At 41.5% G+C, this 144179-nt stretch overlaps 5 protein-coding genes across 6 annotated transcripts; 3 read left to right on the top strand and 2 right to left on the bottom strand.

Moving 5' to 3' along the window:
* Window positions 1-56971: 56971 nt before the first annotated feature.
* On the bottom strand, window positions 56972-75206 carry LOC119728142 (dorsal root ganglia homeobox protein-like). Its single transcript, XM_038200215.1, has 6 exons — window positions 74993-75206; window positions 60208-60270; window positions 59604-59707; window positions 59141-59275; window positions 58566-58822; window positions 56972-58160 (listed from the first exon to the last, which is right to left on the bottom strand). Exons 1-6 carry the CDS (start codon window positions 75204-75206, stop codon window positions 57881-57883), a joined length of 1053 nt encoding a protein of 350 aa, XP_038056143.1. The 3' UTR covers window positions 56972-57880.
* Window positions 75207-89158: 13952 nt separating this feature from the next.
* LOC119729276 (protein C9orf135-like) lies at window positions 89159-95976 on the bottom strand. The gene is made up of 5 exons (XM_038201881.1): window positions 95759-95976; window positions 94978-95086; window positions 91607-91731; window positions 90724-90853; window positions 89159-90146 (listed from the first exon to the last, which is right to left on the bottom strand). The coding sequence occupies exons 1-5, from the start codon at window positions 95860-95862 to the stop codon at window positions 89958-89960; spliced, it is 657 nt and encodes a 218-aa protein (XP_038057809.1). The 5' UTR covers window positions 95863-95976; the 3' UTR covers window positions 89159-89957.
* Window positions 95977-96318: 342 nt separating this feature from the next.
* On the top strand, window positions 96319-106404 carry LOC119729275 (syntaxin-7-like). Of its 2 annotated transcripts, XM_038201879.1 has the most exons (12): window positions 96319-96517; window positions 98630-98730; window positions 98937-99005; window positions 99230-99299; window positions 100004-100094; window positions 100317-100391; window positions 101279-101347; window positions 102128-102277; window positions 102984-103056; window positions 103579-103661; window positions 105129-105236; window positions 105620-105712. In XM_038201879.1, the coding sequence occupies exons 2-11, from the start codon at window positions 98640-98642 to the stop codon at window positions 105219-105221; spliced, it is 864 nt and encodes a 287-aa protein (XP_038057807.1). In that variant the 5' UTR covers window positions 96319-96517; window positions 98630-98639; the 3' UTR covers window positions 105222-105236; window positions 105620-105712. The 2 variants fall into 2 exon arrangements, with proteins under 2 accessions (XP_038057807.1, XP_038057808.1); XM_038201880.1 differs by lacking the exon at window positions 105129-105236 and having other exon boundaries at window positions 105620-106404.
* A 3628-nt stretch (window positions 106405-110032) lies between these two features.
* LOC119729274 (serine/threonine-protein kinase mos) lies at window positions 110033-113475 on the top strand. The gene has a single exon (XM_038201878.1). The coding sequence runs from the start codon at window positions 110169-110171 to the stop codon at window positions 111447-111449; it is 1281 nt and encodes a 426-aa protein (XP_038057806.1). The 5' UTR covers window positions 110033-110168; the 3' UTR covers window positions 111450-113475.
* A 1494-nt stretch (window positions 113476-114969) lies between these two features.
* Window positions 114970-143292, top strand: LOC119729273. Its single transcript, XM_038201877.1, has 31 exons — window positions 114970-115151; window positions 116426-116519; window positions 117609-117752; window positions 118855-118981; window positions 119431-119534; window positions 120161-120271; window positions 121732-121820; window positions 122453-122636; window positions 122958-123010; window positions 123235-123280; window positions 123840-123947; window positions 124884-124947; window positions 125687-125856; window positions 126368-126541; window positions 127508-127691; window positions 128647-129297; window positions 129463-129586; window positions 129949-131019; window positions 131215-131503; window positions 131769-131839; window positions 132056-132212; window positions 133267-133386; window positions 133965-134165; window positions 134941-135186; window positions 136281-136359; window positions 136971-137177; window positions 137683-137843; window positions 138507-138601; window positions 139109-139258; window positions 141579-141726; window positions 142330-143292. The coding sequence occupies exons 2-31, from the start codon at window positions 116487-116489 to the stop codon at window positions 142384-142386; spliced, it is 5418 nt and encodes a 1805-aa protein (XP_038057805.1). The 5' UTR covers window positions 114970-115151; window positions 116426-116486; the 3' UTR covers window positions 142387-143292.
* Window positions 143293-144179: the final 887 nt, after the last annotated feature.

Raw genomic sequence — 144179 nt, 5'->3', positions numbered from 1 at the left:
AATGTCCTTGATCAGTGATATTCGACTTAATATCGGGCATTTCTAAATATAAAAACAAATGCTACCATGAACATCACTTCCAACCCATCTCGACTATTTCTACCCGCTATATTTAATCAACGGTTATTCTCGTGTAGTGCGTTCCAAGGCCCATCTTTGTGGGACCACTGATACTAAAATGAGTCCCAACGACTGTTGCATGTGCCGTTAATAAGCCTTTTTTTGTCAAGTGGTTCCTTAAAAAATTTGATGACTAACGGTGACTGGGTGTCGAGTTTTTATTTAGAAAGAGAGAGAGAGAGAGTAGGGTTCAGCTGCGGATGAATATGTAGTCATGCGCATAGTGTGCGATTCCATCATTTAGTATAAGATGAAATCAAGCGTCTTACAATGTTATTTCTGGTTAGCTAGCCATCACTCTACATTAGTATTAAGACACGCCTATGCCTTTTTTGTGTGCACATTTTCGAAAATGTAATAATTCCCTGAAGCTTGAGGATAAATAAATGCGCTGTACATCTTTGACATAGCATCTTAACATCTTAACAGTTTATATCATTAAAAAAATGAAAACAAAACACAATAATCCCGATTTATAATACCAATTGTCGTAAAGCCTATACTCGTTTAATTGCAAACGTAACCAAACCAAGAAATTACCAAAGTTCTTTAATTTCACTGTTTACACCTATATTCCCCTTTTAAAAATGATTTCGGGGGGCGGGAGGAAAGAAAGTGAATAACTTCTTTCATTATCGGCAGAGGAAGGGATTCGCCCACTTGCATTATTCCCACTCGAATCACAACCCTGCCACCCCAGCAAGCCAGAGAGACCACCACAAACGGTTGACGTATATCCTGTATGTTTGATCTTTGTGGCGACTTTTAGCTGCGTCGGACTGAACTCAAAAGAAGCTCCAAATTTAAGGCAAGTACATGAGAGGTCATGGCAACTCTGACGTCATTAACATCACCCTGTCTAACTGTAGCGTAGCCAGGGGATGCAGAGTGGCAGATTGCCAAGGGATGGAGATTTTAGAAGTAAAATCGGGACGCTGATAGATTCAAAATTGGGACGAAGAAAACAGGTTAAACGGGACGAAGATTCTATTTTGCAACGGGCAAACAAAATCCTGGCTACGCGCCTGCCATCAGTGGTGACCGGGGTCGAGTTACACGCGTTAAGAGTTCAAAGGAGTAAATAGCAATTTATTTATAGGCAACCGATCGAATCAAATAGAGCACGGAGTACGATCTTGTCCTGTTGACGACTTTGTGTCGTACATGACTTTTTCTGTCCGGTTTTTTTTCCTCCTGAATTAGCAAAACCTAGCTTTAAGGCTTCTTTCAACGAAGTTACAGACTTTTCTGTAATACTTATTTTGAACAATAATTAGCTGCATCTGGTTTTGATCAATAAGGTACTGCATAAACAAACCGCTGATCCCAACCAATTAATGTTTTTGAGAAAAAAATGTGATTTTTTCATAACACTTGATGCTGAATGAATAAACTGTCAATAAAGAATAATCAATGATGTCACAAAATACTAACACCTTATGAATATTATAACTTCTTTGGAAATAAAAATCTGAGTAATCAATGTTAAGATTTTCAAATATGAAATATAGCTTGTATGCGCAAAAGCAGTGTTTATTTTGTTTTATTTTGTTTTGTTTTCACGAAAGAGCCTCAATTATCTTATGTCTGTCCCGATAGGAGTAACCTTGCACTCTGAGGACGAGGTTGAAAACACTTCCCATCCCATGGAGTTTACACTTGTCATTAGTGGAGCGATGACTAGCGGTAAATATTTGCCAAGACCTACATGCGAGGGCAAAAGCACGACGGCCTGGAGCCACCTGCAATTAGTTTATGTTTCTCATCCCGGAGGACATTACTCCAAGATATAGAAATTAAAAGCGATATCAAGTTATGACGATGTGCCTCTAAACTCGCATTTCGAAAGAGTAAAGACCCTATTCAATACTATCGTCGATTTCCTTGTTCATAACATTCGCTCAGCAGACAATGCAAGGTTGATTTAAATGTTATCAACACAAAATGCCCAAATTAAACTTATTTGGATTTCATTAATTTTGAAATCCACAATTCAAAGAAAGTCATTTGAAGTCAACACATATTTGTTAACCGACCTAAGATTTAGTTCGTCCGACATTTTCAAACCGACAGAGATTCAGTCAGTTCTGAAATTCGTTGGTTAGACTTGCGAACGAGAAACAATGTTTCGGTTTTGTGTGGCCCTTATAATTTAGAGACTTGCAGATTGCGCGGGAAGCTTTCCCGCCCTTTGACCAGAGATGAGTGAGCCTAATATGAAGCCATAAAGTAACGGAATGTATGAATGGCAAATTGTGTCTCGGAAGGTGAGACGAATGGAGACGAGCAAAGACATAAACCTCATCAGTTTGCAAATTTGTCATCATAATCACCAGACACACTTGAAAATGTACATTTAAAATCTACTTGTGATTTATTTGAAAGGATGCTAACTGATAGGTGCATGCCTCAGCCTTGAAATTGTTGGGAACTATTTGGCCAATATGCGCACCGATATTTTGCATTAATTAGAGAACCCCGCCCTGAAATTAAATGGAGGGCGACTACAAATTCAGCAGCTGTGAGATCTCGTTTCATTCATTAAAATGATTCTTGTTTGTTTGGCTTGTTAGTTAATTACATTCGGTTTCAAGTCACGGACAGTTGGACATTTGCTCATTTTCTGTGGTAAATCCCTTTAAAGTTTTAACCTGCCAAAATTGAGGCAGTGCCAAGGAGGTCGAGACTATTTTCTTTTAAATTTGACCTAAAATAAATCTGGCCATTTCTCCCACACTCATGTAATATTATCCTCCTCTTGCATAAACTCACGGAAATGTACATCCCAAAGTCAATACGCGAATCTGAGGTATTCTTACGCACGTCGTCTGATTTCTCTTAAGGAACTCTAAGAGTGCTTATGCTCGCGAGCAAACATCGGGCCAACGTCTTCGGGTAAACAGCCGAGGCCCTAAGCTCCTCGCAAAACAATCTCCATCGATAAAAAGAACAAAATACTTCTCTCCCTTCATTTAAGCCTGTACCAAATGTACTTTAACTTGATCCATCCATATGGGCCCCGATCATGCAGTGTAGACTTCGTAATTTTCAAACTGTTAAGGATGCAAACCAGTAAATAAACTGCCATACCCCAGCGATAAATAGCATACAACCACTACAACAAATTATGGAAAATACTCACAACTCTCTCAGGTTTTTGAGACACACATCGAATTCAAGGTTTTCATCTTCTTTCATTTTCTGGTTTTTTTTCTTGGGGGGGGGGGTACCAATGACTTTTGGGAGAAAATTCCATCAAAAGATGATCACCTCTAAAAGTAAGCCTGAATCCCATCGCTATTTTGAAAAAAGGATGCCTGCGCACCATTGCAGAATGCTAGGGCACTTGTAGGGCCTAAGTCCATCCAAATTTTACAGAAATACGAGCTCGCAGACCTCTGCCCGGCTTCCACCCTTCTTTTTGTACAAACCCTCAAGTTCATGGCCCACAAAATGCTCTAATACCGAAATGGAGGGCATGCAAATCGTGATTTGGCCGGCGTGGGCGATTTCGGGCTTATTTGCCGGCCTGCAGCCTTATAAGAGCAAGCAGAGATTCGCGTTATGCGTGATATTTGTGAGTTAGTGGTTTAGGCATAATATAGTTTTTTTTTTAACATTAATCTTTGCCGGGGATATGTACTACATTAGTTTCTATTGTCCTTATACGCAATATTGCAGTTTTTGCGCTACCTGCTCATTATGTGTATTTCTACTTTTGCTAAGTTGATTTCAGATCCGAAAATAACCTACAACGGCAATCTGCCTTTCTCTATCAAACTTAATTGCTTAAGAATGACCTGCAATCACAAGTTTCAAAACGTGTAAGATTTTATTGGCATTTTTAGGCCATTGTGATTGCTCAGGATATTTCAGTATGTGACATGAGCTTTTATTGCGAATTTACCAAGGACCCAAATTGAAAATGTCAAAGTGCATGCGATTTGTGTTCATCAGCTGGCACGAGTTGGCACAATGAACATTCATGTATGTCACGCTGCTTTTTTTATGAAGGGAGGGTTAGCTTCGATGCAAGACCCTAGAAAGGTCGGAGATGCATGCCTTCTAGGAAAACCAGGACACCTCAGAAGACACTCCGGCTGTCAGGTGCAACGGCCCAGCCGAGAAATGTAATTAGACCACGGAATTGACCTTTTTAGCGCGCATCAAGAGAGACTCCGCGTTGGGCGCGATGACATTTGGAAAATGAGGAATAAGAAGATGGAGAATGTGCTGGAAGCACGAACAGATGGAAAATTACGGTTCGTCAAATGCTTTCAGCTTGTTTTTTTTTAAACTGATTATTGTGTGTGGGTCGGAGGAACATATGGGAAACATTTGAATGCTGTCTGGTCTTTCCATATATTGTTAAGCTAAGCTTTCAGGGGAAAAAAATGAGTAAATAATTCCACTGACACACCCAATGCGTTGTTTGCTTTGTTGGGCTGTTTGTTTGTTTGTTTGTTTGTTAAAACATTTAAAGGCTTCTGTTCATGAGTATTATTATAAGTGCTCCAAAACAAAATTGAAAGCTTCACTACGATGGAAAATGCGTGTCTTGGAAAGCCTGTAGATTCGAAATTGCAATTTGATTGTGTGTGCTTCGGTTTTGCATCGGTGAAATCCCCTTCAGACCCGATATTTTGACAATTTCTCAAAATAAATAGTGCGTGGGTGGGTGAAACTTAAGAACTACACATCCTATTTTCCTTCAGAAAACAAGTGGGTTCCACTAAAGACCCCGAGTTCATTACACTGAGGGGGCGAGAAAAGAAGGAAAAAAGCAAGGAAAAAAGAAGATGGTCATGGAGACGATTCCTCCCTATGGACGATTCCTACGAACCGAAAGTAACCGACGTAAAGGATGCGAATAAGACATTAAAGATTGAAATGAAGACACGACTACAATAGACAACTTCAGGGTTTTTTTTGAAGATGTGTGGGGGCTGGAAGTTGCAACCCGCCATTGGAATATATCACAGCAATGGGAATAAATTAAAATCAAACGGGTATAATTTTTCGATCATTGGATTTTATAACTTAATGATTGCTTTTCATATCTTTTCAGAAAGAGTGGGCTGAATTTTCAAGAACTCATTGGGAATTTTTTATACCTTTTAGAACCTTTGGAGAAATGTGCATTTCCTATAGGATCAAGCCAGTAGAGAGAGGAGGAACAAAGCTTCAAAGACAGAGGTTTAAGATGGTTACATCAATACCAGCACGAACAAACAAAGGATGTGACCAAAGGCACAACAGCCAAACAAAGAAGACCTACATAAGGTAGACGGTGGATGGCAATAACAGACTGGACAATAAAATTGTTTCAGACCATTTTCAGGCAATTGCGAAAATAATAGCATTGATAGCCATGAAGTAGCAAAGTACAACAAAGACTAAACATACGGCAGGTGACCAAGAGAGAAGAAACAGAGGAATGGACTAGCAGACATTTTACAGAGACACAGTAAGCGGCTCCGTCACAGATGATCAAAAACAACCTGCTTGATTTCAAAACAACAACATTCTATTCACACACAGGACTGAGGCAGCAACCTCATGCGATATGCATCACCAATTAATCCAGTGCCAAAATAGCAAAAAGTAAAAAAGAGGGTTTGTAAAAAGAGCTTCTATATTGAGCTAGAAATTTCAACAACAAAAGGCCAGGAGGGGTTGGCTGATGACGTCAGCATCTCTTGGCCAACCTCGATTCACCTCATCTTGCTTTTCTTTCTCTGTTTCTCTCTCCTCAGCAAACAGCTCATCCTTGTTTCTCTGGCAAGCACCTCCCCTGGGGGCATCTAGGCCTATATGGACGACGGTATATGGTTCGTCTCTTGTAGGGGGGTGTTTTTTCAAGCGCTAATGGACGGTTGCAGGGTCCGTGTGCTGGAATGACTATCAATTCGATAGCACTGTCGGCCTAATGCGCGCATAATGAATATGCAATCTTGGGCCTGGACAATACTAAAACCTCGTGTTGTTTATTTTCTGTTTAAAGCACAGTTTTGTTCTTAATCCTACATTTGACAAATCACAGCAACATATGGATCTTCTGATAAAAATATAACAATTTATCTTTGGAATTTAGTTTCATCCAAGCTTAATGCATCTATGTAATATAAATCATATATAAAGCGTAGTGGTCAGATACACCCGAACTGGATTTTGGTGTCTACTTCATCAGTTATCGACAGTAGACAGTGAAGTTTAGCGCACCTTGCAACTCTCCGAGGGGCGTGTCAGTGCCAGTGCAGCTCCTTTGTCTCAGAGCCTCACACGACCGGCTTAGAGACCGCGAGCACTCTTCGTTAATAATCGCCGGGCTGCTGGCAATCCGAGATGCAGCACTAAGCAAGCCATGAAAAGACTAATTTGCCGCAAACAACCGGCGTGCGCGGCTCATATTTCGGCTCCACATTCTCTCAGAAAAAGTAGGGAATATCACTTAAGACCAAGCCAGATGAATAAAGGAGAAGAAAAGGGCGGGGCTGAGCCGAACTCGGAACGGCTGAAACAAAATGCGAGGTGTGTAGAGGAGGCGAAGCCACTGCCTCGGCAGTAGAACAAGCCTCGAGGGTCTCTTATGCGGTGCTTCATTCAGGCAAATGCAATTTAAAAATATCTCGCCACGAAATCGTCGCCAGGACTGCCAGAGGGCTTGAAGCTGCGTTATTAAATGAGCCCAAGCTCGGAAGCGGGAAAAGCTGGCCAAGATAGTGAAGCTATATGTGAATGGAGAGATTCATGTAGTCCTAGGTTTCTCGATTTGTCTCTTCTGGTATGGCTATTCCGAACTTCTGTGACTTGTTTTTGGTTTCAAAGATCACTTTTTCAAATCAGATTGAAGATTAAGGGATTTTGAATCGGGTCTTCTACGAAAGGCAAGTGCTTTTATTGCTGAAAACGTATGATCCAGAGCAACGCGCAAGGAAGCTTTGCGCGGACTGGGAAGGCGGTTTGGCCCCAGCGGTCCTGTTTGCTCGCCCCGTTCCATGAGATATTGACAGTACGGTGTCATATAAGATACGGTCTCTGGGTGTAAACTGATTATAGTCCATCACGGAATTGCATTGCTAGGAGCTAAGCCGATAAACGGATGTCGCCAGCGCTGGGATCTCTTTGGGTCCTCGCTTTGCTTAGATCGGCAAACTTCAAAGTAAAGCTTCCCCGGGATGTGTTTTCTCTTCCTTGATTAGTGGTGCAGCTCGCGTGGACGGTATTAATTCCTTATTTGCGTGTGGGGTGTGCGCGTAGACACAAGAGAACCCAATACTCTGGATTATTATGATAAAATATGCGCATAACCCTAGAGTGCCGGCCGGCACAGCCTGCACCGGTGCACTCGTGACAAATTCGTGTCGAGTGGGACTGGGGATTAATGTTTGTCCATGCCCCAGCGCCGCACGCGACAGTATTCATTTATTCACACTCGGCTGTAGTGGGTAGATTCATTAGTTTCACACCATCAAGGCGATCACTTGCAAGATGACACTGGCCAGCTTTTTCTTCCTCAAGAAAAAAAGGTTCAAGTAGGACTATCCGCAAGACGGGACGCATATTTTAAACTTAAGCCATCGGAACACATCACAGCCCTTGAATATTTAGCCGCATTCAAATGATAATGCAAGATTTCGTTTACTCTTCGCGGCTAAAATTCAGCAACCCTCAGAACCTTAATAGACAAAAAGAAAAACCTGCAAGGCTATAGCTTAAGGCCAGAATTCAAACAAGAGTGGAGAAAAGAGGTGCAAAGATATCAAGTGGACAAGTGTCACATTTATTTGTCCAATTTATATCCGCGCTTGGTCTGTCAATGTCAACGCCAGCGCGCACTGGAATGAAAAATTGCCTCGGTAAGTGCTGAGTGCGGGTTTTGTCTTTTTATACAAAATATCGATGCAGGGCCTGGCGGGTAGGCCGACTGAAGTGGACTCCTGTTTGTTTATCTCATGATTGGTGGTTTCGTGTGTTTTTTCCTGGGCAATGCGTTGGATTGCTGGCGGTTGTAAAAACCCATCCGAATCCTTGTCATTATCGGAACCAAAGCGTATCTTGGAAGGCGTCTTTAATCATGGAAGGAGGTAAACGTACCTTGAATCAGGTGGCGAGGATGTCCTCTTGGAATGTGGAGACAGGTTTCAGTTGCATTGACTGAAAAAGAAGAAAAATGAAAAACAAAATTAACCGATGACAAGGATGAGCAAGGACGCGATGTTCTTTGATTGATAAACAAAAAAAAATGCCATCGTAACCTACAGCCCTTTGATCTAACCAAGTATAAAAATATCTTCTTTCGTTAAATGTGTAAATTGAGACTAGTTCTTAACCCTTTCAACATTTCTCATTCAAATCTACATGTCATTCTTGCATAGTCTATTACAGGATGCTGAGAGTGATAGTGCCGTGAGTAGTGCACACGCACAGAGGGTAAACCGCCCTCTAGCGTCTACAAACATGTTTATGAAGTTTGCGTGTAAATGACTGGAGGTGTGTGGTTGACATTCGTGACCATTTTCCGTTTTCGTGACCATTTAAGGGGTTGAGTCCATTCCCTGAATCGCTTGTTCCGATTTCTGTCGCCTCGTCCTCACACATGGCCGTGGATTCGCATAGGAAACCTGTCCAGAATCGAGTTACGGTTTGCATTCAATAACCTCGGCGACAGCTAGGCTTCGACAGCCACGACGCGAGTTTCCGCAAGACGACCGGTCATCAGGAGCATGCGAGGTATTTTTCCTCGCCGAGGAGTGCCGGTCGGCGAAGCCACCAGCATACCGAGAGGCCGAAGCTTCCTATTAGGAGACACCCAATCGTGAACCGTTTCGCACTCGGTGAAAGAAGAGCAATAGAACCCGTCCATCAAGCCGCTTGGTATTCGGGTCAAGACGGAAATGTGATCCGAAGGTTCAGTGGACCGGGCTGAGTGGATTGTTTATAGCATCGGGCTGGGTTTTCTTTCTTTTCATTTTGCCGTTGCTCTTCACGTCTACTGCCCCATTTCGTTAAATCACTTGACCAAATGCAACAAGTACAGTGAGCAAAATAATGAGGAAATCAAATGCCTATAGGCTGAAAAAAACAGCTTTGGTTTTACCTTAAATTAAGCGGGAAGAGTGTATTAAGATATGCGGGATTTGCTCCTGATAGTTTTATTCTTTCAAAGCTTAGCCTGTTAAAACTTCCATAATGTTGGCAGAATGCAAGTCGGAGAAGGCTTCAATTAACCGGGTTTTTTTCGAATAAATAATTACAGTATTCATGTTTTCAGTGACTTTGTACATCTCCTATTTATCCCCATTGATATGGATTATGACAAGAGCATAAGCTACTACTCCCATGTGATTGAGGCTTAGTGTTTCCCTCATTTAGGTTCCTCAACTGCGCACCAAGAACGTTCATGTGAACATTTACGATCATTAGGTTCCTCAACTGCGCACCAAGAACGTTCATGTCAACATTTACGATCATTAGGTTCCTCAACTGCGCACCAAGAACGTTCATGTCAACATTTACGATCATTAGGTTCCTCAACTGCGCACCAAGAACGTTCATGTCAACATTTAAGATCATTAGGTTCCTCAACTGCGCACCAAGAACGTTCATGTCAACATTTACGATCATTAGGTTCCTCAACTGCGCACCAAGAACGTTCATGTCAACATTTACGATCATTAGGTTCCTCAACTGCGCACCAAGAACGTTCATGTCAACATTTAAGATCATTAGGTTCCTCAACTGCGCACCGAGAACGTTCATGTCAACATTTACGATCAGAGACTCTTCAGGTATACCTCCGACACCGAGGAGGAAAGCACATCCTGACATTTCCTTTAATAAAATCAAATGGAAGAATTTTGATCAATTTCAGAGTACAATTCATTCCATCATCTAAGTGCGTGGGCTGATATCAAAACGAAATCTCTGTGCTCCCAACTTCGTGATATTTTTGGGCATTATAAGACGTATTCGCCGATGATGAATGCCGTTTTTTGTATGTTCGTTGCCTCAAGTCTAATCCTCTCGCACGTTTTTGTATAACCCGAAGATTTACTCTGCTCGAATGTGACGAAAAGATTAGGCCTGAACCTTTCCACATCGAACTGTCGACCTTCAGACTTAGCAATAACACACACAAAAAGACACACTCGAAATGGCCAGGACACAAGCAGCTGCAGGCACGAAACCAAGATGCGATTCCTGTAACGAAGTAATCCGACTGCAAGATATTAAAAGTGGCGTGTGCACTGCTTTGGAACGGAAAGGGAAAGATGGGAGATTTTCACCCGCTGAGCAAGAGGTTCCCTGGATCGGTTAGCAGACTTAGACCCCTACGATTGTTGACTAGCTTTGAAATTTTACGCGAGGTACGCTCGGAAAAAGCCAAGGGTGAACTCGAAGCACAAACCTCGTCGGTTGAGACGCGCGAGCCTTTGCAACTATCAGCGAATTTCGGGAAATAGATTGGACGCGTCAGTCCACGAGGCAGAAAGTTTAATTAATTGCGTTCTGGTTGTTCTGCTGACATCACGATAACCACTGGTTCTTTCAATACTCTGAAGGTATGTCATGTCTCGGAATGAGGACACTCTAATCGGTGATTCACGAGAGCGGATTATTTCCTAGGCTCTGATTGAAGAACGATCAAGGCAGAATTTGTTATTTACTAAAAATAATTGTGTTGACACGTACACGCTGCCACGTACCGAGGCGAGTGATTGTTACCAGTGACGAGAATCACACATGGATCAGTCGGTTTTCGAAATGCCTGGCAAGGAAATTGTCACAAACAGATGACATTTTGGATTTTTATGAGGAATTCTTTCGTAATCAATATCATACCATTTCTGGCGACTCATGAAATAGTCGTATAGAGTGTAGGAAAGAAATAGCAACATTTACCCCTATATGAATTTTATGGTCTTTAAAAGTCAAGCAATGCAAAAGAAGAGCGGCCTACGTATAATGGTATTCGTGCATTATGTATTTTTGTGATCAGCATGTTAAGTAACTACCTTTGCGTCCCGCCATGGATCGTTTCAAGCGATTAATTAAGATGTTATTAACGTTACCGGGCTCTTTATGCACGGTCTTAATTCACTCTGATTACCATGAGAATAAAACTACTATCCAGACGTGGGAACACGAAATGGACTGTGAATAATGAGTTGCGATCAGCATTTGATATGAGGCACATTGATTTCAATGTTTGATTGCTGTTTGGATTCTTTGTTCCTGAGATTGCGGAGGGCGAATAGATGGCTAAATATATGAATATATGCAAATCAGTGCTCCGCGTGGCAATTGTCTTTTCATGATTTTGGTATCGTCCATTAGGTGCTGAACTTATGAATCTGCTGAACTTATGAATCCATTAAACGAACATTTATTTGAGTAAAGAGTATTTGCGTTTATGCTGGAGACTTTGTCAGACTTGAAACGAAATTATTGAATATATGCAAATTAGTGCTCCGCGTGGCCATTGTCTTTTTATGAATTTGGTATCGTCCATTAAGTGCTGAACTTCATTAAACGAACACTGATTTGAGTATAGTGCTGCAGACTTTGTTAGGGTTGAGACGAAATTATGACTACTGCTTCTTTTTCCATAACGATTTGACAAGCAGTGGACGATAAATGCGCATCCACCTTACTCGAAGTCAAACATGCTAAAACGCAAACATTCAATTCGATGTTCGTTGCGAAATTATTCTTTGTAGCCTGACATCTTTTTCGAAAAATTATTGGCCAAATAGTAGGCTATTTTTCTTAACTCTGTCATGAGCTGCTTATAATAGTTCTTATTGTTCCTCCTTTTACTTTGATGCGCCCCTAAACTACTTGCAAAAGCATGACGGCATTGGTTTCTGTGAGGGTTTAATAATTCATTCCAAATTCGGAGTTTGGTCGTCCCTGACCGTCAGGGTAAATTTCGTTATACAGCCACGGGACATTTCTCACAATCCAACCCATGCATCATTTAAGGGTTTGTCCTTGGACGAGCCTAATTGCAAAGCTACTGACAATCGGCGCAGCGTCTGACGGTGCATCAGATTGGCCGAGGAAGGCCACGTGATGTACTGATTCGCAAATCTGATTTTCCCCCTTCTAATTATCATTTTGACAATGTGGCAGAACATGCTGTTTGCTCATTATTTCAATGAAAGTGCACCACGCAGAGAAAATAATATTGTCTTGATTTGAGGAAAAACAGCGAGGCTACGAATTGTAAATTAGTATTCAGCGTAGTTGGATGCATATTAGTTGCCATGGCGACGCAGATCCATCGAAAAAATAATGGAATGAGATTCAACGGTAGAAGATAATGAAGAATAAAGCTTTGACTCATAATGGGACCGAAGACGATAAGAATAACTGACAAGTGTGAAGAAAGAGAATGCTGCAAACTTGTTTCCGCGTTTTTGTATTTAAGAAAACATCTTGCCTCTATCTATACTGTCCAGATAATTGCCTGCTCTCAGCATTATTTTACCTAAAACGGTAAGTGTTGAGACGACTTGACATTGTAATTTACGAATTCATGTAGTTACCGGTGTTGAGTCAACACACCAGCGTTGCCAGGGACAGAGGAGGGGAAAAGGGAGAAACAATGAGGTAAAAACGCGGGAAAACCGGCAGCGTGACGGTGTGTCGATGCTAAGTTAATGCACACACACCTTGTCTGTGCCGAGCAAAGTTCAGTTTGGCGAAACCGCCACTTATGTAAATAACGGCACGTGAGAAATGAGCGGAGCCGGGTTTGTTTGGGCGAGCACAAATTGTTCTTATTCGGGCAAAATCAACTGGCCAGTGACAAGATTAATGAAAAGAGAAACGGTTGGGGTTTTCCATCTCTGACGTCACGGGCCCGGGTCGCGCGGTGTCACATTTCACTTTGATTTCGGTAGTTTCATTACATGCGATGAATAATTATTGGTGGAAACGACGACTGTTTCATTCATCAACCGTATACGGCTACCGCAAATGATATGTAGTAATGGTAAATAAAAGAGACCAACGAGTGGAGGTGAACGATTTTCACAATTTTGTTTTTCTGTTCGCACGACGACTATTTCATGATCTGTTTTCCACTTGAAGTCATTTAAGCGTATTAATTTACAAGAATTTTCGTTGTAGCATGGTGGTTATTATGAGACGTCATGGTTTATGAGTAGGTTGGGGCAAGTATGCAGTTTAAGCTATCAGAAGACCTTAGTATTTTCATATTTAATTGAGTATGATGAACTAAAAACTCATAATGGCGTGTACAATTGGCGAAGTGGCTTTCCTCCTGCAGTGGAGCGAAATAGGCTAGAAAGAAGAATTCAAACGAACATTTATAAGCCGATTATATTCATAAAGTGGAACATTTTATTATTGCCTTTTTAGATGGGACTGAATTTCTAGATTACATTTACTTCATACATATGGCGTGAACCAAATACATCCCGCAGTTCTTTGTCTTCGTTTCATTACTTATGCATCGCTCTAATTTCTAGTTGTCCTTGCCCTAACTCTCCGGTGTTAAACAGCAATCACATGGCGGTCTCGTAATAATGTCGTCCCGTTGTAAAGCCACAAAGCAGGAACAGTTTGGGTCTGGCGAGAGCAGGCGTGCCTGCGCCGCGGTGCCATGCACGCGCCGGCGGGTCCGCAACGGAAGCTGGGCTATCCATCTGCTCCTGTCACGGTCCGCGTAGAACCCTCAACATGAGCCTCATATGCAGATATTGCAAATGCCTCTCTTAATAATATCCAGTCCAGAGTTCAACCGCAGTTTAATATCTAACGGAGTCCCCTTTTTTCTCTTGTTTTGTAACCTGGCTGCAATATGTCATGGTACGAGCACACAGGATGCACTGAACTATTTTATGTTGATTTTTGTGTCTGGGACGTTTGCTCAATGATTGAGATTGCAAGTTCCATCAGTATTTTGTTACAAACATAAACACTATATTTGCATCAAACTCTTTTTATAAAATAGGCCTAGTAAATATTATTCTTCAATAATCTACTAGTCTATTTTGAACTAAATATCTTAAATTACGTTTCCTGCTATGAAAAAAAAAATCGTTAGAAAAAATGCCGTTTGCAAGTATACATTTTTCTAGTACTACAATTTGTGTAAGAAATTAATTTCAATATAATTATTTATTGTGTATTTGTTCTTACAACAGGATTAATTTCACAAGTGTCCCTGGAAGATTTACTCCAAGACGGCCCATTAAAACAACGCTGTAAATTCACTGCTATAATTAAAAAGAAACCTTCCCTTTGTACGGTGAACTCTCCATTGATATGGGACATTGTGCCCATGCAAAATTAAACGACCATATGGCGCTGGCCAAATAATTTCAAAGGGACCTTGAGCAATTAACGCTGTGGTGTAAAATTCGTCATCCGCTGAGGCCTAATGATTTACTACACTTGCATATCTCCTGGCCCTGTTTCTCATCTTGTTTTTTCGCAACATAATATGGGAGTGTTTATGGTGATTTAAGTCCACACATTTCATTCAAAACTGTTTGCAGTTAACATAAAAAGCGCATTCTGGAAAATCTATAAATCTTAACAAAAGGTCCCCACATTCACTGGTGAAAAAAATTGTCGGTTTCACTACGAAATTTAAGTAACTGAATAATAAATAGTAGCAAGTGTGATAGTCATTATAACTTGGTGGATTTTTTTCTCTGTATGGTAAATTTATTTTTGTTATTTTCCATTAGGCCTACCTAAAATATTGGTTGTGGGACCACGGTCAGAGTAAGCTGATTTTTTTTCCTAGTTTGTGAGGATTTTTTCTCTACATTTGTGAGGTTTCCTTTAAATTGATGCATGGAATTGCCCTTTCTCGGGTTTGTTGTTCTTTTATTATGGTACTGGATTAAAGTCCGTTGGAGCGGAAATTGGATGACAGATCGGCCGCGCGTTCGGGCGAGAGAGCTGGCGGCGTGCTAGCCCCCGGCACCGCTTGATACAAAACTGCGGGAATATTGGACAACACTTTTAGCAAATCTTTCTCAAATCGGTCCAAGAACAACAACAGTGTGAGATTAATGCAAAATGATCTCAGTTATACACTGGAGGGTAGACTAAGTGTCTTGCTCTCCTTATCACTCGAAAAGAAGACAAACAGAAGGTAAAACTGTGAGTAGTTTTGGTAAATTCAGTTTTATTTCGTGATATAAATGTTTCCGAATAATTGGAATCTTTTCTAATGGCTTCTTCTCATGTTTTAAAACATTTTTTGTAAAAAAAAAACAGTTTTGAGATTTTGTTTATGGAATATTGGTAATATAATCGTTAAAATTACCACTATTGTCGCCGCATTGATAATAACACAGACACAATTCTCAGTCCGACTGATGCAAAAATTGAGCGCGGAATGATATCGGCCTGTCCCGCATGCGCAGTGTGCCAGGACTCCACGAAGTGGGTATTAATGTGGCGGTCCGCGGACTACATTTTCCGACCGCCCATCGGGTCCATCCTGAAGGGATGCTCTCTAATGAATATGCACTCTTCTCCCTATCCGGGATTCGGTGATCGTTAATGGTTTCCAACCGCACCTCTCTGTGGCTTTCATGCCTCGCACATTGTTGCCCCGTTGTATCAGATTTCTTTATAATTCACTAAACTTTCAGGGAAAGGGCGCGCAAGAGCTAGACCCTAACCACCTATGTATACACGGTCAATGCGAGAGAGTCGGGGACGAGAGCCGAACTAAAACACGGCCTAATGCTGGAGGAATTGTCTGCTTCCGGCTGGGCAATCTAGTAAATCACTGCCCAGCAAGTGCGGCCTTAACACGGCCGAGGCTAGCTCACTTTGGCCCGCTCGCTCGCTCGCTTTCCCTCGCCTGCCTCGGCACTTGCCTACCCCGTCTCATTTCTATTGTCTCCTCTCTCTAGCAGCTCCGGGCAACGTCATCCAAAATTAAATATAATTCTGCCGGACGAGGCCTGGCACTTCGTGTCGGATTCCAACCCGTTCTTTTGTTGTCCGGGCGAGCTCTTGGATTATGACAATTCATATATTTTTTCTCTTCTCTATCGAGCTAAGTGGTCAGAGAGAAAGAGACATGCAAAAATGTGTTCTTTCCTTTCTTTTAAATGTAGCCGAATCCTTGGAATGTGATATTTTTAGAAGCATGACGTACGTTACTATTATCCCAAATGTCTTCCTTTTCCTTGACTCTCAAGTCAATTTCGTGTGATGCTGTGAGCGCGCCATAGAAAACACTCCGATTGACATTATCAGACTTATTCCATAATTTGCGAGCGTCCAAATTCGTTTTGCCATAGCGCGCTGCCCAGGGGACTACCATAAACAAAATAAGTGTGATATGGAAAGTGCTGACAAGTGGATTTTATTTGAATATATAGATAGGTCGCTCGCCGAAGATGGCGTCTAAAAAAAGAATCGTAGAAAACAAAGCTTCAGTCATTTTAATATACAGAAACAAACGGAGTTTTATCAATCAGTAGACATGTAATTCGCACTCTTCAATAAACCAATACAAAGTGGGAATATATAGAGTACAATAAATTAAGGTTAATGAATAAGAAAAAAATGAAAAGAACGAGTAATATAGGAGAGTACACGGCTGTTCATAAAGCTAATTAAGGCTTGTAAGTTTAATGTGTAAATTGTTTGTCTTAATGAAATTTAACTTGACTGATCTTCGAAAGTTAGAGGTCAAGTAGAGCACAAGTCGGCAAATGACGGATAAACTAGGATAGCTAACATCAAACAGCTATTTAGCAACACCTCTGAACATCCGGGTTTGAATCGGAGAAACAACAGGAAACGGACAAAACGTGTCAGTTAAACGTGTGCGTTCATAACATGTCTCAGCCTGTGTTTTGGTGTTGAGATACGGGATGACGTAAGTGCGTGTCCTGGGCCAGACTCACTTCGATACCGAGTATTTGCGGATAAATTATCGTGTGAGTCAACTAATCGAGCACTGTTTGCTTTGCGCGTGGACTTTGGCATGTGACAATCCTGGAAAACCGAATAATTTGCCGAGTGTTCATGAGCAGGAGCGCAATTTCTCTAACCGAATAACTTGTGAATGTGATTTCATTTTAAGCCGATTAGATGATAAATTATGAAGAATATTGCCGGATATGGGTTTTTGTACTCCTGCAAAGTTGTAAGATTGGGTTGAAAGTATAGTAATCCTACGAGAGGGAACTCAATTCAATTGTGTTGTTGAGAGGAAATTAGAACCAAAAAAACGATTATTCGGAATCGACGTGTTAAACATCAGATAACGGAATGCATTCTCATGTTTTTCAAGGGTTAAAGTTGACATGCCAAAAGTGGAAATGGTGTAGGCCTATGATTAAATATTCCAGTGAGTCCCCACACAGTTCGTTCTTTGTGTTCCGTGCGCGTACGCACGGGACCGGACCCCATCTGTTTATGCTATATAGAGCGGACTCGTTTGACGACAACTGTTCCGCGCGGCCGCTCGCACTCTATCCATAATATATGATATCCTTCATTATGAATAGGATATCTGGCAGAAAGCCATGCACACCATGGGACCTTATCGTCTGTAATCTAAAGCTTAATATCCAACTACTGAAAGACAACATCAAACACAAAAATATACTCAATTTTTAATTTTCAAAAGTGTTATGTTTGCGACAGGCCATTTCACATGCACTGGCTACAATATCCTACAATCTGAAATTAAATTCAAATCTTTCTAAACGTCAAGATTCTCCAAAGAATTATGCAAATTCGTGTGTGGTGCAAGGCCTGACGTATACACGGCTGGGAAAACACCCCGTTTTACGCTACCCTTTCTTGTTGCCCACATGCCCCCTTCAGCATCTTATAAAATTGAAAGCTCAGCATCAAGCAGTACTGTTTTTTCCACGGTTTGAACCCGTGCAGATGCTTGATTTTCTGGGCTGGTTAGGCCCTCGTGCGCCGGCAGCAGCAGGTGCCGCTAGGACCGGCCTGGGAGCGGCTCGGACGACGGAGAGACCACGAGCCCTCATTTTAAGCCGCAAGACGGGCGGACAGGGAACGTACCAGCTGCCCCTCGTGTCTATGTAAAACTCAAGTCAATTTATTCTTCTCTGGACAAAGAATTCATTGTCGATTAGATTTAATTCTGCGGTTTTTGCGGTGATTTTTTTTTTCGAAAGGCGTTTACATCTTGCAGTAGCAAGGGCTGTTACCGAAAGGGAATGATTGTTGCGAAAACGCTCATTTATTAAAATAAATAGACCGTTACCGTTTCTTCCGCTTTCTCATAAAAACGTTACATGAAATGAGTTTTTTTTTTGAACGAATATTAAAAAATCGCTTTCCCTCTGCGATGCACACTCAGTGATGGGTAACCTCTGGGAAAATGAGGTCAATTTTGGCAACGAAAATAGTTTCGATCTTTGCAGTAAATTTGCCAGCAGATTGACGCAAATTTTGGCCTACAAAATCTAGAGAGCACATGTTGGTTGCCCCGTCTAGCGATCACAATGGCCGTCCTTCTGTCATGGGAAGGCCCGGCCACGTGCCTCCGGACGGCAACAAAGGGAAAGCCACGCGTGCGAGTTTTTAATATTCTTTCTCAACCGAACATGCCTTGCTGAATATCAATAATAATAACCACGAGGAGAATAATGGAGAGGGTTGTGGTACACGTACTAAAAATGTGTGAAAACAATGAAACGCTCCAGTGGAGTAAGTCTGAATTCGGGACTTGGCTGTCGTTGTAAATTGACACAGCCTTGACATGCTGCATATACGTCATGTGCATGTTTGTTGCGAAGTGAAAAAGCGCTTGCGGTTGTGACGTCTTTCAAAAGCATTCATTTTATTTAGGCGCATATGGCGCTTCGAGTTCGCTTTCAGCTGCAATGAAACAAAACCCATGGTGTATGTACTTCCCCCATTATGGTATTGCATGCCTTGCCTCACAGCGAGCTACAAAATTCTCTTCCCAAGCTTAAAATATCTATTAAAAATTCCATGTCTATTTCTGTGTGGCAAAATCACAGCGAAACAATAAAATGGGGAGGAAGCTCCTGCGAGCACTAATTACGGTGAATTTAATGAGCAGCGAAGCGGGCGGATGGAGAGGATTGGCCGCTGTTGTATTGTTCATAATGCAACTGGCCTTGGATAAATCACGCACTTTGAAATACGCAAATAAATTGGACTAAGGACTGAAATTACTATTAGATGCGTGGGTTGAGAAAGCAGATAATGTTAGGAAAGATGCGATAAAGGAGAATGATAGCTCACCGAAAATGACATCCACATGATGTTGGTTAGGAGCAGGTCTCATGTATACCACACCCTTGTCTTGAGTCGCCGCTGCTCCTTACAATGAAAAGCGTCATGAGAGACAGGTGGATAAACCGTGGTGGTCTTCATCCGTCCGACGTCCAGAAGGGAGTAAAACAACACGAGATGGAGGATGCGGGAGCAAGGTGGTTGCTCTCCGGTTGTCTCGATGCAAAATGCGACCGAGATGTGCTCAGTGTGCAAAGTCTCATCATCTCAAACATCATCGTCTTCTTCCTAGTCGTCTTGCAGTCCGTATACTCGGGGTCTACGTCTGAACTCGTCTTTACTCGGAGTAGGAGGGGACGCACACGCGCACGCGAAACAAACCGTCCAATCGACGGGTCCCGGGCCGTACGCTCCGTTTTATCCCCCTCGCTCCCCGTCCGTGCGCGCGTAGGGCGAAGCTGGATGCCGCACGAACGATGCTCGGCGATTATGAATATTCAGTGATTTCTAGGCATGCGCTTGTCACCGCCGTGCAGCAAATTAGATTCCCAGTTGGCCAGTAGTGATCAGGTGCGATGATTTCCTTCTCTTAGTTTTCTTCTTGTTCATGCCTGCTGCATGCATGAGGCTTGGCGGGCAACACAAGAAATAATTAAGAGTCTCAGCCGAGCAATATTATAATTATGGCCCTATCGAGCTCTACACACAAGGACATCGAGGGATGAAGTACAGGCCTGTACGCGGTTGGCAATTGCAATAGAGGCTCGTCGAAAATAAGGAATTGCTGTGAACTTATATGGCTTGTGTTATCAGCTGTCACGGACGAGGAACATGGCAAGGTTATGTAGGAACACTGGAGACGATTTCAATCAAGCATCTGTCGCCATCTTTGCTTTGCCAATCCTAAGATTCCCTGATCCATTCTTCGATTCGCCCCTCCGTTTTCCAATCTTACTCCTTCCCATCTTATCCATGAAATCTGAATTGAAATTCTCCGAACAAAACATAAAAGAAATGAAAATACTGCTAGAAATCAGCACGGTGGCAGAGTTACTGTGCATCAAATACAACATGTTCCGGTTTATTTAAGGATCAAATACATGTGTAACGTTTTACGGCGGCAATGTTTGTTTACAAATATTATATATATATATTACATGTGATATTGTTTTACATTATATTTATACATGTAGGCCTACCATCATGGAGTAGAAGTATTCATGTTGTCTGTAACTCACATGGAAATGTGATAAGACTGTGGAATATTCCCAATTTGATCGGAAACATTATCGCGTGTTGTAAAACGAGAGGGTCGTCTTTTTTAGTAGAAATACACGCAATGACGTTGAAACCTGATAACTTTGTTGATGTCTGCCATGCCGCCATTAATTAATGTGAAGATCGCCCTCTGTTGTTGGTTGGTTAGCTCACTATATATGGAAAACAAACAAACAAAAGCCTTCATTGTTTGAGATGAAAGCAAACGGATCACAATATTCGCTGTTTAATTGATTCATAACTTTATTTGAATTACAAATCTTGGAATAATTTCAATTTTTCGTAAGTATAGTAAAGGTATTTTTTGAGCTTGTTTTTTTATCTTTCATAAATATGAAGTTCAATCATTGTCTACATACTATAGTCCATGCTTTGAGTAGTTCTCAGAATTTGACAAAACATGTATTCATATTGAGTTGCAAAGATTTCGACTCAAAACTTCATGTAAAAAGAGTAAGTCATTAAGAAAATTAAATAACGAAGAAAACAATTATTCAAGCATAGTGAAAACTTTTCAAGGTTATTTTCAAGGTTATTTAATTTTAGTCTCATCTTCAGAAAAAATAGTAAGTTAAAGATCCTGACGTCTTCAAAATGCTTCAAGAGTTGCTCATTAGTGTCCAGTGACGAATATTTACGCATCTCATCAGGATGCGCTTCCCTTGTGTACATTCCGATTGTGGGTTTTATATACGGCGTCTTGCGAATATCTTCATGTCAATAATTTCACTCACTGAGATGTGCATTTAACATTCACGATAATGAATATTACATTCACATAGACATGTGCACAACCCGAAGCTTTTTACTGAATCCAAAGACTGTTGGAAAGAGTCTGTGGTAGTTCTTGATAAATATTTTCTACCCTATAAATAGCAATACTGCACGAAAGTGGGTACACGCTTGACCTTTGCAAAGTGTGACATATTAAATAGGTGAACATCTGGAATCTGTTAATGCATAATAATTCCTTAGTTATTCATAACTATAGTGCAAGGCTTTACTTTTATTTCCATTTCAAACAAAGCTGTAAATACAAATAACTTAAATTAGTCAATTATGAGGTAAAAAACGAATATCGAAAACTCGAGTTAATCCATTTTGCTAAAACCAAAATATGAAGTTGAGGAATTTGGCAAATTTGACCCATTTCTTTGCCCACTGCGTCGGACCCTCCGCATTAATTTCATGAGGCAGAAATGACAGGTCCAATATCTAATGTCTCCTTGGGGCGAGTTGTCAAGGGGCAGGCAATATGGTGTGAAGCAGTTACCCCAGTTACTAATAAGTATCGAGTTAACCAACGTCAATTAATAATCTTTTTGGAAGTCTTGACGTGTCTCTTAGTCCAAATTCGTCTTGAAGATGCGGATCCTTGTCATTTTGTGGCCAGTTCTGCGTAGACGAATGGGGCAGTCGCCAAACCTTTCAAAAATAACCAGTTCTTCATTGTATATATGATAAAAGAGACGAATATAAAAAGACACATTATTTTCCAATGGAAGTATAGCCATGAAACATGTGTCAGTGCATTGAATGTCTCCTGTTCAAACGAAATGCTCTGCCTGTTTATTTTTGGCCCGTTTCATTCTGGCTGCTTCGTATCGCCCTTGTGATTTCAATGCCAAGCTAGCTTCATCATCAGGGGTCCCTTGACCTCCAATGGTACGGTCACGAAGAGCCTGCGTGGACGCAGATGCTCATAATGGCGCGCGCGATTGGCCAATCAGAGCACAGAGAGACAAGCGCAGTTTCCTGTATTAAATTAAGTGTGAGGGGAAATCGGCGCCTCCCACAAGTTATGCATATTTCTTTAAATAATTTTTTTGTTCGTTGGCATTCTTTATATCTGTGAAGAAATCGTACAAATGAATTTCAGATTAATCCTGGCTTAAATCATACTAATACTACACATTAAACCAGACATATTTCCTTTTGTATCAGGATATTTGATATTGTGATCATGTGAATTACTTATTCACTAGTGCTTGAGGAATGACGCTTGCAGGAATAATGAGAAATACAGTGTCATTTTACAGCAATTATATGTAGGGAACTCTGTACTGAACATTTTAGTATCTATTTACACCGCACAGAAAATCATTTCAAATGGCGCCTTTGCATTCCTATCCATTTTAATTGCTTGATTTTGTTCCATAAATTAAAACAAGAAGTTTTACAAAATAAATTAAAATAAATGACCGTACGTGTTAAAATTAGGTTTTAAAACGACTACTGCATACAACATTTGGTTCTCATGAAACAATCGAAGTATCCCAATATTTGACAGGAAACAGTTTTCTCTTTTTCATATTAGGTCCATCACAACTACTTAATTCTTAGCCAAACAAAATAAATTAAAACGTCACTCTTTTCTTGTTTCTTTCGTTCTGTGATTTGAGGGAAATTACTTTACAAAGGAGAGCAGCAGTCTTCGTGATTGAGCAGGTAATAGATAAAAGATCTTACTGAATTATTCACAGATCTCAATGAAATAGTCTCCATTTTTAACAAGAATGCACGCGCATACCTCAGGTGAGTGGTCTTCTCTCGAGCCATAGAAGAAGAAAAAATATAATTTCTTTTTATGGCCTTTAATTGAGCACCTGTGAGGCTTAATTATTACATCATAATTTATTCATGAATAATTACCGGCAGGCAATTGGGCAAGCGGAGCGCGGCCATTGCTGCGCGTAATGGAAATAGCATGGTTGGAATCGCCCGACCGTGACAACCATGAAACATTTTATTTTTCATCCATGCAACGGCCGTCGGATGGTGTCGCGATCACGTTCACCGTCACAGACTTTCGCCAATGGCCTCACAGGTACGAAATCAACCCTTGTTTTTTGGTCTATTTTTGGCCAAAGATTTTCAGATCGTGTTAAGTGGATTTTTTTTATTTCTAAATGGATTGACATGTTTTGTCTCACCGAAACGAGGGGAGAACATTCGTCAAAGCATCAATTTGGATGCAAAATGCCGACGTTGCGATCGCAATGTGCAAAATTATTGAAAATGTGACATATGAAGAGCGTTATATACAGAGTTAAATTAATCGGAATGCGTTGACGTTACTGCCGCTGGCCGAACTCAACTCTCGTCAACATTAATACCCATCGTTTTGTCACACATTACTGTTTATTTTTGAAGCAAAATTCTTGTTCTGGACAAAGGTTGATAATAATGGATGTGCGTTAGTTAAAGTTAGTCATATATCAGTTCATACTCGTGAAAACACTATGACGTACGATACAAAAAAAACATCTCGTGTATGTACCTTCTTCAAATACAAGAACTTGTTTTATCTCAAATTATACCAAATTATTTGAACAGAATTACGGCAGAACACGTTCATTTTGTGGTATTTTCAGGCCTGAACGTGTCAGCATAACTTTGGCTTACATGTCAATTTAAGTTTCTCATTAACCCTTGATGATACTTGTCAACTCCTTGGCCAAAACCTTGTTAGATCGAAGATCCTTTTTGTCATAAGACATCTTTATGTCAGCATCCATTTCATGCTTCCCCTTTAGGCAAATTTGACAAGTGTTCACTTAGGTGCGTCTATACTACTTGCAAGTCGAGACAGTTCTCATATTTTTGTTGACACCTCTGTTTCCGAGTGGCCCATCATCATTCTAACCCTACACCTCTGACCCAGTAAACATACTCCTACTGAGCCGACCACTCGGGCTTGCTGGGTACCAGGGCTTATGGTTGGAGTGGCGTATCGTATGGATAGGAGGGAACGGGCCGTAATCAAATCGGAGGCCAGTTGTCAAAACATCTCCTCGAAATGGTGCTTCCTTCCGTCCACGATTGCCAAATGATCCCAGGGCCGTAGGAAGAATAGAGAGGTAACACCAGGGACCAGGTACATGGACGGTCCGTCAACCCGGGCCGATTGATGCGAAGACGCGCCATCGACCCACCGTTCCCTAGCCCGCTTATTGAATTCACTTGAGCGAGATAGAACAGCCTAACCATCCCCATATCAAGGACACTGAATTATAAAAGAAGGAGCGAAGAAGACCCCAGCTTGTGATGTAAGGGTTAAAAACAAGCGGGTTGCAGAATGAAACGCATTTGTTAGAGTATCCCTGATCAGCTGTGTAGCATGCGGGGTTCTATTGGCGTTCATGATAGCTATCTACCGTAGATAGCAGCGTGTTTCTTGCACTGTGCAGGGGAAGGAAGCAGGTCGCCAGAGGGTCTGCCGCCAGCAAGCCAGGATCGAAAGAAGGGATCTTTCTTTCCATTTTTTCCTGCCTCTTTTCAGTGTGTTTCAAGTAACTCTATACGCAGGAAAATGAAAAGAAAAGTCGATTGGTGAAGATGGAACGGATGTGGGAATGGAAGAAGTTTGCGATATATAAAAGGCATAATAAAAATATGATCCTAAATAGTTTGCATGTTGTCTGAACTAAGATTTGTACAAACTTGAAAAACGATATCGTGGCTGATTTGTCACTGCATATTGAAGGGTTTTTACTGTTTCATTGTTTTCAAAGATCAGAACAGTTAATGACAAGAAGAATTGAACATCACGAACCCTATAGTGGTCCAATGTTTGCCGATATTATTCTGTTCATGGCAGAATTTAAAACAATGTAAAAAGTTTATGCTGAAACTACTCCCGACGTGTCGAAATCAGCATGGATCATCAGGGCATCGATTTTCCACCGGAGGATAGAACATAAAGTCTGAGATTGTCTTAACCAAAAAAATAATAACCATGTTTTATGCATGATGCATAAACCTAACCGCTTTCAAAATATACGGTCGATACTTGGGATCGTCCTGGGTATCTGCAGGCTTGCAAGGCCGTTGCCCAGAACGAGGCACTGTATAAACATGTTTGTTTGCTTCTCCGCTCCAAGACCCACAATGACCCTAACGAGATGCCGTAACACGCATCGCTCACCTACCCTCCTGGGAGTATTCCTACCCCCGATGTTTTGCCTGATTCATCGGGCAAAGCAAACTGAATCCGTACAATCACATCATAGTGTTTATATTTTATATGTTAAACGGGAGTCCGGTTGATCGAGTTCGCGGGGCTGTGCCATAACGGATGGTTTGGATGATTCTTGCGACCGGCTATGAACTTTGTCTTATTTATTTATTAGATAATGTTTCAGGCAACATGAAAATAAATAGCAGTTTAAATAACAGTATTAAAATTCATTACATGGAAATCACAAGCCACGGCAAAGGAAATGGTCAAAAGGACAATGGGCACAGATAAAAGAAACTAAAATGCAAAAAAAAAATCTTTGAGGTGTTCCTGACACGAAGCTGTGAGATCGTTTGAATCTTTGATGAGGTTTACTGTCTTCATTGATGAACAAAGTTGAAAGAAAATAGGTCGGTTAACATTCTTACAGTAGATTTTCATAAGGGATTACGTGTGTAGTTTTCAAGATTGTAAGAAAAGGTCGAAAAAAAACCTTTTTGGTGTGCAGCGATACAGGGACATTACATGAGCAATTACGTGGTACAGAGTCATGTGAGAAACAGTGAGATTAAGGCCAAGTTTGTGAAGCGAGGTTCCCTTCTGTCATTTTCATCTTATAACATGTCTTTAATGAGACGAAAAATTACATCAAAGCAAACAGGGGTCAACCGGAGTGCGCCCTCTGTTGATAGGACTATACCTTAGTTCTGAATCAAACATTGCGATTCAGATACGAGTGTCCCAAGCACTGATCCTGATTACAAATTATCTAGACGCAAAATGAACTTTTTGTACTGCGAATATTAAGCCACTGTCGTTGAAGTGTTTCTTTCTCTGGTTGTCTCTTGAGACTCCTTACATCCTTTTCGATGAACAGTCATAAGAATATTAAACGACCGACATGCACCGGCCCTAACACCTCTTCTGGCAAGGAACCAAAGCTCTAATAGTTCATTGTCTGTTAACTGCCTGATACCAGGTCCGAATCACAGCAGCCCAGAGCTCTTGAACGGACAACCGTTAATATCAGCGTGGCCATTTTGCCTTAAAAAGCTTTTGTAGGCTAAGCAAAATTTACGTTTTTGTTCATCATCAGTTTTCAAGTTTTCATCATGAACATAAGAGCATGCGAGCAGTCCGGACAAATGGCTGGAGAACATTACAAAAAGTGCTTGGGTGACGTGTCGGCCTGAGGGATATTTTTACGACATCCCTTCGCCACAAATCGGTCATTCCATTTCCTAAGGGCCGTCATAAGCAGACAAAATGCTGCAAAGCACGAGACGAAAAAAAAGTCACTCAATCTTTTTTTTCCCCAGCTCAGAATCGTGAGCTGCATAAGAAAAGAGCGGGAAAACGTGTCGATGTCCTGTAAGCTATTGCTTCTCCGGGGGGTATACGATCGGAGCCTCATGCGTCCAAACACCCCCAGGGAACCGGAAGTGTCGTGGCTTGAATTTTTTAGATTTGTATTTTCTCAATGAAATGATACGACCTGATTTTTTTTCTCAGATTCTTTCTCTCTCTAGTACTTCTCCTTCATGGAGTCTCTCTTTCCGTCTAAGATGCTGGTGCCGGTGCTTAGCGTTAGGAGTGTGCTATACCTATTACGTCCGGTTGAGTGGATTTCGGAGGCGTGAAGAAAATTCACAATTAGACCAGGCCGATCGATGCACCGTACGGCACCCCTGCCAGAGCCCGGGCCGTGACTGAAATAATAAGAACCGCCATTTGCATTTCTCAAAAAAAAAACCTGTTTGGTAAATCAGTTTCGTTTGCCTCCGAGTAAACACGGCCAGAAAAACTTATCAATACTAATACCATTGAGTGTCCGAAACGGTTCAGCGGGGCGAGATCGATAGGGAAGGAAAATCGACGAAGACAAAATATTTAGCCTGAATAAGAAATCGGCCCTGCTTCGGGTGATAATTTTCGCGAGGATTTTCGGGTCATCTAACCTTACCCACTCAAATTCTGTTTCTTGACCGGTCGTTCTCCCTTAAACTGTAATTGGTGAAAGAGGCCAAGTCTTGGTCAAAGTTTCACAAAAGTGTCTATTTTATTTTAAAACATCAAAAACTTAGCTATCTGTGACTCTGATTGGACGCAATGTATAGCCCCTGATTCACTTTTAACGTCAGTCTAACAAGGCCAGTAAGCCCTTTACCTATCACGATTGGATTTAGGTACTTCAGCAACCTGTTGGCGATGCCTCTTTTGGCGTCGCGTCGTCGAACTCTGAAATTGCTTCTTTATCCGCGGAAAAACGCCAACAAATGCACGGATGTTACGTATTTGCACTCTCCGGATCAAGTGGAAGCCTTTGGTACGAAGCGGATATACAAAAATTCTTGCAGCCCAAATCATTTGTTCTTCATACCACTGGCTTCGTGTTTAAGTTTTGTCAATAGAAGACTGCGCTTCCGCTTTTCTTAAAGGCAAGGAGTGGTCCGTGGATTTGATCCACCAAAGGCTCCTGCCTAGGGTATACGTATTTCGTTGCAATCCACTTACTTCCGCATCTTATATTTTTTTGTATTTTTTATTTTGTATTTTACTGTTTTTGACATAGTGCTAAAGAAGCCCTTGTGGTGTTAAGTTTCTGTGTTTAATTACAGTAAAAGAAAACAAAAGTATGCCCAATACTTAATGGCGAATTTTCACTCATTAAAAGTCCTAAGTTTAAGGGATCTTTTGGTGCAACGGAGTTTTAAAAAAAACTTTTTTGTTTTGCCAAATCGATGCTGCAGTTTTCTCATCGGAAATTGTCACCCTGAACCTTCCGTTGTCAGTGTTGTTTTGACGAGTATTGGTTGAAACAAAGCCTGCATGGGCAAACCTTAATTGGTTTAATAGCAAAGCAACCTGCAAGGTAACAACTCTTAAAGGTCTGTCTTCTTTTTCTGAGCATCGTTTTTTCCCCTAACGTGTCGACAATCTGCAACAGCGAATTGCCATCATCTCAGCTTGAAATTAAACACCAAATTGAAGTTGAGATTGTCATCACTGTGGGCAATGTGCTCTGTTTGTTTTCCCCTCCCAACGAATGTTACTCGATGTCAAGTGTATGTAGGCCACAGCCTCAAACATGGCAGATGCAGAGGGTCCCGAGTTTTAATAACAAACAGAGTTGCTGCTCACTCCAAGCCTAGCTTCTCTCCCGCCCTGGAGCGTACTCACCCCACCCCCTACCCCCCCCCCCCCCCCCCCGGGGGGCTTTGGCATCGGGTGAGTATTACCCCTTGTGGCGTCGTGTAGATAAGATCAGGGCCAAAGCAAGTGCAATATTGGATTTACCGAAGTTTCTGTTATGCCCTCTGAGCAGAAAGCCGGGCAGCGCTTGACTCACTCAACGGCAATTTCATGTAGGGGCCTACATTAGTATTGGAGGCTATTTGTAAATTGCTAATCAATGGTCATTCGTCTCCAAAAATATACTCATCATAATATCCCACCTGTTCCAATGGATGAGAATTCCGTTTCCAGTCTACTTAGTTAGACCAGCTTACGGATGAAATATCCTGTAATTATACTCAGTACAGTGTTTTAGTCCTATAAAGCAGCAATTTGATTCATTCTTTGCTGCATGAAGGGGAGGAGCGGGGCCGCAGCCTCCTCCTTATGTTTGTTTTCTAATTAACGTTTTTTTGTCACGGTTCTGTTATGTATGAAGCGATAGCTGTAAACTACCATAGGACAAAGGGAACATTCGGAATCCCTGTTTACGATGCTCCCAATTTATGTAGTCGCAAAGAGGGTAATACATACATGTACTGCTACCTGTCATTCATCAGTACACCCGCCATTTTGTCTCCAAAAATGTTGATTAATTTCTATAGTAGAGGTCAGTTTTGCGAAAAGCATCAAAAACACGCGTGATTCGGACAGGCAATAATGGGAACATTTCGGCGTCAGCCTGCAGCCAATGGCGGTCCTCGTCACATACCAATTATTGTTGCTAATATGAGCCAAGGTTAATTTCTGTGTGTTATCAAACTGATATGTCGTATGGGTTTAAGATTAAACTGTACCAGTTAACCCTAAGAGCCTGGAAAAAATAATGTCATTAATGTTTTATTTTTAATAATGAAACAATTATGAGCGCACGTGTTCTTCATCTCAACATTGCCAGGGTTGTCATGAAATAGTGATGAGAACATGCGTCCGTGTTTAGAGAAAGGAAGTTAAAGATTTAATGTTCCCATTCTCTTTGATGAAAATGGCGGTGTGCTTTGGTCATTCCCCTGGCAAGCAGTTTGGAGAGGATGGTCTAAATTTGTTGTTGGACTCGTCCTTTTGGGACAGTGGGAGTTGAATCATGCAACAGCTACCGGAGGATCGTTCGTGGCAAGAAGGCAGGAGCGTGACTCTAGACCCGCGATCTCTTCTCGCGTCCAGTAAACCCGTTCTTCGCTTTCCCTCTGATCGAGCGACCATCTCTCTCTCTCCTCCAACGACCTTTTCCCATCTCACCGCGGTGTTCCCACCCTGCCTCTCTCCGCGGCTATATAGAGCCCTAGCAAGGCCCGCGGGACGATCACCGGGGATTAATTTAAGAGATTGTACTTAATTAATAAGATCCTTCGCCGGCCGGGGAGTATGGGGGAGAGAAGACGACTTGAGGGGAGGAAAAAGCGGCGAAGCCAGAGCTCTAAACAGCACAACGACCTCACTCCTACGGCTTGAATTTCCTCCGCTTTCTCTACAGCTGTACTACACAGGGCCCGGCGTTATTAAAAACGGCTGGAGATCTAGGTTTTCCCTGGTTGTCGATCTGTAGACTGGCGGATATTGTTCTTTTACGAGCCCCAGAAATTGTCGGTTCTTGGGTTTTTTCCCCTCTGCTCAATATTTCTCTCGTCAAGTTATAACAACGAGGTTTATGTCCATGCTGGTAGATTGATTTATTTTTTGTATGTGCGTGTTTAGATTGGTCCTAGGAGAGGGTCATTTTGATTTCACTTCTTCAAATCTCGATTGCCTGGCGTCTTCTTATTAATAAAACAAGTTCCTATATGCCATTGTCGATTGGGAAGATGTCCACTATCTAACACTGTTGTCAAACAATTCTCCAGAGATTATCGAAATAATTTCTCGCTTTACGAATCCGGTGGGCGCAGGTTTAGCAGCTACATCGCCATTATGTCACAAACTTGCGCCAGTCATGAACCGTCAACAAGGATCCAGTTTCAGTAAAATGTTATTCCGGAAAAGACTGTCATTATGTGACATGAACCCCTTTCTCGTTCTGTTTTAAGTTATAGTTATAAACTGGTTAATTTCTGTCTTACATTGGGTTTCTCATTTAAAAAAAAAAAAATCTGGGGGGTGTTTTTTTTGTTATGTTTTGCGACATGATACCTTTTTACGATGGTGAAAATCGTTCTGGCTACATACGAAGATTGCAGGTAAAGGCTCTGACTCGAAAACATGCTCAAAATGTCTCTTCCTGAAAAGGCCCACGTGCACTCGCAGAGTATACATTACCGATGTTTTCGAGACATGCACGGCTAAATTAGATGGCAATTGAAATGCACTTCAGTAAAAAATGCCTCCGGCTACGAATGCATTTCACAATGTTTCGCGAAAGCGTAGAAAATATCAAGAAATTAGTTAGTGTGTGGGATAATACGTTCAACGTTTTAAAGGGCGACGCATCGCTTAAAGAAACAAGTCAGTGACTCGTCATTTGGCCCTTAAGTATACGCATCAAGTGAAAAACTATATTCTGAGATGTCGATGTTTCAATAAAGTTAATAATTTAACTGATCTAACCTTTTTCGCGGACGTGCTGAAAGCTTCATATTTGAAAATAAAACCAATTCTTCGTTAGCATTCCGTCTCGAACATTGAATGGACTCGCCGTGAATCATGTGACCACAATCGCCGTTGACTCATAACATTTTAAAGAATGCAGTCCATAAATTATTTTCAACATGTATAATGTAGAACGCCTTGTGAATGTTGGATGTGTCTTGCCTCCCCGCCCGATTGTATGTTAATGTTGCTTCTTAATTTGTATTCAGGATCTTCTAGTGTATTATGTGTCATAGAATTGAACCTTTTTAGGAAGGGTACGTTTTGCATATATCTATATCTTTTTCCCGTGTGCGTTGAGTAGTAAGCATATCCTCAGTACATAATGTTATTCGGAGAGAAAAAAAAAACATATATGCTGCGATTTAATGTACTCAGTGGAGGGGAACAAATTTGCACAGTTCGCTTCCGAGACGTCTCGGCAAGAAACCGAAGACGAAACCTTGGTAAGGCAGAATAACCGAATCAGAGCAATTGGCGCGTGCACTTACGCAAAATGCTCCTAACTGAATTTACGGCTCGGCAAATGACACGTAGCAATGCCGTACGACTATCTGGTAAAAGTTAAAAAAAAGACTGTATAGAGTACGTGGACGCTAATATCGCCCACTGAGTTATTTCTCTAATTTAATATGCAAATAGCTCGGGATTCGGTAATTTAATAGTCGGCGTACACATTATTATGTCGTAAAGGGGCTGGCACCAACCACGGCATAGCGTGTAGACACAAGCGATGGCTTGGACTCTGCTGGGTCTCTGCGATTATGCGCCTGGTTAAATTCTCATTACATAATACAAGATATATCTGACTGAATAATGCACCCATCGATGTGGTGGATAACCGTTACATTTTTAACATGGAGCTATAAAACACATAGCTCCATGGTTTTAACCAGGCTTTTAATGTAAAACAAAATGTGGATAAATTAGTTATGTATTGAGATTCCGTAAGACAGCGATTAGATACAATTTGGAATGATTATATAACTTCTAAATCGTGATCTTGGTGACGTGTGACTACTAAACTACAATTTAACACATTCATAAAGATTGTAATATCAATTATTTAAATGTCATTTCCCATGTAACAGCCGGACCATTTTTCACATTTGTACTGCACTCTTTCTTACATTTAACAATTCCTGATAAAAAATATAACTTTTCCGATTCTGTGTGTAATGGGTATTAAGAACATTAAATGTTAGTGAATTTGACATTCGTTAAAATATTCGAATAAGCACGAGATATTTCCCCCGAGAACATCTTACTTTTCCCACCCACATGCTGTCTTAGAATTAAATTCGTTCATCTAATATTTCTCTGTGAATAATTGGCATTCAAATTTTACTTCGGAAAATTACTTCTTCCTGGTGTAGACAGTCGAGGAGTGTTGGCCTTAATATCAAGTTGAATTAAATCTTAAAAAATAAGGTGCATCGATGAAGCAACCTCGCCTGGTTTTACATTTGTATAAATTAATCTAAAACATGAATACAACTTGCAATGTTGTCTCGATCACTAGTAAGAATAAGTCGCGATTAGTAAGAGTCACGAACGAATATTATGATAATCAGTCAAGTCTGCGAGCGTACAGATGAGCACCTACGCATGCGCAGTGAACTTACCCCCTTCATTGCTTGAAGACAAATATTGTTTCAGTCCTAACTTCACATGTAGAACAAAATGATTACATGTTTTGCGGTTTAAACTAACAACGATTTTTCTCAATCCGGGCTGAACCAATATTTGCCAATTGAGCGGTCTCACCGAATATGTCAACACTACAAGCTTCGGTCGCTCGCATGATCCGATTTTTTTTGTCTCTTTTCTTTTCTTTTTCTTTCTTTTTTCCCCTTCAGCCGTAATTTCATATCTTTCGGTTCCTGCCAATTTGTATTCCAGTCCGGATATTAAACGAAAAAGGTCATGAAAACGTATGGTGTTTATTGAGAAAATATCCACTGTTCAATATTTCTTCGGTAAAGTAGAGTATTGCCGGACGTTTCAACGCCTTCTACACTTTTTGTCTGGCTCAAACTTAATAATGTATTTTTTTTTAGTTAAATCAGATTGAAAAATGCATTCTTTGTTCTTACTAATGGGTGTACACATTTATTGGATTGATTACATACATCTCTTGTTCAATTATTGATGTGGAAAAAAAATTGTGCGTACCTCACATTATTCAGCGAGAATACATGAATGATTAAATATGCATACTGAAACTATTTTTTTAGGGAATAACGTAGGCAAATACGTAAATGCTGTGAAAATATTATAAAAATAGTAAAGGTTATCGGTTTTATATAACACGCGTTATTTAACTTGCCAGTAAGAATGAACACTCTTTACAAACAATCAAATTGCGCATAATTATGACGAACTTAACGGTGAATTTATATCGCATGGGGAAAATATATAACTATCTCCTAAATACCAGCATACCACTTTCGTATATATTACCCTGTCACACGTTTGGTAATTATGCGATGGCCTAATCCCAAAATAGGTTATAGTGTGAATGGCAGCAAAGACCGCCATATCCAGCAACTGAAAAGGCCGAGGGGTCCTTTTCATGTAACTAACCATTTGAAGCATCATGTAACTTGTCTGATATGTTCATGTCATGAGCACGAAATGACATCCTTCATCATTCATGACGCCACACAAATCCCTAGAGAAAAAAGAATACATGTAAATAAAGAAACGTGCATTGGATGGGGGACATATTTCATTTATGGCCCGTCCTATATTGGCATGACACGAGTGCGGGATGAACCCCTATCTCTTTCTCTCCATAATGTCATATCCACACGGAACATGATTGACGAGAACTAATATTATCTTAAATCACGCCCGGCGCGATTGGTAAACATACAGCGCGCTGGGCAGGCAGTGGCTTCCGCCGTTCGATCAGCGCACGGCGATGCATCGCGGTCATTGCATCCCAGAGAAAGTAAAGGAATGCTGCAAGTGAGTACAGTTCTTTAAAGGGGCGTGAATCGTTCCATGCCAGTGATTATACGTAGTTCAAATTTGTAGTTCGAATTTGTACCCCAGCGAGGTACCTTCGCCTAAAGCCACTTTCCTACCAGTAATTAGTGGCACAACCACCTGTGCGCACTTCTCGCACGCGTTCTCGCATTCGATGCGCGCTCTTGCAGACATGCTATTGGTTGACTACCGCTTGCGCACATATCGCATGCGCACATCTTGCATTCGAGGCGCGCGAGTGCATTTACGCTATTGGTTGACAGGTCTTTGAGTGCGCGCGTACAACATGCGCACGAGCTAGTGGCATCACTACAAGCATCAAACTGGGGTCGCCGTATTCTTCTTCAAGTTTGTGAAAAACTGTGTACTTCGTGTTGTACTCGTATTGCTTTGTGAGTAAACCTGTTCTGTAAAATGCAGAACAGGTTTTCAAAAATGAAAAGTTTATCCTGTCATTTATAAAGACAGCGATTTCATGCTATTGTCGGTAAGATACGTTACTCAGTTCAGAGTGTATAGGCCTACTAAATCAATCAGGAAATCAATATGTCTTCATAATGTATAATGAAATACAAACAAAAAACTTTAGGGGATTGCCAGCTGTGCTTGAACTGTTTTCCTTTTTTGCGCTGTCTCTTTTGGTAACTTTTAAAGCTATTCGTTGTCCATAGAATGATCATTTAGTATGCTTAGTTGGTACCATAAGCCTTTAATTTCCATGCTCTTATACATAGGTTTCCAATCTGTTAAAAACTGAAGGGCTTACCAACATGTCTTGCTCAGCTGGACCATGAATCTATTTACGACAAGATCATGCTTTTTTTCTGACTAGATCGCCAAGGCATTTCCCTTTAAAATTAGTGCTTGGTAATACGGTCCTCCGTGGAGAGACCGGCGCTCAAAATTAAATTGTCAAAACACAGTCAGCGGACGCATGGGTCCTTTTTCCGAAGATAATTATGAATTGACGCTTCTCTGCGGAGCTATTTTCATTTCACGTCCAGGGATTTGGAGAAGCTCCATATCTGCTTTCAATGATTCATTTTCTTAATTGAAGTTTAGCGAGGTGTAGAGTATAAGGCATTTACGAGGAAATTAAGGGATAGATATTTTTGGAGTCTATTCTAATCACTAAATTGAAAAATTATTTAGAGTTTTTGCTCCCGTGGGAAAGATATGAGACCCATAACGGCTAACATACATTTCAGATAATCTAGTAAAACGGGAAGGTTTATTTTATATGAGATCAAATACAATCTAGTTGAGAAGTTTCAAGTTTCAAATTACTGTTATTTTTAGAAGTATCACTGCGTTCAAAATGTGATTCGTTGAATGTCTTTTTCACTTTTTTTCACACGCAGAGTCGTACCAATTTGATACCTCTTTATCTGATAGTCATGGCTTCTTTCCGTACAGTTGCTCTGATGGCGTTTGTACAACGTTCCCTTTGTGTAACTCAAATACTAAAAGCTTTGCCCCTGAATTCAATAGCAAGGAGGCTCAGTTTGAAAAAGGAAAACCCTTCGTCAGGGTGGGGAGCGGAATTGTTGTTATTCCTCTGTATGTAATTTGCTTCGTTTCTCCCAGTGACCCATCTTAGCTAGTATACACCCAATCTACATATCATGCATAACACTAGCGGCTTGCATCCATCACTAACAAGCTTTTCCATCATTGACAACGACACAAGAGTATTCATATATGCGGCTCGCATTCTGTAAGGGGTCTGCTCTGCGGGCATCCATGGACGATGCCCCAAGTTTGTCAGCCGCATCACAATCGCCACCTTACTTGAGACATTTAATGAGGTCCATTTTCTCTAACCCATCACTCCTTTCCAGCACTCACGCAGCTCGATATTCACTTCAGGTTGTGATACCATGATACCAGTTGGGCAACCCGAACGCACGCGCGATACTCACCTTACCCGTTCCCGTATTCCCGTATCGCGATACGTCCATCGCGCGCGGCCAGTTATATGCATGAGTTTGGCTTTCAGGGTCGTTAAGGATTCCCCTGTTTTTCGCCCACTCCCATTGTATCCCGTCTCCATTTATTTCTGCCCCGCCGCGGCGCTCTGCTTGCCTGCTCGGTTTCATAATTAATCGAAATGTATGCAGCTACTCGGTCTAAATAAGGGATGCTTTGGCGTTCCTGGGTTAGCGAGAGGGTATGAAGGGTTACGAGAAGGTGTGATAACACGCGGTTCTGTCCGTGTGAAATGCAGGCATCGGTTTTTGCCCAGTCTACCTGTTCTCGCTTGCTGAGTGGATCTCGGCCCTCAATTCCAAATCTACCGCTAGTGCACTTGTCCTGGGCCGGGTAGCGTCATCTATCCCGCCTTAAGGTTCCCATAACAAGACTCCAAGCACGTGAACCGCTTCGGGCCATGTAAATTCATCTCTTATTTGATTTGCCCTGCGTTCAAATACTACTCTGGCCGCGAGTTACGGTTTACTTAGGCCTTTTTGTCTCTCTCTCTCTCTCTATTTTTTCTTCTTCTTCTCCTCTGACCCATTTTCTGCTTCTTCCCGGTCTGTCTTGTCATCTCAGGCACGTGTTCGTTTACTCCAGGATCTCGTTTTCCCGCGCGAATGATAACGCATTAGACGGATGAATCTCCCGCCAAAATCTGATTACTATTCAATCGCACGAGGGTTTTCTTATTTATTTACCACTTTTCCACCGTTCGCCTCTCTTCCCCTGCTATGTTTGTCCTTTTGAAACTGTAATTGCAATGGTGTCCTGCTTATTGGAGCAATTCTTGAAGACAATATGAAGAGGAGGCTCTATATTAACCGGCTAGCTGTTTGAACTCCCCCTCCCCCAACCGACACATACCCTGACACACATCCCCGCAGACCCCAGAATAGTAATCCTCGCTGATGTAAAATCCCCTGGTGCGTGATCAATTCGGCCCGGGATTTTTTTCTTAGTCTTAATCAACGGTAATGCTCGACAATGCCTTGGTTCATCCGATTAGGAGCGAGGCTTGATCTCATAAGGACTTTACCCTCTAACCGGCATCTTGGGAGGCTGGGAAGCGAGAAGATAAGACGGTGAATGATGAGACGCCACGGCCTTGGGGGAAACAGAAAAACTACCTCAGGCAAGTTGGCACAGGATGTGGACCTCCCTTCGGCCACTCCATCCCCATCTCCAAATTGCTTGCTTCTTAAACTTTCTCAAACAATCTGTCTCTGAAACGCATGTAGGAACCATAATTTGAACATCAAAACTATGCATAAGGATCCGTATTCTCAATGCCAGCAATCCTAAAAAGGCGTTTCAGTAAATGTCTCTATTTTTACTTGGCGCACAGGTTTCAATTTCTGGTCTCTGCAGCTCAGCAGCTGCGATTTGTAATTCGAATTTGCAATTCAGTGACACAATTTAATCTGTACCCGATTTCAGACAGGAGTGGTCATGTTATTCTCTACCTTTCTAACACTCCCCCCCCCCCCCCCCCCCGCTAAACGTCTCCATCATATCGTTAAAATAATAATTTCCTTGGGTCGCTCACGGCGTGTAATATGCCTTTATGTTGATGCAGTTGTGTCTTCTGCCTGTGTGTGTGAGGGAGCATGTATGCAGTCACTGTGTGGACCTCCGATCAAAAGATGTCCACACAGGGCAGGTAATGACGACGTTGTGGGGACTTGCCCACGTCCACAGAAGGTCCCCCCCCCTTTCTGAAAAACATTTTAGAGGAATTTTTGAGTTAGGGTTATTCGTCGCAAAAGGGAGAGAAACACTCAAGAAAATCGTGATCAAACATTCGAGTAGAAACAGTATGCACGGTAAAATGAGTGGGTTTTTTTTCTTTTTCTCTGTTTCTTAAAAGCGATGACCACATAGTGCATGCATGTAAAACAAACGTGTGTTTTTGTTAGCCTTTAAGGTTCTGAATTGTGAGTAGATTTTTGCAGTATGGTTCCCATAATGCATCACAAAGTTTGCTTGTTCCGTGTTTGTTTCCTCCTGTGTGGGTATGTTGCAAGTAACCCTAAAATAGGGTTACTTGAAAATTGCAAGTGCGGTATGAAAATGTAGAAAAAAAACAAGGACGAGGAGTTGGTTTGAAGGGTTAACGAACACAATTCCTCGGCAAATAGCTGAATAATAATGGAAGGTATTTCGAGTCTCTGATATCAGCCATTTTGAATCTTTCAGCCATGCCAATTGTACTTTTCATGCGTCTGGTTATCTGGCTCCGAATCGCCTGAAACTTTCCATTTAGCGACTTATTCTCATTAAAGGATTACCTCTGAAACGTGGACGGCTAAGCCTTGGAACACACGAAATAATATTTATACATAAACCGTGAGTCTCTGCAGCCGATCGCGTTTAGTGGCTTAAACCCTTTATATCATACGGTTAGCAAAACATGCACGGGTTAAGGGAGCGCCTTGTGTAAACACAATCACCGTAATAAGCTGAAGGGAGTGACGGGATGCAACGCATCATCCTCCCCTTAAATGAGGGCCGGGAAGACGGCTAGAGCTGACATTCTCAGAGTTTAGGTAAACTGAGAATAAAAGCTTTAGGTTTTTGAGGGGGTGATGTGATGGCTTTCCTATATGACTCCTCTGGGCGGAGGTACTAAGGAACGGGGATTTCGGTGACGGCGATGGTACCAATTAAGTCTTCGTCGCTGCCGATCCGCGGAGAAGCCGCCGCGGTGTGTTTATGGGTCTCATTCGAGCACTGTTTGCCTGCCCGGGGAAGGGGGAGGGCTTTCTTTATCTTTCCCCCGCCGAGTTTAAAAGAAAAGCGCATTTGCACCAATTAAGAGCTGTCGTAGCGCATCTTGGAAAAACGGTTTGTGTTTTGGTTGGGTGGATGGCTTGGGAATACGCCACTCTGTGATGTGGACTTACCCGACGTTTTTCTTTCTTTCTTTCTTCGATTTACCCCGCAGGCGCAAGTGGTTGTATTCCATCATGTTTGGCGTAGGGAGTAAAATAAGTAGAATTAGTCGATAATGGGTTTTAAGAAAAGGAAAGCTTATACATAAATATACCTTATTTAGAATGAAACGCATTACGATGTCAGATAAAAGCCATGGAATGTTTCCGAATTACAAATGGTATCTGGATGGACTTTATCCTTATCTCCAAAATGACCCAAATCACACAAATGCACCACTATTTCTAGATTTTTAGCTATACAATTATTGAAGAAGTTGCCTCTGTTGGAGTCGGTCAACACTAGAAATATAAACGCCCACCACCAACGTACAGCACCATCCCTAAATCTCCACCCCTTCTTATTTTTCATTTAGTCTAATAGCACAAAACGTAGAAATAACACAGTTAATCCGGCGGAACGGCAAAAATACTATCAACGAAATCCCGACCAGTAAAGACGGGATTGGGAATTACTCCCTTAAATCCACCTTCACGTCTCCTGGGGCTTTTAACACTGGAGGGCGCTATTAGGCATTCCCACGTGACCACACACAAGCGTCGCAACTCATAGCCGTAGATGCTACCATACCCGTTGTTGACGTTCACTTTGCCTCATACCGTATTAAAAGGAAAGGAGAAATTAAAAGGAAAAAAATGCAGAAAAAGCATTTGACAAGGGGACACCTGACTTGCAAACTGTCAACGCACCGACATGATATTGATAGGAGCTCAATCGACACCTGCCTAGCGTTTAATAATAGTGAAGATATTTCTCTCTTTCCGTTCATTTTCACTTCTATCGTAAATCAAACCCTGAGTGGGTAAACCTGCCGCACATTTCTCGTGGTTTTGGTTTGTCAGGCAAGACTCGATCAGAGAGTGGAGGTGCGATTCTGACAAGCAAATTTAACGTTTAAATTGGAAAAAAAAGTCACGATTGGAACAGAAAGGTCGATGATTAGATTTGTGATGTAATGTAGGATTCTGTCTACGACATTTTATATAAAAAAAAAATGTATGAGAATCTGTTAAAACTGAAGCGTAACTGACTACAGTTATACCACTGCCACTAGATTGCTCTCACAATAAACATGAAAACAAGACACTGCCCCCAGTACACACTGTTTGCCGAAGGCCGAAGCTGCAATCTTCCCTCTCACTCCAGCTTGAAAAGAAAAAAATCTGCAAGGCAAACCGGACAAATTGCCAAGGGATGGAAGTACGGAAATGGGGGAGCACCTCGCGCGCGGCCACTTTATTCAATAAATAATTCCTTGACCTCGATATAAAGGCACCGCGGCTACAAGATCATCTAAAAGAAGGGGGGAAACACAATAAATGCGGGACTCCAAGGCTGTTTCCCACTCTTCAGACGTAGTGGCCCGGCCAGGCAGCCCCGTCAGTTCGATTGCGGAGGGCCTAGTTGTAAGTAGGTCCCATTTGCGAGTGCCCGAAACACTCCAGGAGCACTGTAGCAAGTCCGATGAAAGCAGTGGTTCTCTTGTTTTGGTAACGATCACACCGACTGATGTATATACATCGCCCCCTCCACTGACCCTTACGGTTCTGCTGGATATCGGGCCTTTTACGGATCTTTTTAATAATCACTGAAACAATTTAAAAGTCTTGTGGTTCTTGACCTTTTCACCGTCTCTTGCTTCTATCCTGTCCTGTTTTCTCTGCCCTGGAAGTGTAGCAGAGGAGCCGTTGTCTCGTGGTCTTGATTCCAGTAATGGACTGGTCTACGGAGGGTGTTGAAAAAATGTAATCCTATTTGGTCGCGCTAATGACGCTGCTCCAGGCGGGTCAACCACTCGGGGGAAGTTTTTTAAAACGCCTTTAAAGAGTCTAAAACGAAACACGGCCTCTGGAGAAAATTCATGATTATAATGATGATGGAACGGGGTCCTTTTATAAGGAATTAATGGCGGGGATCAATCGGGGATTCCAAAACAATCGAGTATAGGATGGGGAGGGGTGTTGTGAGAGGGAAAACAGTCTCGCGCATGATTTGTTTTTCTGGGGAATTTGGGACAATTATTGATCGAGCGTGGCATCTGTTCTCTGACTGTCTGTGAGCAGAGACGTGTTTTCCGATGAGAGGCTGTGATGTAGGCCTACACGGACTTCAGTCGGGTCTACGGTTTCTTCAGATTGACAGGTCACGGTGGACAGTAAGGCGTAAAAGCAGAACTTGTTTAAGGAAAGAAGATAATGCTTAATCTAAAATCAATCAGCATCCATCAACAAAAACTAAACAGTAACTACAAACGTTCCCGAATCGCCATTTCAGAGTAGTCTACAAAGCAAATGGCCTCTTTGAATCATTCATTTCTTGTTTACGCTCGTTGCCTGACCTGAAATCCCGGTGCCTTTAAGTGTTCAGGATCTTTGGTGTAAGTTATTGCAGCTGATTGGTCGAGAGAATAGCGCCCCCGTGCAAATTATTATAAATGTCATCTTCAAACTGCCGTAGGCCTTTCCGATGATTAGATGCGCCAGATGTAATGTAGGTCAGCCATGTCTCAATCCGGAGTTTAATTAAACAATATTATTCATGTCCTAACCAGAGTATAAAAATTAATGTCATTCATTGAGCCTTTGGTGTTTAAAACAGATTGTAAAATATGCCTAATTGTATGCTGCACGATTGGGTCTTCTTGTCCTTTGAGTGTTAATCTTCGTTACTCAATAGCTTTTTTTGTTTTTTAAATTTAAATGTTCTGTATATGTTTGAGACTTGTTTCTAGATCAGTTTGTTCCTTCAGTCTTTCGGTCTCCCTGGGAACCAGAAAAGTCTATACTTCTAACTGTTCCAGTCTGCACATGATAATTAAAAATATATGTGATCTTAATGAGGAGACAGTTGCTTCTTTTCAACCAAAGCATCCTAACACCACATAGCCATGCCTCCCCAGCTCCATATCCCATCAGACAAAGCCGCTTCCTCCCCCTCCGTCTCTCTCCGGTCTCCTTGCTTCATTAGTTTCCCAATGCCCGCAGCCGCCCGGGGCCATCACCGTGAGTTCACCGGCGCGATCTGGGCAGATGAATTGCTCAAATTCGCATCCCATGCCGTTGGCGAAGAAGAAAAAACCCTAAGCTTGCCGTGCACACGGGCGTATCGGGAAGGGTTCTATTCTCAGAATGGTTTGGCTTAGTTAACGTATAAGACTCCGCATAAGCTAGAGCAGCTTTTTTCCCCTGATTAGCGACCTCGGTTGTAGTAATGAAGACGACGGCAGCATGGCAAGCATTTCTTTCCTTCTCTCATCTACCAACCCTACTCCTCTATCCCTTTTTTTCCCTTTCTTGATTGAGGGCCCCTGTTACCTCTCAAATTGAGGGCACACGGCACTGACGTAGGCTCTGTGCAAGCCGTCAACAGACGGGTATAAGCCCTGACGATAACCGAAAATTGTGATTGAACGGTAACGACAAAACGCCTGTCCTACAAACTAGGCTCTGTGCTTGCACGGATTTTTTTCTATGGCTGGAAGATCTTGGAATCCTTTTTCCCATATGTACTCTATCTGCTCTTTCTCGGGTCCTACTACATTCATGATTCCATTATCTGTCTGAGGTAGCTATCCGGGCTGATCAGCAGAAATTTACCAGAAATGAATAAATGCATCTATTCCGTTATACCATGTGGCAGCGACGCTTGCCGTGTGCTTGGCTCCACGTGCGGCGCCTGTCCGTTTGAATTTCCCGCCCACTGATGACGGTAATACTGCGGTGGGGTTAGCCAGTCTCTTGCAGTAATGTTCCATGCTGCTTTTTTTTCCCCCATATTGCTCTCGGATCATTCTGTGCGTTTCGTGTGATGCAGGCAGCTGCAATAAGTAAGGATGAGAGACGAGAGAACCTCTATTTTTTTTACCAAATCTCCCTGTTCTGTCTTGGCAACGGAGCCATCAATAAATAAATCCTCGTGGTTCAAACGCAGACGGGAGCAATTCGTGGCTTGCATTTTGATGAGCATGTGCCACGATAAAGACGAATAAGTTGCTGAAATGGATCAGAAATGTCACATGTGCAGACTTCAAATCTGTCCAGAAAATATTAAACATATGTGTTTGTCATAATGTATACATTAATATGAACAATACAGAACCGGGACACCAATTACTGAGGAGTTGTTTTTTTAATTTTTATTATAAAATTATTAATTTATTTATTTGGCAAATTATAGGCCAGTACACTGAACAAAGAAACCGTTTATACCATCAGCATTTTGTGAGTCTTTAATATTCTAAAACCAATAGTAATAAATCCGGGCCGTTTGATTTTTTTAAATCAAATTTTAAGACAATCATCTTTACTTGACAACCCTCAACTGAACTGAATACACATAATTCGCGACAAATTTCAGACAAGCTGTCTTATCCTAGCAGAGGCCAGTATTTTAGCATAATTTCCACCCTCGCTGCATAAAATCAATGAGTTTGCGCGGGTGGTTTTTCTGTCTTTCGTTTTTCGTGTTTTTTTTTTCTTTCTTCCTTCTCGAGCGCTCTAAATATTCTGTCGCCGGGAGCCACACATTTTGCAATGAAGGCTACGTAATGGTCTTTCATCGCTCTTGTTTTTGAGTCAGATTCGCCTGACGACTAAACGGCTGTTGTCTTTTTTTATCGAAGATATTTATTACAACCAAATGCGTGTTACACATAAGAAATGTCCCCCCCCCCCGGCAACAGAACGGACCTTTAGTTCTAGGGAGTTACAGATGATGGATTTTTCCTGTGGTTTGGGGACTTTTTAGGGCATGCAAAAACTTTAGTAATTTTAATTCGCTTTTCAATCTGATCGATTTTTTTTCTTTACTGTTCCTGTGTCATTCAATTAGCCATCAGCAACATGTCATCCCCATGCCCTTCTCAGTGTCATATTTATACTTTATTGTATTTGTCACTATGTCACTTTTTCTATGTCCACTCTACTATCCTTAAAGATATTCCCTCACATTAAAGCAAATCTCACTCCATCCAGCTACAGAAAAAAAATGTAGTTTTGCCAGCTTTGCACATTGTTCACTTTGTCTCTCTCTAAACTCGTCGACCTTGTCTGTATTGCAAAATTTGCAGCCATAATGTGAATCTCAGAGTGACCGAGCCCCTTCGTTGATTGAAGTAAGTTCTCCAATTTGTTCAGAAAATTGACAGTAATTTTTTCCAGCCTTCTTTCGATTATTGGAAATGAAAGGAAGTGGCTCTGAATCGAAGCTTTCGGGTACATCGTCCGATGGGGCCGCTGGTAACTGAATACACAGTGGAGGAGGCATTCTCGAAACAGTCGAATCGCTGACAGATTGACACCTTTTGATTGGACGGTTTAGTGATGACGAACCATGGGTAGTTACATGAATGGAGGACGACTGCGTTAAGGAGTGCATCATAATTATAAAATCATAGATGTCAGATGTAACAGGGACAGAAAACCAAATGTGAACCCCAAATTTATTAATGATTGTACTCTGATATAATTATAATTATGTTAACACAAACAGTACAGCCCGGACACTTCTCCGACGACCGACATTTAGACACTTCAATGAAAATTCAAGACGTTCCCTCCTTCACTGGACTGTCAATCAGGGCTCACGTTGGAATGACGGTGTAGTATATCTAAGACAGATACAATGTCTTAGGCGGTATCAGGTGGATGCGGCAGGCGAGGATAGCGTGCAATTCTTGGTGACAAGTTTCAACCGAACGTATCGCGTGGTATTTCATTAAAACCGGAACAAGTCGACCATTGCTATCAAAAACCAAGTATAGGGGCGGTAAGGTCCCGGATAACAGTACCGCCGATCATTGAAAAGCAAGAAGATCTCAAGTACGAAGACTTGAGCCACTTCTTTGACATGACTTGCGCTTATGTTTCACCAAGGAAAAGAATTGTGATATACACACAAAGTGTGTTATCGGATTATCACATCACAAAACGTGCCTCGCTAGTAGACTTGACTTCCGATTTTTAGTCCAGTTTTGAAGCATCATGACAAGTGTCGGTTTCTAAATTTTGATGAGGAAATCCGATTTGGAGAATGATAATCGGGTTTGGTTTTGGGACGAACTCATCATTAAATGCTCGTATGACAAATGCATCTGGATCACAAGTTTAAGTTACTACGTACTTGTATTGTTTTACCTTAGCTTGGTTTCATTCAATCATTGTTTTAGTTGTTAAGGGCTGTTTACGCCCCTGGTGTGTGATGAGACATCGTACAAATCAAATTGGGTGACCTGATTTCTTGGAGAAACAAGGTTAAGATAAGATGCATTTCGATCGTGGCTTGTAGGAATGCTCATGGACATAGAGTCTGGAGCTTTACCTGAGCATTTCGATCATTATTATACTAAAGGTAACAATGTTAGTTACTAACGATGAATTGACGCCTTGCATGTGACGCCACGTCTGAGGGCAGGTTTTTATTCCTCTGTGATATGCACGAATAGACGCATTGTATGTTCGTTGTCACCGTGACTGAGTTTAAATAACTAAGTTTGTCCCCAATGAGGGCGCACTGTGCAAGGGGTATGTTCTAAATTTATTGTTTTACTGAGTTGAATTTATTGTTTTTGCTTTGTCAAGATAACAATCGAATGAACAACATAGGAGAACCAACTTGCTGACCGACCATCAGAATATTGTAGGATTTTAAACAATCATTTTTCAATTAACATTTAAAGTTTAAAGGCCGGTTTAGCGGTTGAACTAACCCACGCTCATTTCTGTATGAATTAACCTGTTACAGCCACAGGAACACAGCAGAAACTATACACTGTATAACATTAACAGCAATAATTAAATCACCTGCGTGTGTTTTTGAAAAAAAAATCAATTTTGTAATCAACCGTAGGACAATTTAGGTGTTAATTTCATTGCGAGGGAGACTCGTACAAAAATCAATGGCATGTATCCTTAAGCCAGCAATATCATCAAAAGCGGTACAAGCGAATAAGTTGATTAAGCATGCTCTCAGATAAATGACCGGAGCAGAGACAAAAAAACTATACCCCACTTTCCCAATATTGTTTTATCTCAAGGCGCTCTACGAACGACGCGCGCGCGATCGGCTCGTCCAATGACGTCGAAGGGCGATTCTCGCGTTACCACGCCCTCTGGCGGTGGGAATCCACGAACGCTTTGAGTGTCTGGTTTAGTGTTTCGATTGGTGAAATAGCAGACTGGTATAGTGGAGCATTACAGAACAGGTTTCTTGTGGTTTCTTCGCTTCGTCTTCTTCTGTTTTGCTGGCGGGAATGTTGGAGAGGGTTGGTCGATAGGGAGGAGTTGAGAGGTACAAGACGAAACGGCCATCCTTATCCAAACATTGATGGTCTTGGTTTCAGGGTACTCCTCGCTTGAAGAGAGAAAAATGATGGCGATTCTGGTTTCTCCTTCATCAATACGAACCATTCCCTGCCTCTTTTTTTTTCTTACAGCGCAGCCACCATACACCACATTATATTTCTAATATTCTGAGGAACGCTGCTAGTCACTCTGTCATTGTGTTATTGCTCAAAACAAGTAATATTTAAGTGATCTTTTTAATAGATGCACCTGTCCCAAATAATAGTATTGGAGCCAAATTTATCGCCTTAAAAAAACGTGCATGCTTTTCTCTTGATGGAAAGTGTCGGCGAAGATTTGATTTGTTGCCTAACAGGAAGTTTACTGTCCATTTCTGCTCAAATTTAAAAACCCCTGAGAGTGTGACCTCTTCAAACAGTAATTATAATGTGCATTGCTTCAGAGTGATGGTTTTGTGAATTTCTTCAAGAGTCTGTGGCGTGTATCGCTCGCTGCTAAGACTCCCAGAGAGCTTTAATTTCTGGAGATAAATCTCACATACAGCGCTGTCAATTTCACTCACTTTTCCAATTCACCAGAGTCACATTTCTGCGATTCGCCTTTCTCAAAATTAGTCCCTTGTGTCTTTCTTCTTATTTTCGCGCTTATAGCCTGTCTTACTTAACGTCTGTAGATAATTTAACTCTACGCATCTCATTTCTAGCTTGACTTGTGAACTGTTTGATAGTAACGGTATATTCTTGTCGCAATTGGTTCTCACATGTTCACATTTTCAGATCTGAAAACATTTCAGATGATTTTCCAAAGATTCTGATCAGTAAATCGCATCACGGCTCAGTGCAAACCAGACCGGAATGAGAAGAAAAAAATGACCCAAGTTCCGTACGGGCATTAATTTTTAATCTCTGAATTAGCCCGTGGTCCCACTGTCCCTAAACACGAAGCGGGCTGAATGTTTACGCTTGGCCGGCCTCTCGTGCGTCTTACACCCTTCGAATTCACCGACTGGGCTCGGCCCTACGATTTGTCTTCGTCGTAAGGAAAAAAAGAGAAGAAAAATACCCCTACCTCCCTGCTTAATTAAGCCGTAATTGCTATGTCCGGGATTGGCTTTATTGAGAAGCTGTTGAGTGACCGTGAAATACTCTTCCCCCCCCCCTTCCCCCCCCCCCCCCCCCGTGTCTCTTCCCCTTTTTCGGTCTCTTGGTGATTTTTTTCCCTCTCACTTTGGTGGAGTCAAGATTAAAGGTTAATAAGGCTCGTGAATAATTTGATTTGTATTCTGATTTTAAGCTAACAGTCACGAGACGGCAAATAATTAATACATGTGTTCCGAGGTTAAAATGGTTTAAGGGATGAGAACACACAGAATGTTCTGACAACCAACTAACAACCTGTGACGAATTTAGACAAACAGAAACAGAAAGACAAATGAGCTGGTCAACCGAAAACAAACAGACACCCCGACCATCAGTATCACGAATGTAGGATTGAAATGGATCGTACAGTTGTTGAGAAACAACACAACGACACACCGAATGCACGTAATGCATGCAAGACTCACCATAAAAAAAATCATTTCTTTTAAATTGAAAAGGACAGTCTCTTTCACTTCATGACCACCCGCGAAAGATTGTATATATACGAATGACAAGCAAGCCCGGCTGTTCAGAGAGAGATATGTGAACTGGACGTAACAGTCGAGTGGTTGACCAGAATAGGGCAGACTGTGTAACCTATGGGATGCACTTTTCCCAAGAATGAACTGGCAGTGATTCTTGTTTAAAAATTACAAAAGGCGATTTTTTCCTCAGCTGACTATGGTAATGACCACAGATAAACTCTCTCTTCTTCTTTCTTCTTTTTTTCTTTCTTAATAAAATCAGAATATTGAATGGTTGCCTGGGTCCCGAGGCCAGCTGTCCTGCAGGACCTTAATCGATTGCCAGATTCATAGAGAGGAAATTACGTTTCTACTTCATTTCGCATAATATTCCACGCATCGAGAAGTGGCTCTGCGCTAATGAGTGGAGGGCGCCCTCTTTGGCTTCTGAGTGCCCAAAACAAAATCATTTTATTATGAGGCACCTTGACCGACTGATAAAACATTAGTGTAAATTGTAATGAATTTCTTGAGCTCAAAGTCAGGTGACATTATGTCTTGAATGAACACAACAATTTACAAATATCAACCGTTTGAAGAAAAAAAATAATAAAATCTTAACTTCAGGCTGAAACAAAGGGAACATAACGTTTTACTTCTTTCCCTTTGACATTTCTGACTTGTCATTCCCAAAATGTTGCGCATTCCAAACTTTGAATATCTATGCAAACCCAGCTGTGAATACTCTTTCAACCCAATTTTTGGTGTCATGATTTCTTTGAGTATTCCTTTTCATTTTGCCACAAATAACCCTATCCCAAAAATACCTCTAACGTAAACCTGTTTTCCAGAGAGGGGGAAACCTTGCGTGGACATGGCTTAGTCCACACAAGCTTCACACAGTCTGCATCGTGTGGACTTGTTTTGTTTTCGGGTCCACACAAAAATGGCTCGATTGGCGGCACAGATTGTCTTACATAGTGGAGTTGCGCCCACTGCCACACCGTCATGCATGATGCCCGCAGTACTAGAGATACATGAGGTGTAACCTAATGACAGGTAATTTCCGGTGAAGTGCATCATGGGAAGACAGATCAGTTCTTAATTAACCCTACTCGCCCTTCCAGGGACGTCTAAATGTTACACGGACCCCCGCAAGGCTCGTAGCAAGAGAAAAAATACTCGGGCAAGAAAACCACAGACAGATTGCAATAGTGAGACATTGGAAACCCGATACCCCTTTTTTCCCGCGCTTTTTTCTCTTCTTCTGAATGAGAAGTACCAACTCGTAGCCCGTAGGAGGCAGGTGGATTCCAGCCCTGATACATCAGCTATTTGGCCCAGGAATATTAAAGCACTGGCATTATTGCTTTGCAATTCACATTCGCCCGCGGATTTCCCCCCGTTCTTACTTTTTTCTTCCTTTTCGTGCGCTAGCTAAGAAACAACAGCTTCTGAGAGAGTGCGAGCGGCCTGTACATACATCCCGTGGCGGGAACTTTTTCTCCTTCTTCGGAATAATTGCAAAAATTGCAGCCGCCTGCGTTCGGCAGTTGTAGCAATATATTGCACGTTTTATCGAAAGCAGTTCAACTGGAACAAAATAGAGCGGGGTGTGACTGCGCACTCCTTTGGATAAAATAGAAACGTTTGTCGAGGTCCTAGACCTTACGCAGACTACAAGATGCAACATTCGAAACCTCGGCTTCGTTTCGGAATCGGTTTCAGGAGATTGTTTATACTCATGACTTCGTGCACTGAGACTCAATGTGATGGGCCCACCTTCTTTTTCTTTGACATGGTCCTCTCATAAGAGGAAACTCTAACAGTGTGTCCATTTGGTATTGTTATGTAAAGCTTTGAAATGATTCTGAAGCCACCGATGTAGCCAAACCTCAGTCGAAGGCGGGTTTCAGAAAACCTTCCGTAACGCATCATTTGGAAGCATAATGCTTGCGGATTTTGGTGTGCACCGATACGTCAGTGCGGAGTCCACTATCTGATTTGCCACGCACTGTTAGCAATTAGATTGGCGAAGATTACTAATTATGGAGTCGTAATTGAGTAAAATATTTCATAATGTGATCATCTAAAACCGAGATAAGGTCACCGGGAAAATGGCGCCAGGAAGATTCAGCTGAAAACAAATATCACTTTGAAGGATAAAAAAAAAGGATGAGGCAAAGAAATCGTTATACCTTTAGATATTTTGCTTTACAATTATCATTTTAATATGCAACGTGGGCTATGTGGCCCGGTCGCGGGTAATTTTAAAAGCCTCGCTTTGCACGCCAACTGCGAACGATTATGCACTTGTCGAGGTGTTTTCTCGGCATATTTGGCCTGTATATTATCCTTACGGTAACGCAAATGAAATTTTGGGTGGTTGAAAAGTCCAGCGTGGGCTAGCTGTCACTGAAAACAGCTTGAAATATCATTGGCCCGGGTTATCACGCGGGGAAAAGGGAGAGACAAGACTTTTAATATTACACCCTCAGAGTGGACTTGTCAGTTTCCCGCGTTATTATGGCCCCAGTGGCGCGAATCTGGGACCGTGGTATAGCGCATTATTTACCCGCACACCGCCTCAAACATACGCCCGTCATTCTGTCTTCCTTTAACGCGTTGCGTAGCGTCAAACTTGTCAATCGAATTTGGAAGAGACAAGAGACATTATGAGGAAGGATAAAGGAGAATACGAGGAGGGACAGAAAACTTGTAATCCGTTTTGTTGTATTCGTTTCCAGCACTTTTTTTTCGTTTAGTTCTTTTGGCGCTCGTTTGTTGTCTGTTTTAGCGGGTTCGATATAGCGTCGAGCTCATCACCTGGGCAGCTGCTCCTCCTCCAACGGACATTTTTTTCTAGCTTTGATTCATCGATGAGTTTCTCCAATCGTTCTATTCTCGAAATAGCCTCTTTCCATATATTATTTCTTGGTATTGGAGATTGGAAGATGTTTTTTTCAGCAGTGATTGAATTATGACGACTACGATTGCCTCACAGATTCCAGTGACAGATGATTTGGTCTTCGATTATAAACCCGGCCCATAATGCCATTCGGTATGAAGCTATTTTACTGTCATGCGCACAAGACATAAATTACTGTCTTGTCCAATCGTACATTGTACCTCTTCACGTGACCATGTCACGAATAAAAGCAGCCTAATAGGAAAAGGGGTGTTAGCATTTATACCTCGTCACGTGACTTGAACAAATTAAGCCCATCAGATCATGGCCCCCTCTTCTAAAATTTGTTTTAATCGACTCCTATTTTGAAAGCCTGCGGGCGGGGAATTGTGTTTCACCTGCAAGTGCGGTTGCTACGTTGGGGAGGGGGTGGTTCGGGTGGCAAAGATGTTCTTAAATGTTCCACATGCTGATGCTCAACATAAATTGTGAAATGTCTCTGGTAGGTTACCGTTTTCTTTACAGTGACGAATGGCCGGGTGCCAAGGGGCACCAAAAGCATAGACTTGTGCTCATTGTCGTCGCTATGGAGAACTAGGATTCAGGCCATATTTGGTGGTGGCTGACCCTACGGTCGACCTGTCAGTGGGTTAGGTGATGGGTCGAGTTAGTTGGCACTGCATCGGGTTCACCCTCTTGATCGTTCGGTGTAATTTTCTTTTCCTGGGCCCCCGGCAGGAAAACAGTAAAATACAGGAAAAATTCAGCTGTCTATACTTTGTGTAGCAGAGAACCTGGACGTGAAGGGTCTGACAGGCGTGCAGCATACCGGCGCATGTCTTAAAGTAAGGAGTAATCATTCTGGCAAGCTATTTCATGCATCGGGGTTTCTCCTTGATTCAAGGGGATCTGCTGCACCTGTTAGGAGAGACAGGGTTCATTATAACCCATCCAGCACAAGTCGATACAGCTTCGTCGCCTTGGACGGTGCCGGTCGGCGGTGGCGCTGACAAGGTTACGTCATCACCCTGTGTTGCCTCCGCACGAGAATCTATCCGGCCAAAATCTGTTAGGCTACTCCCTCTATATTGTACCATTTCTTTATGTATTTTCCCCAGCTTTTACTGTCTTTACAGACCTGATGTTGGTTAGTTCTCAAGTAAGAAGGCCTTGGCGAACAAAAAAAGTGAATGAACATGGCAATGACCGTAAAAAGGCTAAGCCGTTACGCCGACTGAGCGGCAACGCGATGGCTATTGCTGTCATGCCAAGCGTTAAGGTCCGATATGGTGGCCTTGAAACCAAGGCAAATCTAGATGGAAAGTGAAAATTAGACCCTGCGCGCTGTCAGTTAGAGGGTGATAGGGAGAGACCGACCGCGCATGGTGCGATTTCAGACGCGGATAGGTGTGGGACTTTCGCGGCTTTTCCCCGGCGCGAAACACGAAGGAGGGAAGCACTCCGTAAGGCGGATGATGGGATGTTGGAAGCTTGGCTGGAAACGGCTGACTGGATGTTATTGATGCCTGAGTTTATCCTCCTTCGGCTTACCAGTGCTGCGAAGGGAGGGTAGAGCATGAGTAGAGAGAGGGGGGAAAACAGGTGGAGTTGGTAATTGAATTGGACAATCTTGTCAAGCAGACGAACTGCTGATTGCGCGCCAAAACGAAAAGGGAAAAAAAACAGTTCGGACAAAATTGCCGGACGTGCATTGATGTTTTGCAGAGTGAAGAGAGTAGAATTGCTGAGTGAGCATCTTCTTTGAAAATCACGGACAGTTCCTTTTTCCTTTTCCTTCAGCCTGTTCGTGTCTTCCCCCGTACAAGAACCGGGTCGGTGAAACGAATATATGCCACTTTAAGAGCGGTTTTCACTCAGTTTCGACAATTATTTGGGGGTAGAAAAGATAGGATGACGCCACTTATGGCGTTGAGTGTTTAATGCGGAGTATTGAAAGAAGACGAGTAGAGAGGGAAGAAGAGAGGGTCGTTGCCTCCGAGAATCGTAGCTATCAGAAGGCAATCGCTCGTCGGTCTTCGTCTTGATGAAGTAAAAGCGTGATTGGATCGGTCACCAGTCGCCGCTCCACTAAGTCCCTCGCCAATTACTCGTTGTCTTTCTTGCAGGGGGGGGGGAGAGAGAGAATCGCGATCACTTGCTGGCTGATCGTGGCCATGAGGAGACAACGATTGCGCACAGAGCCAGTGTTTGCCGCTTCAGACCAGTCGGTCTGCTGCCAGCTTGCGTCCATGCGACGCCAGCTCTTTCTGTTCGTACATCATTCATGCCCACCTATCCTAATACATTAATATAAATCATCGGCTCGTGGAATTACATGTAGTATGAAACGCAAAGCTGCACAGAGGAGAAAATGACTCTTCTGTGTCGTTAAAGAAACTTTCTCCACACCGACAACAGAATTACACAATCGAGGCTAGGTGGGGTTCACCGCTAGAGGGCTCTGCAATCCGGGAAGAATAATTACTCATGCCTTCTTTTTAATTTCCTCCATCCAATACCTTTGCCCAATATTAAGAAATCTTGCGGTAGAATTTCACTCGTATGTTGAGCACCGGTCGCTTTCTGAGAGATTTCAGTTTCATGCATGAACTGGGTGCGTTGGGCATTTATAATGTTTCCCTATAATGTACGGACTATTCGCTGTCTCTACTTGCTATGGGTGAAATAACACCAGCATCATTCACCTTTAACATGAAAATAAGGCTTTACACCTCAGGGTTCCCAGCTGACAACGCTTCGAGAATTTTGATATTGACGATCATTCCACATTGGTGTCATTTTTGCCAGCTCCGCGAGTGTTTGTGTGAGGGTAAGAAACGACGAGAGAGCTGGGAACAGAGAACATTGACCGGCGCTCATAATATCACCCACCGCTGCAGGGCGGGAAATAAACTGTCCCTCAATAATAATGAGACGATGTCCGGTCTAACCGTCGCCATTGCCTGCTCCTGCCGCCTGAGGCGCCCTTCGCCCATCCAGGCGTCAATGAGCAGTGTCACCCCGCACGCATGAACCACCAGGCCCGCTGGACATATATGATAAACCACCCCCAACTTGTAGCCCTGAACGGTTGTTTCTTGTTTCTCTCCAAAAACAAGTAATAATTGATCGATATGCGCGTTGTGAGATCCTATAATACTAGCTTGTGGCTTGCACCCTGACGCGAAAGGCGTTCGGCTGCATAAGAAATTCGGCCTTTATGGAACTGCACCGGATGAGTTTTAGTCATAATTATGTGGTCATGACCTAATTATGCGCATTGTGTTTGGAACTCGGCCAGGCTTCTGCCTTGGGGTAATAATCTGCAAAACATGAACAGTATACCTGGACAACAACAAACGCAGGTCGTTTTCAGCCATCCAGTGACCCAGTTAATGAATCTTTAGTACTGAGAATGCACATCTAGCCTGTCCAGCTTTTACAAAAAAATAAAATTTGAATAATTCAGTGTTTGAGAAGACTTTATAATCAGCATTGATTGTTTGAGCACAGATATCAAGCATCACTCAACGAGCCGGCGAGATCGCCCCGGCATTTTGGGCCGAAAACTCTTGGCCCTCGATGAACCCAAGCACCCGATGCTTCAGGCAGATTCGGAAGCCAAACGCGGTAAACGCTGAAAGAAGATTGGCGCCAAATTTTTCTCTGGCTCAGTAAGATGTTTTTTTTTCTTCAGTCTTCGTCATCTTTTGCGCGCGCCGGTTCTGCTGAAGAGGGCACATATAAGCTGACGGTTGCCCGGGGCAACGCAGCATGAAGAGGACAGTAACTCGAGCAAAATAAACAGAGTCAAGAACCGAATCCATGATCATTTTGATCGCAGTGCTCGTTGACTTGAATGTACCGATACTTATACATTTCATTATTAGTCATTATTTTTTTTCTTTCCGAGCACGTGACGAATTATTTCAACATTTTTGTCTAATAAATAATTGCCGAATCTCATTACATTTGTCATACACTAATGTTGCAAGGTTTGCTGACGGTCCTTTTTTTTTTTGGTGAGTTGTCAATAAAGAGTTCTGCTAAAATAGATTACGTAGAAATCAAAACGTGGTTTATAACAAAGCTGTAGATTAATTTTCCAGGCGACAGAGGGCGCCACTCGCGTTTAACAAAGATAAATCGTCTAAATCTGTGCTTTTTAATTCCACATACTCTGTCGCGTAGTATTTATTTTCTTTTGATTGTTCGCTCCCCTTAAAAAATGTAAGGCAATCATTTACAAAGATAAACACCAATTTGTCTGGTACCTACTTTTATTTTTAAATTTTTTTTGATATATTAAATATTTAACTCTATGAGATCGGTTGTGTAGCTTTTATCTTGTAATTATCAAAGGAGAAAGAGGGCGCCATTTTCTTTGTTAATATGGAAACAAGAGAGGGCGCTATTTAGTATCAAGCACGTCGCGCAACTCGGCGGCAGATCAGACTATTGTAAACGGCTATTGTGTGTGCACAGTATTCAAATTCCCATAGACACCAGTATTAAATCTCCATACTTCAATATTCTTTTTAAAAATACTCAAAACTCTCACGGCTGTTCAGGCTGCACAGAAAAATTATTATCAACATATCACCTTTCATCAATTTTTTGGTGTGTTGACCATTGACTTTTTGGAGAAATTCTCACCCAAAGAAGACCACCCCTGAAACGACAGATGTTTCCAGAACTGGAAAAGCAGCCATTTTGAAAAGGATCCCTCCATGAATAGCGCCACTTTCGGACCCAATTGCATCCAAAAGGCTAAGAATTGGAAGCCCCAAGTCCAGGCCAGAGGTACAATGCCACATGTCTTCGATCCCCCAATTCCATGGCTCTCAGAACTCTCTAATATAGAATAGGTTGAGTGTGTAACTTGTATTCATGAGTTCGGCGGACGGATTTTGGCCTATTTACTGGGGTGGTGCTTTGAATATCGCTTGCCATGGACGGTAAATTTTAGTTACCCGTACAACCTACATTGCGCCCTCTATCATCCGACTCAGCATTAAAGAGATTATTCAGTTGTTCAGAATAATTCGTTAGTGGACTTCAGTGAATCGAATATCAAGAGAGCTATGTTGTTTTCACTTTAAAAGCAATTTTGGTCGAACTCTGTTTAACAATTGTTTTGGTGACGAAAAAACTGGCTTAGAAAGAAAAGCTGATGCCCCGAGTATTCTCCCTGTTTTTAAACATTGATCGTGAATCTGCTCAGTGTGCGTCAGCAATTTTCAGAGTTTATTAGTAATAGCGCCCTCGTGTGACACTAACGTTCGTGGCGTTCGTGGCGGGGGCCGGGTACGAGCGAAGTTAACTCTTGGCTTCATCATGGTGCAGAGGTCACTGATTCTGCGCGGTACAATTTTGCTTGTTCGAATTCAATCATTTCGGTATCGACTATAGCCCACAGTTCTTCCTACCTTGAAGATTCCGCAAAGATATTGAATCAACCTGTACTAGAACGAGCCGAACCCACATACTGCTAAACTTGCACGGCGCCCTCTATCGACCGCAGGCATAAACGTTTCAAGCCCGCTCCCTTTTTCTCCAATTAACTAAGAACGATTTTAAGGCTCTGCATGGTTGTCAAAAATTGTAGGATATTACAAGGGGCCGAAGCATTACTCGAAGGCACATCCAAACAACATTACAGTCAATTTGGCCAAGAACAAGCCACGGTTCACTCTCAAATTGCTTAATCCTTTCTTATCAATAAAAGGCCGCACAGTCATAATGCATTGTTTATGTACAAATGAGTCTTTAATCAGATTTCAACAAAAATGCAAGGACTAAAGAAACTCCACTTATTTCTACTTTTAACCAAATTAATGACAACGTCTAATAATATTTACAGAGCTGAGGCAGAAAACTGAGCTACGAAGATAAAATAATGTACAGTGAAGAGTTATTTTCTTTTATCGGTAAAAACCAAGTTTTGTAAAATCAACAGAGTGCGCCCTTTACATAAACCATACTGAACAACAAACTTCGATCAGCATAACACTACAGGAAATTTCATTTCAGACGCACACAATTCATGATAATTTGTTTTTATCTAATAGTACTTTCTTATTGCACTTTCTGATACTCATGAACATTTTCCATTGCTCGAATGTAAGGAAACTCGTATCCTATTGTTGCATTGAATATATTCTTAAGTTTAATTATTTGTTGTTTACTCTATATATCTCAAACGGAACTCAGAGAATTTAATTCGCCTTAAAATTTGGAATTGCACGTTTAATTCTGGTTCAATTAACACCTCTTATTATTGGAATGATTATGTAAATTAGAGGTCATAAGGGGCCAATGGCAGCCGATCGGAGGTCTGACGTCATGATACAATTGCACGAAATTACAATAAGCATACTTATCACTTTAAATGAAGATTATACATTTCAGTTTCACAGTTTTATCTTGTTTGTTTCAAGACTGTGAGAGTATAACTGATACCGCAAACTTTACGGACCAATCTCAATACATAAACAATTGCGACATAAGTGGCGCGAAAAAAATATTACTGAACAAAATCATGAACGAAATTTTGATCATAAAAATAACCGCTTATTCACTCCTCGGTCACCAGAAATGACTTATAGCTATATACATGAGTTTATTTCTGACATCTCAACCGTGATTTGGAGGTCCATCTCTCCTTCTTTCTGTGGTTTTTCTTTTACTAAATAACAAAAATAAACTCCCTAAACATTTTCCCTGTTTTTGGCAGACGACTCCCTGTGCACCAGGTCAGCGTGCTCCTTGGCTTTGAGACGCAGAGCCGCCACGCTGGAACTACTGACACTGTCATCACTACAGGAACTAAAAGTCCCCTGCAGGTCACCGTTGGGGGCGCCCAACACGTCCTCCTTGGTTTCTTTAGACGTCATGGAGGTCATGTGGCAGCCGCAGGCCGGTAGAGGGAGCCCTGTGTGGAGATGGGGGATGCCTGCTCCTTCGCGGAGGGCGGCAACTGCAATCATGCTGTGGGTATCATAGGGGTGAGTCAGTTGAGTCACTAAAACCATGTCAACAATTATTATGATGAAAATGTATCAATATCTTACGTGATACCGAGTGTTTGTTCGTGCCACCTAAACTCCAGTAGGAGAATCGGGTCGTTTCGGATCGTCTCCTCTTGGGTATGTCAGATTAATCATGTTTATTACTGTTTCATGTCGTGAAGAAAGAAGTAGAGGAGACAAGATCGTTCGTTTTCCGCCATAAAGACTCGAACATTTGTGTCCACATGGGAATCTGAAATTCATAGCAGGGTACCTGATGTATGGGTGGTACCATTAGCACCCTGTTGAGATTGTGATCATATTGATGTAGTTGCGTTCGGGAAATAATTTTAATTTTACTAAAAATATCAGAGGACAACTTTACCTTTCTCTGAGTGAGTTATGCGCTGCCCTGGCCATGGTCTCGTTGTACAGGAAGCCAGCGGACGACGGTGTGATGGCCGGCGGCCGGACCGCCCCGGCTGCCGCTGCAGCCGCGGCCAACCAAGGGTTACCGGTAAAACTCACGTTAGCGGCCGCTCCGGGGTAGGTACCAGTGATCTGACGGGTACGCCACGGGTCGATGCCCAGCCGCTGGCGGGCCATCTTACGCCACTTGGCACGGCGGTTTTGGAACCAAACCTGAAACATAAAACGTTGTCGAATGAGAGAGACAGGGTTCGTTTAATGTCAACCAACTAGGTCGAGGAGTGGTGGCGCTATTTGTAAAGATTAAATTTGGACGGGTAAATACAAAAGAGTTGATTCACTGCAAATAGCGCCCTCTTGTTGTGTCCACCATTATCTCATAAATACTAACCAAGACGGAGAGGAGGTCATATCAACTTGTAAACAGCGTTGTATATCAAACGCCATATATAATTGTGATCTTGATAATAATGATGACAACAGGCCAATTTTGTGAAAGGGTCCTCTTTGAAGATACTGTGCGTGTTATACCTGCACTCTTGCTTCCGTCAGATTGATGCGCATGGCGAGATCTTCGCGGACGAATACATCCGGGTAATGCGTCTTGGAGAAGAGCGTCTCCAGTTCACTCAGCTGCTGCGGTGTGAAAGTAGTCCGGTTGCGTCGCTGCAGAAAAAAGGACAAAAACAAGAAACAGAATAGTTAAATGTGCAGCTTGACATTCTTTTTGCATCATTATGAATCATGAATGTTCATATCGCCAGTCAGGTCATTATGGGAAGCGGCTGGACACCATGTGACACAGAGGGCTCTCCCTAAAAGCTCACTTGTGATGGACACAATCTGACTCTAGGCGGCGCTGTTCATGACTGCGTCGTTTGCCAACAAGAACAAACGTATTTCTGATAAGAACGAGAACAGGGGCAAACTTTTTACAGACCAAAGGAAAGAAATCAACCAACAGAAAGAAGGGCTGGATGCTTACTGCATGTACCTGGCGACGCCGGTTGTACATCAGTTCGTCCATTAACAGCTCTTCGCCTAACGCCGATGTGATGGTAGAGGGCGTCATCATCCCGTGTGTGCTACTCCCTGTAACTGCAACGATAAATGGGGAGATACGGGTTTTTTTTGTGACACTTTGAGCTTTCTGATAAGTAACTTTACAATAAGAAGAAAGGAGAGATACATAAAGAGCAAGAACAGATTTATGATTTCACTTTGACGCGCTCAAACAAAAATCTGTATTACTAATCGCAGCAACTGTACCAAGCTTTCTCTTTCTTCCAAAACCAGGGAAGTTTCCAAGTTACATAGCAAGATAAAATTTTCGTAACAGCTAATTTTTTTTCTAGTGTTGCAAACATGTTTTAGTCTGAAAGTAGCAAGTTACAAAATTGGGACCTAAAGCTAAGGCATTTTTGGACCACTTGTGAAGTTGGACTCCAAAAAATTGAAATCTTCGTGTACTTTGCATTCACCAAAAAAAAGAGTAATGTTAAACCTTGACTATCAAAGAATTATATTTGTCTGTACCGGTTGTAATCTTCTTGAGATTTACAACGACAGGGAAAAGTATCACATTGATAAATTATTACTTCTCGTCTTAGTTTGGTGGATGCGCATGTCATCAGTAGAGTCCGAGCCATAACCAAACGCATCTGGGAAATTGGAATACGTTAGCAAATCACTTTGATTACTTACACATATTTCCCTCGGCCGGCATTTAATTATCAAGAAGGATACATAGTGTCAATGCCGTTATTTTAATCAGGGAGGATGGCTAGGGTTTCCTTGTTTGTTATTTAATAGCTTCACCATTACCGACGGAAGCTAATGATGGGTCCTCCTGAGCCTCCGCGCCCGCCTAGCTCGAATCAAATTTACGGCCGTAAAAAACTCATCTCGGAACTTGATTAATCTTGAGGCTGGAAGGACTTTTTGATATCTCTGCGTGGTATACATGTAATCATCGCTATAAACGGACGTCGCAGACTATAATTTATCTTCTCTGTACTTCTCCTCTTTTATCCTTGGGTAATTTTTGATTACCTTAATATTTCACGTTAATGATGGGGAAGAATACAGGCGCGCCGCTGGCTCTCAACTTGGGACAAAAGCAAATGCACACACTGTGATACATGATAACAATTTATCATTATTCTTATGTTTAAAATCTGTTCAACCAATGTGTTATTTATTTATCGTTTATTTATCGTTGCTCCTTCCGACTTTCGCCTGTAAACAGAATTTGTCGTTTTTCATTATGTCATGAAGAGTTATCGATGGATAAATAAAAAATCATTTTGTACCTAAAAGAGGCAAGTGGTTCGGCCTGTTCAAATACATTTGAGTACATTATCTTTGTAATGTCATATTTAAATAAAAATTACAACTGTATTTTTTATAACCTTTTTTCGACAACATAACATTTTTTCGTTTCTAAGTCACACTCATAGAAGGGTATTTAATTCATTGAGACTAATTTCAAGGGGAAAAAAACAAAGAAAGAAAACTAAAATTGCAGTTTATGAGTAAACGTTTGAGACTGTTTCAATAAATTATTGCAATGAGATGTTAGGATACACACTTTGTAGGACACAATTCGAAGTTTGATTTTTGCTTTGTTTGAAAATAGTTTTGAAGTTTGCTCGCCCCAACGAACAATAGGGTGCCTGTACTTTGAATGTTATGACAACGAATAATGATGAACGGAAGAAGTGATAATTGTTTTCATTCTTCCTAAAGGAAGGGGAGCGTTCCCAGTTTAATGACCCTGTAGACTTGATTGAAAAAAAATAAAAGGATGAGTTCTGAGAAATATCAGATCATCGGACAGCCTCAATCGCTGGATAAAATGCACCGTGGTTGGTGCCCCTCTTATCTGTCAATGAAGTCATAACAACGTGTCATTCAATAGGTTCGTTACGGACGCACGCACGCACGCTCATATTAGATGAAAAAATGAAGACAAAAAGAAGAAAGCTTTTAAAAAAAAGTGGGTCGAAAATATGCTTAGGGTGTAATTAAGGCTGTTAATCTGGGCGGGGAGTTTATGATAACTTGACACGCTGAAAAACAGAGTCGATGGATCGAAATGGTGCGGAGAGTCAACGGGTATGCATTAAGTAATGCTGGTGGGGTGAAAATTAAAAGTATCTGATGTGAGTGTTCCAGGGCTATGCGAAGCTGGGTCGCGTTTTGCTGAACGGAATGTTTGGGTAGAAAGGTCTGGTACTTATTTTCTGCTGTGTCCTGATCATTTTTTTCTTCTCGCTGATGACTCAAAATTTAGATATTGTTGTTTTGTTTGAGGCAATAAAGATAAACACCCTGGTGTCATTTTAGTGTAACACGGTGTGGCTTTTGCATTGAAATGTGAAATCATTACACCAATTATCATCGAAAAAAATGTGTTTTATTCGGAAAAGTTCCATCGTGTATTTGTTCTCAGTTTCGACGTTACTGAGATTAAGTTCAATTTTGTGAAAAGTTTCAGCACAAGGCAACAATGGTCGTTCACTTTTACGACCGCACATCTGAAATAAATCCATCGTCGGCCGAAGCAAATCAAAAGATGATTAGCGAGTCACCGAGCCCCGAAAATTGAAAATGAGCAGAAACATTCTCGGGCTGTTAATTGAAATCCCGCTGAACAAAGAAACACGTGACGATAACCTGATTCTCTTGCTTTTTTACACCGCTGGGGAAAAAAGAACCTGCTGCGATATATCACCGGTTTGACGCCCAATTTCCGAGATTATTTGCCTCAATTTCCCACCCTTCTTTTTACGATTAAACAATTCTGAGCAGACCCAAACAGCCATCATCACCTCGGCTACGCCTGCTCAGATCAAGACGGGAGCAAAGAACAGAAGACGAAGAAGAAAATACCGACCGAAAACCAATTACTATCTCTCGCGATTTTATTCGCACCTTATTTGTATTTATTAATAACAGAAGCAGACGAATTATTTCCTTTAATCAAGTCCCGATACCGGGCATAGCCAATGACAGGCGCGTCGCTCATCGTTTGGCCGTCTGCTGCCGGGATTGGAATGACATTAAAGGGAAAGTGTGATCAGTAGAAAAAGAAGTAAAACAATAGTAACACAGAAAGTGCGGACTTTTATTGAGTTTGTGCGTTAAATTTAAGGATTAATTTGTTGCAACGTGAACCCCAAAAACCTCTCTCACTACTTCACCTAAATATATTTTTGGCAGACAATTCTGTCGTAAATATTTTCTAAACCTAAAACTTTAAGCCTTTTTCTTCATTTTTTTTCAAATTTTATTTCTCTTTTCAAACAGCAAATTGTCATATCTTAGAGCTCAGTTTTTTTATAATTATAATTAACCGTGGAAACAGAAACCACTCTTGCAGCGGGTTACGTCTCTCTAATATCGTGTTTTGGTGTGAAATAACTTTTTTCAACTGTACTTTTGTAACGAAAATATTTGATCCTCAACAAACCTCGATTTCTTCTCCATAATACCTATCATTTGAGGTTGCCCCAGTAAAATATTTAATAAAGTTGAGGTAATCGTTAAAATGTTTCAAAAACCGTAAGAATATCTTGGTTTTTGCGCAGCATCTTTTAAACGAAACCCGTCGAGAGACTTGGCACGGCACTCGCACCGATGAAAGCCTACGGCGAAAAACCATGATTTCCCCCGTTTAACCTGCGGGGATTTGTTTCTCGTATGATCGTAGAAAAGAGGCCAGTTATGATCTGTATCAACACGTTGAGGTGTAACAAATTACGGATTAGTATTAAGAAAGGATTGGCCCGTCGGGGGGGGGGGGGCTGTTGAGGGAAGATTTAGCTAACCGAAATACCTCCATTAAGGAGATGAAAACCATAGGCTGTGAAGGGAATGGTGGAAAATGTCCCCGGCAGCATGGTGTCGATGATGATGATGATGATGATTATGATGAAGGCCTTGCGAGAATTACATGAGAATCGGATGAGGGAAAACGGCTTTTCCTGCGGTCGGGATGCCTGCTGACGTCCGCTCGCACGCGCGTGGGGTGTAAAAATTAATGATTTCACCAGCGGCTTGGTAATGACAAGTAAAACCTCGTCCGTTATTTTAACTCTCTGCCTCCCTTTCTTCTTCCTATTTCACCTCTGTCTTCGCTGCTGGCAAAGGGATGACTCTAATTCAGTCTGTTGCTAAGATTGTATCAACTAATAGCCGTATTGATGTATTCTCATCAGATGCCTGCTGTGTATACACAGTTGCAAGGGGTCTGTATAAATGGCTGAGCGGATGAGATATGAAGGCAATTACTTAGCGAGTGACCGAACGGTGGCGAAGGGAGGAATATCTGGGTGGACTGCGGCTGGAGGGGGAGGGAAGTAACGACGGATAACAGATGCACGGCTTTTCGTTTGGAGATAGTTGAACTTATTCCGGCGATGATAAAACAAAATATGCAATAGCTCTTGTAAATCTTATTTGTTCATTTTGAATTTCACTTTGTAGGCCCTATTTTCTTTTACAAAGCGAGTCGTTGTACACAGAATAAATACATATAGCCGTCTTTAATCGAAAAGCAATAAGGAACCTTAACTTGCATACAAGAATATAGGTCACTGTATGCATCATTAAATATAACAATAAGGACCAAGTTGGAAGAATAAAAGTTAATTTGTGGATGCGAATTCGACACATTTTACTGCTGCCCTTGTGCTATGTGCAATCGTCAATCCACCCGGGGCTAACATGGGCATCAACTTCTGATTAAATACGCGTTACTCACGTCTTTTGTTTCACCAGATTATTCCTTTTCCCGCGCTTCTTTACTAAGGCCGCAAAGAGTCTCCGAGGCGGTAACCAGACCCGGGATTAAATTCCTTCTCACCTAGGCTCGTCACCTCTAGTTTTTTTTTCTTCTTCTCATCTCCTATCCCGCTCGTCGTCTTCGTTCGCTCGACTCGCCAACGAGGGGTTAATCCGCTTCGGTGTGGCGTTTCATTCAAAACACGATTGACCCGCTTTTTGGGGGGTTCCTTCTGTTTCTGTTTCTGGTTGTTACATCGGCAGGAGCGGCGGGCTTTACATCCTTAAGCCTGCCGTCAATCGTCCCGCCTTTTACGGCCCTTTAATCTCGAAGACATTAATTTGCTCCGATGAGGGAAATTCCTGGCGTCTGTTTGTCTAGCCGACTCATTCTTGTCTTGGATTGACTTCTTTTTCCTTTTTTTTGTTCTCCCGTAGAAGTGCCGTGTGCATTGCTTTATTTATTTCATGATACTCTTGTTTTTAAAAAGGTTTCGTCAGCAACGTGTGAAAAACGGTTGCGAATCACCGTATTATTTTGTGATCAAATCCAATAGAATGAGTCACAAATCGGCAGGGATTTTTTTGCATTAGAACTTTTACAATCCTGTTCAAGGAAAATCAACTGAATCAGTCGGTTTGCCAACTGTTCACTCTAACAACAGCGTAGTCAAAATATTGATTGGTTTTCTTAGTTTTTGAAAATTGACTAGGAATTTGGTTAAACATGCAAAGTTTCATACTATGACTAGAAAAAGTAGTTGGGTTCGACTCCAATTGCAGTTATTTGCATAACTATTTTTCCAAAGTCAGATTGACTGATTTTCAGTTGCACCCAGCTGACCCTGAATGGCTAGTCAAATTGAACTGGTTTCTAGTCAAATCTGACTAATGCTATTTTAGAGTGTTCACATAGTCAGGTTGGCGCGCGTTGCGGTACTTTCCTCGCCTTCCACCGCTGTGACCCGGGTTCGAATCCCGCCCAGGCCAACATGTGGATTGGGTTTTCAGTCCCTGCCTGATTCCGTGGGTTTTCCCCAGAATATTCTTCTGGGGTTTTATCCCATATCTAAAACTGTAATTTCTTCTCATTGTCTTCTCTTTACTGGGCCCCATGGGAGACCAGTGGATTCCACTGAATGGGCTACCCAGTTAAATAATAAATAAACGAAATAAACTAAATATAAATCTGCATAATATATCACGATTCCAAAACCGACAATTTTAAAGTTAGCTTGTTTTAAAGAATTTAAAAAAATAATAATAACAAGATTGTCGTTGGACATAATTTTCCGATGCATATTACATTTTTATGGCAGATCTCCAACGTAAAATGTCACTGATTTTCCTTTAAAAGTCCACGTCAAAAAACGACTTAAATGGACTATAGTGATTGGCAGGATAAGGTTACATCGTAACTCAGTTTAATTACTCTAAAATGGTTAGAATCCCCTCGTAGAATGAACCGTTACCGTGCGCGCCGAGGACCCATATACCGTGGCCTGCCTGCTTTTCCTCCCTCAACCGATGTCATGTCATCGCGGTGAAAAAAAAACCTACGAAAAGAGGACGTTTGAAACACGAGAATGGTCACGCCAGGTCCCGAACTAATCCGCAAGATAGACCGAATTACTTAGACCTGGAATCGAATTGAGGAAATGGGTTGAGGAGTAGAAAACCAAATGTCCGGGATTTTTTTTTCCTTTCCTTTTCTTCTTTTTCTCCTGGGGACTTCTTGATGCGGAAGTCGGATGAGGAAGTGCTTTTTTACAAATTGAAAAGTCTAATTACTATCCAAGTATGGGTTACATGTCTGAATTAAGTTTCATTACAGGTTGCGTTGAATCGAATTGAAAAACCGCGTGTGGTCTGTTTTAAAGGGGTGGCTTTATAGCTAAATGTGTGACCAACATTAAATTGTGACTTTAATTTTGAACCAAAAAATGGAGGGTGTACGAGGTATTTTTGTCTTCAACGATATGATTCATTCAGAATAGTGAAAGTGGTGGTAGTTATGGTGATGATGGCGGCGATGATGATGAAGACTTAGAAACAAAGGTTAGTTAAATCTGGCTGTGTTGATTGTAAATGTGAACTTTAGTCTTTTTTAATCTTTCTTTAAGTTTGAATTTAAATATTCGAACATGGTGATTGTGGTGGCGCGGTTGGAGTAAAATTGACAGCGATGATAATAATGAGGTAGTAATTGTGACGATTTTGACAATGGCTGTGACAGTCATGACGTCATTGTCGTCTATGACAATCACCATGACGACAAGGGCAGTGGGATTCAGTTATGACAAACGACAGTGTCAAGAATCAAGTAAACATTCCGAGCAGCACGAGGCTCGTCTGCGAATCAGGTACATTCAAGTGACTTTCGCACAGAAAATGAACAGTCCATCTTCACACATCCGCCGATATCCATACTCACTCAATAACATTTCTCAACCTCATTTCAAGAAAATGTACCAAATCTTCGTTCAGCACAGCACAACACACAAAACGAGGTCGAAGACACAAGTGGTTTAAGAAAGACAGCCGACCTGACCAGGACGTATATTACCCCTAGTCGACACTCAGTCGACCAGGCCCGTTTCACGCCTCGGCGCACGGCGAGGGGGTCATTACCGGCCGTAAACATTTAAACGTGACGACTGTGTGGGGACCGGTCGCCGGCCAGTGAAATAAAAAAAAGAAGTCAAATCGAGACGGTTGGCCCCAAATTCACTTGGGTCTCCAACAGGTGCGCGAATAAAGTGTTTGTTGTTTATTGCTGAGCGAGTATTTTACGCTGGCGTGCTACGGGGAGGGGTCACGATATAACGTCCCTCGCATGCGGAGACTGATGAAAGGATGCCTGTGGAATTCGGCCAGCGTGCGTGTAGATGCGAACGCTATTTGCTGGACAAACTTCTGCATACAAACTACTTTGTAGTTTCGTGACACTGGACCTACTTTTCTATTCTGTACTAAAATATCTAGGCCTAACTCTAGTATCTAATATCTTATCTTATGAAATACTTCAGTGTCACAGTAATACTTATAGAGACACAATCAAGCTTTTTTTTCAGTCCAGTATTCGCATTTATTTTGTTATCTCGATGTGATCTTTTCAATATGATCGATGTCAAATCGAGTTTATTTTTAAAGCCTTCAATTTCAACTTGTGAAATCAAAGTTTGGTAAATCCACCTTGATTCTCAATTTTCCTATCAAGCAAGTCCCACAATATCTTCAATTGATAATTCATTATATTTTTATTTTACGGGGAAGTTGAAGAAAGACAATGTCACGGACCGGTATTCATGAAGTCATTTTCGATATTCCGTATCCTTTAAGTTGACCCTAATTCATAATCTATTGATAAGTTTTTTGTCCTATTCAAAAATTAAGAGTTAATAAGAACCCTTGCTGTGTTTCATCTTAACTTCAAAAGAAGTTAAAGAATACAAATTTACATTTTGGTCCGTAGATATGCCGCCGAGTAATATTGTCAGATTCTCACCGCAAAACACTTTACTCAGTGACCTGCAAACCAATTTCCAAATGCTGACCTCCCCTAACCACATTTTCCAAAGTGGCGGCATCAGAGACTCCGATAAGACTTTTTGTCATGCAGCGCACGCGCGTGCTCCTCGTAAAATTTTACAATTACACACCTTTCTGGGATAAAGTTCTTAAGAGGCGCTACAACTTGAGCAAAATGTTCTCTTCTTCCGGCCCAGGAGCTGCCTACACTTTGTTTCATTTCGTTAGTTGTTTTTTATCCATCTCTCGCGGCGGCGCGAACTAAAATACTCGCGAAATCCCCGCCCGAGGGGTTAGAAACTTACGCGCCCGTACCGTGTGTTTAACTTTAAAGACCAGGGACCCACTTTTGTCAGCGGACCGCAAGTGCGTGGCGTACGGGGGTCTGCGGGCCGCTTGTCCCCTCTCGCATCGGCTAATGACCCGGTCGAGGGGACCACGATCTCCGAGGATGATTAGCAATGACACATGTTCAAAATTGCCCTAATGAATTTAAATTCCTTTTTGCTTATCCTTCAGTCCACAAGTCCCCAACGATGCTGCGCCATCAAAACAAGTGTTCTAATTACTGAAGCTGTTCAAGGTAAGAAGGTAGACAATATTTTTTTGGGGGGGGGGTCTTTTTATTTTTATTTCTTTTTTATGTACATGTATTTTTCTTCAGAGTGCAACTGACGTCAGTTTCGCCAAAACAGGTCAACTAGGTTTTATCAAACTGCAAGATTATGTCAAGAACAAAAAAAATGTTGGGTTGGGGTTTTTTGATGAGGGTGGGGGTGGTGGGGATGAGGGGGGGGGGGGTTGAGACCATTTTGCTCATGCTGTTACCTGACACGTGATGATGATGTCGTATGTCATTTCATATGACGCAACCAAGGTTATGAGGCAAACAGCTGTTGTTTTTGAAATATTGGCTTCGCATCTATTTTCTTGTTCATCCCTAGCTCCAGAAACATTTAAAAGCCTTTCACATCCAAACGAAAATGGAACTTGATCTCACCTTTGGATTATTTTATATGACAGGATTTGATGTTCCTAAAAAAAAAATGGAGCCTTAGTCCTCAAAGACAAAACCTTTAATCTTTCGCAGCCATTTTCTGGATGGAAACCGAAGCTTGTCAAAGAACAATAGTCCTAAACTGGCCAGTGTTTGTTACCTAGAGGTTCACATAAACACGAATTCGCGAGAATTGCATGCTGTACACCATAACTCCAAAAACCACACATTTGAAATACTTTTCATAAGACCTAGGCCTATTATCGTATTGTATCTCATCGCTCCTGTCTTTATGTAATGGATAAATTATTCATGGATTTTTGCTTGCCAGAGTTCTTTGTCCACTCGGTCAAGAGCCCGGGACCTGCTAGAAGAACATATGGATGTGTGACTTGGGCCTAAGTGCCGTCAGGGGTTCCGTAATTCGTTGGGGTTTAGGCGGGGCTTTCGGCCTGGTGGCAACACGGGAGCTGACGCGACGATTCACGGTAGCACAGGCTGCGCCATGCCGGCCACGGGACTTAAAAAAATCCCACCTATTGTGAAGCTCTGGCCAAGCATTATAGCGGCATGGAGAAAAAGGACCACAGATACGTCCGTGAGTCGTGCCGCTATACGGACGTTTTATTTACTTCATCGCTAGTATTTGAGCCCTTTTAAAGCGAGTTTTTGTCGGCACCAAATCAAGCAAGGCCGGTGTTTGTTGGGTAGCACTGATGAGCGATCGACCGACTAATGGGGCAAGGGTGCAAACGGCTCATGAATCGGCAACAAAAAAGAGAGAAGAGATTTCTTATAAACCGATGCCGCTGTTTGGATATTACAGTGTTACCACTCAGCATTTGGTGTCTTCATCTGTTCTTTCTTTGCCCTTGTATAGAGCCATTATTCAAATCTCGGCTTCGTTACGGGATTCGGCTTCTTCGCTGCTGCCGAATCAGCTTGGAGTCTTTATTGCCCAAATAAAATAGAAACACCCCCAAATGGTGACCTTGCTATTTTACAACTTAATGACCTTAAAACACAACATAATTATACTACTATTGAGCCGACGTTCCCTACGTCACGGCCTAATAACTCTCCTGAAGCTACATCTTGAGACGAAATCCAGCTTTCAAAAACCGCATTGATGCTGTGCAATGCCACAAGTTCAATTGTGCATCATCTGGCCCTCTAGCGGTGATAATGTGTGGCATCTTGGCGCAGGTGTGACACCTTCTACTGGTAGCCATGCACGAATGCATGTGATAACCTATCCTGCTTGTTTTGAGTAGGCTCACCAACGAAAAGTTACCCACGTGCTTCCTGTTGCATGTATAGCGCCCCCACCGGTCCATTACCGCAGCAAGAACGTTTGACCAATTTCTTATCATCTAGATCTTCGGATATCAATTCATGAGGAGGGTCTATTCGACAGTGTTGGCCTGTGCCTGGCAACAAGAAAATCTCATCATTTCATGTAGACACACGGGGACAACTGGTCTAGTAATAGCCAGGCCGAACAATGCTGGTTCATCGAGAAGGTTTATTCAACTCTCACGCACGCACCGTAGCAACTTGATGTGAGAAAGGGGGAGATTTTTGGCGGGCACTGAGCGATATTGCCCCGGGGCTGGGCTCCCACTTGCCGGCAGACCATTTCCCTCTATTCAGGCCCAACAATGCCCGACATCGCAATATGTGTTGCGTTTGGTGTTAGGAAAGATCAAATCATTCAACGTCTATTTTGGTTGTTATGGAATACACAATTCGGGTTCCAGTGGGAAGAAAAGTAAATATATGTAGAGCTATAGTGGCAGCTCGTGAAAGGGTCTAATTGCCTCCTGTAATTTTTATGAGGTTTTATTGGTCGTAGACGGCAAAAAGTCGGGGCCGAGGTGAAAGCTACTCTGCGGATTGCGCGCAGCGGGCTGTGCCCGCAGACAACTGCCGGCGTTAGCCGCGCTTGTTCCCGTACAATAGGTCAGGGAGGTCGCGCTGATACAGAAAATAACAACTCCACGGTATAAGACGCTCGGTAAATGCCCGAGCTGGAAATTACAACTGTATTATAATGTTGTTGTTGCACTTGGTGAATGATGGAGGCTCGTGAACCGTGTTCCCTCCAAGTTCAATTCTCCGCCTACTACTATACAGTGTTTTGAATTGTTGATGTGTTTATGGGCGCGTGAAGTTCAACCAACAATACAGAAGCAACTGTGGCGAGTGTACGCCTCGCATTTGGGGTAACGTGATGCCGGTGTACGGTACGAAAACTTCAAACCTACTAAAACTTAAACAGGCGTAAAATTGGCTAAATAGTCCACTGCGACTATGAACTTAAGGACCCATGAAGGAGCGAACTGTTCACGGAAACACGGATGAACGATCTATGAGAAATGTGCATGTCATTATTTAGGAAAACGTATTGCATTGTGAGATAGTATACCTAAAGACTTATGTGGTACAGGTGTCTCAGATGATGTTCGTTGTTTTAATTTGGCAACAATAAAATGAACAAAGGTATTTAGTCATGCCTATCCAAAGTTTAGTCATTGCCCTCTAACTTCGTCTTAACGCATAATGAATATTTACTTTTTTTGTCTTTAGGTCCACTTTAACTTACTTTGTTGCGTTTTAAGGTTTTCGATGGTGTAATCGTTTAGTGTCATAATTGCTGTAGGTACTGTGGCTACTATTGCTGTTGATGATTGTCATGATTGGTATTCCCGATGCTATGGGGGAGTCAGGTTGGCGTAGCGGTACTTTCCTCGGCTTCTACCGCTGTGTCCCAGGTTCAATTCCTGTCCTGGTCCACATGTGGATTGAGTTTCAGTCCCTAACTGATTCCATGGGTTTTCGTCTGGGGTTTTCCTCCCACCTCTTAATTAAACTGTAGTTTCTTCACATTGTCTTCTCTAACTGGGCCCCATGGATGAACAATATTATTCCACTGAATGGGCTACCCAGTTAAAATAGAAATAAATATAAACAGTATTTCTATATCAATGTTCCCTTTGAAATTTCCGGATAATAGACTTTGACAAAACATTCATCTAAAAAGTGACAATGACAGATGATGATACAAAATTAGATACATCGACTGTGACACACACAGTGATACAGACAGCTGGGTGGTGCATGCACATAGGATCGACCAGTCAACCGTCAACACGGTAGCTTCAGACGCTTTTGTCGAGAGTTGACCGCACAATTATAAAATGCCAAAAATGATGTATGGATGGAGAGAGACAAACTGAGAGGTATAATCGAACAAATCAACAGATAAATAGTCCGTAGGAAAAGGAGGATCGGCGGCCACGTGTTCGGCAAAAGGGTAGCGACAATTGTCCCCAAAGCCTACCGTCTGACACGGCCAGCCGCCGCTGAAATGCACGGTGTGAGGGCACGTGCTCCGCTAATCCTGCCGCGTGAAAAAGAATATAAAAACAACCCGCCAAAGTGTAAATTACGCGCCGACGAAGAGTAAACCCAGCCGCGGGGTCAATCGGGGTCAGAGGTCACAGGTCAAACTAATCGTAGTTTCTTCCTCGAGGGACTCGGAGTTTTCCAGGGAGAGATGCCGTGTCAACAAAGAGGGAATTCTTCGAGAAACCTTAAGACTAATGCCCTCCAGATGTGTTGATATAATATTATGTCGAAGTTGGTGCACCAAAAAATATAATGCTTCTCAGTTGTTTAATGGCAACTGTGTGTTGTTTATCGAGCTTTCAGGATTTACTGTTCATGCATGCTCATGAACATATTCGATTTTTTTTTCTAATGACCTTTTTCTTGTAACGAATTTTCATAGATTTTCAGGTCAGATGGTATCTCTTATCAAAGGACAAGAGACAGTCGATGACTTTTAAAACCATTTTTTATGTTCTCCGCAGAAAGTTAAAACAAAAATCAAAATTATTTCTATTTCCAAAAAGTGTGCATATGACTTTGATATAATTTTCTGAATAATGGTGTTCGTCCTAAACTTATTTTTAATAACATTTTTTCTTACAAAAGCAACAGCAAATCCAGAGTTGCATATTTGATAGGGACTTTATAAATCTTGATCAAATAACCGCCACTGTCATTGAAATCTAGTTAAAATGAACAATTACACTCTACTGCACAGATCGAGCATGGAGGAATTAGAACACATCCTCAATGGATCGTGTAAGCTCGACTATTATGATGAAACAAAGCTGTAAATGAAAAGCAGTCAAGGGCGGATCCAGGGGGGGGCCAAAGGGGGCCATGGCCCCCCCCCCCCAAAACGAAACCAATTTTTTTTTTTTTATGTGACATCGCAATAAAGGCAGGCAATGAGTACACCACCATCTTTTCCTCAAAAAACATTGTTAAAGTGGTCAGAAATTGCCTCAGATCGCACCACAGAGCATCTAGAATCCAAAAATTTTTCGGGGCCCTTCAGCGGGCCCCGAACCCCACGCCGTATTTTTTTGACCCACATTTTTGGGGACCAAATTTTTTTTGGCCCCCGAAAATTGTGTTCTGGATCCGCCCTTGGAAGCAGTTGAATCCGAATCCAGGCGGCCCTAAAGGTAACGGTTAGAACAAGCTCGGAGAAAGAAGTAACGACTTAGTGAAGTAGTTTAGCGGGTTGTAATGTTATGAGCGGCCGGTCACTCATCAGTGAAATCTGCCTTGCACACCCCTTTACCGTGTCCCCTGGTCTAGATCGTAAGGCTTGTCCGTCAACGGATGCCACCCTTTGGCGCGCCTGTTCGTTTAACGCTCCGGCCGGAATACGGGGTAGTAAAAACAGAAAAGTCGGCATCTTAGACACCCAACGGTTTCGCTGTTGAGGATTAAGGCTCTTTCAAGTTTTAGAGGAGGCAAATTTCGCACTTGGTTCTGGTTTGGTCCTTCCGAGGCAAGAGTAATGTTATTGCGAATCAAGTGTCTAGTGGCAGATATTAGTGATTGTATAAGTAGCAGGTGCTTTTGTTACTCGCATTGGTGTTGTCTGATCGTTTTTTTGTTTTGTTTAGTTCATTGTGTACATTTTCCCCTTTGCATAACACACATTATTATTGCAATTATTATAAACAGAGGCAAGAAATATGGATAGTAACTGCGTAGTCATGATGGATACAAATTCAAGCGACAAGGCCAAAAAGCCCTTACATATTTCGTAAACTAAAGTACACATTAATTTTAGAACAATGAAAGTGATTTAATGTCAAACAATAACGGAAATCAACGGTTATAAAACTCCCAAATGAAAATTTAAGCGACAATGTTGTTTCCTTGTCACAACGGGGGCGTGGCTCTGTGTTAAGGGGCGTGTTTCGTCGTTCTTTCTTGGCAACTTACTTTACATAATTGTCTTCATTTTTCTTCTCCAACTCCCTGCATAACTTAATTTGTAATCTTTCTTAAAGAGCATCTGAAAGAACATCCATGAGGTCTGCTGCTTGTGGATTTTCTTAAACGTGAGCGAAGAGACAAAACTGCATAAATCTCAGGAACCCTTTGCAATAAATACACATATTTTTTAGTATTTCCACAAATATACGAAATCGGTGGAATTTCCATTTGGCTTATCAGAGAAAAAAATATGTGTATAAAGTTGACGATTCAGGATGTCCAAAGAGACATGATTTGACGTATTAAAATTGTCGGTTGTCCTTCAGAAAATTGTTGTAAGCAAACATTTCTTGACAGAGATTTCTCCCTGTCGTGCCTGCTTTGCTGTCCTTCCTTTGAAACAAATATTCAAATTTTCAAGTTTGTCTGTTACTTTGTTTTGTTTTCATTCTGTATCATGTTTCTATCAAAAGCATTTTGTAAATACTTTTTTTGGGAGAGAGAAACTCGAAGTAAAGAAGCGGTTTTTAATTTGAATTTTGTAGATTTCACTTAAGTCAGTAAAGCAAAGTAAAATTGAAACAAGCTCAAAGCTTGTTTTTGAATTAATTTTCGTTAACGAAAATTAAAACTGACCTGCAAATGATGAAGGCAACGTCTGAGAAGTTAGTTTCGAATCATTTAGCTTTATAGAATCTTTTTGTGAATCAAATATTTGGATGAAATGTTTCCGCTTTGAAAGAATTTGATGGACTTACCACTTGGAGTGACCACGCTGACCGGCAAAGATTTGGACACCGACGATGGGGGAAGAAGACCAAAGACAGCCGCAGCAGCCGCAGCAGACTGATGCTGGTGATGAGACGGGGCAAGAAGCGGCGAGGACCCGGCAGGGAGGAGAGCCTCGGAGGCATGGAAACTTGCCGGTGAGGCAGGAGATGCAGAAGACGGACTGTCCACTGTCTTCGGCATTGTGAGGATGGCTTTTCGGAGTTCTTGTCGATGTCTTGTCCAAACTATTTTTCTTTTCGTCTTACGTCAGGCCGCTTTCAAACTTTTATCAACTTCGCGCTGGTCTCCGCACAATAACTGTTTTAATTGTACTCTCTGCTCTTTTGTTCAAGTCTTCACATATTATGCTTGAATTTTAAATTGTCAAAGAAAATTTCGCTTGAGGAGAGAATGTGGTGAACTCCTCGAAGTATTTCTCCCGGATGAGTCAACCTAAAAGTCTGACGTTCAATCGCTTCAATCTGTGCTCATCCTCTTGTGCATCACTCGTCGAGGAAGTTAAACCGTTAATGAGAAAAAGGAACAAGACATCAGTGATGCAGCGAAGAAATCATGTTTAATTTCTAACAACAATGACCGGAAAAGTAGGAGGTTGTCTAGTCAGAGTTGACGCGCCTCGCAGTTTTTCTTGTGCGTCTTTTGCAGACGATCTTCGGAAGACGTTACGATTGTGTCACTGTCTTGGCGCGACCGCTGAGTTCTGCGGCCTTATATACCTGGGGGCATTCGCCCGCCAACAGATGCACGTTGGTTAAATAGCTCACGATGGATCGAACCAAACTCTTCTCAGTTAGTCAGGGACTACGCTCGCTATATCAGAGAACATCTGCCCCTCTAGCAAGCCCAGAGCTTCACATGCACGTACATAACCAACCACCAGTCAGTTAAACAAAACAAAACTGTCCCATGCATATATAGGCAACCAGCCAAGAAGAAGAAAAACTCAGCACGCTATGTCCAGCAGTGACAGGATCCCAGCCCATGTAATGTTTTTTTCTTTCTTCTTTTCTTCTTCCCTGAGATGTATCTGACTCGATTGCTTTTGTAAACTGAGATGGGCGAAACACAGACGCCTAATTGATTTTTACGCCACGCTATTGGTCGGAGCTACTATAGCAACTCGTAGGGAACAGAAAGCCAGCAGAGAAACGGTCCTAAAGATTGCCTGCAAAGCCAAAAAACAGAGGCCCCCAAAACCCGCTGCAAGTGAGCTGAAAAGGCAACCACGAGGTAGTATTTCACGAGAGCAATTCATTACATTAACCGGCACGTGGCATCAAAGCCTGATTGAGCACCATATGTCGGGAGAAAAAGTCCGGCGGGGCAAGAGAAACGTTAACGAATCCTCCCGCCCCCAACAAAAAAATCGTCAAGTCCGGCGCGCCAAAACGCCGGCCGCGCAGGGTTCAAACTGCGCGCCTCTGTTAACAGGTGGGATCCACGCATGCGCAACGTCCAAGAGCTTTTGTCTGTGAGTGGGTGAACCCGACTTTACAAGGGGTTGGTGCTGGGACGAGAGTAAATTAAGGGAAAAGTCCGTCTGGGGGAAATGACGGGTGGCAGAGGAGCAAGGGATAGCGGCTGGCGGGTGGCTCTCGGGCCCGGACGCTGCCCGTCTTGGTAGAAAAACTCGTCTCCGCTTTTGTGGAATAATCTGGCAAATTGACTCGGACGGGTGCTCTAAGTCACCAGACGAGATGCGTCCGACCACATGGAGGGCCACCCTCCTCAACACACACACAAGACAAAAAGTCACACAGTTGTCTTGTAAATTAATCAGACGTAATTCATATTTTACCAGTCGCAATTCATTACGCTGATACCTCGGCATCGAATGACTCGGCAGCGGGACCGGCGAGTGCTGACGCCCCGTCATATCGCATGCCCGGCCCGCTGAGTTAAACAACACCAACACGGACCAGAAGCTCCACCAGGAACAAAAAACTTATTAACTAATTTACTACTTTGATTTGAATTAAGAAAAGTAGCAATACGCACGCCTTTTGATTTTGAATGACAAAGACTCTTTACTTAACTGATTGAGAAACTTTGATGCGATGTTTTTGTGTCGAAGGGGTGCCTTCTGTAAGAAGGCGCGGAGTGCGCACAGCGCCGAATAATGAACGCGTGAGGAGGCAAGCTAAGAATCGATTAAGACGCGCCTAGAAACAAACTCATCGACGGAGATTATACGGTGCCGATGACCAGAAAGTCTGACTTGAACAGTCTGGGTTCCCTCCTGGGATGATTACACGAGCTGTAGCGTTAATGACGCACGGACACGGTGAGGCTGGCGCTAGACTCGTCACTTTGCCGGCCCCTTGGCACCGCGTCCGTATACTCGCATCCTCTACATTACTCCGAGTGTAATATCGCCTAGGTGGCTCACCACAACTGTATGTGATATCGGAGACTAACTAATCAAGAAAAACAGTCGTTGTTTCAAGAATAAGTGGACTTTAAAAGAAAAGGTATCGAAGTGATCAGAATCGAAGCTGCAGACAGTGGTCCAATATGCCACGCGAAATCTATAATGACTACAATTTCCCGCCCAATATAGATACAAGACAATTGGCACAATTCGTCCCTCCCTTGCCATGTTTTTGTTTCTCCCAAAAATACTGTCAAGCTTTACTTACTTTCTTGCATCCTTTTCTCAAGATTCGATGCTGGCATTGTTACTTTTATTTTATTTTCTCTGCCGGTCAACTCTTTTTGTCAATGCCCTTTCTCGTCAAGCGTGTTTTCTTTTTCTGCCGCCTTGCGATGCACGGCTCTACTTGGATGTATACATTGGACAAGTTTGTAAAACTCCATCCACAATTCGTGTCTCCTTCTATTATTGACAAGTTGGCATTTTTTGTATTTAGTTTTTCAGCTTCTAAGGGGTAAAGACAAGTTGGTAGATTACAGGCTGCTGTTTAGTTTGTGAAGATACGGTAATTACCAGCCAGCCTGCAGTTAACTTTGCCTCACAAAGTCAAAAAGACTCAGTCCGTTGCAGGTTTACTAAGTCTTGTAACCTGTTTCTTTCTCTCTCCCTCGGATGTACCAGTCTTTTGTCAGCTTCCTAACGGTCACTTGGTTTGTCATTTTTAGAATGTGTTTCTATTCTTGTCCTGAGGCGTTTGCCTTCTTTATGTCGTCATCTTATTCGTCTGTGTGACAAATACTCTTCCATTTTCTACCCCTCAGCTAGAACCGCCCTCTGTGGAAATTATGCAACATTCCGTCAGCCAAACCCTATCAGTATAAGGTTTGTCGTCCTTGGAATTTACTTTGAATGTGATGTCAGATTTTTGCTCTAGTGACAAATCAAAATCATAAACTCACCAGATGAAACCTTAAGAGAGAAGATGATGAAGAAATTCACACGGGAAGAGGAACCTTGGAAAATATTCAAGGAAAAAAATCGGGAATCAGTCAGCGTTGACGTGTGAGATTCGACCGTGGCGAAAGATTTGAAAGGCGAGGAAAGTACCACTGACTCACAATACTCTATTATTTAGTCCAAATTCTTGGAGGGAACCCCGCATTCATTTTTTGGTCTTGTCAATCGTTCCTTCGCCACCTCCCCGCCCCCTCGTCCATCCTGCCGGTCATCACTTGACCGCCCGCCGCTCTTCGCGTCTTAAACCCGGCATACCTCTCTCCCCTCGCCTCGCTCGGCTGAGCCAAGACCCGGCGAGTCTGAAAACTCATCTCCTATAGTTCCCAAGGGATGCCCGGACCAGCTTCTTTGTACCATAAACTTAAACAGCTCCCCTAATATTAGAGGGTTTGCTTTTTCATTAGCCCGCAATTTCACTATCGTTTAATTAATTATGGTGGAAAGGTTCTTTTCTGTCTTTCTTTTCTTGTTTCTTGAGTGTCCGCAATCCTTAGATCCGATGCCCAGTCATACTTCAGTGTTGGTACGGCAGCACGACGGCTGTTATGATATGCACTTGAGTTTACGATAGCTAATGAGACAGTGTTGCAAAGCGCCAAGGAGAGGATACAAACACAACATCAAACAGCCGTGGGCGATTTGGTCGCGTGGCACACTACACGAGATATGTTAGGAGATAGGCGGTGAGTTGCACCCAAGGTGGGCGGAGGATCAGAAGGACGCCAGGGAAAAGTCCATCGATGGACCAGCGGGACAGACTTTGCACATGCATTGATAGGGTGTGTAATAATAACCTGTTATAAGTTTGTGTTTGCATCTTTCTTTCTTTTCTGTTTGCGTGACGTGATTGGCGGGTTAACCGGTTGTCTATCGAGTTATGTGTTTGTTGGTGGAGGTGATTGATTGGCTGACTGGATTTGGGAATGAATGGCACATTGGCGATCATTAAGACCAGCCGGGGAGGGGATCCAGGACTGGATCGGGGGGGGGGGGTAGCTGCCAAGCGTGGGTGTTTAGCAGGCATTTTTTTGTGTTTTCCCCTATTTCTGTGGAGGCCCAAAGGGGAGCGGGGGGGGGTTAGACCTCTCCTTCGGTAGATCCGCCACTGACTGACTAATGGTTCATATTTTTGGAGAGGGGGGCGGGGGGGGGCGAAATGTCCTTCTTTGTATGATTTAGCTGTTTTTCTTGCGAGTGCTTACCATTCTGGCCATATACATTGAGTGACATATCTGTATATTTCGAAGATGTATCGCAAGAATTGCTGCCGAACACAATGTTGTGCTAGCCATGGAAGTAGCTAGCTATTCGTTGACACTAGGGGCGCCATCACTTCGCCTGTTCCCTTTCATTGCAGGCAGTGCATATAGAACCCGCATAGAACCTGCATACGACGTCCATTTTGTGTCTAACCCCGGAGACAGCATTGTCGTTGCTCCCCCTGGACTGTCTACAACCCTTGCCCGCTCGCCATGAAGAGCTGCATTTTAGGATGCAATGACAGCTTTATGACATTTTCCACTGTAATTCCACCGTGGGCGTCAGCATTTTACGAACACTGGCTGCGCCTTTGGCTCAATCTACAGCAGGCGATATTTCGATGGCCGACTCTGATTTGGGTTGCAAGTTTCCAAAAGTCTGGCGGTGTGGCGCTTTCCTCGCACATGCCGCATTCCTGACCCTGGTATTAATATTTGAATACCGCGGTTTTTATCGTCCAAGTTCGATCTTGGTTTTTTCCAAATTTCGACATCACACCGGCTTAGGCTTCACTGGACGTTAATTAGGAGACTCTGGCTCAGTATGCGTCAATGCCCATGCATGATAAATATCATATGCAGTCTATTAGGCCTATAATTCAGCTTAATGGTGACAATATTTCAAACTTGTTTCGAAATGTACGATTTCCCTTTCTAAATTATGTTAAACAAGAGATTAAGCCGAATCGGAACGAAGCCGAGTTTTCGGGTACCGTTGTGATGCTTCATGAGCTGGGAGCGAATAAAATGAAGCTTGTATTTATTGATAAAAAAACATCCATTTCAGGGGCAGAACCATGTTTGGATCAAGGGGTAGCTGTCAAGAGGAGGGTTAGCAGGCGTTGCTGTGTTTTTTTTCTCATGAATTACTTATTTTTTGCGGCCCAAGGGGGCTGTTGAGACACCCTAACATCCCCCAACGATCAACCAATGCGTTTTCGTTTCTTTGTTTGTTTGGGTTTTTTTGCTTTATAAAATCATTTAATGTCAGGGAAACTAGATTCTCTGTACCGCACAGCATTCTTAGTGTCGCCATTATAAACCCGTACTTGGTATACTTGTACTTGTATAAGTATTTTTCTTCACTTCTCTTTTATCGCCCCAGCCAAGACTCGTATAATACTTTGGTCTCATTATACCGACTTCTGATAGATTTATGTCAAAAACAGCTGCGCACACGACTGCACGAAAAATCTGGCGTGTCGTTCGCGCCACGGACCGCGCGGTAAAGGAAAAAACGCTAAAGCCGTGTATCCAACACGTTTAACTGTCTTTGTTTCACACTGCGTAAACCAAAACTCCAAACCTAGAAAAATTGTTGACAAATGTCGCAAGGCTGACGAATTGGCAATTTTCTAATCGATGTTAAATTTCCCAAACACTGGGAGTCGATTCCGTGTAAAAAAAAAAGGAAAGAAAACGCGGGAAACGAAAGGGGACAAAATCGGGCCATAACTCATGCACTTGTGTGTTTAATACTGCGGGGCTACCAGCTATTAGCCTGATTTGCCAGCTAAACAAAGTCGAAATGGGTTACGGAAACAAACATTTATATCGTCACATCGTTGAGGTATATACGCCCCCTCCACAAACGAATTTATGGCGATTGCCGTGTGCGCTCGTAATGCAGAGGCGGGTAAAGTGGGGCCAATGCCCGGTGAATGTATACAGATGCACGGGTGATGTTGGCGATGGTACACGGTGTCGTTTAGAACGGTTAAATTACCCGGAACGGTTAAATTACTTGGAAAACCCAAACTGGAAAAACTTTTTATAGACTACAGCAGGGCATTTTTTAAGAGATTCAAAAGGCTAATTATTCTTGCGTCGGAATCACAACTTGTATTTCTTTTCGGCATGCGATCCGATGTCGTTTTTAATTTGCTTTAAGAAGCAAAGATGATTTTGTTTGAACTATTTTTGAAACATCAGAATTTGATTGAATAATTAACGTAGTGACAAAATTCCTAGCGAATATAAGAATAATCAAGAGTAAGTCATAGACATGAAAGACCCAGAAGTGTTTCTTTTCCAAAACAAGTTTATTTCTTGCGTTCACAAGGAGACATAGCCGTATTTGAGCGCCTGTTTATTTTTAGAAACACCAATCCATCATGCAGCCTCCCTTTTCGCCAAGACCCTTTTCTGATGACTTCAATTTATCATGGTTTGATTTGGCTCCAAATTGGTTTGGCCAAACAATCTTTCCCTGAACAAGTTCCAATCAAAAATCTAGTCTTATAGGTTTAGGACTTGAGAGCGTACGGAGCGACGCGCTGGCGACACTAAGACTCAATTCCTAGTCTCTGCTTAAAGCTACAGGGGACCATTGCTTTTTTGTGTGCCATTTTTGTTTGGTTTGAAGCAACTAAATATTGCTCCAAATTTTGAAGAAGGGCGCACGCGTAATAACCAACTTGTTGAAGTTTCAGCTCACTGGATACTTTGCATTTTGAGAAAACAGAGAAAACCTACGCCCAATTTTGGGGTGTCGTGACTGGATTCCGTTGCCAACGCACACATGTGTGTATTTGCCTGTAGTCGGGGTCCCCTATTGTCCATCGTCTGTTTGTACTTTAACTGTTTAGGAAGGTCGCCCAAATGTTTTGTACACGGTCGCCAAATTGGGAACCTTCGGGAATTGGGGGCCCTATTGTTCCTCTATTGTTCAGCGTCCCTTATTGAGCGAAGAAACAAACTTATGAAAAAAAAGAAAAAAAAATGTGCCCACAGGCATACTTTCTGAAAACCTTCAATGATTTCACAGGGTATTTGGTACCAGTCCAATCGTCACAATGAGGAAGAATTTTTCGTAAAATCGGTAGGTACGTTTTCGGCCAGATATTTGCAAACGTTTCCACATGCCTTTAACGTAAGTTAATTAGTAAGCAGCAACATTCAGCAATTAAGGTTGGTACATTTTCATGGGAAGCCTTAGGTTTGGGGGCTCACAAGGTTAGCGGAGAATAAACCGGTTCCCAAACCCGCTGTTATCCTTTTGAATTCCAGGGGCGGGAACCAGTCGAAGCGCAGAATTTCTCTGCCAGCGTCTTAAGCACAGAATGGCGACCATAAGCGCGGGGTTTCGCGGTTCACAGATTTTGGGCCCTATACTTCGGGGGAATAAAGACAAGATGAAAAATAACGACCATACGGGCGTGTATAAGTATTTCAGTGGAAAACTGCAAAAACTTCATTCTCATCACGTTCGTGTAAGAGAAAAATTCGGAGACGTATGAATGTTGCGAATTGTCTTTTGCTGGGCGGAGTGCCAGCGCGTCCGGAACCAACCCAGCCCGATTCCAGTCCCAACTCACCGCGTAATTAACCAAGACGTTGATGAAGCAGACGGGTTTCAGACGGACGAATGTATCTTCTGACACCGATAGATTTTTACCCAAGTTCGGTGAACAGGCAGAACACATCTGCAGAGAAAGAGAGACACTGTGGAGGCAACTCTATCTCTGATTAGTCTCATTTTAAGCAACCAAGTCATTACGGGGGGATATCTTGCCAACTGTTTTCATTTTGTCCTGTTCAGCTTTCCCTCTTGTTTAAATGAAGACCATAAAAACTAAATAGCCCACGTTTAGTTTAATGAGGGAATTCGAGAATTACTTCTCTTTTTTTTCTTTTCTTTTGCGGAGCCCCAAATCCATTCTGTAACGGATACACCCGGCGGTAGCTTGCCCCAAATTTGACTTAAATTCTTGGCGAAATCAAAGAAAATGGGAAAATGAAAGATATTTCATGACTTCTTCTGCTGTTAAACCCACGCTCGAGGGTATATAAAATCGCTGACTACTGATACATTTTTCTTTCTTAATAATCCCGAATTTCGGGGACTAAGGGAAATTCAAGATCTTTGTGTTCACCGGCTTCAAAGACTCTGGGCCGCCGGCTGCCTTTGTCTTAAGCCCGGCACCGACACAGCCGCAATTTTCGCCAGTTACTGTAAAAGCCCGGCCGTAATTTCTAGCGATGTAGGCCGGGAATGGTTGAGTTAAGTCTGCCGTTGAACGCGGAGTAAAACGCACTGGTACATATTGAAGGCAACACATCATTTCTTCGACAAAAAATGGCAAACAATTTTCAAAAATAGAGAAACTGAGCTAATAGAACACGTTGCTTTGTTCCTTGTTCCTTAAAATGGAAGATCTTGACGTAATCTATTTTGATGAATTTGCATGCGACCAAACAAAGATGAGTTAAAAAGAGTCCCCTCATTTTAAATATGTACTTCATTCAAGTACATCATTGTAAAAAAAAAAGTACATCAACGTGGAGAGAGAGCAGGTGTTAATCAGTAATTGATTGACAAACATTTAAAAATTGAGAAACTTGATCTTGGTGACAAACTGCTTTTAAGTTTGAAGTCCGAAGCTTAATGTATTTCGACATATTTTTATTATTATTTATACGCAGTCAGAAAAGCGTGAAGGGAAGTTGAAATTAATAATTAGAAGGACTAAAAAGCATCGATCAAACTGAAAGGAAAGCTTAATTTTCATTTCTAAAAATGAAATGAATTTCAGCACTTTTCAGCACTCCCTCAAAGAAGTACTTTTTTTTCTTGAGTTGATGCAATCAAAACTGCCACGTGGTAGTTGATTGTGCCCAAGTTGTTTACGGCAAATTCTGTTGACATTGATGGATGGAGGAACTTGGCGTTGGATAAACTACTTGGCGCGCGGACGAACAAACACAAAAAAACAAGGGGGAATTACAGAGACAAAACGGTTCTCTCGCAGAGGCCAGGAGCGATCTCACGCCAACTACCGTCGTCCGGAGCCGTGGCACGGGCCACAGCCAGCGAGTGATGGATGGTACCGTTCGGCCGTTGTGACACGGGCAGGCTGGCGGCGAGTTGCGGTGTGAAAGTCCGCTGGGCTGAATACCAGAGTCGTTTTGGTCTTTTTTGGTTAAGTTTTGTTGTTGTCACGACATGAGTGCCATACGGGAACGTCCTTTAATAATTCTTTAAGAAACGTTTGCCCTTTTTTTTAATCGTAATAGTTGCAGTTTCTAAAAAACAAAGAGCTTGTGAAAATAGACTATATGCATATCTTCTATTTTATAGAACACAGATACAATGATGTGGAGGTCATCTTAAAAACTTTGTAACGGTTGTTGTAAAAAGAAATGATCCGTGTGAGTCAAGAAAGACATAACTCCCCTTCTCAGTTCATTGGTCATTGATCTGCCACAATTTTTAAAAAAATGGTCTTGAAGGATATGCTTCTCCATCCGATATATGGCATCTGTTGTTCACCATATTACACGGTCCTGCACCAAAATGCTGTGGTATTTCTTTTTCGAAGATTTTGGAGAAAGCCTCAAGATGTTCTCATGCTCTTTGTAATTTAAGGGAAATACCCATTCTAACACAATTTCGGATCCACGGAAAACTGGACAGCAACCATTATATAAGGCCTATCCGAATGTTATTGTTGGGGGGGGGGGGAAACCTGTATGACATTCAACACACGAGGTTGAAGGACCTAGAATTGAAGGCGACGGTGCGAGACGGCAAATTACAGTAATGGAGTAAACTGTCGATTGCCTGATGTACTGGAGCTGCCCCAGCGCGCGTGAGCGGCCCAAGCCGAGGGTGTGGGCCCCGCTAGCCCGGGCAGAGCGACGGCTGGCTCTGATGGCACCTGGAGACACGAGACCTAATCGGCCTGTTCTTTAGGCAGGCTATAATGAATATTTTATTGTTTAGTCAACAAAATTGCTACTGCCTGAGGGAGTGGGGTGGGCCGCGGTCGGGACCAACAAGGGTGGGGTCTGTGTGTTGGCACAGTGAACTTACAAGGTGCAATGGCATTAGGACTATTGACTCGGGAAGTTGATGCAGTGTCTGGGGTGGAATTATTCACTGCTGCCTTGGTAAATGTTTCATCTTTAATCTCATGTCACTATTGTCTTTGCTTCTTCGCAAAAGCGCTCCATTCCTAATTTAATTTTTCCGTACCACAATTCCCTAGTAAAAACGACTTCCTATTTTCTCTCGTTGAGAGATATCACCGATTTCGTCAGCTTTCGGGTCTTTCAATTCAAGTTTGTTAGTTGCTCATTGCTTTTGGTGTGTTATAAAACACCTGTTGTTTCTCGTAATTGATTATTGTTTATTTCTCGCTCTTCTTTGCGTTTTATGTAAATAAAATGGTGATGCGGGCTACTTATTTCTGCATCGGCTACCTGTTTCCATGATCGGCTACTTTGCTCAATGGCATCTATTTAATGTGTTTCATCTTCGAACGAAAACAAGCATTGCTTGTCCTTTTTCCTTCTTCCATGTACACTGCAAGTCAATGTACAACATTTGCTTTTGCTGCGATTTTCAGAAACATATGGATTTGGAGGATTAGTATGTTATAGCAAATATTGGTAAACTGACTTGCTTCACGTTTTGGGGCTTGTAGATGCCCGAAAATCCAAGAAAACCAACCATGTTCTTGTAGTCTGGTTCCCTGACCCCACTTAAGATGGAACAGAGCAATTTATAGATGTCCGGGAATTGTAAGGTACTGAGAATCAGTCTAGCAGGCTTGTATCTCTTCACAGGTGTGTAATCAATTGCAACGAAAATGCAGAATAACTAAATATGAAAAATTAGGAATTTAAAAAAAAACCAGTTTCCTACAACACTGGTCGGCCGACCAGCTTTGGAAAATACAAGTTTTCTGGCAAATGTCAGCACACCGAGAGCTACGATTTTACAGGATGCTTTAGACTGTCCGATTCCCTAACAATCAAGTAAGATGTTTCGTGATTGTTTGATCATTTCGGTTTTTGATGTTTGCAAATGTTGTATCAAATTCGATTTGAAAACACCAATTTCCACTGGCATCTATTCGGACTGCTGTCTACTGCTGTCCTGGAGGGGCAAAAATCGCTCATTTCCGCAGTTCTCCATGGTTCTGGTAGTTTAATGAGTGACATCTGCGAGTTGTGACGACCGTATAAGAGCTAGAGGGGGATATACTCATATACTTTCAGGGTTCTGAACCCCGCGTTAACGAGGAAAGTCAAATTAGCTGTGCTAAGTTTTTCAGTCGTCCTCTCTCGATGCACTTTTTTGAAGTGCATTGAACTTACTGCCAGAGTCTTTGCGCGCGACATGTCGACGGTTGAATAAAAAACGCGAGTTGGTTAAAAAAAAATGCAAATTGTTTTCCCATCTAAATAACATCTGTAACCAGCCTCAATTATTTATATTCCACTGCTGTTGTGGATTTGTTATTTTTTTTTCCTCAGTTTACATCTGACTCGAAAGCACGAGTTAAACAAGGGGGAATACAGTCATTACGCAGCCAGATAATTGCAATGATGTGTGCCGACATTATCGAAGCCTCGCTGTCGCCTTCATGTTTTCGCCTGCAGTCCCATTGTTGGAACCGATTAGTGTATTAGACTTCAGCCACTTAAAATAATGTTCCGGCTCCCAGACAAAAGAAAAAAACGTTGGTTGGTTATTCATTTTCTTTTTGTCCCACCGAGGTTGGTTATCCCAACTGAGTGAAATGGGCGCGAATATACGGTCCGTTCTTGCCGGCACGAGCTGGGGAAAAACATGATTTGTCCGGGGAATTACTTCCAAGTCGCCGGGGTGTTCTCGATGCGTGAACCGCACGGTAGACTTTTTGTCTTTTACTTGTGTTTTCCTCAGGGTTCGTTCAATCGGCGTAAAGAAAGAAGAGATTCATAACTCTGCCTCATTGACCTGCAACCCAACAATTAAGTGTTATAGCTCCACGTGTGCGCACGGCACGCTGGCTCGCCGACTGAGGCCGGGGGAAGATGACACAAGTTGAGTTTGGAGCGCGAGTTTGCGACTGGGGTGGGGTGGGGTGGGTGCGGCGATATTAGGGAGGTCGTGCACTTTCTCAACGGGGGGTACCATTTGGAAAGAAGCCAAATCACATTCTCCAACATGCACATTGCATGCCTGTTCAAAAGACACTGATGCGAGCCGCATGCTGGCTTAAAAGTGAGGCTGTACTTGCAGACGCCATCCTTGAGAAAGTGGGTCTAACCTCACGTAAAGCTTGCGGTTCGAATCCCACTCTATGCAAATTGAATTGCCGGTGTCATAGAAAAATCAGCCTCCTATGAAAATCGGACTCCTTTACCTTTCATTGGCTGTGTTCTTATTCCTCCATGGTTAAACCCTCTCCGACGTTACATGCGCAATACTACCAATGAGTCCGCATTTCATAGAAACTATACACCTGCACCGGCTGATCAGGAATAAGTACAATTCTTTTTGAGTTTGTCCCGACAACAGAAACGTCAAATTCTTTGTTTTCTTTTTGGGGGTCAATATCCCATTGTGTCAATTTTTTTCTGACTCTTCCTAAAATGAACAAAAGAAAAACGGATCCCTTTTACCCATATAAGTCCTCATTTTTTTTCAGATCTCAAATCATTTTCCTCCAATAAATAGCATTCAGCATTGACTAGAGGCCCGGGGGGGGGCTAAATCATTGCACGCTTGCCGGCATTACGCCGGTCGATCAGGACATTTTACTCGCGTCAACAAAAAAATGATCAATGTCATAATCTTTGACATGAATTGATGTTGATGCAGGGTGAATACATGTGTTTTTGCAAGTATTAACTCTAGAGATACGATCGTTAGGCTACCGTGCCCTGGAGCGCGACTAGCGACACCGGCTGATCGGGTTTAAATGGAGGTGTCATGCGGGTAAGCTACCCCAAAACACCGGGTGAAATAACGCTCGGAATCGCTGGCCCAAGTCCGCGTCCATGCACCGGCGTTTGAAGCCCTACGGTCCCGTCTGTACATGCTCTCAAGCCCATACTCTCTCTCATCATGCGTAAAAAGTCACATGTGCTCAGAAAATACCAGAGGCACTTTATATAACTAGAGAGAGTTCTGGCCTGCCTCGAAAGATGGGGGGAAAAAGCGAGCAGATCGGCACGTTTTATGATTAATCTGGACAGGAGCGAGCAGGGATTAGGGGTTCTAATGGGGCAATAAATGCGAGACTCCGGCGGCGGTGTGACCACGAGTGGCCCGCTTGAGCTGGTGGGCCCCGTACGGCGGAAATGTTCCGTTGGTTGTGGTATCCGGTAGTCGGTAAAGTGCGTACAATGTATCCGCTGTACACATGCACATGTACAGTTACTGCCGAACTCTAGAACTATAGTACCGGGGTAGGTGTGACCGCGCTGACCTCCTCTTATAGGGGCGTGGCAAACTTGGGTGAGAACCTGTTTAAAAAGGGGAGGGCCTTCCCAGTCGATGGCTATGTTTAGACTATAGTACATTGCTCCCCTTCGAAATCAGTTTGCAGCAGATAAATGAAACAGTGTATTTACATATACCACATCATATCAAACTTTGATATTCAGTTCTTCAATTCTCTTCAAAAACAATTTGAAAGCAGGCATTATTTCGCAAATCTCTACTTATAGTTGGCATGGGCACGAAGTAAATGTATTCCAAACAGTTTTGAATTATTTACATCGCATACTGGTGATTTATTCAAAAGCTTAATGGGTTTTCTCTCTGTACAGTACAGTGGTTCTTAAAAGGATTCAGATTTACAACAATGATCCAGCTTACACTTCTGTTATTAAAAAAATACTAACAGACATTAGTATAAAAAGTATTAAAAACTCCCCCCCCCTTTCAAAAAAATACCGGTAAGAAATAAAATAAAATGAATAAAATCACGCAACCTAAGCATGTTTCTCCACAACACGACTGAAAGTCACATTTCTTCTATCCAATAAATATCATAGAGACTGTAAAAAAATAGCACTTGATTTAGTAGGACGGTAAACAGACAGTATTTCTGAGATTTAAAAACTACTAGCAAAAATTCTAATTCATGTTTTTATTTTTTATTCCATGATTGCTTTAGCGTCCATACTTTCTGGGGATAAGAAGAAATCAAGAATCAATTGCTGGAACTTGAACCAAGACATGGTAAGCGAAGTGCTTTTATTTGGTGACTTTTGAATTCAGCTCCTAATTAAGGGAGGGGCAAGCAGCGTTGGTGGGAGGTGGATGCCGCTGTACCTTACTCAATGATACATGTCCATGATTGGCTGTACTGGGTCACATGACCCGTGACGCCTCACTGTTCTTCCCCAGTGGAATTACTCTCTGGTTTTCTAGTTATCCACATCATTAAAGCATAATTTGCTATTATTTTTGTTAATTCCTATACTTATTTCGGTCTCCCCCCCCCTTTTTTTTACATTCCTAGTTCGACCTGCTTGCAATGACAGACATTGTTTAAACTACTCCAGTACTTGGGGTATCGTGTTGGTGGGTTTGTAGTAGTCTCTCTGCAGCTGGGAGTTAGGGTACTGTCCGCTCTCGTCTTGCCATGTGTTGCGGCCAAACCGCCGGTAGTCTGCCGTGTCGGTAAACTGACTGTGGCAGTGCCTGAACACATTAGAGTCATCGGGAAAATCTGGTGGCTGTTCCTATATTAAAAGAAAAGGTACGAAGAACCTGAAATGTTTATGTGACTTCTTTTTTTTTTTTTTTTATCAAATACAGGTGTCAGTCAGAAGATTTACACAGGCTGTGTACAGAACCAAGGTGGTCAAACAATTAGATGAAAAAAAAAAAAAGTGGTCAGGTTGAGTTTTTTTTCTACAAAATGCCATATCTATTTTGCAAGGTCAAGGTTAATATATGAAGATATGATTGTTTTTCATGTTTTAATTTGTTTTGGTTTACTATGGAATGCTTTGGTTTTTGCAAAAGTCATGAAAGAACTGACCAAGCACGTCACAAAGAGAAAGTGGTTAGATTAACTTTTAGATGATACGATGTTGACCAGCGAAAGTGACGGAGTAAAAGTTGAACCTCTGACCTCCAGTAAACTGTACCATTACTACATCAATTCCTCTATAAAGCTCTATTCTGGTGGTATCCCTGTTTGTCAAATTTTTCCCCAAAAGGCAGAGGTCACATGCCCAAAACCTCAATATGTCGTGTAGCCAGGGATGACACCCAAAGCTACAAGGCATGTCTCGTCAGGGCCACTGTACTTACCGGTACAGGTGTGTAAGGGAATGGAGGTTTGTAGTCTGCTCGGTTTGTTGTTTCTAGATGTCTCTTATCGTGCTGAGGGTGATGACGTGGAAGGACGGCACCGTAACCTGTCTTAGGGTGGCCTGTATCTCTGCAAATAACACAACCGACAACGTCAAGTGTACTTATTAGTCCAAAGGGAGCTTTTACACATCCAAAAACAAACACACACCAAGATACAATCTTGGTTTACTATATCAAGGCACGCAAGAAGGCCCCAGTCAATGGCGAAAGCATTGTGCTAGCTGTTGCATAGATAATCTGTCATGGGGCAGTTGCTCTGTACAATAGCGCGCACAATAGCGTCCACTATGAAGAGGGCTCTCATGCATGTAGTGATCGCATGCCTGGATTCATCTGTACTACCAACTACAGTACCAAGGGCCCATACTGTTCCCTTCTCTTTTCTTGACATGTCCCATAAGGTTTGTGCACACAAACTCTTGAGGACGTGGGCTCAGGTCCTCAGTGTTATCATTACTCCAGTCCTCAGTCACAAAGGATACCCTTTCAAATGCCCCCCCCCCACCCCCCAAAAAAATTTCAGTCTAGAACTGTGTTTGTTTTGTCGGCAATTGCCGGGATAGCCCAAGAAAGTCTCTCGACTTATTTCCAGTGGGGTCCCTCGGTAGAAATAAATTACAGACTAAGTGGTGAGAAAAAAAAAACATTTTGAGGGAAAATCCACATAATCAGGCAGGGACTGAAAACCCAATCCATATTTTATCCCAGGCGGGATTCGAACCTGGGCCACAGGGTTGGAAGGTGCAGAAAGTACCGCTACGCCAACCTGATCCCCCTACTGTGCTTCTGATCCCCCTACTGTGCTTCGTCTACCACTGACCTGTCGATGTCAGCGACTTGATAGGTGTCCAAGGTCACCATTGGCTTGCGTGTTTCCTTCTCTTCAAAGTCCTTCTTGAGATGAATCTGCTGCATGGAGTACTGGGTGGTAGTCAGCGGGAATGACTGCACAGGTAAACAAAGAAGGAAAGAGAAGTCGCTCTGATTATTTACTCTTCCATACTCTGGCATAATTCACAAAGTCAGAGGGCCTAATGTTTGATTCTGGCTGGACCTCTGTCAAAGCAAATGACAGGAGTACAGCAACAAACAAGTAGCAAAGCACGTCGAGGTGGAAGAAAAGACAATAAGGAGGGATTACGCAGGGAGACGGAACAAAAGGAGTGGGTACATAGATGAACCAGGGCACGTGATTGGTCTATATCAGGATATCCAGAAATCACTGTACATTCACGAGGCCCCCTTCAATGGAGGAACCTTTGTGCATGCTATTGTACACGGTAACCGCCCCGTAATGGATTATCTGAATACACATGTATTGAGAGAGTGTAACTTGAAATTTTTGTTTAATATAAATACAAATTTCGCAAACTATTTTCTAAATAAAAAAAAAAAAATCTTTTCATTTTAACAACGTAAGTGCATAAAGTACGAAGCTTAAGAAATATTTGTCATAAAAGCACAAACACACACCAAAAACACTACTAACGCAGAAACAGGTTTTTCTCGTCAAACACGCATTTGGCTGTCCGTGGTTTAATTTTCTCCCTTGTTTAACACCGCGAGTATATCTGGTTACATTAAACCAAGCAAGATGTGTTTACACGCTCCGCTTGGGCTCAGTCTATTAACAGTCGCCCAAATTTGCTCTGACACAAAACGTCCCTCTGGGTTATCAAAGAAATCTGTCTTCGATCCCGACCAAGACTTCGCCAAAGATTGCGAGATAAAAAACAAAAAAAGCGCACAAAATGTCAGTCGTTGATTAATGAGAAATAAAGTGTTTTTAGAATGAAGTATCTTGACAGAAACCCTTTTGACCTGATTCTTCTTCAAACATTATTTTATTTTTTTTTACTTCTTCGTTTTCCGTTCCCTTGTTAAACTCTTCTCAGACAATTTGTGAGGAGCAATCCCCGGCAGATATAAACTGCGGTGGGGTACGTGCCTTGACTAACGACTGCCGACATGCCCAAATTGGACAGCGGCGGGCCAGATTCGGGTTTCAGACCGCCTTTGGCAGATATATACTGCAGATCCCCAACGTTATTGTTTCGGTTCAATCTTCTTGTGACTGGGGAAAACAGAGAGAGACAGGGAAAAAATGTAGCCGGTGCGCCAGGCGATCTGGCACAGGGAAATCAAAATTGTTAGTCCAAGATTATTGGAAGGGGGCTCATTGCATGTGTCAACTGATATGAGAGAGTGCAGGTGATGATGGGGACTTCTCAAAAAAAGATGTTGAGTAAAAAAAAATAACAAATAAATATATATTTAGAGGAGCTGACTGCGTATTAAAATAAAACATTTCATAAAACAAATCAAATCAAATACACATTCAAAAATATTTCCCTTCACTGTGAACAATCATAAATTAAGACAAAAAAATATGTCGTGTGTAAAACCAATTATACACTCACACAAAATTAATAATGTCACTAATTTCAAGATTTTAAATGAGGCTCTTCACACACAGACTGCATCATTGCTTCCTCTCTATTTTTAAAAGGAAAATGATACTTTATTTTTAGCTTACAGTAGAGCACAGGCCTATACTTCCCACTCCATTTCATCCCCTCTTGTTCAAGGCATAACAAATTACATCATCTAATACTGTGCTCTTTTCAATTCAGTAGTCCATTTTGTATAAAGAGGGTGCATTTAAAGACATTTGACTGATGTTCAGACTCTCAGAGTTGCTCAAAATCCCCGAGCAGCTGTCAAGTTCATCCCTGACACAGCTAAGCTAACTCAGCATAGCCATGAGCCCACAGTGATACGACAGCTTATGGGTTTGGGTAATTGCTATACCTGGAATCAATCGGCCGCTAATTGAACGCAAATTGATACCCAGTTTGCGTTGCTCGTCAAGATCCCGTGCCGTCGTATTGCTTTGCCTCCACAAAACCCACCAATCACAGTAAAGCGTTGGCGGGAAGGATCCCCTCAAACCCGAAGAGAATTTACGTACCGACGCCGGTTCTTATTAAAACGTGCTTGGTGAACCCTGAAACTTTAGAAATCAGAATCAATCTAGTGTTTAATAATGGAATGGCTATTAAACGGCCGTTTGTCGCGTGATGGGGCTAGTCTTTCTTACATGTCAAGTTACCTCCGGATGGAAAAAGGGAGGTTAAACAATCCAGTCCGCTGGGGCTGTATTTTATCGCGTGTTATTAAACACATTTTTTGGAGTTTTCATTGCATTTTTTTCTTTCGCTGTCCTGTCCGTGTTACTTAAACTGGTGATATTTGCAATCGGCACTTTGATTTAACGTTGCCCAGTGCAGTATAAATCTTTTAGGAGGTCATTTAGCATGCCAGCTTTCATTAAGACTTGCTGGTGTTGGTAATATCTGCTTTGTCGCTTTCTATTTGTCCACCTGTTCGACGCCATGGTTTGAGACCAAGCGTAATATATGAAGTTGAGAACTTTAAAACAAGAGACATTTCATTTTCTAATTATTTTATTATTATTCTGTGGTATCATGAGCATTGAATTGGCACTGTTTTTCTTTCAAGTCTCAGTTTTGAGCATTATGAGGGTTTTTTTGGGGGGGTTTTCCCCTCTTTTTCTCCTTTTTCTGTCTTTTTCCCCCTCTTTTTCTGGTTTTGTGAGTGTGTGTATTTGTTGGATTGAAGTTTAATCTGTAACTTTAAAATCGTTTTATTCAAGGGCACCAAATCACTACGAGGTGTTCAGAAACCTCTGTGTAGTTCCTGTTAAATTGTTTTTCCTTGGGTGGGGAGTAGAATAGGTACGTAGTCTGAGGATCATCTGTCGTCCAATGGAGCCCTCTTCGTAACAAACCTCTGATGTGAGCAATGTACATTTTATGCAACACAGCGCCTCAGCCAATCAGAGTCGACTTTAGAAATGTTGACGTCATTTTGATAAGAAATGTGGACTACAGTTTGTAAGCTGTTGATTGGTCAACTTGGCTGACATGTTTTTGTAATACAACAACTTATGGAAGACCTGATAGAAGCTGCCCGCTGAATGGTCAGAATGTCGAGGTCAAGGTCCCGCGGTCTTGTTTTGCATAATAAATCGCCCATTCTGATGGCATATCATATCCCCTTGCTGTGCCAGGGGATATTCCATAGACTAAGAATAAGGAAGTTTGGAATTAATTAGACAATGTGAGGAAACAGTTTGAAAATTATAAAACGTCTGGATTGGTCTCTTACTCCATCGGTGATGTTTCCAATTCTCTTGTAAGTGGTTCGATGAAGGTCTTTCTTTTCAGATTCGTTGTTGATGTCATAGTCTTTGGGTTCTGCTTCTCTTGCCTGGTGCCTGTAGTGATTGAAAAAAACCATGCTCAGTGTCAATTGGCAGTCAGGTTACTATTACAGTTCATATATGCCGAAATTAGTCCAAGTTAGAATAATCAAATATATTAAAATTAAAAAAAAAAAATAGCCCAACTAGCGGTTATTGTGCAATGACCAAATAATTTAGATAAAATTCAAAAATTTCAGTTACGTCAAGATATCTTAATTTCTTCTGCACAGTTGAACATATTGAATTTTTTATTTTTGAAATTGTCCATTAAAATCAAAACTAATCAAAATTTTCCAAACTATTTTAAGTGGGGGCGGACAACTGGGCATTTTATACATTGGCCTCATCTAGCTCCATGTTCTTGAAATAACAAAAATAAACTTTCAAAAATATCGGTCACCCTCGGACTCACTCAAACTCAAGCGACATATCTTACAAGATTGGTGCCCTATTCACTCGACGAGAAATGGTGTAGGCCTACTCAATATTTATGTTCTCAATTACTGTATTTTCAAGTTTCCATATATCTTATATAGGTTTCTAAATTTTACAAAAATATACTTTCAACTTAATGTACAGTTTGTACTTTCTCAGTCCACTGCACTGAATAGCATTGGTGCTCGGTCACTCTTTCATGTCTTTCTTCACTGAGTTCTTAGGAAATTGAGTCTAAACTTCCCTTACCAATTCGAGTTGAGGGTTGGACGACTGTAATCCATATGATCAGAACGCAAAAACAACGAGCCTTTACGCTCTACAAAGTCTGGCAGACCCAGGCCGCTACTCATTTTGCTTTCGTTCAGTTCCTTGCCAAAAGAAATATATTTTTAAGACGAAAGAATCAGAGATCGTGGAGACCGTTCCACTTCCACTCAGTTTATGTTTTGATACCGCGTGCTACACCGCAACCCGAACCTTATGTATCCAAGATCTACATTTGAAAATAGATCCACATAAATCCCAAGTATGTGGCCCTTTACCCATTATTTGTCCCACAATTAGACTTGAGATTTATTTTGTAATTGCTTTCACTTATTAGGTACATTTCACAGACTCAAAAAGTAACAATAAAGGTGTTTTTCTGGAAAATATTGCGGAATGATCCGATTTTCAGCGTTAGTGAAAAGTCCATAGCTACGAACTTTCCTCGTAACCTTTCACCCTTCAAAAGGTCAATTCTCACATGGTCACATGATCGCGTGTAAGGAAAGTCTGGTTCCCAGTTCAAGCGTACATACCGGTAATGCGAATTTCATCACAGACTATTGTGGATGTTTTTCGATGTTTTTCGACCTTCGCTCGTACGGCTACGGAAAGTTGTCGATAGAAAGCTGAGAAATAAACATTTTTCCCCATTTTTAAAAGGGTGGAATGAAATGAAACATTGAGGTAATAATTGCAGGAGAGAGTAGAGGAAAATTACAAACAGTGGCAAGTGTAAACGTAAGTAAATGTCTCTTGCGACCCCATACATTCGAGCTGTTTGGATGCTACTTTGTGATTTCATTCGTAAAGTGTTCGCCTTTTGCGGGCGTTGAAGAAACAACTTTTTTGCATTGGTGATTAGGGTTCACTGTACTAATTCAAGCCCCATTGAAAACAGTGTAAATCAACAAAGTTCAGGGCCAAGTAACATGCAAGCCAACATCACTGGGGTTTCTGAAACAAAAATTAAATTATTGTCTTGTCTTTCATCTTTTCATTTCTTTTCAATTTTAGGTACATTAGGCATTAGCCAATTACATTTTTAAATATTGATATTCATGTTGTGCCCATTCTTGAAAATCACGCATTCTCGAGAATGGGCATGCACATTCTCGTGAATGGGCGCGCATTCTTAAGAATGAGCGCCCATTCTTAAGAACGAGCACGCGTTCTTAAGAATGAGCGCTCATTCTTAAGATTGGGTGGGAATATCACGTGCACAATTTATGAATTTTGCCCAATCTTAACAAACATTGCACGACATAATTATGTTAAATGAATTGTATAGCGGTTAAAAGGGAAACAATTCATATAAAGAGGAAAGAAAATGTGCTATGCTTCTGTACTCGTATAACTACGATAATTTGAATCAAATTAAACCTGTTATTATTGCTTTTTTCTGCCCACTATGGGAAGTTTTGTAATAGCGGAGGACTGGGAACTAGTCTGGGAAGTGCTTTGTTTAGGCTAGACAAGTTACAAGTCCCTGCATGTATCATATGCGTGCCACGAAAAAAACGATGTCCAGAAGCTGCCAAAATTGCTCTTTTGACTAGATAGAATCCAGCTCTGCGACGTTATGGTGGGATGTGAACAATAAATTGGTGGCAATTTAAATGGGAAATAGCATTAGCACTATGGGATGTCGCAGTATTCATTCTCATTCTTCACATTCTTCATTCTTACGTCCCCCCCCCCCCCCCCCCCCCCCCGCTTTTATTATCCCAAAAATCAGAATTCTTTGCACTAGTATTATTATGTCTCTTATATTTTCCCGGCCCCCCCCCCCCATATTAATACGCCTTTACTTATCATATCCACTCTACTTTTCAACGCCTTGCGTTGCAACAGTATAATTATTGAGAATCAGTGAACGAGGATTCAGCTAGACTTGCCAAGCGCAGCCGGTGCTCAGCATCGACAAGACCGTTATCTTGTCGCGCATTCTCGAGAATGTGCGCTCAATCTGGAAGAGTTATTTTTTGCCAAGATTGAGCAAGGATCCAGTTGCGCATTCTCAAGAATGTGCATGCCCATTCTCGAGAATGCGTGATTTTCAAGAATGGGCACAACAGCCACACCCAAATAAAATCACCTCCCGAAAAGTGATAGTTCCCGAGCCTGCATGTATCCATTTTTACAAGTGGCATCCTTCCACTTTCACAGGCAAATAGGACCCATTTTTCATCCGTGATTTTATCAAGCCTGCCCTCAGATGGAAGCCCCAAAACCAGGGAGTTGATCCTTGGGTATATTTAAACAATTCCACCGTTTTTAAAGCCAAACGGTCTCCGTTTTCAAAAGAAATTGTGGGGGCATTTTTATGCTAATCAGCTGGCGTAGAAATTCTCGCTTGAATTAGTTCAGTGCACCCATTAGTCACCGCTGATACTGAGACACACAACGTGTATATCGTACACTGAGAACGACACGAAAAACGTATTTGTACTCCGTCATGTCCAATGTAAACAAGCAGGGTTTTGTTCCTCTTTTCTTGGGCATGTTGGGAACGGTAAGACATTAGGTTGTTTTCCTGTCAACCAGATGTTTGAAATAGCCCAAATAAACAATCCAAAACATAAAATTTTCGGGGATTTCAGGACCTAGTGTCCCTTTAAAGTTTACACTTGCAGACAAAATGCACCCGCATTTTTGCTGAGTCTATTTGAGTGGTTTTGGGCCGTGTGTAGGCTATCTGTAAAGTGTACGGTCTTGCAAACTTAGGGAAAGAATTCCATATACGTATGCCACTTGACACCCTGTGTACAAACCCTATGAGACTGATCTGAAAAATTCTAAGTGTTTTCACACGATTACCCAATTGTTATTGTGACTGTTGTTTATCCCCAGGGACGTAACCATGGCAGCTCAACGTGGGAAGGGTGAATTTGGTTATGGGTCGCTGGACAGCACGTCTGATTCTCGATACCAGGACGGACAGTTTGGAAGCGGTACGTGTTGTGTAGAAACTTAAAACTTTCCTAAATCTAAAAAAGGTAAACATGACACGGTTTTCTTTAGCACTGCATATTACGCCCATTGGTCCCAGACTTGGACCATGAGTGAAACAAAACATGCTAAACAGTTTACAAATGAGACATATGTGTACACCTAAGTTGTTAAATCATCCGGGGTTTCCCTTTTTTTTTTACTGCAGGGCAAAGTAATGAATTTGCAGACTTGTCACAGCAAGTCAGCTCGGCTATTTTCAAGATCAGCAACAATGGTAAGATTCTAACCCTTCTTTGCCATCTTTTTGTAAGTCTCCTCATGCACCCTATTAAACTCATCCAAATCTGAGAACCATGTCTCTCTTTCTGTCGTTATTTTGTCATTGCAGAATTCTTGGTCTAGCTTATATGCCAAACACCTACCAACGCAAAATTCAAGAACATATTTTTTCTTTTGATCTTACATACATTTAAACTGATGGCTTTCCTATTTCTGCAGTCACAACCTTAGAGAAGGCAGTTCGACAACTTGGCACACCCAGCGACAGTACTCTGCTCCGAAACAGAATGTAAGCACTTCTAATGCATTGCAACAAATTAAAAAATAGTTGATAGATCTGTGCATCGATACAGCAAGATTCAAGTGTGCACATTGAGCTTACAGCTTTACGGTGTAAACTTCAACTTTTGCGAGCCTCATAAGCACAAAATAATTATGTTTTGTTTTCTCATGTTGCAAGGTTTTCATTTTTTAAATCCCCCACAAATGAGGTTCAAAACCTTTCTTTTTCAATGTCTGAGAAGTTACCAAGTAATTTGTAAGTTGGTTACGGGGACCAAATTCCATAATCTGGAACTGATTCCTGACATCAACGGTCGAGTACTCGGGTACCAGTTTCCGATGCACAGCTCTAGGCCGAATGCATATATGTACTATATTTATAAAAGGCCATACCTTAAACCACTTGACGAAAAGAATGTAGTATCCAGACGCCACTTCTTTGGTTGTGTACAAAGTCTATGGAGAGTGGAGTACATTTTACTCAAGTATTTTCTAACAAAATTGGAAATGCTTCTCAGTCCAAGATTTGTGTCTTTTCAACATTTTTGCAATGACTGTCCTCCATTGAGATATTATTAAACGATTAATCACAATGAAATTTCAATGGGAAATTGCAGATTCAAATCTTTTTGCAGGTGATCTAACAGTACCTATCAATTGTCAATTACAAGTTCTTCATGTTCAGTTGACCTCTATGCTTATACCCCACAGCCAAGCCAGCATCCAGACAACTAACAAAATAGTCAGTGAGACGACAACGTGCTTGAAAGATCTGACTCTGATGTCCCGTAATCTGGGAAAGGTACGTACCAAGACGTGTTGTATGACAATGAAAACTACCTAGTCCCTTCATTTATTATTATTATTACATCTACAAGCCCAAAACGTGAAACAAATCAGTGTAACACTATTTGCTATAACATATTAATCCTCCCAATCCATTTATTTCTGAAAATTGCAGCAAAAGCAAATATTGTACATTCCCTTTAAAAAGTCTGTAACAATTATCCCCTTGTGATTGCAGTCATCCAGGTTACAGGTTGACAGACTGACCAATGAGTACCATGAATCAGTGCAACGATACAGCGGCGTCCAAAAGGTAAAACCACTCAGAAAATCATAATGGTCTTGCTTCCTCTTTCTCAAAAACACCTGCACCAAGGTTGTAGGGAAACACATTTCAGTTTCCTTTCTCCCTCTAATCTCTATGTGGCTAGCTTTGCCTAGGTTTGTATTTCCTGTGAACTGGGCTTTCCGAACCTGTTTTGTGTCCGACTTTGGACTTGACGTTTGCTTCAGGATGTTTTACAACCCAGAAGAGGGGGGGGGGGGGGGGGGGGTTGGGAGAGATGGGGAGGAGAGGGACTCCAGCGTATCATCTAGTATAGCTACAGCACTTCTAGACTGAACGTTCACGCAAGGGGCATATATACAGGGTGTAGAACCAATAGTGCTGTAGCTATAGTGAAAACTCCTTGCCTCCTTAATTCTCGTAAACTAAACAAGACAAAATCAGTTCTGTCGTTCCTTAAGATCAGTGTGCTCTTAAGATTGCCAAAGTAAACAATTAGCTCATTCGTGTGTTCATACTAAAACACTTTACTCCAGTAAGCTCCAATAATACAGAGGGCGCCCTACAAGAAGGCTAACTGAGCTGCACTTCCATCTAGAGTTCATGTTCTCCTGCAGGAAAATCAGATGTTCTTTTTATTGCACCACAATTCAGACTGTTTCCATTTGGTTTTGGGCTTTGAAGTTTTTAAATGATTCTTTAATCAGAGACGAAGCCTGATGAAAACTGAGTTGGTAATAGCGCCCTCTTCAGTTGCATGGATCCAATAGATGCCAACATATTTGTGAGGAAAGAAGTCTTGTGATCATCCATATAAACAAGACATCTATTTGTAAAACTACACTGTACGTTTAAAGTGCAGTATTTTTAAAACTTCCCTTCCACTCTTGAGTGTTTTTGTTCCTCACCTGCAGAAAGTTGCCAGCAAGATGAGGTCCTGTCCAAACGTTCCCCCCAAAGCCCCGCCTACATCAGGAAGCATGGTAAGAACTCCCTGGTAAACCAATAAACCCCTTTATCCTGAAACATTTACCGGAGGGTTTCGGGGGATTTTTCAGGATCAAAGAAAGTAAATCCCAGCCACTGTTTACGTGGAGCTTCACCACTTGACGGCAGAATTATTTTGGCCGAAAAACACCATTTTTGAAAAAGACCAAATATATGAGCCAAATTTTGAAATCAAGTCAAGCACCACAAAAACTGACTCTTGAGAGTCATTTGTACAATATGTTTCTGATACTTCTCACCACTGCTCCATGTACATCAGATTCAAACCAGCCAACCGATCCCGCAAGCTCGGTGGTCGAGTGGTAAGACATCTGCACTAGAAAGCAGGAGGTCGTGGGTTTGAGTCCCACCCAAGTGCTTTCCAACTTTTACTCGGGAGGTAGCATGCTGAGTATAGGTCTGTGAAGGGCAAAACCTGCTATTGATTTGCAGCTAACTGTATCGCAGAATTTGGAAAATGTTATTGAAATTTATTAAATAGGTACAGTCAGCTTTTGTTTATACAAACTCTGTTAATACAAATTCTGGTTATGGAGAATATAAACCCTTGGTTGTGACTAGACTGTGCATTTATGTGCACAATGAATGGGATCGGTGCTCCTCTTAATACAAAATTCTGATATAACAAACATTTTTGCTAGGCCCAGCAGAGTTTGTATTTATAACAAGAGTCGACTGTATGTCAGTGAGGATCAGTTTAGATATAAACCTAGGCAGTGATCTTTTCATTATAATTTCATACCTCTGCTCATCAGGATGTGGTACAATATGACGAGTCCAAGAAAGCGCTGCTTGAAGAAACAAGGAGGCAGGGCATTGAATCTCAGCTGCAGGTTCAAGACCAACAGATAGACTACGATATGAATCTACTACAGGAGAGAGAGGAACAGATCCGACAGATTGAGGTAGGCCCTTCATCGTGCGCTTGTTGAAGCTAGTATGAGTGATTGTTAACACAAAAAGATGCTGCTGGTCTTGGGCCACTAGGCCTAAGCCTTGGACCCCTAGGTGTTGGTCTCAAACATTAGGTCCTATCTCAGAGCCCTAAGTCGTGTACACCTAGGTCTCAGTCTAGGACCTGTAGGTCACTAACTCTTAGACCAAAGGTCACAGTCTTGGACCACTTCGTCTCAGTCTTTGACCTTTGACCTGTAGGTCTCAGTCTTAATCTCGGACGATTTTGTCTAAGTCTTGGACTCCTAAGTGTTGGTCTCAGACCTCCAGGCCCCATCTCAGACCACTAGGTCATGGAATCCAAGGTCTCAGTCTAGGACCTCTACGTCACTAACACGTAGACCCCGAGGTCACAGTCTCAGACCACTCTGTCTTGGTCTTTGACCTCTAGTCTTGATCTCGGTCCATTTGGCCTAAGTCTTGGATCCCTAGGTCTAGATCTTTGACTAAGACTTGTTCGGCTTGGACTTCTAGGTCTCTGTGTCAGAGCATCAGGTCTGGGTCTCATTCCCGGTCTTCAAGGTCCCGACTACTATACTGATGCTTAAACAGTCACATATAATGCTCGTTGAATCTTTACAGAGGACTACAAGCTACACAAGTGACTCTTGTTTCACAGAATGCTGATCAATAAAGAGATTTTTGTTTCTATTGCAGGCAGCCATGTTGGATGTGAATGAAATATTTCGTGATCTTAGTGCAATGGTGTCCGAGCAAGGAGAAGTTGTAGGTAAGTTCACGTGTCAAATTGAGCGAACCGCTTTCAATAGACGAGCCACCCTTTGTATATTCTTTACGGGCTAACCTTGATTTTGACAATTCTCAACAAATGACATTTGAAACCTTTCTTTTTCAGTGTCTGAGAATTCACTAAGTAATATTTAAAGTTGGTTACTGGTCCTCGATTCCATAATTCAGGCATGCAACTTTTCCTTGGATCAGCTGATTTCCTCTTTTTTTACTTCCCATGTGTGCCATTGAAAATAGAAAAACACTGTACAAAGTCTGGGAAAGATTTGAATTTCCTCTTTTCTTGTGACTTCCCAGTTGCATGCCTGATAATTTGGAACCGGTTCCTGACATCAGCGGTCGTGTACTCAGGTACCTGGCTCCGATGCACAGCCCTAATGGCCGTGATTGATCAAAACCTGGGGTGAGGCTTAAGATGTACCATTTGCCCCTGTAATGAAATAAGTTAAGGTTACATATAGCTGTAGTTGGTCACTCCACTTTCTCTGTTTTGTCCTCTCAGACTCGATCGAAGCTAACATAGAAAAGGCCTCAAGCAATGTAGAGGGCGCCAACACACAGCTGCAGACAGCCAGCAGATACCAGGTAAGCGACTCAATTCAGTCTGGGGCTTGCAGAGTGGCTGAACAGCAAAAAATATGGCTTAAAAAGCTGAGGTGCGTTAAGGCAGGTTCATACTGCATTGTGAATTGCCCAAATTGATTGAGAACAGCCAGCTTGAGCTCATTATGGGGTAATCCTATGCAACAAGTCCAAGTCACAAGTGAACGTCAGTCAGTGCCTACACCGGTTTTCAAGCAGACCTTGGTGAAAAAGTAGAACAGTTAAAATCAAAATCAGGACAAAATCAGTATAAAAGCCAGACTTTTGTAGGCTTTCAGGAGTAGTTTTTGTTGACACTCACCCATGTCCACAGCATCATAAGCCTCATTTGGCATGCTCTGTGCCACAACATTTGTGCGCCACCCTCAAGTAAGCTCTTGGAAGTACTCCTGCGCCCAAGCCTTTCATTGTGTGAGTGCTACTTACAGATGACAGTGTGTAACACTGTTCTGAAAAGTATTCATTGAAATTTCGTTTTGTTGAGTTGCGGGACAAAACAGTAGGAACTTCAAGAAAAAAGTAGGAAAAATAGGAGCAAGATGAAAAAACTAGGAAAACATAGGAAAAGTAGGAATACGTGAAAGCCTCCCTGGGCTGGCTCTCTGAGACCAACAAAAAATGATTGCAAACAACGCCCTTCTATTCATTGAACACCAAGAATGATTTTGTCATCAGAAACTTTGGAAAGTTTAGTACTGTAGTTCTGTGGTTAAACCCATGGTTTCTTACTCTGAGGGAAATGTTTGCACACAATTCACATTAAGCACACCTACATCTTTAGCTCTCTCATGTTCAACAAGAGAGGGCGTCCTTCACTGTCCGTAGTGTATTGAGGGTTTCCTTGCATGTAGGGCAGAAAGATATGAACTCAGAAATTGATCACTGAGTGAGCACCGATGAACTTTTGTGGGTTTACGAAAAAATGTCCTACATCCTTACCCTGTGTTTGAATAGAAAATGGTTATTTGTTTGTTAGTAAATTTGAAATAACATTTGTGAGGCATTCTTGCAAAATGAGACAGATCTGGGCAGAGGTTGAAATTGAGGGTTTGCGGGTATTAAGAAAGAGAATACAAGTAAAATACTGAGACAAAAAGCCTTTCATTTCAGATTTTGTAATCGTAAAAGTGAAAGATGTCAATTTGTTATGTCTTAAAAACACTCTTATTCTACGATCTGAAAATCGGGGGCAGGGGGGATGCATTTTTTTCACTTCGGCCTGTGTCTAGCTCTGTGTTATTTTGCCAGAATTTCTCACATTTGTGAAGAAAAAAAAATTAAAAATGAAATCAAGAGAAAATACCTGGGCAAGAATTTAAAAATCGTGCTGCATAAGAGCTTTCCTCACGAGCTTTTGAATATCATTGCTGTACACATAAAAATGTACATTTCACCAATGCAAATGTCATCAACTACCTTTTTTCTCTCTCTCTCTTGTTCACTTAACAGAAAAAGGCACGAAGAAAAATGTGCTGTTGTATAGTTATCATGGCCATCACCGCACTAATCATCACTATCATCCTCATTGTTGAACTCAAATGATGCTCTTTAGTCAAGGTGAACATTATTCAGTTTTAGTATTTCGGCGAAAATGTTTTTTCCTGTCATGTTCACTTCACATCACTCTTACAGGAAGTGGAACTGGCTGTGGGGTTTGCTTTTTTAATGTGGACAACAGTTTCTTTTTTTTGGGGGGGGGGGTAAACATCTGTGGAGGGCGGCAACCTTTCTTGTGCATTGTACTATGTTTGCACTTGCATGCTTTCCTACTTTTCAGAGCACAAACTGAATGAATCTTTGTGTTAAACAGAATTCTCAATTTATATTCCTGTCAAACTTTATTTTTTTTTTGGGGGGGGGGGGGGCAATCACTTATCCTTTGACCTCCTCTTCATCTGAAACTCAGTCCCACTTACCATATCTGTTTTGGTTTCTCACAGCAAAAAGCTCGGAGGAAAATGTGCTGCATCTTCGTGTGTGTGGTGGTGCTGCTAGCCATATTAGGCATAATTCTTGGCGTCACTTTGAGATAATTTTTTTTTTCAACACTGGTGAATCCTTGTTTCAATCAGAACATCTAAGGAAACAAACTGTGTAGGTTCTTAAGTACTGGTGCATAATTCAGAAATCTTTTAGCTCGATCAACAGTAAAAACAACAGCTTTTTGGGCTGATTTTGAATGAATGAGTTACAACTATTGTCACTTAACTTGGGCCGCAGGACTTGTGATTGACTTGTGATTGAGATATTAAATACAAAGATACTCATTTCTCTTATGTTATGGTATAAACAAATGTATTATCAATTCAGTAACAATCAAACTCATGTATATAGCCGACATAGTTAACCAGGAGGATGTGCATTGTGTATTTTTACAACTCTATGGAAACGACCACATGTAAAAATCTAATTTCTAAAGAGTAAGACTACATGTAGGAACCAGACAATTTATAGTGAAAACCACTCCAATAGATTAACCTTAATAATAATAGTATTACTAATGTGGTACTTATATAGCGCTTTATACCAAAGGTCTCAAAGCACTTCACAATTATTACCCCTGTTCATCAGGCCATGAGACCACTTTTTGCAGCAGTTTGAGATCAGCGCATACTTGTCTGTACCCTCACAGGTACCCATTTATACTCCTGGGTGGAGAAAGGCAATTGTAGTAAAGTGTCTTGCCCAAGAACACAAGCATCAGCGCAATCTGGCCTCTACCCTCACAGGTACCCATTTATACTCCTGGGTGGAGAGAGGCAATTGTAGTAAGTGTCTTGCCCAAGAACACAAGCATCAGCGCAATCTGGCCTCTACCCTCACAGGTACCCATTTATACTCCTGGGTGGAGAGAGGCAATTGTAGTAAGTGTCTTGCCCAAGAACACAAGCATCAGCGCAATCTGGCCTCTACCCTCACAGGTACCCATTTATACTCCTGGGTGGAGAGAGGCAATTGTAGTAAGTGTCTTGCCCAAGAACACAAGCATCAGCGCAATCTGGCCTCTACCCTCACAGGTACCCATTTATACTCCCGGGTGGAGAGAGGCAATTGTAGTAAGTGTCTTGCCCAAGAACACAAGCATCAGCGCAATCTGGTCTCTACCCTCACAGGTACCCATTTATACTCCTGGGTGGAGAGAGGCAATTGTAGTAAGTGTCTTGCCCAAGAACACAAGCATCAGCGCAATCTGGCCTCTACCCTCACAGGTACCCATTTATACTCCTGGGTAGAGAGAGGCAATTGTAGTAAAGTGTCTTGCCCAAGAACACAAGCATCAGTGCAATCTGGCCTCTACCCTCACAGGTACCCATTTATACTCCTGGGTGGAGAGAGGCAATTGTAGTAAGTGTCTTGCCCAAGAACACAAGCATCAGCGCAATCTGGTCTCTACCCTCACAGGTACCCATTTATACTCCTGGGTGGAGAGAGGCAATTGTAGTAAGTGTCTTGCCCAAGAACACAAGCATCAGCGCAATCTGGTCTCTACCCTCACAGGTACCCATTTATACTCCTGGGTGGAGAGAGGCAATTGTAGTAAGTGTCTTGCCCAAGAACACAAGCATCAGTGCAATCTGGTCTCTACCCTCACAGGTACCCATTTATACTCCTGGGTGGAGAGAGGCAATTGTAGTAAGTGTCTTGCCCAAGAACACAAGCATCAGCGCAATCTGGTCTCTACCCTCACAGGTACCCATTTATACTCATGGGTGGAGAGAGGCAATTGTAGTAAGTGTCTTGCCCAAGAACACAAGCATCAGCGCAATCTGGCCTCTACCCTCACAGGTACCCATTTATACTCCCGGGTGGAGAGAGGCAATTGTAGTAAGTGTCTTGCCCAAGAACACAAGCATCAGCGCAATCTGGCCTCTACCCTCACAGGTACCCATTTATACTCCTGGGTGGAGAGAGGCAATTGTAGTAAGTGTCTTGCCCAAGAACACAAGCATCAGCGCAATCTGGCCTCTACCCTCACAGGTACGCATTTATACTCCTGGGTGGAGAGAGGCAATTGTAGTAAGTGTCTTGCCCAAGAACACAAGCATCAGCGCAATCTGGCCTCTACCCTCACAGGTACCCATTTATACTCATGGGTGGAGAGAGGCAATTGTAGTAAGTGTCTTGCCTAAGAACACAAGCAACATGTTCCCCGTAGGGGTTCGAACCCACGTAGCACGGCATGTGAGTCGAACACAATTGGACCACAGCACTCCACAACGCTCCTTAACGACCCCCAACCCTTCAAAATCCAACAGCATGTTTTGCTGGATTCTGTTGGAGTGAGTACTGCACTAGTAAACTGATGGGGTTACTTTACATGGGGAATTAGGCATACCACCATAATCAGAGTCCAACAGTTTGGGTGTTGAGTTCACGATAATTTTGGTTTTGGATTTTGCAAGAGTGAGGAAGGTTCCTAGTAAATCACTCAAGGGGGTTAGGGTTAAACCAGTGAAAACTTGATCTATTTGATTAACTGAGTTTCACTCTAAAATGCGTGGTGCCTAGGTTCAGTCCGTGGAAGTGAATTTCATCCTAACAGAGTGAACTCTCGCTCTTTAAATAAAAGAGAGCATATCAACTTTTTTTTTATACATTATTGAAATAGAACTGAAGTCTGAATAGATAAGAGAATGCTGACTAACTTTCCGTTTGTACCTATGAATTAAAGCAATGGTTTTGCCATTGATTATTTGTTGTTGTTTTTATTGAAATCTGTTATTATTTTTTTCTTTTAGCTTCCACTATATTCTTAAACATCATTTTGCAGATCATTTGTTGAAATACTGGTAAATTTTGTAATATTTTATGTAATTATATTGTATTAGTTCAGATAAAATTAACTTTATATTCAACATTTAGAGCGATCTGCAGTTATGCAAATCATGTTCTAAGTCATTTTTGCCCAAGAAAATTACATGCATTCTTTAAATGCAGTATTTGTATATTCTGGTATTGTTTTGTCAAATGCTTTACCAATTTAGTGCAGAAAAGTATGAATATTCATGATCAACTAAAAATTCCATGTGCTTTTAGGTGACCAGTATGTAAATATGCGACAAATGATGGGAATAAATAAGTAAATGAAGGAAATATATTTATGATTCTACTGTAATAATACATGGTTCATAGGTTGTCCAGATGTAATTGTAGAAACAAATATTATGCAGGTTCTCATAGACCTTGGCGTTTCGTGGTAAAAGATGAATGAAGACCGCGGTATTCAACAAGACACCGAAAATGTATCACGTTTCGCGCCCGCTGCAGGCTCACGTTGCATGTTATGTCTAGGTATAGAGCATAGACTCGGGGACCAGGAGCAGATTCAACTCTGGCTCAAGGGGGCGGGAGGGCCTTAGCTTTGGGGGAGGCATGTGCTACTGTTTTCTGCATGATTTTCCTTTTTTTGCGGCCCAAGGGGAGGGTGGAGAGACCCCCTTATCCCTCGGTAGATCCACTACTGTGGTCACAGGTCACAGTGAGACAAGATCTATGGTCGGGTGGTGGGAACGAGGACATTATTGCAAAAAAAAAAAAAAATGGAAGAAAATTGGCGCCAATCCCCACCCACTCTCCGCCCCCATACCTAGTACTCCCGTGGGTGCCCTCAACTACAGTGGAGTCGGCACCATGCCAACATGGTTAACACAATGCATTATTGTTTTTTTACACGTCCTTGTGTTACTTTTGCTGAAAAAAAACAACTTATCATATTCAGCCCAATTTGATACTATCACACACAGCATGCGACCCTCGCTGATATGAAAAAGTAATTAATATCGTTTGTGCAATGAACCTTGCAGTTATGGCTCCTGAATCATTGGGATTAATGGTACCTACGTCCCAGGGTGACAATAAACTTGCTACTGGTCGGCCATTGTGTGTTGGATAAGCGTTGCACATCTGCAGACGCCTGCAACGTCATGGTGACTCTAACCTAGTTTTGAAGTTACGGGTTGGACTGTACCGTTTAAACACTCTGGTGACGAATATCCCTGCCGCGCGTGGCTGCGCCCTGATTTGATAAAGTACGGAGAAGAGCCTTCCAACGACCTGTATTGAGTCTACGACATTGTCTGCTTATGAAAATTTATGAAAATGAGCCGCCTCGAACTCGTAAAATTTTACGATGAAATTAAGCGGGTCATTTTCGTCATGGAGATAATTCAGTCATGTGTAACGATGACCTTAGTGAACCAGACATAGCTGTCATTTTGTAGCCGTACCGGCACGGCACAACCCGCGTGGCAGAAAACCAGTCTGCACAAGCATGTGTGATCGCGCGCGCGTTGACAGTAGCTACAAAACTTTTGCCGTTTTTTCCCTTAGTATGACATGGACGCTAAAAGAGAATTGTTGAACTGCCGAAGCGGGAAGAAAGTTCCGACGTATTGGTATTTGTGCTTCTCACGATGCGTCTGATGGCTTAAACATTCCAGCCCTTTGTGCCTTGAGTTGGCGCCAAGCGGCGTTACGTCACCGTGAAGCATGACCAAGATTTTTCAGGTAATTATTCGCTTGCTACGAAGGCACTTGATGCTTCTTGGCATTTACAGAAAGTACTTGAAGCGATTCAGACGTTACGGATCTGCCGAGAATCTATGCGAGAAATCCAGTACAGAAGAGGACTTGATCTATTTGAATCAGAGGAAAAGACAGTACCATTCCGTGGGAGAAATCGACAGGGATTGGTACAAGACTCAACAGGTGGTATCGTACAGAAAGCTGGAAAGTATGCCTTGCGACACGGCAGACAACTGGGCGAGGTATGAGGGCCAGGACAACGCCATCATGGTGGCCAGAAGAGGGAGCGTTAACTCGGCTTTTGTGACCAACTCGCCCCAGTACCACCAAGCAGAGGACACAAATGGTAACTGTTTTATTAATGCTAGAAATGATAACTGGGACAACCGCGATTGCAACGCATGCGTTGGCCACTCGGACTTTAGCATCGACGGAGTGATAGGCAGTGGGGGTTTTGGGTCTGTGTTCCTGGGGAGGTACTGCGGCCGGCGTGTGGCCGTCAAGAGCGTCCGCCAAAGCTCCCGAAACAAGGAAGCAAGTCGGCAGAGCTTCCAGGCCGAATTCAACGCACTCTACCTGCGGCATGACAACATTGTCAGCGTGTTAGCCACCACGGCTTTCGAGGATTTTGACTCGGGAGCATTCATCATCATGGAATATGCGGGTAGGAGGAACCTCCAGCAAATAGTCAACGACCCTGGGAAAAGCCTGTCGCCCACGCGGCGCACGAAGTACGCACTGCACATCATCCGGGCACTGCATTACACACACTCCCAGGGTATCGCCCACTTAGACGTGAAACCAGCCAACGTTATCGTCGACAGCAACACTGACGTCTGCAGACTGGCCGACTTCGGCTGCTCGCAGAGGGTGAGTGAAGGGGAAGGTCATGACTCGTTCACCAGTCGGTCCTACCTGACGGGAACATTTGCCTACCGTGCACCGGAACTTCTCCGAGGGAGACCCCCAACGACTAAAGCCGACATTTACTCCTACGGGGTCACCCTCTGGCAGATGCTGACACGGGAAACGCCCTTTGCCGGTGAGAACCATCACGTTGTTATATTCGGGGTTGTGGCACAAAATCTAAGACCCAGCCTGCCGGAGAATGCTAACGACGCCTGGTATGAGAGCCTAGTCACGAGATGTTGGGAGGGACGCGTCGCTGATCGTCCATCAGCCGCCGAGATCCTGCTTGCCTTAGAAAGACGCACCGATGACACCGAAAACCTGCACGAGACCTGAAGAGACGCCATGGACGACTTGAGATGACGTCTACAAGTTGGTTCTAATTTGGGTGAATCAATTTCTACCTTTGTGTGAGCTATTCACAAGTGCCGATTTTATAAGGGTCGGGCTACTTGGTAGCCTTGACTGCAGCCTGGTGTTTCTACATACCAGTAAGAGCTTGGTATATTGAAAGAGAGACAGCAAAAGTGCAATCGTTCAAACATGGACACCTTTCTGTCGGCGAATATTCTATCCGCCTGGTTTTTAAGGTTTTATAAATTTTGTACATCGGATGACAAATTTTATTCTAGTGCTTTGTGGAGCCGTGCTATACCAAAACAATTACAATATTAACGTTTTCATATATGTTAGTTCTCTATTTTTCTATGAACACCATGACAACTTTGCATTTTATATATTACTTCCCGTTTTGGAAATTCAGTGAACGAGTTATCCGACTACACAATGCAATCAGTTTAACTTGCAGCTAAGATTCAAGTTGATGGCATAGTTTTATTATCGCCTTCAACTGGCTGCCTTCTGATTGGTCGAGTCAACACCTCGTGACCTTTGCGATTTTAAATTGTGTAAAGTCATACATCTGAGCAGATTTTTATTCTGGAATCGTTTCTATATTAAGAAGTCTTCAAGTAATAACAAATATTTTTGATACTCGTGTCTGTTGGGTGTTTTTTATCTTAAATTTGAAAAAAATATAAAAAAATACGTGTATTCTATTTATTGTTTTGTTATGTAATACTAGTGCAATAGTTGGTATTCGTATAGATGTACATAACTGTTAGATGTGAAGTATTAATTTTGTTAACTGCTTTACAGTTCCTCGTTTAAAAAGAGTGTTTTAGTGTGTACGTTGTCTTTTGTTTTAATAGTTTTCACAAGTTTAAATTCAGCTTTTCAATTGGTCTAAGTTTATACCAATCAAAATGTCTCTCATTGTCTAGAATTGTTTCTTCGTGATGCGAAGTGTCTTACGTAATAATGATGCGCCGATGTTCGTACACTTAGCTCATTTTCTTGGCAAAATCTATCCCGTTTTGGTATTTATTTCCACAACTTGGACCTTTTTATTTTTTCAGGTCTAAAACCAAGATTTTGAAGAAGTAAAGTGGCGTGGCTAATGTGCAATACAAACTTTGGACCCCAAAACCTTGAATTGTTTTTGTCTTCATGTAATTTCCAAGTTCAACATCAATGGCTGCCGTCTTCGTTCGGCCCAATATGTTTTTGGCAGAGACACCACTTGGCAGACATTGTCTGCATGTATAGGCACACAGTCGGCAATTTATTATTATTAGCTTCAACTCTGCAATAAAATATATGAAATTCTTGGCGGCTGTCCAACTTTTGACACGATAGCTAGACTCTATATGCGAGTGTTGTGGAAAAACCAAACGTATGGTTTACAGTGCCACGAAGACAAATCGATTTTTGATACATTTGTTAATTGTAAGGAGCATTATTTTCATTTGCTACACTGGACTTCGTGTGTCAACAGTCGTGTGTATTGAGTAAGCGTGCTTAACATCATCTGTTTGCGTAAAATGCATCAATTACTACTGAAAAAGTCGCACAAGAGAAACCATATCTTATTAATTCACTGATTGTCGTAAGCCTGTTAATAGTATGTTGACCATTGAGCCTAGTGATGGTGCAATAAATGAATTGTGGTGGCTATGAAAATGTGCCACCTACCTTGCCTTTTCGTTTCTGAAGATTATATAATGATAAATGTCAATGATGGATTTACTACTGTCGACAAATTGTCGATTTCATTCTTAAATTTATCATGCCAATCTAATTTTGGGGTTAAAAGTCCAACCATTACATTTTTTGAACTGAATTCGAACCCGCCATGATCCATTTCTCTTCATTTCGTGAAATCTGTCAATTGTTTACGTTATTTTTGTTTCGAACACTGTTTAGGTGATTTGATTGTATGTCCAGCTGTGTGATTTATTTTTGATGTGTGCTTTTATAATTTGTGTGTTGGTAAATAAATAAAGTAATTGTTAATTAAAATCAGAATCGTTAAATGCGTGTTATTTGTTAACGTGGCCATCCTACATTAATATCCTTCATTTTTTGCTTTAAATCTTGAACGATCTTTTAGTCCGATGATGTCAAAGCATAATATCGTGATTCGCATATAGGGACGGGCTGGGCTTGTAAGAAGTGCATAAAATATGTATATGATTATAATTTTGGAAGCCTATGGGGAGCAAGTTTGGGAAATTAAAATTTGAACTCTTCCATTTGTTGGGGATATAGAGAATGTACAAATTGTGGAAAAACTGTTGCAACCTGACGCAACTGTTTTTCTTTATCATCTCAATGATGAAGGTCATTCATTGCAAAAATGATCATGAAATTAAGACATGAATCTGGGATTGAGAAACATTTCAAATTTTGTTATAGGAAATACAACATTTTCTTGACTATCCATAGACTTTGTACACTACCGCGGAAGTGCCGTCAGGTTGCAACATTTTTGCCAAAACTTGTTCTTGTTGACCGCTCGGAGCAAAAAAGAAAAATATTTTACATGCAGTGATTTGAGTTCTATGTTTCGATGAGGTCTACAAAAGAAGACGGCAACCTGAGTCATAAAGTTCTATAAACTGCAAATAGAGAGAAACATTAATAAAGAGCACATTGCCCCTACATTCTAAATTTATTCAACAGAGCTACACCATTTCATGCAAATGTATCGATAAATGAAATGGGGGGGGGGGGGTAATTCGGACCTCAAAGTTTCCGCAAGCATGGCAAGGGATTTTAAATTGAACAACTTACTACAAAGCTGGTAGACATTATCAGACCTTTTTTTTTTAGGGTTCTCTATCCCACCTTTGTAAGCTCGTACATTGGAAAGAATGTTGCAGTCTGACGCCACTTTTTTTCATACATGTAAATCATCTCAATGAAGGTCAGTCATGGCAAAATGATAATAAGACATGAATCTGGGACTGAGAAACATTTCCAATTTTGTTAGGAAATATATATTTTTTTTTAAATCTTGACTCTCCATAGACTTTGAACACAACCGCTGAAGTGGCGTCAGGTTGAAACATACTTTCCCATACATTTTGGTGGAATTACGTCCGAAGATTTTTGTTGTTGTTTACTGCTTGAATGGATCATAAAGCAAGGAACTGAATGGATTAAAATGATTACAATGCACACACAATATGCATGTAGTTGTACGTATTATACGCGCGGCATGCGGCAGACGACATTTCCCTCTCTTGTGTCGTGTGGTCGCTCCACTCTAATGAAGGTGTTAGAAAATAATAAAAGTTAGAATTATTGTAATCTTGGATACTAAAAATCACAGATACTTCAATAAAATATGGATACAGATTAACTATTATTATTTATAATAGGTTTCAGTATCATCTTGTCGAATAAAATGTCCAACAGAAACGCTACCGTCTTTCCACTCTTTCTTTACAAATAAGTGTACCTTTTTACAAAAATGGAATAGTCTAAAAAGTCCCACAATGCATTGTTCAAAATAAGAGAAACTTTTCAAGATGGACGTGATGATGGTTGGAATTCTTGCGCTTGCTATGTTGCCAAATCGTTAGAATTTCCCGTATTTAACGTGATAATTGTCAGATATTTCCCGTGAACCTTTCGTGGAAATGTTTTAGCTAAATATATTAGTTTGATATTCTTCATTTGGTCCTTCAGAAGGTAAGTTGATAAAAGTTTTAGGACTATGATTTTCAGGAAGAACTTGCTTGTTCACTGATGACATATGGATGTTGTTTCTTGGTGTTTAAGTGTCTTGCTTGATAAAAAAAAAAAGTTGCAACCTGTCGCCACTTTTTTTCATCTCAATGAAGGTCATTCATTGCAAAAATGATAGAAAGAATGTTGCATCCTGACGCTAGGGCCCTAGGTACTAGTCTAGGCCTAGGTCCCCGACCCTGGAAAAATTTGTTTTTATGATGTAGCCTAATTTATTGTAAAGAAATGTAAAAGTGGTGGGAAAAAAACTTTCTGTTAAAAACAAAACAATTAAAACGCCGTATTGAGTTCTGCTACATGCTGATCGAATTCTCCCACACAGTGACCGCTCGTTCAAAAGGTCAAAGGTCATACATCGTGACCATCAACACTGACCAGGTAAGTTCTGAAATAAATATAAAAGAGTGCTTATGTTTGATGTTTCCATTTGGAGTTTGAGTTTCTTCCCCATATTTTAAAATAGAATGGACCAATTAAGTTTCCCTTATCTGATCGAGTACTCCCCCAAGTACTCCTACTTTCGAAACAGAAAAAAAAAAAATTTGGCTTTAAACTGTGTAAGTAAGGAATATGTTGACAAAGTCTTTAACATGTTTAAGAGAGATTTGTAGGCGAATGTGTGGCCAACTAGTGAATATTACATGTCACTGCATGTTGAAGAAGCCCTCAAGTTGCTCAACCGATGCGTGACATGTACAAATTCACTAAGTTGGCCACACATTCGCCTACACTACAGCATGTACAGACATGACAGAACACAGTACAAGTACAATTTTATCTCTCTAACTCTAAGTTAAAGACTTCATGACTTTATCAACATTTTCTTACAGTTCTCACAAGTCACATGAAAGTATACTCTCTGAGGTACAAGATTAGCAAAACAAAAAGTCTTTTTTTTCGGTTTGGAAAGTAGCGTCCGGTTGCAACATTTTTTCCAAAATGATAATAAGACGTGAATCTGGGACTGAGAAACATTTCCAATTTTGTTAGACACATGTATGAAAATACTTTGAAAAAGCACTCGATTCTCCATAGAATTTAATTATACACAAGGAAAGAAAGAAGTGGTGTCTGGATGTTACATTTTTTTCTGAGTTTCTCAGTTTTGATAAAAGAACCTGTTTTAAAGATAGTAATAAGAGTTTGATAGGCCTAGGTATGCCTAAAAAAATAACATCATGAACGTTAATTATTTCTTCATTTTTTTCCCACCATAGATACATGTAAGGAAGAAATTTGCATTGCTGGAGACCTGATATTTAAGTGTTTTAAAACAAAATGCCGGTCAAGTTGGAAACGACAGATCAAGAGGTAGGTTATACTGTAATATATTTCTTGCAGACTTTTTGTTGCTCAGTGTTGATTCTGTTTGTAGTGACGGCCTCCTTCATTAACTAGTGCACAAAGTTCATAAGATCATAAGCATGCTTTGCTTTCCTCCATCTGCTAAGCTGTGCAGCCTTTCTCTGAGTCCTTTTAAACATTTACATTATCAACAAAGAATAAGGCCGAGTAAAAATATTAATAGTTTCTTGTCCAGGCTTTTTGAAAAACGCAGTGGCTATTGTTACGGCAGCCGTAACGCATTTCCCATTTTTTATCGTTACGGTAGACTGCAACCTGGCAACTTTTATAAAAAAACATGACAAGAAAATATAAAATTAGAAGGAAAAAAGTGAATTTGAACTTTATGAAATTCGGACTTTATTTCCCTTTTAAAAAAAATCCTCCAAAGCCTCAGGTTAGAAAAGGAAAACAATTCGAGTGCAAAACTGAGATTCGAACCCGCAACCTCGCGGTGCAAAATCCTACCCTCTATCGGCTGAGCTGGCGCACTGCTCGATAAAACGTGGGGAAACAAATAATTATATACCTGCGTGCGTATCAAAAAAATATCGTAGAGGGCGCTAAACAACGAGTGCCGTAACGATAGCCACTTCGTTTGAAAAAAAGATGGAGGTGGGCGCTTTTTCTTTCTTCTTTTCCCACAAGTTGGCGGATTTTCTAAGATGACGAATGCATTCTTTCATCTTCTTGACTCTTTTGATGATACAATATTGTGTCCAAAGGAGCCGGAACCCTTCCTACGTGTACAAAGCTACAATTTTGTTGGAAAATAAAGCCAATATTTTGACAAGCTATTGTCAAAATATAGGCATATTCCAAATATTTATGTAGTGTGAATTAAAAAAAAAAGAGGAGGCAGGCGGGGAAAAGTGAAAGTGAGTGTGATCATGACGAGAAACTGGTTTTTTTTTAATACTTGCCCTTAAGTATCAACAAATCAAGTACATGTATATCCACAGAAAAAAATTAAACAGTCACATATTGTAGGTCTAGTATTAGTTTGAACTACAAAACTATCATCGTTTTTCCTTTTTTTTTTTTTTTTTTTGTAAGTTGGAGAATGTCTTGATGAGAAAGACACATGGGCAGCCCTACTTCAATGACATCAGGGACTTCCTTCAAGAAGGTGAGAAGTGCCCAGTACCACAACGATGCAGCGTGGAGATGATGAAGAAGATTGCAGCGGTGCTACAAGAGGTTTAGACATTTGTGAAATTTTACTGAACTTGAATTTTTATCTCAATTTCCTATCTACATTTAGTAAAAAGTACAGCTTTTGTTTGTCAATAAGACTGCCAAGTGTTGCATATTATTTGTGTCAAACGATATTGTTTGTATTAAGTACAAATGTGTTTCCTTTTAACATGTGTATTGCTCCATATTCCATATAAACCTGGTTTGGTGCATCACATCCCTATTTATTGTTGCTTACTAAGGCCCAAAAAAGTCGGTCTCTGGTCAGCGCCCGCGTCGATTTTAATCATGCGCGTCAATCTTTTTTTTTTCCAAAATGTTCCACGGTAGCTCCAACAGCGCCCTCTATTGCCGCACCTCCACAATTTTTTATTACCAAAGAGCACCAAGGGATGGGAAATTGCACCAAGGCAAATGATCGAGAGCACCAAGGCAAATTATGGAGGACACCAAAAAAGCAAAATAGTATCCCACCTTGTCCGTACAATCCAAGCTTGAAGAAACAAAAGAAAGCCAAAAAAAAAAAAAAAAGCCGCGTCAATTCCGGAACTTTGGTCTGACCAGAGACCGAATATTTTTTTTTTTTGGCCTAAGGGAAGAAATAATGTGCTTGGCCTGTTTTAAACAAGTTTGTTATGTTTGGGGCCTGGACGCTGATAATGACCCGAGCCGAAATACCATTGGGTCAAAAATTCAAATGATTTTGTCAAACAATTTTACTTGAAACACTCCTCTAGCTATGTTATGGTATGTGCCTCTTGTGAGCAGTTCTAACAATCTCCTTATTTGGAGATGACGCATGCCTGGCCCGTACTGGATTATGTGGCACAGAACATGGCAGTGCTTTTCTAGTGTGAATTTAGGGCTCTGAAATACGGACTCTTTGGTAGTGCCCAAGTGTCAGTGAAGAGTCCAAATTTCATGTGACACCTGAAAAGTGTTAAAAATCAGCCAGCCGGTGTTTTATCAACTTATTAAAGCCGTCGACCAATAGTAATAGGTAAACTGTCTGAGGTATTTCTGAATTTGCTTAAGTTCCACAAACAGAGCTTCTAATTGTTTAAAAGTATCGGATTAACAATTTTCCCCCTTGCCACTTGATCAGGAGCTTGGAAAGAAGCAGTTCCGAGACGCTAGTGCCATAGTCTCAGCAATCCAGTATGCCGCACGCTTCCAAGATAATCCCTTAGGGCTCCCCGTACTCCTGGCAAATGGTTTGATTGATCTCCTTGGTGAGTAGTCAGATATTCAGCTGTCTCATAATGTTGATTTTTGGGGGGCAGGTTAAGTGGTATCATCCTATACTTCCCAGTGTTGTTTGGGTGCCATTGTTTTTTGCCATTCGCTTACACATTTCTAATCTAATTTCTGCTTCAGCTGCAGAAACTACAGCCGTCGTTAAGTTAACCAGTTGGCGCCGGGATTATTTTGGATTGTTTTCACAAACCTCGATTCCAAATTGGTTCAGGCCGTCATCTGCGGGTAGCGCACCCTGATATTTACGGCCTCGCTTGCCGTGAGCGGGTCGCAGACAAATATTTCCGGCCTCGCTTGTTTATCCGTCATCCATTCCGAATACTGAAAAACCTTTTTCGTGTATACACGTTATCCGACGTGAACTGGTTCATTCTGTTATCAAGATGTAATGTGATGGGCAGATTATTGTTGTATTTCATTATAGCCTATGCGTTTGATCAGACCGGGAAGTTTGTAGCCCACTCGGATTGCTCTGAAGATTGTCCAGCAGCAGACTCACTCATGGAGGTGATTCTACTGACAGTCAATGTAAGTAAAGGGTAACTTGCATTCTTAACCCTACCGATCCCCAACCAGCCAAACTCCAACATCAGGGTTTGTTGGAATCTGTTTGGATGAGTACTGCACTAGTAAACTGACTGTGCTTTACATGGGATAAGGCATACCACAAACCAACTGTTTGTGTGCACAGTTTACCATATGGTGTTGGGATTTGCAAGGATGAGGGAGGTTCCTAGTAAATCACCTTGGGGAGTTAAGGTTAAGAAAGAATCATCCTACATCATCTTATCTTTTTTTGTCTTCCAGTACTAGGAAATCCTGAGAATCAAATTAGGTTTTGCCCTTCACTGACGTATAAACACTGTTTACTCAGTGTGTTACCTCCCGAGTGAAAGTTGGAAAAATCACTCGGGTGGGACTCGAACCCACGACCTCCTGTTTTTTCCAACTTTCACTCGGGAGGTAACACACCGAGTATACAGTGTTTATTCGTCGGTGAAGGGCAAAAACCTAATTTGATTTACATCACCCCCGAGGCAAAAATCCCACCTGATTAAATCCTGCGAAGTACTGAAACGTTCATCAAGTGCTCTTTGAATGTTTGCATCCTGAAAGTTAATTCCTCTTTTGTTTCCACGTTGTAATTTTGTCAGGATGTTGCAGATTTCAATGAGGATGCTAAGAAGGAAGCAGTTGGTATGTTCACGGGGATGCTCATGCTGTTTGTTGTCCACAAGGAGAAAAAGTTTCATTTGCGCATGGAGGTAAGTGCACAGAGTCACATTTCATTCTTGACTGTTTTTTTTTTATCATGATAAGTAGTTATTAGCCCTTTTATGGGTTCTAAAGACAAAGTTCACAGAATACATTGATACTTCGATAGAGAATTAGCTTTGATGTCAAATTTCACAATTGTGCCCCTTCTCATAATTTTCAAGCAACTGTACGTCAAGATGTGCAGCAGTAAGTAAAGCTTTTGCCAAGCCACTGTCATTGTATGAATTTCTCCATATTTATGATTAATCTCTGATATAGCACCACTTGGACCACTTAGGCGCTCATCTCCTGACAACATAGGCTGAATGGGTTGTAGCAATGCACCAATATGCGTTTTATCAGTTAACTTTGTCAACAAAACATATTACATGTACATAGTTATATAATATTGGTTGGCTTTGAGGTGGATACAAGAATATATTGCCCGAGCTATGACAATATTGCATAGCGAGTGCAATATATTCTTGTATACCCCGAAATAAAGCCATCCAATATTATTATTATTTATATCTGTCTGGTTTGATCCACAAGAAATACAGTTCAAGACACTGTCCTCATTTCATCTTTTTCGTCAAACTATTCGAAGCTGCCACTGTAATATTGTTGACAACAGTGCGCGTATACCTGGCCTTCTGTGCGCTGCATGCGCGCAGCGTTTTCCGTGTTCGATTGGTACGCGCGCGCGCTACGCTCTGTTAAGTGGTTGACAACTGTGACTTTCTATGCTCTTGATCGTGCGGGAACCAGCAAAAATGCCCGCATGACTGCAATAATAATATTATTGCAATAATAATATTACTGCAATAATAATATTATTGCAGTCAACCGGGTACCGTAATATTGCAGTCATCCAGGTACTTTTTATGAAAGCATACAATACGCTGATTTACTTTTACCGCTGGAAGCCTGATATAAGTAATAATGTGAATTATTATTTGTATCAGGCTTCCAGTGGAAAAAAAATATCAGCATATTCGTAAAAAGCACCCAGATGACTGCAATATTATCTCAATTAAGTACCCATATGACTGCAACATTATTGATATTGCAGTCATCTGGGCATTTTCGCTGGTTACCGAAAAATCCAGAGCAAAAAAAAAAAAAGTAACAGTCAACTAGTCAACAGAGTGTAGTTTTCAGCATTAGAAGGGTATACGCGCACTGTAAGAAAGCTTTGAGTGGCGCGATAATTCAACAAAATTTGAGAAACAAAGGCAGTGTCCTGAAATTTATTTCTTGCGGATCAAGCTAGTCAGCCTAATATGAATAATAATAACAATAATGTTGGATGGCTTTTTTGGGGAGGGGTATACAAGCATATATTGCATTCGCTATAACAATATTGCATGAGTCGAAGATTTATAGCTCGTGCAATATATTCTTGTCTCCCCCTCAAAAGCCATCCAATATTATATAATTGTTGATTTATTGTCTTTTTTGGATGAAGGCAATCCGCACCCTGAATCTACTCTTGGAAGGGTGTGGGGATGAGGTCATCAAGGTGATCCGGGATTTTCCACCAAGTCTGAAACAGATGTAAGACCAAGCCCCTTCTCCATTTCAAACATGCCAAAATTAAAATCACATGAGGATAGTGATTTAATTATCAGTAACCATTCAGAATCTCCAATCATTTAGGTCTGCGCACAAATTTGGGTTCCTTGTGTTTCTTTGACTTATTTATTTTCACAATTACAGTACAAATGTCAGTGGTGTAACTTTGTGTTGGCGAGAGGGTGGGGGATGGGGGATGACCAATAATGCTGAATGATAATAACTTAGCTGTTGAAATTCAAAAAAGCAAGGGGGAGGGACCTTTTAATCACATGTGACGCAAGGGGGGGGGGGGGTTTCCAGATATAAATGCACATCTTATGCAAACATGTGTATTACGTCCCCAAATCTTTCGTTCTTTCATCAGAACGGTGCATTTAAAGCTTTTCTAATGTATGTTCTCTGTTTTTCATAACTATATAATTCATTTGGACTGTTGCAAAATTAAATGAAAATATTTTTCTTTTTTTGTCACCACATTAATCTGGGGTAGAAGGGATGATCCAGTGGCCCATCCCTGTTAAAAATGACGGGGATATCCCCCCCCCCCCCTTCCTGGGATTTACGCCTTTGACAAGTGTTATTATATGATTTGCAATGTCCATTTTCCCCAGGAGTTTGATGGCGGATCTGCTGACCACTGCCGGTGACATTGAGATGCAAATAGCTTGCACTGAAACCCTGGCCAGACTGGTCAAGCGATCGGACAAGGACAACTACAATCTGATTCAAGACTGGTTCTGTGACCAAGACTTTGCCGCAGGTTTCATGAAGATCAAAGATGATACATTTGAAACGGTACTTGGATTGATTTCTCTTTTTCAGCAGGTTTTGCCAAGATAATTGTCATTCTACTGGATTTTGGAGAATGTCTTATAACTGATAACACTATGACTGTTGCACCTGGTGTTAAATAGCAACACCAGTGTTTAAATGGGAATAGTATTCTAGGCATATTGGAATTTTTTTTAATGCCAACTGGAGCTTATACTCGCAATACACCCTCGTTTTCAAACATACCGGCCCGGTAACTTACTACGTTCTCATAAATGGACTTCTCCTGGGACAATTTTGTGAAAAAAAATCTCATCATGCAATGTGCTTCTCTTTATTCGACAGGACTGTCGCAAATTCCTGAACAACATGAATGATAATCTTGGAAGCAAACAGAGGTTTGTATTAATGCCATTTTCAGCTCCAATCAATGTCGCATTTTTAAAAAACATTTTCAAAGTAGGTTAAGAAGCATATTGAGTCAAGCCTGAAAATGACTTCATTTACTAGTATGATGACATTTTTAGCTAAAAAATATATACCTGAAGTGTTTTCTCGTTACATCCTGTTTTGTGAGCCATTCTTTAATGTTTAAATTCTTATTTTCCTTTTCTGTGTGCAGTGTGTTCTCTTTTCCCTGCATCAGTGCACATCTGGGCTCCTTGAAGGTTGTAAATAATTTTTTTCTTTCTTTTTGTTATAAAGGATTTGACATAGTACTAAGCATTTATACTGTGTAACACCGTAATGAAAAGATTGCATTAAATTGCAACCTTGGTCACGACTCCGTTTTCGTCCTCAAGTTCACCCTATCCCTTGGGGGAACGTTGGCTCCATGAAAAAAACACTCCAATGTGATCTGTTTTCAGCTTTCTGGTATGCCTTGGAGAAGAAAATGTTTGCTAGAATATCGCTTTCCCATCATGTCTTTGGTGTAGACCCTTCTGTTCTTTCCTTCCACAGTTTCTAACAGGACATTGACAAAAAAATGTGCCACAACTCAAATTTGGTCTTCTTTGTTCTTATATCAGACTTGCAACTTTTCCTCGGATCTGCCGATTTCCTTGGTTTTTTTTACTTCTAATGAATGCCATTACAAATTGAAAAACACTGTACAAAGTCTTGTGTGGTTTGGTGTTTCTTCATTTTTTTGGGTCTAAATTCCCAGTTGCATGCCTGTTATATGCACTTGATGTTTATATTTTGTATTTTTCCCCCATTTTGCAGCTGAGTTGCCCCACGGATGTTAACCTGAAGGATTTCTGGGTTGACTTCAACACAGTCAGCCAGAGAATCACCCTGTATGTGGCTGACGAACCACAAGAGGAGAATGACGTAAGGATGCATTCATCATTCATTTGCAGCTTGAATGTGTGCTGAATACAGGCATTGGCCCCTGGTCTTTGCCTTATTCAAGTATCTTGAGTTGATTTGAAATTTAGTCAATCACAAGTCAAGCACAAGTTATCACAAGTCAATCACAAGTAATCACAAGTAATCACAAGTCAATCACAAGTTATCACAAGTCAATCACAAGTAATCACAAGTAATCGGAAGTCAATCGCAAGTGGTTACAAGTCAATCGCAAGTGGTTACAAGCCAATCACAAGTGGTTACAAGCCAATCACAAGTGATCAAAAGTCAATCACAAGTCAATCTCACGGCAAATCACAGTGCAAATCACTAGTCCAATCTCGTGTGAAATCTTAAGTTAAAACTAAACAGACATTAAATTATTCCAAAGGAACGATTTTGCCAAAATCCTTCGAATATCATTTTACTTGACTTGATGACTGGTGATCACCTATTTACAAGGCTACCCTTGAACAGGATGAAGTGTCCTCATGATGCTTTCCAACAGAAAGATATTTATATCAAGATGATATCAACCTGCCCCCACAAGAATGAAATTCAGCTGTTGGGAGTCAGGTTGGCGTAGCGGTACTTTCCTCGCCTTCCACCACTGTGACCCGTGTTCGAATCCCGCCCAGGCCAATATGTGGATTGGGTTTTCAGTCCCTACCTGATTCCGTGGGTTTTCCCCAGAATATTCCTCTGGGCTTTTCCTCCCACCTCTAAAACTGTAATTTCTTCTCATTGTCTCCTCTCTACAGGTTTCTTCAGGCTTTCGGGCTACAGTGCCTAGGGCACTTTTGAGGGATCCTTGGTTTCATTACCAGAAAGAAATAAAATAAAATAAATAAAAATATGTCACTCTGTTTACTTTGCCTGGAATTGTAATTGTCTTGGGGTACATGTATGTCATTACAGGAAGGTGGCATGTGGGAGACTGTTACAATTCACAACAGAGTAGTGGAGAAGTTTCGTCTGTCAGGTATGTGTCTTTACAACTGAGTCTGAATCGAACAATTGAATGACCCCCTTCCCCCCCCCCCCAAGAAAATATGTGATGCGATCAAGCTAAGTGAGTCATTTGTCGACCCTGGTCAAAAACATTTTTATTACAGATTTGAAAAGAACACAATCTCAGCATTACTGCTGTGAAAACCGCATGCTTGTACCATCTTTAGTTCAAAAATTATGGAAGTCGGAACACCAAGAGATGTGATGAAGTGATGTGATGAAGTGGCCCTCAGTTTGGCCTGTATCTCCAAATCAAAATTCCCGACAAACGACTCGTGTAGCTTGATCGCATCACATATTCTTGCTGAGCTTGATGCGCACTGGACTGGGGCATGGCAATGCTCTGTTGCTGTCCATGAGGGTAATGTCTATTGGATGAAAGTTGGGCCGAAACACTAATGTGCACAAATGCACGATCACTGCACATGTCATAACCCAAACTTATTGTGTAATATAGTTTGTCTAGACAGCTGCATGATGGGCCTTTCTGTGTTCGGTCATGTTTATAAACGAGATGTGCCTCTTATAAGATGGAATTTTGCGTCGGGGTAATATAAATCAAATTAGGTTTTGCCCTTCACCAACGTTTGTGCCTCGTTTTTAGTAAGCTCTAGTTTTTGTTCAATCGTCTAGTTGGTTTAGTTTTCAGGTTGCTGTCCATGATCCTGTAGAGCTGTAATGATATAGAATCATATCCTGTTTTATTTCAGAGAGGGGGGATCAACAGGCCTTGTTAATCAACCTGAACATACCAGCCTCGGAGCTTCTAGGCTTCTGCCACTCCGATGACAAATACGTACAGATTCTCTTTGATGCCAAGCTGGGTATCTTAAATACCACCGTCGCTGTCTTTGGTCAAGACAAGATGGGGCATTCTAAGGTATGGTTGCATTATAGTGCTATATTGGTGAATTGAGCCTTGTTTTACTGTATGCAGTGAAGTCTAGTAGGCTTTTTAATAATAATACTAATATTGTGTAATTATAAAGCGCACGTATCCACCAGAATTGGTGCTCAAGGCGCTACATCATTATTACCCTGCTCACTGGGCCAATGAAACATTCATCTCAGCTCCCTGGGGAGTATACAGCTCAATGCTGCCATTTCGGCGCAAAGCATGCAGCTAACATCATCAACCGCAATAATCATCTCTGCCCTCACAGGTACGTGTACCCATTTACTCCTGGGTGGGGAGAAGCAATGAGTGACAAAGTGCCTTGCCCAAGGGCACACTCACAATAGCTGCAGGCTGGACTCGAACCCACAACCTGCAGAATTCTGTTTGTACAAACCGTCGGGTGTACCATGTAGTGACAAATCGTCCATAGACTTTCTACACATGATTGGTCAAGAAGTATCACCTTGTTTCCTTACTTTCTTGATTGAATCAGCACAAGACTTCAGTGAGCCAGATCAACATTCAGGTGCACATCGATGGAAACAGCAGCAGCCCTGGTCCTCCCAGGAACATCCGGTCAGCTGATGAGAGCAGTGACTGTGTCTCCATACAGAGTGCTAATATCTACGGTCTGGGTGGGGATAATGACGAACCACCGGGGCAGAAGGTATGTGCACAATCACTGTCCTAATTTAAGGGATCTTGAAAAGTTTGATATGAAAGTGAGTCACTTGTGGTTTGATCTTCCGACTTTTTGATTATTATTATTATTATTATTGTTATTATTTATTTGTATTAATATTTATTTATTTGACCTCAACATTGCAAATTAAAAAAATATATAGATAAGAAGGATCCAAAAAAATACAAATCAAATAACATAAAAACAAATAATGTTATTATTTATTTGACCTCAACAGTGCAAATACAAAAAAATATACAAGACAAATCAAAAAACTTAAAATACAAATCAAATAATATAGAAATGAATAACTTTCCACAAAATTCAGACAAACTGGCTATGTGCAATATAGACGATGACAAGAGGGCAACTGGACGGATATGAAAGACAGCGGTAATATGATACAGAAAAAAAACTTAGGGAACCAATGTTAGCCATTTGGTTTGGTACTCATGGAATCAAGTTCAGCTGTGATTATAACCCGAAGAGTTTAGAAGATGTGCTTATGAAACTAGGTTTTGCCCTTCACCGACGTTTAAACACTGTATACTCAGTGTGTTACCTCCCGAGTGAAAGTTGGAAAAATCACTCGGGTGGGACTCGAACCCACGACCTCCTGCTTTCCAGTGCAGATGTCTTACCACTCGACCACTGAGCTATCGGACTCGGTTGGCTGGTTCGAATCTACTGTATATAGCAGCGGGTACCGCATAAACTATTCATAAGAGAGAAGGAACTAAAAATACAGAAAATCAAATAACACCCAAATGAACAACATTCTCATAGGAGATGTGCTTAGTTGTTATCCTTATCCTTTCCAAACTCTACAAAATGTGAATCAAAACCACCACCCCCCCCCCCCCCCCCCCCCCCCCCCCCCCCACTCCTACAAAAAAAGTAGGCTGGTGAGAATTGTAGTAAATAAAACGTATGATGTTTTTGAAATTTCAGACATCCAGATCTGAAGTACCAACTAAGCGTAAGGTTTCAGTTGCGCACAGTCCAATGTGGACTCCAACCATGGCCAAGAGGATGGCTGCCCAGGGTTCCTCTGTATGTAGTGGCTCCAGATCAGCGTCATCATTAGCATCTCACAAATCAGGGGTTTCTGTCAAGCCACTGCACAAAAAATCAGGTAAAAGATCAAGTTATGTCTTTGGAGTCCATAGATGTGAGGCGTTCTGGCGAAATGAGACAGGACTGGGCAAAGGTTGAAATGAGAAGTTCCAGGTTTTGGGAAAGAGAATACATTTCTACTTACAATACTGTGTGTTGCACTTCAATCGGACATTCCGTTGACAAGTTACGCTGTTTAAAGTTCGCATTTTTGGACATCTCAAAAAAAGTAAAATACTAAGGAAAAGGCCTTTAAAGTTTTGGGGTTTGTGTTTGCGAAAATGAAAGATGCCAATTGGTTTTTTTCATTAAAAACGCTGTTATTCCACGATTTTTATACTATTTCTTTCAAATGTGTGGCAGACGTATAACATTATTAATAAATATCAATAAATCTGAAAATCAAAACATAACTCTCCCATGTTTCGTTTTTTTACATTTTTCTGTGCCCAGTTCTGTCTCATTTTGCCAGAATGCCTCAAACACATGTCAAATTCTTGTACCTTTAGGCCAAAAAAAAAAAGTCTCCGGTTTCTGGTATGCGCGCGCGTCGCCGTAGCCATGCGCGTCGGCAAAATGAAAAAGTTTTTTTTTCAATGAAAGATGATGTCTCAAAACCGCCAAACTCACTGGTTTGACTGGAATCCTGCTGATGCACAATTTTAACGTGTTTTTAGATGGGGTAATGATCGAGAATAAGCTTTATGTGGCCTCTCTGGACTCCCATACATTTGCACTAAGTTTAGTCGTGCACCATTTGCAGTCATAGCCCATTCAGCCGACATTTGAAGCAAAAAAGTCGGGTAAAAAAAACAAAAAGCCGCGTCGCCGCACCACTTTTTGGGCAAGCTCCATACCAGAAACCGGAGACTTTTTTTTTTGGCCTTAGCTTAGATTTTATGATTGATTTGTCATTAATTCTGATTGCCAAATTAAGTGTGCATTCAGATGAGATCAATGTGGCTTACTTGCAGATTTTACCCAACCAAAAACACCAGTCAGACCCAACTCGTCATCAACAAAGAGAGTCAAGACACCGCTCCAGATTGTCATCTCAGACAAAGCTACAGACAGCGCCAACGAGTCGGTTGCCAGTTGTCGATCCATTGGCAAGAAGTCATCCATATCATCTGGTATCAGCATTAGCTCCTGTGGCACCCCTACCAGGCTCCGACAGAAGCTCCAGCAAGAAGCTTCTAAGAAGCCTCATCTGATGGAGCTCTCTGGCTTCCAAGATGCTGAGCCAGACACAGGGAGCAGATCCGATCCTGGACCTGCTTCTAGTAAGAGCATCCCTCAGGCAGTGACACAAAATGGCTACCATGGTCAAAGCGATGGGCAAAGATCCGATCCAGGACCCGTTTCAAGCGGAGAGAGTCCACCTCAACAGAGACGACAGCTCAGGAATCGGATCAATAAAGCAGCTCCTCCAAAGGCCAGCAGTGCTATGAAGCATCAAGAGCCGCAAGGAAACAGTGTTGAACACCAGGGGGAGGAGCAAGTTTCTTCTGGAGGAGAAAAAGATTCCAAGACAAAGAAGCCCTCAAGGAAGTTCAGATTGTATAGCGACAATGGAGGTATGCTGATGGAGAACAAGCAAGGCGAGCAAGATGCTTTAGAAACAGGTAACGGGAAGGTTAATGAAATAAAATTTATCTCATAACTGCGGCTTCTTATTGAAAGTGTAGCAGGAAGCTTCAGCTTTGGCCTGAGTTTCATGTTGAGCTCACAGAATTGGCCAAGTCTAAGAGCAAGCCAATCAGTTTACGTTTAATGTATTTCTTTTCCAGATGTTGTGATCCCCAGCTCCATTCCCACACAGGAGAGTGTAGTGGACATTATTCCAGACTCACTTCCTCCCTCTGGACAGCTTCAGTCTAACATAACAGCAGCACGCACTGCTGTTCCCTCAAGGTAAAATTGTCAGCTTAGGCTGTGAGGAATTTTAAAACATTTTTCCTTTTTGAATAATTTTTTAATATTCTTATAATTAGAAAATGTGGAAATATTAAGCAGATAATTGAGTTATTTTTGTCAACGTGTAGAGGATTTTACCATTGATTTATATCAGGGGTCTTGTTAATTTAAATATTAATGCTGTGTAGAGGTAGAAGTCATGAAAAGAGAAAAATCATAACAAATCTGTCATTGCTCCTCAATTTGGTCTTGTAAAATTATTTGAATTGATGATGCCAATGTCCTTACAACTTGTTTTATGTCATTTATCTCATGGTGAGACTGTCTGATCAATTTTATGAATAACATCATCCTTGCAGGATCCAGTTGAAAGAGGAAGAGCAAGAGACTGATATTAAGAAGACCAAGGCCGCTGATAGTAAAGCCTCTGTCCCTAAGACATCCAAACCACTGCCTCCTTCTAGGGCATTCCGTAAGGTTCCCCCTCTCACACCTCAATCAAGTCAGGAGCTCTCCCAGTTGGACTTCACCTCCCAGATGGAAGCCCATCCAAAAAGGGGCAGACCAAAGAAGGGGGTAGACAAGGTGAAGAAGCAGCCCAAGAAGAGAGGAGGCAAGTCAGTAAAGGAGAGGCCTGCTGCAGAAGAACCTAAACCGAGGGCAAGAAGTCAGCGTGCCGCAGCTAAGGCAGCTCAGGGAGAAATACAAAAACTGAGCCAATCCTTTGATGATTCCTCGGAGGCAAGTTCTGATCCGGACTCAGCCCAGGAACCCATCAATCCTGCCAAGAGGTCAGTGCCTGCCAAAGAGAAAGGCTTGCTTCAGAAGTCAACTCCGGACACAATTGATCTCTCTGTTTATGACTTTGCAGACTCTGAGAGTTGTGCGAGTGTCGGCCTCAAGCCACGTATCAGGAAGAAGCGGTCTCCTATGGCAAAGGCAGCCAAAAATACTCAAGCTAAGAGAAAGGTCCCTGCCAAGCATGTCGTACCAAGCAAAAAGTCACTAAGCCCAGTTCTGTCAGACACGGAACAACCCAGGGTGGCATCAAATCGTAAATATCGAAATCCCTCGGACAGGCTAGTCCAAAGTCCCAAAGAGCCCTCCGATACTGGCGATGACAAACTAAATGATGCAGGCAGGCGGTACACGAGGAGAAATACCAACAAGCCGCCTCCAAGTCCAGAAGAGCTTTCAGATATTGAACAACCCCGAGATGCGGCACCGATGACATCCAGCCCCCAAAATATGCAACTGTCTTCATCAGTAGCCAACATTGACCAATACTCTGACGAGGATGTGCAAAGCTTTGTAGAGAGTCTCACCGGCACACAGAGGCAGTTCCTGGAGAGAAAAATCCCAAGAAGGGGGGCTGCAGAAGCATTTAGTGAGCTGCTGTTGGAAAACAGAAAGAACAGACAGGACAACAGGTGAGTAAGTCTTTAGTTTACTACATATAAAACTCCTGAGCTGTTGGATTGCTTGCAAATCTTTTACTTTTTCCATTTGTTGTGGTTGTACAATTGCCCAATGTTCATGTACTGGCAAGTTTTTCATTATTCTCAAAAAAGAATTTCTCTTGATAAAAACTCGCTATAATTTGTATGAAATGGTTCATCATGCAGTGGACAAAAGGCAAATAGGCAGAGAACTCAGTCCGGGCCACGAATGGAACAGCCAAGCAATACATCCCCTGAAGCATCCACTGACAGGGAGAAAAGGATGAAAGCATCCTACAAGGAGCAGACAAGCAGCCGTAAGATGCCACCAAGAAGCAAGAGAAACTTTGGAGTGGAGATTGTAGAAGTTGAGTCTGAGGAGGTCGCCAATCGAGAGGACCCTGTCATAGTCTCTAGTGACGACCACGATGCCACAGATAATGTGTCGGTGGAAAACTTCAGCAAAGTTTGTGAGGTTGGTCATGAACATCTTAAGTTCAGTCTTGCTAATTGTGCATTAGAAAGTGAAATATCCCAGATTCCATAATGCTATTTCCCAGATTCCATAATGCAGTTTATGGGGGTTTTTTTTGGTTCCATGGTTGCCCAGAATAAACAAAATGGCAGAGCACAAGACGGAGAACTCGGGTGAAATATCTCAGTAGTACAGCTCAGAACAGTCTAGTATTCAAGATCTCGCAATTTCTTTTGTGTTCCAATGTCTTGAATTTCTCTTTCAGAACATTGTTAAGAAGTCTGGAAGAAGACTAGGAGCAACACGGTCGAACATCAACTATCAAAACAAGGCCAGGTAAAATTGGATCAAAAGCTCTGCCAAATGTTGCTTTTTTCTTTCAGTAATAAGCTTTAACATTTAAACCATTCTTTTTTTAGAAAATGAAAAAATTGTCCAAAAGTTTGGTTTTTTTCCCCAAATGTCCTTACTGAGAAAGAAGACCATCCCTCAAAATGCCTAGTTGAGGACTTTTTTAGCAATACATGCCTTTGTCCTTGTGACCAAATGCAGAGAAGCCGAGTCCAATGATGAAGTTGAGAAAACCCAACAGGAGCGTGAAAACTCTGGAGCGATCTCTCCGGAGCCACTGCCTCATTCCAGCAAGAAACGAACAGAGTCTGACGCAGTAAGCGAAAGAAGCTGGCTGGCTGAGAAACCCAAACAGAAGGTATCCAGATTTTGTATCATAATTATTCATTTGTCTATCAGCGTCATCTCCACCCATTGCTATTATTGGGCATACTCAAAACCCCATTCTCATGTTAACTGAACACGAGCACAGGGTTTCGAATGACAGGAACCAACTTGGAACGGTGTTCGGGAACAGGAGTTTCACTTCCGATTTATTGGGAAGTAGATGAAGAATGTCAAGAACAAAATACTGCAACTAGCGTTAATTTTTTGTGCATAAAATTGAAAACACTCCTGTAGTGCGGAAGCAGTTTCAATGATCAAAAAGAAAGTGTGCATGAGTATAGAATGGGCTTGTCTTTGCCACTTTGTAAATTATTTTAATAGGATAATTTGTTTTTCTTCTTTTTATTTGGTGGTGTATATATGGCAGCTGCCATCTTGAATGCATGGCCAGCTGCACTGATCCAAACTCACTTTTAATCGTCAACGCGAGAACACTTGGTCACTCGAGAAAGGGGATTTGAATACGCCCATTGTCATCATGGTTGTCTGTGCTACTCCCAGTTGAATTATCACCTTCATTCCCTAGCTTCACTCTCCCTTCCTGCTTTCAATGTGGAATCAAAAGGAAGGCTTGTGTCCAGTTTCGCTATTATTGAAAACCAGAAGTGTCAAAATTTTTCACTTTAATAGGGCTCGCTCAATGACGGCCATCTCTGTAGGAGAACTGCAACTGCATATTTTACGCAATCAAGCACGCATTGCGCAGTGTTGATAATGTTCCAAACATGCACACTTGTTGCTCGAAAATGTGTTCAAAATGTGACGCAGCCGATGCGCATTATGTAAGTTGACGCCCAAAATGATGATGCACGAGACCTATAATCCAAGTTGACGGAATTAAAAACAGGATATCCAGATCCACCCTGACCATTTGGTTCAATTCCTATATCCTGATGCATCTTTTTGATTCTCACCCAATCACCTTTTGTGTTCCCCTTGCCATCTGCCTCCACCCTCCCCCCAATCATCGCATACCTCCATCTCATCAATGATCACTGTATGACGGATATGGTGCCTGGCATCAGGTGACTACTTACTCCAAGACCCAAAGCAAGACATGGGTGCCTCAGCCCTACATGGTAAACCCAGAGACAACCTTCAAGAAGCAACCCAGACAGAGAAGGGAAAAACTGAAAAGGAAGCAGGTATTACACTCTGGTTCATTTCAGTATAGGAGACAATTAAATTACTGCCCTATGCAGGTTTTCTATTTGCATCCTGCTGATCCCACAAATGTTTACAACAGTAAAGTGTAGAATCAGCCGAGTCATCTGTCGAGGATTGGTCAACGGTTATAAACACCTTAAAGCCAGAGTCCATCATTTGCAGCCATCCAAAAAGTAATTCTTGTTGAAAAACATACTTGGTTGAAAGATAGTAAGGAGACTAATCTCCCTGTGATATTATTCTTTCTGGCAAGCTGTCATTTTGAAGTAATCAACAAAAGAAGGCCTTTCCAACGGTGCTTCTTAAGACGCGCCGTAGGAAAATCAAAGTAGTAGTTCATTTTGTTATTCAGCGAGGCGCGCGCAAGCATTGGCATGAAGCACACGCGCGCCTGGTTGCTATAATTGGATCAGTGCGCGACAGCTGCAATCGGCCCAGTGAGAACTTGTCTCGGACGCTCAATTCAGACTGAATTCTGGCTTATAAAGTCTGACATGCAAGGCAAGGAATAATCTGAAATCCATTCCAAATTTCAAACCTTTTACAATTTTTCCAGAGAGGGCCACCGGCTGTACAAAGGAAAAAGCAAAAGAAGCCAACACCCAGAGATTCCCAGGACTCGGATGTGGAGGGTCTAGGCGCGTGCATGTACTACTACCAGAAGGGTGACTCCAGCTTCTCTGACAGTCAGCCAGGGCTCCAATCACCAGATCAGAGCCTGTTGAACAAGTCTCAAAGGAGCAACAAGACTGTCAAGGTAATTTGGGCGATTCACAATGCAGTGCCCCACCAAGAGTTTGCCATTGAGAGTCCATTTTGCAAGTTTACGGTTTGACAAAACATGGCCCATTTGAATGAGTGTCAGTAGACAAGTTAAGCTAATGTGTAGGGCACAGCATCTGTCGCCTTAAGAAAAAAAACCACAGTGATAAAAGAAATGAAAAGGACAAACAGATACTCGAATCATACAAAAGTACTGACCAGAAAAACAAACAATTTCAAATGTCCCGCACTGCGAATTTGTCGACATCAATGCAATGGAAAAAATTAACTCTATGTGGCAAACTCTTGGTGGCGCACTGCATTGTGAATCGCTCAAATTCAGGAACTTGAGTGTCAAAGTCATCCTTAAGTCAAACCAGTCTTATACGGTGTCTTATGAGCTTAGCAAATGAGTTAATAGGGGAATAAGGAATGGGCGCAACAAGACATAAAAATCTCTGGAGCTAAAGGCCATAATGGACCGGTCTCCCGTCAAGGCATTTTCCCCAATCTCTGGTTGGTCACTTTATTTGGCGCCATGCTCAAGCTTTTCAAATTCTAGCTACCTGAGTTGAAAGAAACAGGTTGTCATCTTAGATTTTTTTTTTGCCATTGATTATCAAATCATAATACGAGTCTAAGTAACTGGAGTCTTGGTTTGAGTCTTACAGGCCCCAGAGCTGAAGATTAAGCACAGCTTGAGAGGATATTGAATTTTGAAAATCACGTCTTCACTTTGCCTTTTCCGCTGTTTGCTTGTTTCATTATAGTCTGCACCCCAGATCGCCAGCACACCTCGCTCACTGCAATCTTCAGAAGAAGACAAGGAATCCAGCATCGAGATTGCCCGAGATGTCGACAACACACTTGAATATGAGGACCCATTCCCTATCACTCCTTTAGTCTTGGTGGATGACATTAGGGCTGATCTTCTGCCTGATTTGGTTACCCCAAAATCCTTGACGATCCCCTCCATTTCCAGCAGGTGCTCAAGCTCCTCAGGGAAAACACCGAAGGTAGGATCAGGTTCTATCGGGGAACCATATGTTTATGAGAGGATGAACAAGCCAGTTCGGTATCTCAATGAAGTCGTCCATGTCAAAGGTCATTCGGGATAAAATCGCTGACATGATGATGCGTGATGTTACGCGGACACCCATTCTGCTTGTAATTAACACGCGAGCGTTGAGTGCCCGGGTCTGTGCGCGTTCATGCGCTTTCAATGTGCGTCGATTATCCTGAATGACCCGTGTCCCATCATTGTGCGCTTATGCAGTTACTGGCTTATATGTGACCTGGGCCCAGTTTCATAGAGCTGCTTAAGCAGAAAATTTGCTTAAGCACGAAAAAACATTGCTTAGTAAAATTAGGTTACCGGCCAAAACTCCATGTGATGTACATTGCTTGTGACTGGTATTTAGCTGTTGTTTACTTAGCATAACAATCGCATGGAGTTTTGGCCGGTAACCTGATTTTATTAAGCAAGACGTTTTTGTGCTTAAGCAAATTTTGTGCTTAAGCAGCTCTATGAAATTGGCCCCTATTCTGTCAAAAGCAGACGCTTCTGGGCAGAGATTGAAATTGAGATAGGGCTTAAAAAACGCTGTGGGGTGATTTTTTTTTCGATTTTCAAATTTGTGCATATTTGTAATCCTGAACATGTCTAAAATATACTATAAAAGTTTGAAACCCTAAGTTGAACTCTAAATGTAGTATTTTTGACGATTTGTTAAGATATATCAGTTAAAGAAATTACTGTTTTGTGACGTTCGTGGCCATTTTCTACTTTTAAACACAATGAACTTCAAAATAGCATAACTCTGCCCTGGAATGACCGGATTAAAAAATTAAACCACCTATTAAAAGGAAAAAGAACATATTTTAACAATATGCAAAAAACTCATTTTGACCATATGCCCAGAAAAGTCTGATTTTGACAGAACAGGTCACATATTATGTACAATGTGTCTGCACAAAACTCCCGGCAGTTTCTAAACTGCTGGTTGGGATATTTGTTCAATGATTTCTGTTAGTTTAATTAAGTAATAGCCTTTCAAAAATTGACTATAAAAGTAACAATTTCTCAAACTGTTCCTTTTTTATATTTCAGCAAGTCACTTTTGACTCTAACCCAGATTATGCGGAGGATTCGACACCAGAAGTACATCAAGATGAGCCAGTAAAGTCAGGTACAAAAGAATCCATTTCACTTTGAAGAAAACAAACTTTTTTAAATATGTTTAATCAATTTGTATAGTTCAAAATTGTTGATAAATCCCTCCAGCCTGAGACTCCATTTTCACCACTTCCATAGTTTTTTTTAAGAAAATAAGTCCCTACTGTAGTTACATACAAACCCAACCGCCACTTACTCCACAAACTACAGTTGTATAGACCCTTTGCACGGTGCGCCATGACAGTGGGCATGTCTTTGTTCCTATGTGACACACATGATTTGACACTTTGTGCTTTCAATGTAACTGAATGTAAGTAACAAAACCTGCCCACTGTCATGGTGCACTGTGCACAGGGTCTATTCAAGTCCTTCATGAGTCAAATCACAAGTGAGGCCACACATAACAAGAATGAAAAACAGTAGAGGGATTCCTCAGTCACAGTTCATTTTAATCACTTGTCATTTTATTTGACGACTTGTTATTGCCTTCTGATTGACTTGTTGTGATCGACATACGATGACATACGTACGATAACAAGTGACAACTAAGATAACATTCTGTGGTACAACAAGAACTTGAACAACGAGAACAACACTTGACTGAAGTTTTTATGAACAACTCAGGTCCTTCCTCCTTGGTCCGTCCCACCACCTCAACTCTGAAGCGTAAGTATGGTGATCTCTTCAACGACGATGAAGGAGATGAAAGTCAAGAAGACATTGAACAAGATGTAGATGTCATCTCAGATAATGATAATGAGGTACACCCAAGTGTATCAGCGCAGCACAACAGTCAAGGATCCCTGAGACCCAAGAAGCTCTTCAAGGGAGGTAAGCAAGAAGGTTTTGGGGTCTTTGCTACACTCAAACCTACTCCTCCCACACATTCAAGACACACACTCGATAAACTCATTCAAAACCGAGTTAAAATCATTCTTATTCACACAGAGAACGCTTTGAAGTGATATGTAAATGTAATTTATTATTTATCATTAGATTTTGTGATGTGTCAAGTAGTTTATCTCTTCAAGTAAGAAATGTCAGATGTTGAAGAGTCTTTTGTACTTTGTTCAGAATTTTTCGCATTGTCATGACTAATTGCACATTAGTCCGCATTTCAGTAAAAGCCTTTTGGCTCCAATCAGTGATTCAACAGGATTATCCTGATGAAATCAGTGATGGTTTAAAGTGCACTCTTTGGCATGTGATGTAGATTTACACCAAAAATCACTACCCTTGATGACTCAGTAACTGGGTAGGGTCTGTCTTTGAACATCCAATAAATAGTGACGTAGCTTTCTCTGTGTGATTCTCTTCTTTCTGATTTACTCATTAGCTGTCAGCAGCCCAACTTTGCCCCTAGAGGAGGATGCAGAGAACAGTGACGATAACAGCAATGACGCCCTCCTCTCGTCGCCTCAGTCCCATAGTAGTTTGCAAATGCAAATTAAACAGATGATGAATGCCATCAGCCAGAAAATGAAACGGAAAATGCAGGTAATTAAAGGAGCATCTGAAGACTCAAAACACAGGAGCATTTCTCTTCGGAACATCTCCAAGAAACACTATTTCATATTTTTCTTCACGCTAAGGAATGAAGGGATAAGCACTTGTCTGATGAGGAGCTTCGTCAGCTCACTAACGATCAACTTTATGTTACCCCTTGATCTTTTTTTTTTTTTTTTAATTAGTATAAGCTTTATTCAATTGCAATGCCAGGCATTACTGGCGAGCAATATTTGGGAACATATCAGACAATGGAACTTCTTCAAACCGCCCAAAAAGTAATTCCGGCCACGCCGTTTCCCAGAGCACATTGCTCGTTCAATTAGTTTCATCAAGCGCCGGGCATTGCCGATGAGAGGATGTACGAAAATATATGGCTGACAACGAAACTTCTCCAAGCCAAAAAGAAAAACAAGGGAAGCATTTTTGAGGTTTTGCATTACACTGGAGACCACGAATTCAATATCATTCCTCAATATCGAAATGTTCTACTTTTTCGATATGATTTTTAAAAAAAATGAAATCGCAATGTCATCAAAACATGAAAGCATGATATCAAAACATTATCGAATAATCAAGGGATATCGACGGTGCTTAAATTAGTATTTTATAAAGTAAATAATAAGATTGTTTCTTCTTTTCTCTGCCCATCAGACAAAGCAATCGCAAGCCCGTCAGCTGACGGACGGAGCAGTGAGGACAACGCAGACACGAGTGTCTAAACTCTGGTCCCAGCAGCATCAAGCAAGGTATGATGAACCCCTCCTCTGGAACCCTTCATTACTTATCAATGTCCATGGACGGCTTTATTCCATCCGCTTGACTGAGCTCCAAAGCTTGATTTGAAGACAGTGATTTTTGTGACTTGTATTCAAATAACAATAATAACACTATTCTTGCAAAAATTAATTGTCACCACATATGATTGAACAGCTCTACTTCACTACATTATAAAAAAAAATTCAAACAAGTTAAAATTCCTGTCAAAAGTGGGTTTCCTTCTTTTCGACATCCTACCAAGAAGACGTAAGAGTCAGCGCAAAGAACCACACTTCTCCAAAGCTGGCTTGCTCCAGGGTTTAGCCCAGCAGATCCAGGTCCTCACCATCACGTTTGTGGCACTCCACATGGACGCTTTCAGCTGGCTCTCTTCCGGTCGCAATTGAAAATGGCACTAGTGAGAACAACTTAATTCTCAGAGCTCAGGACAGTTCCTTAGAAACTCATCCCTACAATTCCTTTGTGTCATTATTCAGGAGCAACGCTCAGGAGGAGTTCAAGAACTGTCTTCTGGAACAGATTGTATCCTTGGAGGATGAGCTTGGGCACCTTAAGACTGCCTATAGTAAGCTGCAAAGTATTCTGGAGCAGCACTGTCGCAAGACCAGCTCTACGTTGCTGACACAGTGAGTAACATCCTCCTCAAGGAGATTCAAACTTGCATTCTTACAAATTTGGTTCGTATAAACAGACAAATTAAACAGGGATAGGGTTGTGTGCCATGTTCATGTCAGAACCGGTTCCAGATTATGGGATCTGCCAACTTTACAAATCATTTAGTAACTTCTCAGACAAAGAAAAAGAAAGGGTTTGAATGTCATAAGTTTTGGGGATTTTCAAAATGAAAACCAGGCAACATGGGAAACGAAACATATTTCACGTTTATGATGCTCGCAGATTGCAAATTTACACCATAAAGCTATAAGCTCAGTTGTATCTTGTATTTTTCTTAATTGACGCACCAATGAGGTTGTATTATCGTTCAGACCTTTAGGAACAATTTGAACAGCAACATCCAAGATGTGATTTTTGGGGTTGGGCTTCTTTAACGGGTACCCATGTCTTTTTGCAATTGGACACCCGGTTCCCGTACTACCCATTGCACTGTGTTGAAAATGTTCCAAACACGCGCGCTTGTTGCTCGAAATGTGTTCAAAATGTGACGCAGCTGATGCGCGTTATGCAAGTTGACGCTCAAAATGCTGATGCACTTTGATGATCTGTAGGAAGTTACGTCATTTAAACGAGACCTATAATCCAAGTTGACAGAATTGAAAACAGGATATATCCAGATCCCCTAAGCATCCCTAAGCAGGCAGGTATATAATTGGTCGCTTCTTGAAAGTGAAAGTAAGTGGAGCTCTGTCGCCTGTGCAACACTGCTAGGGTGGACTTCTGGTGGTATTGTTCGCTTTTAAAAATTGTTTTATCGTTTTTCCTGCTCACTGACCTTATTGACAGTCGTCAAGGCCCAATTTCACGGCGCTGCTATTAGCACAAAAATTTGCTTAGCACAAAAAAGTCTGGCTTAGTGAAAGTAGGTTTTTTACCAGCCAAAACTCCATGTGATTTTCATGCTTAGCAAACAACAGCTGAATACTAATCACAAGCAATATACATCACGTGGTGTTTTGGTTACCAGCCGAAACTCCATGTGATTTTCATGCTTAGCAAACAACAGCTGAATATTAATCACAAGCAATATACATCACGTGGTGTTTTGGTTACCAGCCGAAACTCCATGTGATTTTCATGCTTAGCAAACAACAGCTGAATATTAATCACAAGCAATATACATCACGTGGTGTTTTGGTTACCAGCCGAAACTCCATGTGATTTTCATGCTTAGCAAACAACAGCTGAATACTAATCATAAGCAATATACATCACGTGGTGTTTTGGTTACCAGCCGAAACTCCATGTGATTTTCATGCTTAGCAAACAACAGCTGAATATTAATCACAAGCAATATACATCACGTGGTGTTTTGGTTACCAGCCGAAACTCCATGTGATTTTCATGCTTAGCAAACAACAGCTGAATATTAATCACAAGCAATATACATCACGTGGTGTTTTGGTTACCAGCCGAAACTCCATGTGATTTTCATGCTTAGCAAACAACAGCTGAATACTAATCATAAGCAATATACATCACGTGGTGTTTTGGTTACCAGCCGAAACTCCATGTGATTTTCATGCTTAGCAAACAACAGCTGAATACTAATCACAAGCAATATACATCACATGGAGTTTTGGCTGGTAATCTGCTTTTACCAACCCAGACTTTTTTGTGCTGAGCAAATGTTTGTGCTTAGCAGCGCCGTGAAATTGACCCCAGGTGATACCAGCACTGAGTACACTGAGTGCTTATCAAATTGACATTCTTGAAGTATAGCCTCGTATCACATCTCCTGGTTTTGTTTCTGTACAGGGTGAGTAAAAAAAAAGCGAAACCCAAATGTCGGGACTATTGTTTTAGTGAAGTTCTGCATGTAGGGCTTTTACAATCTAAGATATGAAAGCCCTATTCATAAGCTTTCTTTTAGTACAAGAATCATCCAAATCACTTATGTACTTTTCAAGTTACGGAATTTAAAACACAACCACCGTTTTAAAGTTCTGTCCACAGATAACATAAAAAGGTGTGCATTCTTTATAAGCAAAATGAAAACAATTCACACATCCTTATGTGATTTGTTTTCCTTTTGCTGAAAGAATAGTTACCTTCTCATGATCCGTGGACAGAAATTTAAAATGGTGGTTGTGTTTAAAATTCCGTAATTTGAAAAATACATGAGTGATCTGAATGATTCTTGTACTATTAGAGAAACATAAATGAATAAGGCTTTCATATCCTAGATTTTGAAGGTGCTACATGCAGAACTTCACTAGAACAATGGTCCCGACATTTGGGTTTCTTCTTTTTTTTTTACTCACCCTGTAGTGTGGATCGAATGAAGTCACTACACAACGAGCACGAGGCAGAGTCCAGAGAGTTGAACAACCAGCTGGGCAGACACCTGCTGCACAACGTCCGGCAGATACTGAGTCAGCAGATGGTCAACATGCAGAAACAAGTCATTCAAGACACGGTAAGTGCATCTCACTTGTCAAAAGTCCATCTCACTTGTCAAAAGTCCATCTCAATTCCATCTCAACTCCATCACAAGACCTCTGGTCCTCTACCCTCACAGGTACCCATTTATACTCCTGGGTGGAGAGAGGCAATTGTAGTTAATTGTCTTGCCCAAGGGCACAAACACCATGTTTCTTGCAGGGTTCGAACCCACGTACCATCGTACGTGAGTCAAACACCTTAACCTGGACCATGGCATTCTACTCACCTACAGACACAAAACAGCTCAGCTAAAAGACAGTATTGCTATCTGCTTTTTGTTGTCATATACCGAGGGGTAAATTCCTTCACTAATGCTAGGTCCACATATTCACGATTTTTACGGTGAATTGCCATGTATAGCAACTTTTGAGTAAATCCGGGATGGTTCTTGTGCTGCCGCGGAGTGATTCTGTTAGTTTGATGGAAAAGTTTTGAAAGATCAGGAACAGCCCTGACAAATTTGAACATGTTCAAAATTGTTTTTTTAATTTTGATCCTACTGCTCTACTTTTTCACCTGGGTCTACAGAGAGGCCAGGAAAATTATCGTTTTTCCTTCTGTTTGTTTTTATTTATAGCAACAAGATGAACTTGAACAAATGAAGAAACGACTGCAAACCATGTTCAAGTTTTAAAAGTAAAGGTAATCATAAAGTCCAACCAATTCAGGAGAAATATAGTCGGCCAAAATAAGTGATGACGTAGATATTTGGTGAAAAAAAAAAAATTTAAGTCATGAATTTTGCATTTTTTAGAAATACAATTTGCCTTGTTTTAATTACGTTTTTTCTGATAGAGCTTGTTTTTTCTTGAAAAATTTACAAAACTATTGAATTTCTGTATTTCAAGTTGGATTTTAGCTGAAACGATTAACAAAAAATTGATCACTGAATGAATTAATGTTGAGTTGAGTAACTACTTGATTTAAATCGGACAAAACCTAACAAGACTTTGGTATTATTAATGTTTCCAGAAACTGTTCCTTAATAAGGTAATAGGTTTATTTGTTGTTCATAAAGCATAGTTTGCTGTTCAATGCCAATATTGTAAGCACATTTAACATAGTTTATGAATTTCGTTTAAATGGTTTAAAGAAAAGATTGAGCCAGTAACAGTACGCACATGCGGTGTCCCGTCCAAGGGGGTCTCAAAAGCGCCTTCTTTTGTTGCCCCACGGAGCCCATACAGTGGTCATGTCTGGATATTTGTTTTGATTTTGTCGAAGTCTTTTACATAATCACAGGTAGACATAATGAAGTTTGGAAAGTATTAGAACCAAGTTTGAAGATATGATGTAAATATTGCCAAATTTAGTGTTCTTAATTTATAAGAAGTTCTCAAATATTACGAAAGAGTAGATACAACAAATCTTAAGACATATTCTTGGAAATTTACAGTTTTCCCTAAAGACTGTTTGACTTTACAATCCTGTTCTGAGTGTTATAATTTATGGAATTAAATTTTGATTAAGTTTGATGCGTACATTTTGAGTTTTCAAATTAAAAGAATTTGTCAACTGTCAACTGGAAATGTTGTGAAAATTTAAATTGTCACAGACGTTTTATTGAAAAATAGCAAGGTAAACCCCTTGCAAAGTGATTTTCTCGTAATTTGAGGAAAAGTGTCAAATTTTCACCAGATTTTCATTAAAATAGCAAGGTTAACCCCTTGAACATTCATCTTCCCGAAAGTTTGTGAACATTCAAATTCAAATGCAAGGTTAACCCCTTGCATTTAAAATTTCCTAGAAAAAACAAATTTTGCCCAATTTTGATGAAAATGCAAGGTTAACCCCTTACAATTGTAAATTTCCCAGAAAAGATGAATTTTGCTCAATTTTGAGTGAAAATGCAAGGTTAACCCCTTACATTTAAAATTTCCTAGAAAAGACAAATTTTGCTCAATTTTGAGTGAAAATGCAAGGTTAACCCCTTACATTTAAAATTTCCTAAAAAAAAAAATGTTGTCCAAATTTGATGAAAATGCAAGGTTAACCCCTTACAATTGAATATTTCCTAGAAAAGACAAATTTTGTCCAATTTTGATGAAAATGCAAGGTTAACCCCTTACAATTGTAAATTTCCCAGAAAAGATGAATTTTGCTCAATTTTGAGTGAAAATGCAAGGTTAACCCCTTACATTTAAAAATTCCTAGAAAAAAACAAATTTTGCCCAATTTTGATGAAAATGCAAGGTTAACCCCTTACATTGAAAATTTCCCAGAAAAGATGAATTTTGCTCAATTTTGAGTGAAAATGCAAGGTTAACCCCTTACATTTAAAATTTCCTAGAAAAGACAAATTTTGTCTAATTTTGATGAAAATGCAAGGTTAACCCCTTACAATTGAAATTTCCCAGAAAAGACACATTTTGAGTGAAAATGCACGGCTAACCCCTTACAATTGTAAATTTCCCAGAAAAGATGAAT

Source organism: Patiria miniata, unplaced genomic scaffold, assembly GCF_015706575.1.
Source record: "Patiria miniata isolate m_02_andy unplaced genomic scaffold, ASM1570657v1 HiC_scaffold_20, whole genome shotgun sequence".
NCBI lineage: Eukaryota > Metazoa > Echinodermata > Asteroidea > Valvatida > Asterinidae > Patiria > Patiria miniata.
Note: the sequence above shows the minus strand (reverse complement) of the source record. Positions and strands in the feature narration are given on the sequence as shown.

Coding starts and splice junctions, on each gene's coding strand:
- LOC119728142 (XM_038200215.1), bottom strand. CDS start 75,206: ATGCCGAAGACAGTGGACAGTCCGTCTTCTGCATCTCCTGCCTCACCG. Junction 59,708..60,207: donor CCACCAAACTAAGACGAGAA/GTAATAATTTAT, acceptor TTATCGTTGCAG/TTACAGGGAGTAGCACACAC. Junction 58,823..59,140: donor TGACGGAAGCAAGAGTGCAG/GTATAACACGCA, acceptor TTTATGTTTCAG/GTTTGGTTCCAAAACCGCCG.
- LOC119729276 (XM_038201881.1), bottom strand. CDS start 95,862: ATGAGTAGCGGCCTGGGTCTGCCAGACTTTGTAGAGCGTAAAGGCTCG. Junction 91,732..94,977: donor TTGGAAACATCACCGATGGA/GTAAGAGACCAA, acceptor TTACCTGTGCAG/TCATTCCCGCTGACTACCAC. Junction 90,147..90,723: donor TCCCTTACACACCTGTACCG/GTAAGTACAGTG, acceptor CTTTTAATATAG/GAACAGCCACCAGATTTTCC.
- LOC119729275 (XM_038201880.1), top strand. CDS start 98,640: ATGGCAGCTCAACGTGGGAAGGGTGAATTTGGTTATGGGTCGCTGGAC. Junction 99,006..99,229: donor TTTCAAGATCAGCAACAATG/GTAAGATTCTAA, acceptor CTATTTCTGCAG/TCACAACCTTAGAGAAGGCA. Junction 103,057..103,578: donor CGAGCAAGGAGAAGTTGTAG/GTAAGTTCACGT, acceptor TTGTCCTCTCAG/ACTCGATCGAAGCTAACATA.
- LOC119729274 (XM_038201878.1), top strand. CDS start 110,169: ATGACCAAGATTTTTCAGGTAATTATTCGCTTGCTACGAAGGCACTTG.
- LOC119729273 (XM_038201877.1), top strand. CDS start 116,487: ATGCCGGTCAAGTTGGAAACGACAGATCAAGAG. Junction 126,542..127,507: donor ACGAACCACCGGGGCAGAAG/GTATGTGCACAA, acceptor TTGAAATTTCAG/ACATCCAGATCTGAAGTACC. Junction 138,602..139,108: donor TCCCAGCAGCATCAAGCAAG/GTATGATGAACC, acceptor GTCATTATTCAG/GAGCAACGCTCAGGAGGAGT.